Source organism: Cyprinus carpio, chromosome B20, assembly GCF_018340385.1.
Source record: "Cyprinus carpio isolate SPL01 chromosome B20, ASM1834038v1, whole genome shotgun sequence".
In the NCBI taxonomy this organism is placed as follows: domain Eukaryota; kingdom Metazoa; phylum Chordata; class Actinopteri; order Cypriniformes; family Cyprinidae; genus Cyprinus; species Cyprinus carpio.
In genome coordinates, this window is record NC_056616.1 from 19,572,648 (window position 1) to 19,716,826 (window position 144,179).

The window sequence follows — 144,179 nt, forward strand, 5'->3', positions numbered from 1 at the left end:
TTCTGATTGGTTGATTGGAATGTTGTGCGGCTATGATAAGGGGCATGACATTTCCCGACCAGGCGCCGAGTGATGTCAATCACAACACACACTGACCCAGCTAACCAATCACAACACAGACTGGCACAGCTTACCAATCACAGCGCATTTCGTATTTCAGAAACGGGCCTTTATTTGATGCAGGAACTATTCCAGCCGTTCATGCCAGACTGGGGAGAGAGGTGTTGTAATAATGTAAAATGAAAAATATATGTTTTTCGAACAACCTAGTATGAGAGCCTGTTCTAGTACACGCCCAAAACAAAATCAAGACCATGTAAAAAAAAAAAACATAATAGGACCCCTTTAAAGTAAAGTGGCCAGAATTCCTCAATTTCCGATAATATTCAATAATATGCCTCTATAGCAGACCCATCCTGGCTGAACTCTGTTTTACAAATCTCATCTCTACCAGGAATTTATGCGCACTAACTCACCATCTCTCTATTAGTTTTCCATTGCTCATAGATAAGCAGACAAAGATTGATGAAGTGATGGAAAAATAACCCAGAAAAGGTCAAAAGTGTAAAGAGACTTTGTTGAGCACAGGAAGGGGGTGCAGAAAATGGAGATATTACAACTGTGAAAGTGTTTTTTTTTTTTTTTTCTGTCTGGGACTAATTCAGGCTCCTCTAATAATTTCTGCATTATTGTGGTTACAACAAGAGGAAAATATGGATAACATGAACTTTTGAACCATCTATATATTTAGTGGTGTAAAATATGCATATATCATGGTTTGAAAGGACATGATGCTCCGTGGACATTATATATATATATAATGAATAAAAAATATATTTAATTCATTTGTTGTCATTGTAGAAATTAATTTCCTTGAATTTTATTCAATTTTAATTTTGTATTACATTTAGGTATTAAATTAATAATAAAATAATAAAAAGGCATTCTCTTTCACACATTCAGCTGTACATTACACACAACATACATAAAATAAAATACATAAATAAAAAAGAAAACAGCTCTTACCTTCACTACTATATACTGTAATCAGACACCACTGTGTGTCTGATCACAACAGTATATTTTCAGGCTAAACCTATGTGCGGATGTGCACGTGCAAGTATTGTGCAATCCTGCCTCAGCATGTGTGTGCTTACGAAGGGGGAGCACTATATTCACTTCTCATAAATTGTTTTCATTCATTTACTTTCATAGATTACTCATACTCATTCATAACTTTTTTTTTCTCTGTAGCCCCCTTTCTCCAACTGGAGAGAAACAATGACTCATGTAGGTTTTCCTCACAGCCACCAGGTGACAGTAAATACACAGTAACCACTTCCTGTTTGCTCCTAAACTTAAAGGGTTAATCCACCGCAAAATTAAAACTGTGTCATTAATCACTTACCCCCTTATCGTTCAAAAACCCGTAAAAGCTTTGTTTGTCTTCGGAACACAATTTAAGATATTTTGGATGAAAATCGGGAGGCTTGAGACTGTCCCATAGACTGCCAAATTAATAACGGTATCAAGGTCCAGGAAAGAAAGAAAACAAAAATAACGACTTTATTCAACAATTCCTCTCCTCTGTGTCTCTCCAAATCAGCGTAACGCCATTTTGCAAATTCTGTGTCAGACGTGCTGCGCCGATGCGCTGTTTGCTTTCAAACCAAAGCGTAAATACACGTAAAAAACTTATCCTTGTGGCGCGGCTGACACAGAAGAGCGCAAGCCGCTTGCGTACTGCTCAGATTTGCCAAAATGGCACTATGCTGATTTGGAGAGACACAGAGGAGAGGAATTGTTGAATAAAGTCATTATTTTTGTGTTCTTCATGTACAAAAAGTATTCTCGTCGTTTCATAACGTTACGGTTGAATCACTGATGGCAGATGGAGTATTCTGATTATGCTTTTCATACTTTCCTGGACCTTGACACTGTTATTTATTTGGCAGTCTATGGCACAGCCTCAAGCCTCCCTGTTTTCATCCTAAATATATTAAATTGTGTTCCGAAGATGAACGAAGCTTTTACGATTTTGGAACGACATGGGGGTAAGCGATTAATGACAAAATTTTCATTTTGGGATGGAGTATCCCTTTAAGAACATAAATAATGACACCAAAAGTAGTAATTTTTCAGTTGTTTATGACATATACTTATTAGAAAAATAAATACTGTCATTGTGTAGCTACTCACTATCATGTTGCTCCAAACTCCACAAAATCAGAGGTTAAAGTGTTAAATATGTGTATCGCTACTTTATAGGTGAGAAGACTAAGTCGGTATTCACCTGAAATTGACAGCTTGACATCAGCTCTAAATCTCCTTGGTGAGTTCATGAGAGAGCTCTCATGCGATTCGTGAAGATGGATTCTTTAGTGAATCGTTTGATCCAGTTCACAAACAACTCTGAATGATTCGTTCATGAATCAGACGATCAAGACTGCATTGCCGTGCGAATATGTGCTTATGTGATTGTGAGTCATAATTTTCCAGCTATACAATTATTCATGAAAATGCATAATCGAAATCGAAAATTTGAAGAATTACATTAAATTCACATTGCACGTGTTTTTAAAAGAAAAATTATTGCTTAAGTATTTTAAAGTAGGCTACATTAGGAGAAATTAGAATTGCTTCGCACAATGATTCACTGTGAACACAACGTGAACAGCCTTGGCTTGGCTATTTAGGCCAATTATAGGCTATAGGAACTTTAAATTAATTCAAATGCAACCTGCATTATAAAACTGACCAGAGATCTATTAAAACCAGACACTGGTTAATGAGTTTACTACATCAATGGCCATTTCAGCAACTAACCATTAAAAAGTATGATGTAAAGAAACCTCATTTGCTTGTTTTTTTTTTTTTTTTACAAGATTCACAAAGGTTCCTAAGCTTCATAAAGCAGTGTTTCGAGAGTGCTCATCACTACATTATTAGACATCCTTATGAAAGATAAGTAAAAACATTACAGTCATTACACAAAGCTATGGCTTTCGAAGGCATGGAATATTAACTTACAAGTCATACGGACCACCTTTTTGTACTTTTATGGTTCTTTTATGTCCTTTAAACATGAATACTCCTTGTGCCCATTCATGGAATGAAAAAGAGCAATTTTGGGTGAACTATTCTTGAACTATTAGTGCTTAAGGGCACAATGGTGACATCTCACGTCTCACCCTGTATGGGTTTCAAACCTACAACTTTTTAGCTTCCAGCCAAGATCATTAACCAATACCATGCATTACTATAGCATCACTGTCATGAAAGTATGACAACATTTCTAAAATGATGCACTTCAGAAACAGTTGTTGTTCACAGGTGTTTTATGCCTGATTTACCCTCTTCCACCACACCCTCAGGCCAGGGGAGACATGAGAAAATCCAGCAATTTGCTTGTCACAGCTGTCACACCTACACATCTAGAGCTGTACAATAATATTGCATCCCCAGCCCTTAATATCAATATTATGGTAAGGGCTTACTGCTATTTTTAAAACCAACTAAATGAATAGCTGAGCTAAGTAAAGAAAAGTAAATATATACTATATATATATATATATATGAGCCACGCCCAGTCACTTTCATTAGTTTATACTTAGTCTCTGATAATCTTAACATGATAAGAAAAATCTTATCACTAAATACAGCATGTCATGCTTGGATGAGAGCTGTGTGACGTAGCTTCCTGTTTATGCGTACTTGTGTTTACGTGAGCACAAATGTGTGTGTGTTGACCTTTAAGAAGTCTTCACAACATGTCAGGGTTGTTTTAGTGTTTTGTGCATATCTTTGGTTGTGTTTGCAATGATAAATAAACAAAATAAATCAAATTAGGCCAACCATTTGCTTCAACTTAAAATGTCTTCACGTCACCTGCTAAACATACTGCTATCTCTCCTTGAAGCCTCCTCAAAATATTTACATAGCCAAAATCGGGTTAGTCACCCTGTTTACATGGTGTAAACAAGAGAGATTAACTTACCTGATCATAGTTCAGTTTTACAGACATATTAAACCAAAAATGACCGACATTTTCAATTAAAGAAAAAATCTAATTAGTAGGCTAAATGAATATAACTGTATTATAAGGAGGAGAGCTAAAATTAGAAATATTTACATTCCAGAATTTGGTTCTGATAACCTCAAATGCTATGCCATTTTCCTGTATATTGTTATTTTTTTGCACTTCAACACCTGATATTTGAAGAACATGCCTGTTGTTGACATGTATTTTTACGTGGAAGCTCAAAGTAATGACTATGTTAGGACGGTATGTTAACCTGTATATAAGTGTCATGGAAACATTCCCCCTCATACAAACAGAGGAAGTATCAAGGATGCTAGAGCTATCACTGGGTCTCAAACAAACCCTTTCTGTTTCAGAGTTTCCTCTCTATGAACAAGATATTGGTTTTGTCAGAGATACAGTATGTCGGAAATCTCCCAAATTACTTGATTAAGGTATCTTTGACAATTTACAGAAGAGGGGACCAAACAGAGTGCAATTATTTTTTTTTTCCTTCAGAAATGGTCACTGAAAGGAATTTAACCTTCAGAAATTGTTGATTGTCAACCTCAGGAGGTTGAACTAAATTTTAGGGCAAATACATGTTAAAACAATGTAAAGTTGATTTTTAAGAAAGAGATGGGATTTATGTGGATTAAATGATTGGGGAAGTTCAGCATACGTCATCAGAGAAGTCTGTCGTTTTACCTAAAAATCAAGTTATGATATTTTGATTGAGAATTACAAGATCAGAAAAAGGATCATGTGCATTTATCATTTTTTTTCACACTGACTTTAAAATTCTGATATGAGATGTTGTGCTTAGGTAAGAATATCACATGTGGGTGCTAGTTTGAGACCAAATGTTGTTTTGTAGTTACAGTTACTGCATATTCCCCATAATTAATTATACTAAAACATCATTTTGTTGAGCTGTAGTTTGACAAAAGCTTGGTTGTGCTTGACAAATGCGGTCAATACAACATGCAGAACTAAGTGTATGTGTTGACCTAAAATGAATGTGACATGGTTGTTCTCCCAGTGACAAATTGATGTATGAATGGTGATTTCCTTGTCTTTGTTTTAGTTTAGAGATCAAAAATTCCAGTTTCAGGTGACTGATCACAAAACTGGAGATATGAGCCAACCGTTTGCAATTAAACAGTCACAATCAGATCTGAGTATGTGTGTGTGTTGGGGTGTGTGTATAATGGTTTGGATGAAAATCCCAGTACGTGAACATTTTAAATCCTAATTAACAGTGATTTTTTTTTTCTGTACAGTCATCTAAGGTTCTGAGCTGATCTGCCAGATCTGTTCAATTGCTCCATGAGAACAGACGGCTAACTGACTGCTAGATGGGTTTAAAAAGTCATAATTGATATAAAGGTTTAATACTGATCAGAAATAAAATAAGCAATTATGATGAAAGATTATTGTTAGACTGAAAGGAATTCACATTTTCATATTCATATCTGAATGCACTGATCATCAAAACTGTTACTATATATATTTATATGACATGAAATTAATTTTCCCAAGAAAGAGTATGAGGAAATGGAGTGTCAATGACAATGTTATCACTAATTGCAAAAGAAGCTAGACAGAAACTTATCAAGTCAAGTCATGTGGTCTTTCTTTGTAGTAATGCCTCATACCAGCCTAAAATACTAACACCTACACACACTCACTGATGCATAGACCACACACACACTTAGTCACATTACAAGTATTTTACAGGTAGTGTTTCATGCATAGAGGAAAAGAGGCCTTTGATTTTTTTATATATATATTAATTCTTGCTGTTGGAAATCGGAAGTCAGACATCAGGGTTCTTTTCAAAAGATATGCTGTTTATTTAAGACTAAATGCATTCCTTTAAAAATGGTGCATAGCAGTGGTGAAAGGTGTTTGTGACTAATCAAACAGTCATTCAGTTACAGCTGTTAAAAGACAGTATGTGCCAACAATTCAATAATTCTGTGTACTAACAAATGACATCATTTCCTTTAACATGCAAACAGACAAGTAAGACAATTCTGCCTTCACATTGTAGCCTTCTTGCAACCAAGCCATTGTGACATTTCTCTTTCATACTATTAATATATTTCTGGTGCACTTGGCTAAGAAGAATAACATTAACAATACCAGTAGAGTACCTAGATGTTGTAAAATAACAAACATTAACATCTTTAAGTTAAACCCGAGAGTCTTAATAGATTCATTAATTGTGCTACAGGCCTTTCTAATATTACTGGCATCATGTAGTTAGCCAACAACAGCTGGAAAGTAATGATGTGTGATGTGACGTAAAGTGGATGTTGATACAAATGGGAAAAGTGGTTCCTCTACTGATGTTATACAAAGACTGCCTGGTCTAAAATTAGACACCGACCAGTTGGTCTAGCAGGAAATTTTGAATGGAGAGGTCCATCAGTAGTCTTATATGGTTGTGGATGAACTTAGTGTTAAACTGGGGAGAGGGGGTCACGATGCTAATTGTCCGGATGTCATACGTAAAAAGCTACATGGACTTTATGACCAGAAAGTCTTCAAATGACTTATGGCATATGAAATCACAACTTGCATGGAAAACAGTGTTCAACTAGGAATGAAGGAAGACCTTTTTACTAAGGAACCCCTCATCTCATTCAAGGTTTTTTTTTTTTTTGGCTGGTTTTTCCCTGTCTGACTTCAATATCCTTATTCCTGCAGTTTCTGACTCAAAGTGTTAATCAGATTTCAATTGCAGTGCTATTTGAAGCTTGTTTCAGATTAACATTCTGAGTCTGAGTCATGTACTATAAGACACTTACTGAATGCCAACTTCCTGTTGTACACAACTTTGACTTCTTTAGTTGTACTAAGTTTGTAGGAAACAGGAAATTAACTGAGCAAAATACTTGTGCTAATAAAACTAAGGAAGCTTGTTTCCGGAAGCGTATAAAGACTCAATTCTGATTGTTTTCTTGTAATTCTAAGTTTACACCCAGTAATTGTGAGTTAGGAAGCTTGTTTCCAAAAAAAAAAAAAAAAAAAAAAAACAGTCAGAATTTGCAGGACATTAACTGTGAGATAAAAAAAGTCTCACTTTTGCCTTTTTCAATTTTTTCTCCATGGGTGAAACAAGCTTCATCTGGACATCAAATGTACATTATTCATCTTTCTGTAAAATTACACTGAATTCTTCTGTAAGGCACAGGTGGGCCTGTGTGGCTCAGGTTGCCTGAATAACTGAATTTTTTTTCCTTCTTCCTTCAAAGAATACAACTTCATTTATAGTTTGGGAGATAGCCATGTGCAGATACACAACCACTCTCCTATAAACACAGGCATACAGGGAAGTTCCTATTCTTTACTGTCGTTTCCATTTGTAAACAGAGATATTCCAAATTCAAAACAGCAAAAGACAAACATTATCATCTGACATGATGAGCTACATTTGTCTCTCCTTTTATGGTCTGAGAATATTTACAACAATAAATGGAGGGCCGCAGACAGTGTGGCACAGTGTAGTTTCAGTATTGATAAGTTATCGCTCTGTCATCTTGCTCCTGGCTCCTGGAATGTGTCAAATGCTGCCATGAAACACATAATGACATGTGATGACAGATTTATAGTTTTCCCCAAATATGTTTGTCTACTTTTACATTCCTTTTTGCTAAGGTGTATGCATAGCCTACTAAAATTATAATAACAAGATTAATTTCTGTCATAATTTAAAACAATTGTATTTAAGCTTTTAACATCAAAATTACAGTTTCAAAACTATTCTGATGGTACTGACTTCTGACAAGACAACAGACTTCTGTTTCTTTCCCACGCTCACCCGCAAGCGCCAGTTCAACGGTGCGTATCGACTGGCGCGGACCAGGCAGAGCAGAGTGAGTGTTTTCAAATATCATGATCACCACATATAGCCTAAAGATGACTGCATTTGGAATGATGCAAAATTTGTTTCCGAAAGCCTGAAGTAAAAATAAAGTGTCAGCTTTACTTTTGTAAACCCAGCAAATAAGTAGGCCTGTAATCACGATAATAACTGCGATATTTAACACACACACACACACACACACACACACACACACATACATATATAGGGCTGTGGAACAATTAATCGTGATTAATCGCATCAGATAAATGTTTGTGTTTACATAATATATGTGTACTGTGTCACAAATACACACACGTGCATAGATATATTTAAGAAAAAAATCTATTTCTATAAAAATCTAAATATATTTTTATATATTTAGGTGAAATTTACTAGCAATTTTTGAGTGGAAATGGTTTCTGCACAAACATTTTTTCAGTGTAATTGTATTCAATGTTAAAATGATTGTTGAACAGTGCTTTTTCCATTGAATCTATTTCTCTCTGCCAAGTTCTCACACTGGAAAGTGACCAGGGATCGAGTTCAACTGCCCCTTATTTTCATCACTTGTCAGATGGCACGTATCTCCTCTTCAGGCTCACAGCCACGCAGGCTTTCCCGGCGGCACGTCCCCTGGCCTGACAAAAAAAAAAAAAGCCTGCGTACACTATCAGTCACTGAGGAGACAGTGTGTGCTGAGGCAATGGAAACATGCGCTCTGCAATCTCCCCTTCTGGCTCACGGTGCCAATTTCATGCCAATTTATCACAGAGAAAGGAAGACTGTCTTTTAGTCCACCCGCAGAAGTGAGCTAGTTGGAGCTTATACAGTAAAGCTTTAGAAAATCAGAGCCCCTGCAGGGTCATTGATGACCAGAAGCACAAATGCAAAGTCCTAATCACTTGCACAATTACAGGGACTAATCTGACGCTTCTCGTCAAAAGCTTTACTCATGGCCCTGATTTTTGCGATGCATCTCTTTACTTTGATGTGGTCAGTGGTTCGGTTTTATGAGACCTGACATCTACAGCTGAAGAAACAATGTGAAAAGGGCTGGAGGGGGGCACTTACTAAAGCACAGAACTCTGTAAAGTATTGATTATCTCCTAAAATGTTCCTGTTTATGTTCATCATAAATAGATCATGAATATCACAAATTAAACCAAACTGTTATCCCATAGTGTTGCTGAAAATCTGCGGAAATTATCGTATTAGTCATGTTTTACACATTTTGATTTTTAATTTTACCATTATTTTTTGTTGTTTTAACATTTGCTGTTTGTAAGTGAATTTGCATTACCTGGTTGTATTATCTGGTTGTTTTATGGATATATTTTAGAAAATAATGGGCTTTATTAAGTAGGCCTGCTCTTGTAAAATTCATCTATCAATCTATTTATCTTTTGCTGTAGTGAGGTTTGTTCCAACTGATTTACAAAAAAACAGTCTTTGTGTCATTAATTGTAATAATCCAATGAGATTTTTGTATGTTTAAGGAGTCTGACAACAGCCAGTACTGAAATCTTTATTCGCTCAAATGAAATCAATTGAGAAATTATTTAAGTATAAATTCATTGTAAATAATTGCATCTGACTTGCAAATCACTTTGAATTTGGACTATGTTGTAATACACTCAAGATATTTGCATTTTTCACAGTTTGAACAAGTCAGCACCTACATTTTGTTTCTACATGTTGGCTCTAACACATTTCTGTGTGAAGATATCACTTCAAGCAATAAAACATCCCTAGACTAACAATAATATCATCTGTCATCATGAAGATTGTATTTATTGCCTTGGAATTTGTGTGAATATTTTCATTTTTATGTTTTATGTGCTCACAATTTAAACCAAATAAAATAGGATAATGTATCTTGATGGATAGTTATTACATATCTTTTTCTTTTTTTTTAATAAAAAAGGGGCATAAAGAATGCACACATAAACAAGGTAAACATTAGACTTATTGTGGTTTATTATTTAAAAAGGTCATATTTCAAGTAAAAAAAGAAAATATAAATACTTTTTTAGATAAAACAAGTGTTCACAAAGACAAAACAGTGTGTGAGATATTTCGTTAGAAAGAAAATTTTTGTTTAGTATTCTGAGATCTTGAGATGTTTCATTAGAAAGATTAAAAAGGTAGACGTAAACAAACAACACAAGTTAAACCATTTTAACATTGTAAACGACTAGAAACGTGATTCAAGTAAAATCATGACAAACTTTTCAGCATTATAGCAGTGCTAAAATCTGTAGTCTAATGTAAACATTTTTTTACAATACATACTATGTACATATTTAATAAATAGTTAAAAATAAAGCATCAGATTTGTACAAAAACTATTCAAAACTACAAAAATATGAATTGACAGATAATTTTCTCAGTACGATAAATTAAATAAATAACCTATAAATAAATAAATAATACATAACTTTCTTACAGATTACATCTATCAGAGTTCAGATGTCCGTTCTTTCAGTAAAACTGTTGGGTTGACATTTTGATCCGAGTGGGAAGTACTTGCATTAATGGTGGTTGGTACTGAATCTTTTACATTAGGCACATAGAAGGACGCCATAGGGCAGGGCCCTTTCACATTATTGCAAACCAATTTCTGCAGAGAGGCAGTATTGACAATCTCAAAGCCCACTTTCCCACCAAAGGTGCTCGGTTTCCAGTACTCGGGGGAACAGATGGGATTTCCCATAAGTCCTTTGAGGGAGTAGGGGGCACCCATTTCCACCATGGTCTCCCCAAAGATGGCGTTGAGCCTGGGCTTCTCAACCAGCAGCCCAGCATAAAGCTCCACAGCATCCACATCCCCATACATCTCTTCAAGTTCAGCAGCCATCTCCTTTTCTCCTAAAACATAATACAAGCCCAGTCAACTCAGATTGTTGAAAACAGAAAATCTGCAGGGTATGCTTTTAAAATACTGGTGGACTTAGGTAAAGTTTACATGTGATATTGTAGAAAACATCCATGTTCAGACCTGATAAATGGAAATATGTTAACCCTCACCTGTCATTTCTTCAAAGGATTTGTATGGCTTCATGTTGAAGCGTTTCCTGTAGGCATTGATAGATTGGTAGCGCATTTGCCTGCTGTCTTCAATTGACTTCATGGCCACCTTTAACACAGCTGGTGCAACATTACGCCCTCCAGCCACCTGAAGTAAAAGACAAGATTTATAATTCACCAAACCCTCACCAAGGGCGGTACCTTGCAACAGTATCCACAACAGGCTAATGCAAAACAAGTCAAACCAAACGTATTTTTCTTGTCTTAGAAAACGCTTACCCTTCCAGCAATTTGTTTGGTGAAGGACTCAACCAAGCTGTTGACGCCATAGTCTGTCAGTATAGATGTGTTGAAGAGAAACTGCTTATAATTGTAGACTTCATCCTGGATGTGAAATTCATCAGGCATAAGGGGGTGCCAGTGGTAAAGAGTGTTGAACTCAGAAGAGATCCTGTTCTGGTACTGGAAACGCTCGTTGAAGAGAAGTTCAGGATCAAACTTGAGCTTAAAGTGGTATCCACTGAGATGTTGCACATAATCTTCAATGACAATTTTGATCGTCTCGCCTATAGATTCAGAATATACAAAGGTTAGAACCATGAGAGTTCTTGTAATTGTATTTTGAGGTACAACTATTAATCCATGCATGAACCCATTCTGGTTCTCCACTTGTAACCAATCTAAATTTCATTTTGCTACGGGACACTCACCAATAAGGATAAGCCGTGCGGTCTGAAACAGCCTCTCGTCATCCCAGTCAGGATGCTCCTGCTTTAGTATATCACACACTCGGTTGTGTTCACGCAGCCAGATGGTGGCATACATCATGAGTCCGGGAACCAGTCCAAAGGCTTCGTGACCAACGGCAAAGCGACGAGACTCAGGTATGTGAGGAGGGTAGTGCATGGCTACTTGAACCTCAGTGACTGTCGGAGGATAAACCTCACCATCTAGAACCTGGTTAAGGCAATGAACATGAACTTTCAGACAAGTGTGCTTGCAATATGAAAGAGGAACATGAAAAATCAGTAAGTAATAAGGCAGTAAAAATAGCAAAGTTGCCTAATGGGAAGGGAGGATGAGTTAACTTGCAGTTCAGTGAACTGGAGGTTATTTTAGTTAATTTTGGGGTGGAGAAATTCCTTACCTGATATCTCATCTTGCCATCCTTGAAAAGTCTCAGCTTGTGTTGGCGTTCAAGGTCCTGTCCGTATATGTGTCCCAAGTCAACCTAAAAACATCAGGCAGTCAGTCAGATGCTACAGTGAATGTGAAAGGACCGTTAACAAGTTGATGTCACTTACAAAATGTCCTATCTATGAGATACACACCCCGTGATTCAGATTACTTGTGAAGGCTGGACCTTTCTTCATGTCTGTTTTGAAGAACTGGTGTGTAAAATGTTGGGCAAAGAAAGCGAACATAAGACTGGTGCGTTGAGGGTCTGGGATGAACTTCCTCCTGATAAGCAGCTTCTCAGCCAGAAGCTTCACGTCTGGCAGCTCTTTCTTTCCTGGTAAAACGAAAGAAAATTTCATCAAAAGTTAAAGACATTTAACTCTCCAATTATGAGTGTTAAACACCAACCCAAATCTGTTGCAATAAACCAGGAGTTTAAGCATTCTGTGCCTCAATGACTTAATGGAGATGAATCTCTCAGCAATAAGAACATCTTATATTTATAAGCTTTTTTCGTCCACACACCCAAGGCATGCAAGCAGGCAGGTTGCGTCCGCAAGCTTCCTGTCTAGCTATGATGCCAGAAATCTGAATGGTAAGAAATGTGAGAAAACAGGTCTGAGAACAAAGAGGCTCACCTGCGACTCCCATTGGTGTTGGGCAATCGTGCGGGACAGGAGGCAGTGTGCGAGTGTAGTAGGAGAGATTTGAGTAGGCTTCCCAGCTTTTGTAACCATAGTCAGCATTGAATATAGGGGGGCTATCAATCAGATGGGCACGAGCTGGTTTAGGAGGAAAAAAAAATTTAAGTCATAAGTTATAATTTACATTATTGCTGTAAAGAGACTTTTAAAGTTACATTTTTAAATAAAATTATTTAAAAGCGTATGAGTTAATAATATTTCAGGAAAGAAAAGCAACCGCCTATAACAACTTACATGTTAGCACGTATCTCATTATGCCGTTTCTCAAAAACGACACATTGTTGACAATATTCCACAAGCTTTTGAAGTGTGTGAGAATATAATGCACCGTGTTGGGAGAAGGCTTCAGAGAAACTTTCACCCATGTGAGAAACTCAGCTGTAAAAACAACATCAAAGTAAAAGGTTAGTCAGGTATTGACAGAGAACAGCAAGCTAATTCTTTTCCATTAGTATACAGTTTACACTTACGTGTTGTGCAGTTTTGACCGTAATATCCAGTGCGTGTACAGTCACACTCATACGAGTCTGAGCCCAATGCCGTACAGACACCTCGATTCTGACATGGCTGAGAGCAACAGGGGTTGGCTGCATTACCAAAAATATAGATTTTTTTTTAGACAGCTTTATTTACATAATTTTGATAATACTAAAGAATCTAAATAGATGTGAATACGAAAACGTATAAATGATGATATGACTTACCTCCTTGGCAAACCATGAACCCCAGGTGCAAAAGAATAAATAATACCAAACTATTCATTCCAGTGGCGTATAGTAGATGTATTGGGTCGTTCCTCGCCAGTTCAGATCAGAGAATGAATTAACTTTCGAGTAAGAGAGGCGCACTTATAAGAGCAGCGGAGTGACGCAACACGCTCGACTCTCGCTTGAAATGAGTTCCAACATGACTCATCTTTCTCGCGTCTAAGCAGTGCAAGAGGATAGACAATGATATAATCGTTTGTTAATATAAGGCACCTACTGATTATCGGATGTCATAAACTAGCCTAATATCCCGAAGGCTGTCAGAAGATAAGATAATAGACTCATAGTTTATTTAGGCTATGTCTTGTCATTGTATTATTTTTGTCACTTACCAATAGGAAGCAAAAGAAAATTGTTTCTAATAAACTATAGGCTAATAATAATAATAATAATACTTTGATACACCCTCTGCTAAGTGATCACATTATTGATTGGTTTTGCCTACGGATTTTTTCTCCGGATCAAACAGAAAATATATTGTAAAAAAAAAAAAAAAAAAAAAATATATATATATATATATATATATATATATATATATATATATATATATATTAATTCAAGTCAATTTTCTTTCTATTTTTGTGTGTACACTTTTTTATTACTTCTTAAAACACAAAAGCAATACTGTTTAATGATAAGTAAGCAATACTATTTTAAACATTCAATCCATAATAAATAATCATGCATCATTTAATGCAATAAAAATATTTGAAACCAACATGAATACACAATTACATTTATATAAACGTAAAATATGTGCTTTAAACGAGCCTTTTTAAAGATTAGATTTTTTTTTTGTCATTAATCTTTTATCATCCTCGTTTTTTGCGAACACCTGTTCAAGTTCATATTGCATAAGGAGCTGCCACCTTGTGGCAGAAATGAATGCCTCACCCGTACAGTAGGCCCGCTATCAAGACAAACCTGTTTACTTCATCTCTGTTGACTGTTACCTCTGGAAAACGTCAATCTTTCGTTATGACTGTTAAACATAAAGAAAAACATTTTAAACATATAGAAAAAAAGACACTTGCCTCTGTACCTTTTTTAATCCGTATAATAAAGCATTATAGTGCTTTATAATAGTGCTTTTTATAGCCCGCATAACATATTTACTCTAGAGTCAAGTAAAGTGTAATCTGTCAGCAATATGAAAAGCAATGCACACAAAGCAGGACAAGGGATTAATGATAGTCTGAGAAGCTCACTCTCTGCATTGAAGACGACTGTTTTTTTCCCCCCTAGATTTCTGCCTTGGTGTGCACCTCAGCCCAGGGTAAGATGAAGGATAATTACTCAAGTCTGTTAGTTGTTTACTGCAGGTAAGCATTCGTTCATATAGCATCACGTCACGTGAAAATAGCGGTGCGAAGCTCAGGGGAAACATCAGCTCTGTAAGTGTAACCTACTGACAGTCTAAGGGCAACTGCATGTTTTAAAAAGTTTCCATTTGTTTCAGAATACGCTTTTTAAATGTAAAAAGCACATCTCCGTTCATAGGACTTTGAAGTTCAACTACAGGACAGCTGCAGCCTGCCGGCCTTTTGTGATAGATAGGCCATATAACGGCACTGTTGACAGATGATCGATCTGTATCAAATCTTCAGTCTTGAGAACTGCCCTTCTTCAATTAGCTACATTAATCTTTTCTTAGCAAAATCAGAATTTTGATCATGTGTGAGATCTGAATACCACTCATTCATTGACTGCTTCCTCCACTGGTCATGAAGTCTCATATTTGGAATTAGACTGATTCTGGTTTACTGTGATGATGTTCTTTGTCACAGCCTTTGTTCTTGTGAGCCAGAGGGGTGTGTTGCATGACAGACAGAACAGTACATGTTTGATGCAGATGTCACCACACTGTCATGCACATAGAAACACCTAATAAAATCAAACAGCAGAAAGCCAAGACATGCATGACATAATACAAAACGAAAATGGACAGTTGAGTTGTGCTGCTGATGCAGAAGTCCCTCGAACAGCTCAGATTTCTACATAACTTGAGGAAAGTCATCTTCTACCAGATAAGAAATTTGGCAACATCAAGTAGCTGTGAAAAAAATAAATAAATATTTGAGCATTAAAGCTTTTAATGAAATAGCTTTAATGGTTTTGTTTTTTGAATGGCTTCAGGCTCCCTTCATTATCAAGTTTCTGTTTTCTTTGGCACATTTTTTATGCCTTTACTGATTCAGTATTGGCTCAATGTGAAAATGGACATAATTCAAATCTAAAGAGGAAATGTTAGTTAAGACATGTCAGAACTCATAGGGCTTGTGCATTACAGGATGATTTCATAATCAGTCAGTGACTAAATAAATGAACCTTAGGCGGGAAATAACAAAAGTGAAACTTCTTTGAGTGGGCTATCTTCTTACAACCCTGACATGGGAGACAGCACAGTCTAGGCTGAAGGTCTCAAGGAGATCACTACTTAAATACCCTAGTAAGGGGAGTAGTCACCAAGCTGGAGCACAGCTATTCTCGAATAGTAGTTCCCTTGGATAAGGCTGAAGATTGCCCAGACCACGAGAGTGGGCCATCTATTAAAACTCAAACAGGGGAGACAGCACAGTCTAGGGGAGGGGCTCTTGGAGACAACTATTTAAATACCCTAACAAGAGGAGCAGTCACTGAGCTGGAACGCAGGGATCCTTGAAAAGCAGATTCCTAGGCAAGGATTCAGTGCTTACTTGAGAGAGAGCTTGTGCCAAGGGAATCCCAACCTAGTCATAGAAGCCAGGCTATAACACAGCTGCCCTTAGAACACCAGAGCAAAGTAAGCTTGAGCTGGAGCATAACTATACACAGACAGCTACACTCTGAGCAGGGGCAGATCATTTAAATCCCTAAAGGGGGGAACAGTCTACTCAGCCCAAACTTAATATGCCGGATTCATAGGGACCACCCAATAAAAATACCCAGAGACCTGGGGAGGCAGGCTCCTAAACCCATCTGGCTGAACAAAGGAAGGGACATTCCCCTCATAATCAAGCTTGTAATACAGCGGTCCTCAACTATGTTCCAAACTACGTTATGTACCAATATCCCAAAAGAGAGCCTCTCCACTAGAAGATGCAGCGCAAGCTCCCTAGAAGGGGAACTTTAATTTCTTTTTGACTGAAGAAAGAAAGACATGAACATCTTGGATGACATGGGGGTGAGGAAACTATCAGGAAATTGTTATTCTGCAAGTGAACTAATCCTTTAAATGGAATGAGACCGATCACTTAGTCAATACAGTTACATTGAAGTTAGAAATGTTAGCATAGAAACGTTAAGTTAAAATTTATTTTAATTAAAAATGTAAAAAAGTGTGGAAAAAAGGAAAAGAATGCATGTATAAATCATTCATAATCAGATCTATAACTGACTTTCCAAGGGCATGCAGAAGTGACGTAATTTAACTTCACATTAAAACATTTTGATTACTTTTGAATTAACTTTAGACAAGTTTTGTATTTTCCGTAACTCTGCAATGATCTGAATGCAGCATAAATTACTGAAATCCAAGAAAATTAATCCTAGATCGTTTGAGGACACTCTTTGCAGAAAATAATAATGATTTTTTTTTTTTTTTTAACTCACTATCCCATTGTTAGTATTTTGGTAGCATTCTACTTTGTTACTAATATTTGTGTTTACTTGCATGCAGGTTCCAGTGATTGCATTATCAAATAAATGCTCACAGGTACATGTCAACTTTGTACTCCCACCCACAGTTTCCCACTTCCCACTTCCCACAAGTGTCCGGAGCAGATCAACCAGGAGCTAATGAATCGTGTGAACAGTAACCCTCTATGATGAGTACTTCCTAAACACATCACTAACTACGTACATGCCCTGTGGAGCAAGAAGGCGATAGGGCAGCCTGTTACCTTTACAGATATCTTCAGGATGTTGATAGGCGAGACACTCATTCCCTCTGTACGTATCTGATGTTTTGAGGGGGTTCCTTTGTTCTTGCATTCCACTTATTCAGAAATACACAATGCTCATCTGGCGATACAAAGGCTCCATTTCTCCTTCTGCTTTCTCAATAGAGGATGGACACCAAGTTGAGTGAGTTGCAGGAAAAGACAAATGAAGCTCAGGCTCCTCTACCCTTGTTCGCCTGCTTGCATGTAAAACCAGATGTCTCTGAGCTTAAGTTTGCAGGTAAAAGGGGTTTACTTTTCTGTGCTTTTTTAAACTCTATTGATCAATTAAATAAGGGATTTTCTTAATGCAAATTCTTCATCGCTAATCATATTATAACAATTTTAACATGTATTTTAAAATTTCTTATTTAGTATCTGTTTGCATATTTGTGTCAAAATGTCTGCGATTATAATTTCAAGGATGGGTTATTATTTTCTTTATGATGTCAAAAATCCATTTCCATTATGCCAACTAATTGTGTAGGGTAATACTATACCTTGGAAATATACAAAGACCATTATCAGCTACATTGTTGTTAGTGTGCTTACTGAATGAATGAAGGGGGATGCCATTTATAGTACTGTAGTCTGACTTGTTGAACTGCCTGGGGAGAACCCAACTGCGTCAGCAAATTAGCATAAGAATGTGAGTAAGTATGTAAAATGTTTTTTAGTTCAAAGAATACTTGTATTGTTCTTCTAAAGCTCCAAGAAAGCCCTGAAGTGCCAAACATTTTAGTTGTTTAAAGGTTTGTCTGTAAGTCTGTAATTGAATATAGACCAGAGACATTCTCCTAATCTTGTTGCAAATGACTGAACAGGCCATGCCTCGTGAGCTGTTGCCAGCTCTTTCTGGTTTGAGAAGTAAAGAATGGAAAAATGTTCTATAGACCTTAAGTAAATAAATTCATCTTAACTAAGAACAGATTTACATCACAAGTAAGTCAATTTTAATGCTCATGGCTGTTTTAACAGAACATAAATAGACCACTTTATTATTAGCAGTTTTTTTCAGACATCACATCTATCACAGGTATTTTGTTTTTGGTATATGCATGCATCAGTGCAGCTGGTATAAATCAGTCCCTCCAAGATTTTGCGATTCTGCGAACCCTGAATTTATCGCAAAATCAAGCAAACTGCAATTTTCGCAAGAGCTCGCAAATTTTCTTAATTGCCGCAGGTTTTCAGCAGTTTTTGGGCTTCCCAAATCTCCCATGACACCATCGCAACACGCATTCAGACATAGAAAGGTTGTTTCCCAGTTCCAAAATTGGAATGAACAGCCTTATGTTCTCATTATGAACGATTTACAAGAGTTACATTGGACAAACGAACCAAAAGCAGAAACGAATCCATGCTACTCGTTTGGCCTACACAGCGCAGACCTTTATCTGCTCGGGCTGGAGCCACGGGCTGATCTCGATCACATGACACTGTTATACACAGTGTTGGGAGATACAGTGAAGAAAGTATTCCAATTCACTGCAGAATCATTAACGTCTCTGTGAAATCTTGTGAGAAGCATTCAAATTCGGGGGAACTTTTCCCAGTACTTCAAAGCTTTAAGTATTACCGAATTTAAGTATTGCCCCCATTTATGAAACTAAATGTTTCACGATGTAGGAAAGCAAACACTTATTTAAAAATAAAAAAGACATTAAATTACCACTAGTAGATGGCTGCAGAGAAGTACTTATATAGGCTTATTAGCCATTTCCACTCCCTAATATATATATTTTTTGTATTTATTAAATTATATTTAGACATTACGAATAACAGCAATAAAAGTTAATTTTATCTGCATCTCAACTACTTAGACAGCACAAGTACATCTGTAAAACTTCTGCTAAAGATCTGGGAAAAATCTGCTGTGTAATCTGATAAACATCTCAGAAGTAGTTTTACATGCATTCTATAAATGCCTATTTGACATCTGACAGGAAACATCTTAGAGACGTGTTGCAGATGTGCATGCAATCTTAAAAATACATCTTGCATACGTAAATGCAGACATCAAATAGACATCTCCGAGATGTGCAATTGGGGTGAGTGCTTTACTGTCAGGTGTTGGTGCCACCTTCTGTAGAATTTAATGGCACTAGTGCTGGTGTCCTCAAATGTTAGTCTGGAGCCCTACAATGGTTCTCGAAGTCAGAAAAGTCATTACAGTGTTAGAAGAATGTTGTCTGTGGTATATTTCCACTGCAAAACAACAAGAAATGCAAATTTTGAGAAAAGCCGCAGCAAAATCAGTCATTTTAGGCTGCCAAAATCTGAAAAAAGTTCCGGGAAATCCTAGAGGGACTGATAAATGCAGCTGAATGAATGCAACTATTCATACACTGAGACACTCAAGGGAATCACCCTCACCTCACGTGTCATTGAGGTACAAAAATAATGCTAGGAGAGAGAAAGACATCCGAACCACTCCTACATCCACAATAGACTAAAACTGTGGTAACTGTCAATACCTCAAACTTTGATTAATAATTTTTGTCAGAAAAAGCATCAGTCGATTTTCTTCAGGTCCTCTCATACAAAATAGCTTGTTTTGAGCATTTCATTTAGTTGATTCATGCATCTGCCTTCGTCAAAAGTGACATGCATTATCAACATTCTCAGGAAGCTATAACCTTAAACACTGCTTTCGCACATTGCCAGAAACTATTTGAAATATGCAATTTGTCATTATGTTTCTTGGAACTTAGTGCTGGTCTGTTGTCCAAAATTATAATTCACATATATAGAATTAGACCTCCTTTTATGTGTGTAATTGTTATTGTTTATTTGTTGTCATGGGCATGTTTTGCAGATTTCTGTTGGTTGTGGATATATTTCTATTGTGGTTGTGTTTTGATTGGTGTGTTTTAACTGACAGATTGGGTGGAGTGCAGTCCGTATGAGATCGGAATGGCTAAATATGGAACCTTCATGACCCCCAACCTTTTTGGAAGCAAGTTCTTCAGGGGTAACATGGTCAAGAAACATGAAGAGAACCCTCTTCACTTCCTTATGGGTACAGAGTCTTTGTTTTCTGGATTTCTCTTAGTAGTAAGCAGAGAATCATGAGAAGAAAGTGTTCTTATGGAAATAGTGACACCATATAGTTGGAATCTTCACAGTCAGAGTAAAATATCACCTGATTTAAGGGTGTTGGTTCAGTCATTTGCAATAATCTCATCCTTACTGTATTGCAATGCAAGAAAAATTTGTGTTGTAATTCAGTGACACACACTCAAAATGTATGACGGTAACTGTGACCGTAAAGAAACATTCTTTGAAAGGTGTACTGCCTAGATAAAGTTTCACAGCAGATTTAAAGTTTATTTTTACAACACTGACGTGAAGATCTGCAATTTTATTTGTTTTCTCCTGTTTTAGACTCTATATAACCTTTAACAAAAAGTCTCATTTCACAATTTCATAACCTTGAAGAATAAAGACAAATATTAAATAGATTTTAAAATAAAGACTAGATCATATTTCATCCTAAATACGAACAAGAAATTGTTTTGAAAAAAATTAAAAATGTAGCCTATTCTTAGGACCATTATAATTTTTGTATTTGTTTATTGTTATATATATTTTTATAGTATCATTATGATTTATTATTATTATTAATTCAGTCAAGTACATTTGTAATGCTATTTTTTTTTTTGTTTTAGTTCCGTCACGTTATTCTCTATCTTCTATTTTTTTATTGTTGAAATCTATATTATACACCATCATTTTCGTTTCTATAACGTGTGAATATATCCTCTATCGTATTCTACAACAAAAACAATCAGAACGCCTTGTTATCACTAGTTTTATTTTGATTTCCCGAGTCCGCTAGTAGCTTATAGCCCGTTAGCATCACCAGCGTGGTTGTCGCTAAACCCGCGTGCATCGCTAATACTCTATTCACACACATTACAATTGCTTTACTCACTGTTACTTGCTTTAATGGCGGATGTTTGTCTTCCTTTGAGTGCAGGTGACGACACGTTCGAGCTGCATTCGGTGCAGCTCGAGCTGGAGGCCGTGGAGAAGCAGATTCGGGTCCTGGAGCAGAGGCAGTCCCAGCTGAGAGAGCGGAGAGCCGCGCTGGAGACCTCCCGGGCTGACGCTCACAAGTCCAGGGTAAGTATACAGCGCGCTGCTAACAGTCCCACCACCTCCACCCCGTGTGTTTCTCTGCACAGGACCGGTGCACCCAGGACGCGATCTGCCCAGATGTCCTTCACGCCGGCGCCGGGACAACCACGGACCCTGGGTGCATCCGCAGCGGAGGACGCGAGCCAGGCCCCGGGCGACGACCTCTCCCCCTCCGGTCTTCGAGATCTCCACACGGAACCGCTTCTCTCCCCTCCGCGAGACGGAACGCGACGCTGTGATCGTCGGAGACTCCATCGTCCGACACGTCCGTGCTACGTTAGCCGAAGGTAAAGTGCACACTCACTGTCTCCCTGGTGCTCGTGTTCTCGATGTTTCTGCGCAGATACCCGCGATCCTGAAGGCCGACGAGAGCCCCAGAGCGGTCGTGCTTCACGCCGGGGTTAACGACACCACGTCAGACGGAGACCCTGAAGAGGGACTTCAGGAGCCTGATCGAGACGGTTCGCAGCACGACGCCCGCGGCGACGATCATCGTGTCAGGACCGCTGCCCACGTATCGACGAGGACACGAAAGGTTCAGTAGACTTTTTGCTTTAAATGAATGGTTGTTGTCGTGGTGTTAAGTAGAGTTTTTGCTCTTTGTTAATAATTGGAATCTTTTCTGGGAGCGACCTAGGCTTTTTCGCACTGATGGCCTGCACCCCAGCAGAGTCGGAGCGGAGCTGCTCTCGGACAACATCTCCAGGACTCTACGCTCCATTTGACTAGTAAGCCAATTCTCAAATAACTGCTATGATGGCTTTTGTTCTACCCACTTAAATAGAAGTACTTGCGCTGTCCAATCTATTAAGACTGTGTCTGTTCCCCGAATAGTGAGGTCAAAATATAAATTTAATGTAGGATCTAGAAAAAATCTTATCGTGATTAAACCTGAAAAACGTAAAATAAATGAACAAAAAAATTTTTAAAGTTTGGGCTCATAAACATTAGATCACTTACACCCAAAGCAGTTATTGTAAATGAAATGTTCACAGATAATAGTTTTGATGTACTCTGCTTGACTGAAACCTGGCTAAAACCAAATGATTATATTGGTCTAAATGAGTCTACTCCATCAAACTACTGTTATAAACATGAGCCCCGTCAGACTGGTCGTGGGGGAGGTGTTGCAACAATATATAGTGATATTCTTAGTGTTACCCAGAAAACAGGATACAGGTTTAAATCATTTGAAATACTTATGCTTAATGTTACACTGTCAGATATGCAAAATAAATCTATCGTATCTCTTTCTCTGGCTACTGTGTATAGACCACCAGGGCCATATACAGAATTCCTAAAAGAATTTGGAGATTTCCTCTCAGACCTGTTGGTTACCGCTGATAAAGCGCTAATTTTCGGAGATTTTAACATTCATATTGATAATACAAATGATGCATTAGGACTTGCGTTTACTAACTTATTAAACTGTTTTTGGAGTAAAGCAAAATGTCACAGGGCCCACTCATCGTTTTAATCATACGCTAGACTTAATTATATCGCATGGAATCGATATTACTGACATAGATATCGTACCTCAAAGTGATGATGTTACTGACCATTTCCTTGTATCTTGCATTCTGCGTATTAATAATAATAACTATATAGCTTCGCGTTATCGTCCGGGCAGAACTATTGTTCCAGCCACCAAAGACCGATTCGCAAATAACCTGCCTGATTTATCTCAACTGCTCTGTGTACCCATAAATACACATGAACTAGACAAAATGACTGGCAATATGGGCACTATCTTCTCTAATACATTAGAAGCTGTTGCCCCCATCAAATTGAAAAAGGTTAGAGAAAAACGTACTGTGCCATGGTACAACAGTAATACCCACGCTCTCAAGAAAGAAACTCGTAGTCTTGAGCGCAAATGGAGAAAAACTAACTTGGAAGTTTTTAGAATTGTGTGGAAAAACAGTATGTCCAGCTATAGACAGGCTCTAAAAACTGCCAGGGCCGAGCATATCCACAAACTCATAGAAAACAACCAAAACAACCCAAGGTTTTTATTTAGCACAGTGGCTAGATTAACAAATAACCAGACGCCACCCGATCTAAATATTCCCTCACAGTTAAATAGTAATGACTTTATGAATTTCTTCACTGATAAAATAGATAACATCAGAAATACGATAACAAATGTAGATTCTACAGCGTCTAATACTTTAGGTTTATCTATCGCACCCAAAGATAAACTGCAGTGCTTTACAACTATAGGACAGGAAGAGCTAAATAAACTTATCTCTGCATCTAAACCAACAACATGTTTATTAGATCCTGTACCCACTAAATTACTGAAAGAGTTGTTACCTGTAGCAGAAAAAAACCGCTTCTCAATATTATTAACTCGTCGTTATCTTTAGGTCACGTCCCACAACCATTCAAGCTGGCGGCTATTAAGCCTCTTATTAAGAAACCACAACTAGATCCTAGTGAACTGGCAAATTACAGACCCATTTCAAATCTTCCATTTATGTCTAAAATTTTAGAAAAAGTTGTGTCTGCTCAATTGTGCTCCTACCTGCAAAAAAATGATCTCTATGAAGAATTTCAGTCGGGTTTCAGGCCCCATCATAGCACAGAAACTGCACTTGTTAAAATTACAAATGACTTGCTTCTTGCGTCAGACCAAGGCTGCATCTCATTGCTAGTTTTACTTGATCTTAGTGCTGCGTTTGACACCATAGATCACGACATACTCATAGATAGATTACAAAACTTTACAGGTATCCAAGGGCAGGCTTTAAGATGGTTTAGATCCTACCTGTCCGATCGCTACCACTTTGTTTATCTAAATGGGGAGTCATCTCATTTATCACCAGTAAAATATGGAGTGCCACAAGGATCTGTCCTAGGTCCTCTGCTATTTTCAATATACATGTTGCCCCTTGGTAATATCATTAGAAAATACGGGATTAGTTTCCACTGTTATGCTGATGATACTCAACTATATATCTCAACAAGAAGACAGGTGAAACTTCTAAATTATCTAAGCTAACAGAGTGTGTTAAAAATGTAAAAGATTGGATGACCAATAATTTTCTCCTATTAAATTCAGATAAGACAGAGATATTACTTATTGGACCAGAAAACATTACACAGAATCTCGTAGATTACAATTTGCAACTGGTAGGTTGTTATTTTTATTTCTTTGTTGTATTATATCTGGGTGTTATATTAGACAGTAACTTGTCTTTTGAAAATCATATTTCCCATGTTACAAAAACAGCATTCTTCCATCTTAGAAACATTGCCAAGCTACGAAACATGTTACCTGTTCCTGATGCAGAAAAGCTAGTTCATGCATTCATGACCTCTAGACTGGACTATTGTAATGCACTGCTAGGTGGTTGTCCTGCATCCTCAATAAACAAGCTACAGGTAGTCCAAAATGCAGCGGCTAGAGTCCTTACCAGGTCAAGAAAATATGATCATATTACCCCAATACTACAGTCTCTGCACTGGCTACCTATTAAGTTCCGTATCAGTTACAAAATATTATTACTTACTTATAAGGCCCTTAATGGCTTAGCTCCTGCGTACCTAACTAGTCTTCTACCTCGCTACAACCCATCACGATCCCTAAGGTCACAAAACGCTGGACTTTTGATAGTACCTAGGATAGCAAAGTCCACTAAAGGAGGTAGAGCTTTTTCGCATTTGGCTCCCAAACTCTGGAATAGCCTTCCTGATAATGTTCGGGGCTCAGACACACTCTCTCTGTTTAAATCTAGATAAAAAAACACACCTCTTTGGCCAAGCATTCAAATAATGCATCTCATATTTTTGGACTGCAGTTATATCTGATCAAATGTGCATTATTATTCTTTAGCTTGGGTTAAACGAATTAATTTTACTTGGCTGGAACAGCAGCTACGCTAATTATGTCTCTATTTGTTTCTCTGCTTTGCCACGGGATTTACATCCCGTGGTAACTAGGATTTACACAAGCTCCAGTCTGGATCCAGAACACCTGAGAAGAGATGATGCCAGCCCCTCAGAGGACCTCAGATGATGCTAACCCAGAGACAACATACAGAACTACCACATTTTGCTATAAGTTTGATTGCATAATTGCTGTTAATAGTGTTAATCGTCTGTTTGTTTACGTCTTCTTATTGATTTTTCTGAACATTTCTGCTATATGCACATGAACTGACAATCACCACTGATAAGATACTACTAAATATTGTAGAAACTTAATTTTCTGTAAAGTTGCTTTGTAATGATTTGTATCGTAAAAAAGCGCTATACAAATAAACTTGAATTGAATTGAAAATATTATTAATTCAGTCAAGTACATTTGCAACATGGTAGTATTTGAATTTTTATAAATTCAATTGTATGTTTACACTTTTGATTTTGGGATGAAATATGGTCAAATAATATAACATCATGTTTAAGTATGTGGGATACAGTGTGTTTGTAAATGTTGCAAAGGTGTGTGGGGCATCCTCCATCCTGTTCAACAGAATTTTGGGATTCAATGATGTGCCCAACGGCAGCACCATGGAGGAAGAACTAGGTACGATCACCAGCTTTTTTACAGATCCAAGAACAGTTTTACATCGCCCTTTACAATTTTTTTAATGAAAACACATCTGTTTTCATCTGCATGCCACACAAATTTCCACAGATTTGTATAGAATGTAAATCCACAAAGTTCTACATATCTCCTTTCCTTGTATGTATACGTGTTAATAATATTCATGTTGTGACAGAGTAGCAGTAGAGGAAGAACATGTTGCAGAATGATGGTGCCTTGTGTGTTTGCATGTCTGATGGTAGGATGGTATAAAAACACCATTGTGTGGTTACTAATGAACTTGCGCTTAAATAAAGCAAAAGTTGTGAATCCCCGTCACAAACATCCTGGCACACACATTCATACTGGGATGATCTGAGAGACTGTGATATTCTCAGGCAGACATCTGTGGGAGCAGGTTTGCAGTGTGGTTTTGATGCTTGTTTGCACATTTATTCCACAGAACAGATCAAACTGCAACACATTGTAGGAGATGACAGTCTAGATAATGATGAAGACCCACATAAAGGTGAAGTACACAGCAAGTAGCTTAGCACAAACATTTTGATGCTACAAACCCCCAAAATTAGGAACTTTTTTCTAAAATATAAAGGCAGGTACATTTTTGCATGTATAAAGACATATTTGCATATAAATTTAGACTAAGGGAAAAAAAGTTTATGTATAAAATATTATTTGGAAAATATTACAATAATAATGTCAAATTTATTTTTATTGAATAATTTTATGTATGCATGTATGTATTATAAATTTATTTATTTTTTCAATAAGCTTATTATTTTTTCTGGATCCCACAGCACTCCATCAAAAAATTTGTGCAAATCCTTAAATATAATGATTTTGGTTTTGTCTTATACCTGCAGAGGACGAGTATCAGGGCAGCTGGATGCAGCGCATGGTTAGCTCTCTCTTCAGAGACTCAGAGAAGGCAGAGCAGGAAAAGACCACAACTTCATGTTGGGCTTAAACCTCAACAATGCTGTGCCACGTTCCCATTTCACTGAGACCGCCAGTCCCATGGAGGATGAGGTTGACGCGGTCACAGTTAAGGGTTCATGTTTGTTAGGGTCATTTAAGTTTACTTAATTGTCATCAAGGTTTGCCTTATTGTTCTTTTCTAATTTTGGCTGCTTTCAGCCCTATTTGAGTTTGACTGTATCTATGAGCCATTAGACGTAAAGAGCAAGAAAATTCATGTGGTGGACAGTAGCTTGACCTTTAACCTGCCTTATCCTCTGATTCTAAGATCTCAGAGAGGTGTTGGCCTCATGATGTCCTTCGACTTTTCTGCCTGACCGAGTAACTCCAGTCCTCCATTTAGTACTCGGGCTAATCAATCAATTCAACATGTTCATTTAGTGTGATCAATTATAATAAACAAAGAAAGAAAAAAACACAAGTAATTATCTGTATATCAATTATGTAGCTTAAAGAACCTTGTACATGCACAGACAATATGTATGCCACATAGGTTTTGTAAATGATTGCTCCTTTGTAGGAACTTCTGCTAGCGGAGAAATGGGCACAAATGAACAAACTTCCATTTCCCAAGATCGACCCAAAGGTGTTTGATCAGGAGGGGATGAAGGAGTGTTATGTATTTAAGCCCGAACAAGGAGAAAAGAACTGCCCTATTATTATCCATTTTGTCCTGGTCAATATTGAATTCAGGAAGTTCAAAGCTCCAGGTGTGTGTTCTTTGTTTGTGTTTGTGTCTGTGTACTTAGGGATTCTTTTTTAAAGAAAAAGTCAGCCCTGCATATGCAGATTTATAGTCAATTCTGACAAATTCAGGGAATTCTGTTCTTTCTGGTGCGTCTTCATCGGTTTACACTGTGCTGTGATTTGCACATTTGTTTGTGTAGTGAGGATTGTGTTTGACTCTTTATTGAGCTGGTTGATTTACATTCCTGTTTATGTAATGCATGAAGTGGGCATGATTCTATATATTATGAAGCTTATATGCTTTGAAAAGTTAATTTGGACATTTTAATAAGATGTTTAATACAAAAGTGTGGTGTATTTTAAAGGTGTTCCACATCAGATGGACAAAGAGAGAGAATTTGCAGGCTTTGACATCTTCGATGACCCAGAGACACCCTACTCAACTTTCAGTTTTCAGTATTCCAAACAAGGCTGTACATGATCTTATGGAATTCAACACGCTTAACAACACAGAAGTCAGTTCAGCTCAGATAATTTTTGATTTATATGTTTTTTATATTAGCATTCCACTTAAATTAGATTGACAGTACTACTTTGTTCTCACAGTTTCAATGGAAAACAATATTTTAAAGAATAATGTTTGTAATGTATTACAATTAGGTGTAGCTGATATAATTTTTGTGTGGGTTTGTTTGAATCAGTTTCTGAATTCTCAATGTTTCTTTTGCTTCATGTTTAGGCTTGTTTATGCAAGTCAAGTTTTTAAATGCTTTATCATCGTTATTATCTAGGTCATCAAAGAAGGCATAAAGGACAGTATCTTGTATAGGAAGGAGACTCCATCTCGCTGCTCTGCCTCTCTTTCTCTCAGTCAATTACAAAACAAAAAACACCTGAAGACGATGTCCAAAGGACAAGCATGCCAATAAGTATGCAGAGTATGATGGCATTCTAGCCACAGGAAGTTTACAGATGTCATTCATCTCATCATGGAAACACTTTTTTAAAACTGAAAAACAACTCCACAAACTGTGAAACCAGATGATCTGGTTTGGTTCCCTGAACATTCTCATGTAGACTTTTAATAATGAAAATAGAAGTGGTGAGTGACACAATGAAATTACCATTTACAGTCTAACTGTTGACATTATGTTGTGCAGGTGTTTTAGTTTTTCTAGAAATTGTTGTGTGATCTTCCATTGAGATAGATAAGTCTATTTAAAGTGCAGAGAGATTTACTTCTTGTCGTTAGTTCAACCCAAAATAATTTTTTGTTATCATTTACTCACCCCTATGTAGTAGTTTTTTATTCTTCTGCAGAGCATAAAACATATTTTGAAGGTCATTGAGGTCAAAAAACATTGACTTTTACTGTATAGACGAACAAACACTTTTCTAAATATATTCTTTGGTGTTCTACAGAAGTCAGGTTTGGAATAACATGAGGATGGGAAAAATGACAACAGAAGTTTCTTTTTTGATTGAACTGTCCTATTCAATACAAAATTATCTTTTGATAACAATAATTAATTACCAATCCCAAGGATGTGACCAAAAGCACCTTTGGGCTTTTGGTGTGTGTTTATGTTTTAAAGGCAACTGCTAAAACAACATCATAAGAGTCCACTCCTGATTTATGTTTTATGAACTGAGGGAGTGCCTCAACAAAAGATCAACATCCTGAGGTACAAAACAAAACATGAAACCATGGCAATGTCACTGCTATCCTGCTTTAGTCGGTTATCACTTCGATGCAGAGGTAGTTTGTATTTTGAGCTGTATCATTTCCCTTTACCCTTTTTTGGGATTGGGATTTATTGACAAGGCCATCAGCAGTTTGTTCATGCAGACTCACTAAATAGTATTCATCTAGTATTTATTTGTATAACCATGAATACTTATGTTAAAAGTGTTTAATGTTTTACTACAAAGCATTTGTGTGCATTGTTTACAGTTAATATAACATCTTAAGATGGTGATGAAATAATAAATCAGGCTTTAAATATGTGAACAGTGATTTATTGTCCTTATATTGCATCTCAATATCACCTTAGTCAAAACCAAGGTGTTTTGAGACAACATACCTTTGCAAAAGTTTAAAGCATTATGTCCTATATAAGAAGATCTGTTTTTAATTACATTTTAGGCTATATGTTAGAAAAACATCTGAATACACTGACACTGATCTACTTTAGTCTCATCTTTCATGAACACTTAAAATCATACTGATAGTTTCTTTGAATTGAACAGAATTGGTTCAAAGTCAGAGTTGCAAACATCTTGAAAATAAGTGCATGCAAATCGTATAATATCTAAGGTGCACATTTCTAGTAATTGTGCAGTTAATTCTCATGTTGTATTTTTAGAAAGTTTTGGAATATTGTCCTCTCCACAAATTTGTCACTACCGAAACACAACAAATTAAGAATGTTTCAACAAGACATTTTCTTTCACTTGTATTTTCGATCAGACAGAGACCATTTCCTGGCATGATCTAATGATTGTGTGTCTGATAAACTCCATCTGAAAGATTCCATTGTTCCACACACTCATAAAATTCTAAAATAATATGTGAGAATCTATTATACACTCCACTACACTAAAATCTGCATTCTCATCTTGGGTTGTACCATGAGTCAATGAAAGTGTTGACATAAATCAACAGCGAGGTAATTAAAAGAGAGCAGATGACCAACTTTTATAGCCTAACAGACATAGAAACGTGTAGTGAATGAAGGTTGTTTATTTGGACTCATGATGTTTTTAAGGGTTATCTTTTAATGAAAAACATGCATTGTGTTTATTTTTGTCACAGGAGGTGAACTTAAGTATGAACCTCCCATTATAAACATCCGCTGCCTACACAGTTATTGCATCATAAACACATGACGTCCTTGTGTCACCTGCACTGAATATAATAGGATTCTAAAAAAAGTCACAACAATGCACTGAATTCCTGGTGTCTTTCAGCACTTTGTAAAGATTAGTCCCAGCACACGGATGAGTGAGTCTTTGAAAGCTTCTAAACCTTTTTGTGTGCTGTCCAAAACAGCATATCAGATAAAGCAACATTTCACACTTATAATTCTGAAAAGGGCCCACACTGCTTTTACCCTTGTGTCAGTTTCAGTGTGAATTGTGATGCCGGAATGTTAAAACGAGTTCTTTAGCAACAGACAACCAATAATAAACTGCCTCAGTGCTTACCTTACTAAATATCCATGCTGTGGTTGTAGAAACATGTATTCGCCCTGTTTAGTATGCAAAACTTCAAAACTGAGGGGCACAGGTGAAAATACCGATCAGTTACCAACAACAGCAGTGCAGAAACAGACATTATTATTATTATTATTTTTAGTTTCATAAGACTTAATACTACCAAAGTGAACGAACTTGGCGATATATTTCAAACGGACCTGCTGTTATTAAAACGGGTCACATGCGAATCAGGTAGGCCTATGGAGCCGTATTCGTCCATTAAATATTATTAAACTAATAAATATGTAAATAAGAAAGCAAACCCAGGATTTATGTTTACAGTGTGGAATCTCAAAATAAGGATTATTAATTGCTAACCGAGCAACAATGTGAAACGGATTACTTTTACCTGCGGTTTTGAACGGGTTTGCTTCAAGTGTGAAAGGCGCCAAACGTTTGAGAAGTTTTAAGACAACGAATGAAAGTGTTCTATCGCCCTCTACCGCCACGTGACCGCCGCTGCATATTAAAATACTTGAATCACATTACATAAATAATATCATATTATAGTTTTTTTTTTTTTTCATTTATGGACAGAAGCGGAAATGATTTAGATTCTCAAACGGTTTATTTATCCATTTTATATGTTTTTATCTTAAAAGGCCCCTGGTTGTTGAGAACGGAAAGTGAAATGAAAAGTGTAAATAGCCACAACCACAAGGAAATTTGTTATTCAGGAAATGTCAAGAACTGTGTTTTTCAATAATATCAACAGATGTTTGTGGGCAAATTAAAATAAGAATGACATTTAATTTACATGTTGAACATTGTGATTATGTGGTAATTGTGTTTATTTAGTTATAAATTGTTTTAAACAGTTTTAAAATAAAAAGTGGTTGAGAATCACTGGATCAGGATTGGAGCGCTTCAGTTCACCGGTGTTTCCGATAGAGGGCGCGCTATGCGGAAGTGATGGAAATCCAGTCCAGACAGTGCGCTGCAGGAGTCGCTAGGCTGGTTTAGCATAGACGACTGTTAGATTTGGTTCATGCAAAACATAGCGTTTAGCTGAACATCAGACGGGGAATAAATAGCCTTCATCATGTCAAAGAATACGGTATCCGATCGTTTCCGTAAAGTGGATGTGGATGAGTACGACGAGAACAAGTTTGTGGACGAGGAAGAGGGAGGAGAAAACCAGCTGGGTCCAGATGAAGCGGAGGTGGATTCTCTCATCAGACAATATCCTTCTTTATTCACAGGCCAACATGTGCATGATCTGAAATAGTCTTGCATTTTCAGTGGCACTTGCTCATATAAATAATTTCCGTGTGCTTTATGCTTGAGTTGGGTGATGATGACATCAGCAATGGATATCATACGGCTAATTAATTATTTTCCTGGAAAAAAGTATGCATAAATAATTAAAACAAAAAGTGCTTATTACAAAGTAGAAGGAAAGACGATAATTTATTTTTGTTTGCAGCCAGCTTTACATCAACATTATATGCACTGATTTGCTGTTCATTATTAATGAGTTGCCCTGTACACCAGCTGGCCTGCAGATTTCTGTACGTTACATCAAAGACTCCACACAGACAGAACTTGGTATTTTGCTCTATTCTACTCATTTACATTTATTTTACTGGACAGGACAAACATGCTTGTCTAGTTTCATTGTCCGGTCCTTTTGCATTATGTACATGTATCAGCTCATATTCAGACCTCTGCAATATTCAGGCCTGTCTTTACAAGCCAGACATTATTTTTTAACAAACTTTTTGTGAAAAAAGATGCTGATTACTTAGAATTATGCTGATGGTGATTATATTAACTACAACATACTAGTTTCAAACGGTGTGGGGGATGTAAATATTAGGTTCTTCTGTCATTTGAAACTGTTGCATTATTAAGTATAAGGAAGTTGAATTCATGTCCTTATATGTCAATTTTGGAGTACCCAAGGCCTTATTTCCTGTTTCTAATTTTTTTCCTCCCTGTGGTTGCCTTGTAATATGTTTTCTTCAAGTGTAGCATGTCCATAGCATTTGGATATTGTAAAGCAGCATGTATTCATGCATGCATATGTATTTAAATTGTGTTGGCGTTTTTCTTAACTCCACTCTTCAAAGGGAACCTTATGGGTGCATTGCAGGCAGTTTTAAAAAACCCACCAATCAGCACAAAGAATCAGAACGTCAAGGTAAGTCATGCCACCTTTTTCCCTAAGAAATACCAAGTTTCAGGCATTGTTCAAACAAGTACTAGCTAGAAAGGGAAGGAATAAATAAAGAGAAAGACAAAGCTGTTTTTTTTCTTCTTCTTTATTTTATGATGAAGTCAAGTAGCGTCTAAAGAGATGAGTTTTCAGCTTTCACTTGAAAATTGTCAGGGATTCCGCATTCCGGATAGGGGTGGGAAGATCATTCCACCAGCCAGGAATAGTGAACGAGAATATTCTGGAAAGTGATTTTGAACCTCTCTGTGATAGGGTACCACAAGGCTTCGCTCACTAGCGGATCTCACACTTTTAGAGGGGATGTAAGATTCGTAGTAGCTGAGTGTAAGTAGGTGGGTGCTGAGCTTGTGGCTGTTCTATATGCAAGCATCAGTGTCTTGAACTTGATGCGAGCCGCAACCGGTAGCCAGTGCAAGGAGATAAAAGAGAGCTGCATTCTGAATCATTTGTAGAGGTTTGATTGTGCTTGATGGAAGTCCAGCCAGACGAGCACTGCAGTAGTCCAGCCTAGAAATGACAAGGGCCTGGACAAGGAAGTTGTGCAGCATGCTCTGTTAGAAAGGGCCTGATCTTTCTGATGTTGTGCAGTGCAAACCTGCAAGATCGAGCAGTCTTTACAATGTGGTCTTTGAAGGTCAGCTGGTCATCAAAGTTTACACCAAGATTTCTGAGTTGATGGGGTAATTAATTGTAGAAGGACCAAGCTGGATGGTGAAATCATGCTGTAGAGAGACAAGAAGCTCAGTCTTTGTCGGGTTGAGCTACAGGTGATGTTTATTCATCCATGCTGAGATGTCTGCCAGGCAGCCTGTGATCCGTGCAGCTACTGTTGGATCATCTGGTTGAAATGAGAGATAGAGCTGTGTGTCATCAGCATAGCAATGGTAGGAGAAGCCATATGCCTGTATGATGGGGCCCAGTGATGTAGTGTATATGGAGAAGAGGAGGGGTCCAAGAACCGATCCCTGAGGAACCCCAGTGACCAGTTGATGTGCTTTGGATACCTCCCCTCCTCAGGCAACCCTGAAAGACCTACCAGTGAGATTCAAACAAGCGTAGTGGAATCCCTGTGATGCCCAGTGATGTAAGTGCAGACAGAAGGATCTGATGATTGACAGTGTCAAAAGCAGAAGATAGATCCAGCAGAATAAGAACTGATGATTTCGTGTTATGATATGTGATACCACTGCCTCCTTTCGTTTTCATTTAAACATAATAATATCCGCAGAAATTTACTTAGTTCAGGGAAATGTGTATATATACAGCCTACATTACAATGAAACGAAATATTATATCAATTGCCTCTTTCTATTTTCATTTTAACATATAGATAAATTGAATAAAGACCAAAGATTACCTGTTAGATTTACCCAAAACGAATGATATTTTGTTTAACCACTAAAGAGACATCAAAACCAGCGGGAAATGTCAGAAGGAGTAGACGAGTTGAGACTGCTCTAACCAGATACATGAGCACTGAGCTCCCGCTGATTGCGTGGAGTTGATCATCTCCGAAATCGGAGAAACACATTTTTCAAAAGGCGCTGTCTTTATAAATAAACCGCAGATTTGAATTTTAAATGACTACATTATCGCCTGAAATACTTTTAAAACTACATTTCATGACACGATAAAAGTAATATTTTGAAAATTATCCGATTAAATGGTGGTTGAAATCACAATGCTGCGTGAACTCAACCAATCAGTATGCTCAGCACCCAAGTCCCGCCCCCGAAAGTTCTGGACCTTTGAAAAAGTAATACCTCACCAGCAGGGACTTTATGAGGGCCATTTTTTTACCCAGAACTTTGTTTAGATCCTGGTTCCTGCGGTGGAAACGCACCAAGTACCAGCCCAAAGTCCCTAGTTCCTGGGTAAAGTTCCAGCAGTGGAAACGCGGCTAATGAAACCTGGTTGAAAACAACTCGTTTGAGGGTTTTCACTATGAATGGAAGGGGAGAGACAGGTCTGTAGCTGTCTATAAGAGAAGTGTTTAATGTAGGTTTTTTGATCATTGGGGTTACCCGAGCCCGCTTGAATGCAGTGGGGAAGGTGCCTGTGAGAAGAGATGTGTTGATGATGTGTGTGAGTGCTGGTAAGTGTGTAGGAGAGATTGCTTGGAGAAGGTGTGAGGGGATTGGGTATAGAGGGCATGTTGTAGGATGGCTGGAGAGGAGAAGTTGTGATACTTCTGCCTCAGTGAGGGGACAGGAGAAGATGGGAGTTTTTAGCGGTGGGTGTGGTTGGTTTGAGGTTCTGTTTGTGTGGGGCTGACAATTGACTACTGATTGTTCTAGTTACATACAATTACTTTGATGTATCATACTTGCATTTTTCTGACATTCTGGATGTAGGATCGCGCTGAAGGTCTAGTGCTGAAGGTGCTCAGCTCCTTCAAAAGCACTGACATAGAGAAAGGAGTTCAGTCTCTGGATAAGAATGGAGTAGATCTGCTCATGAAATACATCTACAAGGGTTTCGAGCAGCCTTCTGAGAACAGCAGCGCTGTCCTGCTGCAGTGGCATGAAAAGGTAGGGTTAATAGCAATGTAACAGCAATGCAAAGCATGTGGGAGGTCAGTAGTTAAATTCTTGCTCTGTATTCTCCTCAGGCTCTCTCTGCAGGTGGAGTGGGCTGCATCGTGAGGGTCCTAACAGCCAGGAAAACAGTGTAAACTGCAGTAGGTTAGCATAGCGCACAGAAAAACACAAACCAGCAGCAGGAAATCCTGCTGAGACACTCAGAACAAAGTGATGACTTTCCACAGGGTACTGAAGAGGATCTCTCATCCGATTTCTATGCGTTTTACTCTCTTCTGTTATATCACTCTTCACTCACATAGTCAAAACCGCAAAATCGTGCCATCAGTTGTATGCTAGATTTACAGTAGCTTCTCTCAGGAATACTTTTCTATGCTCTTCTGTAATGTATTCAGCAATCTGAATACAAGAGACTTGTTAAGAGTTTTATAAAATCTTGCTTAAGTTTATTATAACATTTTATTATTAATAGTAATTTACTTGCCGATGTTCTTGGAGAGAAATGTAAACTGTTATATTAGTCTGCATTTGTGTGAAAGGCTTAAAATGAACAGTCACAGACTGGTCAGTGTGTCTTACTGGCACTTTGTCTGTCCACAGTGACTCTGTCAGATTATGAATAATACTCTCCGGTGCATTAAGCCTTCCCATCACTGATCCCTTCTCATCTGTTCTTAATCGCCAGGAGTTATCTCCATAGTATTTATTTTTTCATAACCAAAGCGCATTAGCTTAAATATTCCTATAAGACATTGAGTTACAATGCTGATCTTATGCATCATCTGAAACATCTGTTTGATTTTCTTGGCAGATGGAGCCTCCTCACTAATTTTGACTTTCACTAATGCTGTTATAGAGTATTAATATTTTGTCTTAATGTATCTGTGTCAGCATTCCAAAGCACTTATTGCCGTGGACCATTGTTATTGTGTGTGTCAGAATGCATATGTCTGTATCCAGTCTGTGTCAGGAGGCGTTTTTAAGCCAATCATGTTAAATACTGCCTCAAAGCAGATCATTACTGATCCAGTCTGATCTGAGACGTATCGTCTGATCACAGGGACCTGCCTCTACAATGCAGTAATACAGAAAGACAAAGTGTAAACACTCAATAAACCAAACCGGTATAATGACTGCCTTACAAAATATTCCTTTTTTATGTTTGTGCTTTTGTGATTGATTGATTAATAAAATATGTTAAGTATACTCTTGAGGACATGAGTTTTATATTTTGAATTTATAGATTTAGGAATATTATGGTGAATGCTCTATCCACAGCAACGGTGGTAAAAATGCCACACTATAGATGTCAACTTTGGTTTTGTTACTTTTTTTTTTTTTTTTTTTTGTTATTTTTTTTTTTTTTACAAATGTTGGGTCAAAATTATTTTTTTTTCTGGTCATTGATATTGTCAGTGAAACAGTATGTAACCTACAACATTTCCTTTCAATATACATTATCATTCAAAAGTTTGGGGTCAGTAACTTTTATTTTTAAATAAGTCTCTTATGCTCACTGTAATCAGAAATACAGTTAAAAACAATATTGTGAAATATTATTACAATTTAAAATATCCATTTTCTATTTTAATACATTTTACAAAATGTAATTTATTCCTGTGATGGGAAAGCTGAATTTTCAGCATCATTACCCCAGTCTTCAGTGTCAGTGGATCATTCAGAAATCATTGTAATTCACCAATTTGGAGCTCAAGAAACACATCTTATTATAATCAACATTGTGCTTCTTAATATTTTTTGTAGAAACAAAAAATGGATTCCTGGATTCTTGGATGAATAGAAAGTTCAAAACAGCAACATTTATCTAAAATTTTTTGTAACATTATAAATGTCTTTACTGTCACTTAAAAAAAAGTACTAACCCCAAACTTTGATACAGCTCTGAAGTAAATGTATCATAATGAATGGATCGTACAATTTATTGTTTTTTTAAAAAAGGAATACAACATGGTATTACAAAAAAAACCAAAACACTTATATACATATCATTAAAATAGAATACACCTTGATTACTGACACAGTTACAAAAAATACTCCAAATATGTATGGACCTTTAATGATAATGAGACATTGCTATTATGTGCATAATTACTGATTGATACTCTCTTCTAGAGCAAAAATAGGGCTTACCTGAGGTGGACGTCCATTTCATTGTTACTGCAGATGTGGCTCAAACCCAAACCTCATCATTATGTTAAAAAGCACAAAATTTAAACCAATAAAATGTTCCCCATCTCATTTCATAGAAAGCAATGGAGGGAATTGAGATTATTTCATATATTCAAGCAATTCCCAATAAGTTAATAGGTAGACATAAATGCAAATGTATTCTATTACACCACCCATAGTCCTGCTGTACATTCTGATGAAGGATTCTTGCAGCCAAATCACTAACCCGCCAGCGGTCTTACTGCTGGTTTCATGTGAAGTCTGTCTTGAAGTCTGAACATCAGCCTTGTCTGTCTGCAGGACTCTGCAAAGGCCTTTTACATGTCTACGTGACCTGTGAGAATCTCTTCAAGTGGCGGATCTGCACTCACACATACACACTCTCACACAAAGACCACTGTAGCTCAGTCACACATGTACAAAACTGCACCATTCTCAGAGGTTGCGCTATTAAGGAATTTATATGGATGGATTGTGAATTTTTCCGTCATATTCTATTTTTATGTCAGTAAATTATTGATACAGATTTTTTGAGACAACACCATTACAGGAACCTCTGTGCCAAGAGCTTTTTATTCTTACTTTTGCTTCCATAATGGTTCTCACATATCTCCTCTTTTTTCTTTTGGTTCTCACATCTCTCTCCAGGTTTATTTTTACAGGGATACTTTAAAAATGTATTGTCTCCCCTATTCTGCATTCTTATCCTGTTTAGAAACCCTTCACGTGGGAATATTTCTAGCATAGGGAAATTAAGGGAACTAGATTTCTTATTTTTTTATCTGTCAAAATAATGGAAAACATTATTTCAAATGACGGATTTCTTTTGTTCAGCGCAACCTCTGATCATTCCCTCTCTTCATAGGCTGTGGGATGTAGTAAAGTGCTCAGTAGGGATAGGCTGAGACAGCGATGTAGACAATAAAGGTGGTCTGGTACTCTATGCCTCCGTCAGCACTGTAAGACAGGGCTCGCACCTTCATGCGGTACGTGCGAGGTTCGCGCAGTGGCCGGGTGGTGAACAGAACACCTTTGAGGTTTTCGTCCCGGAGGGCGAAGGGCAGAGTTGTGTCCTCGTCGACCACTAAGAAGGAAGTGCGTGGGTGGACAACTCCATCCTGGGTGTAGGCAACCAGCCGGATCAGGTCCTGATTGGCAGCGATGCCGAAGGGCAGGGACAGCAGTTTGTACTCCAGTGCATACGGGCTCAGGGCGCACTCCAGATCATTGGGCGGACAATTCTTCAGGCAGAACTTAGAGGAAAGGCAGAACTCCCTTTACTTTGAACAATCAAAAGTATAATTGCAAAGAAAAGAGTGGCAGTCTCACCCTGTGGCTGGATCTCTCTGATAGTTAGGAGGGCAAGGTGTGTCGATGCACTGGTAACTCCCTCTCATGTTGAAACACATCCTGTTTGCACCACACTGAATGTTCTGTTCCAGGCATTCATCTATGTCTATTCATACAAAGACCAAAAGTGAGCAATGCACAAACCTCTTAAACTTAGTATCTTTAGATTTTTCACTCTCTAGAGAAGTTAACACATGTATTGTCTGTGTTTCTTATTAAATGTCTTAAGTTTCTTACCTTGGCAGGTTTTGCCGTTGGTCATAAGGTGATAGCCGCTGGGACACAAACACCTATGGCTGCCTGGTGTGTTCATACATTCGTGTTGACATGCATCCCTCTGTTCACACTCGTTAATATCTAAAACACAAGACAGGTAAGTAAGTAATTCATTATTATCTGGAAATGGTGCAATTTGTGAGTCCATGTCTTACTACTAATATGATTAACAGGACATAAATCATATTGACATTACGAAATTAGTTTATACTATAAAATAACTTTTAAGATTAAATATTAATCAGGACTACAGGCAATTTACATGCACAGATTTATTATTCTTATGTCTGTATAATTAAAAAAAGTGTAATTTAAATAATAAATTATTTCTTTTACTATATTCCTTTTTCTAAAATGCTTGATGCAACTCATTTTCTACATAGACCCTAAAGGGAAGGTGATGGAAATAGATAAATGTTTGTGTTCAGTGTTCACTTGCAAAACATTTATATTTGCCTAAGAAAGTTTGTAAGTTCAATAAACTTTTGTATTCAATGCAAAGCTTGTCAGGAGAATACAAAACTTTGTCGAGTAGACACAAAAACAATGAAAATCTCACGTTTTCATGGCTCTGTAGTGTTCAATCCCATATCCCTGCTTTAAAAATAATAGTTTTTTTTTCTGACATTATATTTACCAAGTATATATCTTCTTAATTACTCAATTTCACATGTAACACATCAAAACTACTACCTGAATTTCCTCTATTTTGATCAAAAATGCTTCTTTCTCCAGAATTTTTCTGGCACTTACCGTACCATTGTCACATAATATTACCAACAAAAGCATACTTTTAAATCTATTAGATTTTCAGTGTAATAGCAGCGGTTTTCAATATTCTAATCTTTTAAGAGCAAGAGTACTACATACATATTCATCTGACCATGCATATAACATGAAACTCAAATTCTACAGCTCAACAATAGTTACCTAAACACTGGCCATTGTTTGCCTTAAAACCAAGGGGGCAGGAATTAGTATCCCTACGACTGCGTGATTGGGCATTGTTTGGTCTGTTGGTCATGTGACGCCCCCCGATGGGGACATATGAGTGGTAACTCTGGGAGGTCAGACTATGGTAGCGCTGCTGGTAGGATCTCCGATCAGAGGAGGACTGGGATGTTCTGTACCCATATGAGAAACTCTCATAGCCGGGCAAGCGCTCTAGTCCGGCACAGGACTTGCCATCGCCCAGCAGGTGGAGCCCCGGTGGGCACAGGCACTTGTAGCTGCCAGGGCTGTTCACGCACTGATAGGCACAGGGCACCGGTACCAGCTCACACTCGTTTATGTCTGCTCTCACAGCAAGACCAACACAGGGAAAGACAAATAGGGAAGCAAAGGGGGAAAATAAAGGAAATACAGTTGAAATGAAAATAGCAGATCAAAAGAAAAAAAGAAAAAAAAGAAGGGGATGAGAAAAAATACTGCACATACTGTAAGTAGCTATACCTCAAAAGCATGTTTCTAATGCAAAAATACATATTGTATTTTTTTTGTAAAATATTAAGTGTATTTAATGATTCCTGAAAAGGAGCATCATTTCTATTAATAAATTAAATTCAGTGATTTATTATCAGCACTGAAACTCAATGGAAACAACTTAAACTGAAGATAAACTCCAAATGCCAAAACGGCACTTCTAATCCCAACTGAATGTCACTAGAGGACATTCAAAAAATGCCACAGCAAAGCATAGCATTTCAGGGGAGAATCCCAAGCAGAAGGTTGAAGGGTAAAGACACAGATAGATAAAGGACATAGTAGTGATAGTCGTGCTGGCCTTGCTGTAAGAGTGAACCTACTTACAGGGGTAATACTGCAAAGCTCCTGTCACTCTTAAACAACTTGCAACACCATACTGTCAACTACATCTGTAGCAGCTGAGAAAAACTTGGATCCTCTATTTGGTATCAGTTCTGACTTCTTTGTTTCTTAAGGTTATATGTTGGTTAGTTTAAAAGTGCTCTGGTAACATAAGCAAGCTGTGTGGAAGGAAATTACATCACAGGTTCTGAAAGCTGTTTAGGTAAGAGTTGGTTCACAGAAATGAAATGCAGCAAAAGAGTGAAGGAGATGAAAATGAAGGCAGGGATGCAGGTTGGTGTTTGGCAGGAGAGCAGCCTGGGGTGTTGGGAGAGGATTAGAGTTAGTTGTGGGGGAGTTACACTACGTACCAAGGCAGGGGCGGCCCACACCCTGAGAGCGGTACCCCCTTGGACAAGTGCAGTGGTAGCTACCTCTGGTGTTTTCACAGATTTGGTTATGCCTGCACTGATGTGTGCCGTCATGGCATTCATCAATATCTACAAACAGAATAAAAATGTATTTATCTTTGATCATAATCCAACTATGTAACAATCAATGTATAAATATAAAAAAGTTAAACTTAAAAAAAGTTGTTTTATTAATTATAAGTATATGTAAATATATATATGTATGTATATATACACACACACACACACACACACACACACATTAACACACACACACACACACACACACACACACACACACACACATAACACAAATAGTCCTCGGCCCAAAACATAAACAACAGCATTACAAACCTATGCAAGTGCCATTGCCTCCTTTGGTCATGCCAGTAGGGCAGAGGTCAATGCAAGTGTATCCACCACGTGTGTTTTTACACTGCTGATCTGACCGACACACTCTCTGTCTGCATTCGTTTATGTCTAAAGGGAAACAAGCAGCACTTTAGTTACATAAGTGCATAGTTTTACAGACCCAGCAAGACTCAGCTATATGCCACGTGACAGGTTTTTAAACGTACCAATACAGCGCCGATTCCTGAGTTGGTACCCTGGCTCACAAGCACAGCGGAAACTGCCAATGGTGTTTAGACAGTGCTGATGGCAGGGGTTGGATTCCTGACACTCATTCACATCTGCAAAAGCAAGATTAAAAGAATTCAAATGTATGCTAGAATGAAGATAATGATAAATAGAGAGCATTAATATACATTACTGTATGTCATATACCAAATATACACATCAAACTAGGGACAAATGTGCACCTGAGCAGCTCAGCCCATCTGCTGTCCTCCTAAAGCCCCGCCCACAACGCATCACACAGCGATAGGAGCCAATGGTGTTCTCGCAGTCCTGTCCATCATGGCACATGTGACCACCCAATGAACACTCATCAATATCTAGGGTAAACGTAAAGGACAGCAGTTGAGATTACAGAAACATCAATATCATACACTACTATTCAAGGGTAAACTTTTTTAAACTGTCGTACCCTGGCATGTTCTACCATCAGCTGAGATGGTGAGTCCTCTGGGACAGGAACAGTAGTATGTGCCTATAGCATTGTGGCAGGCATGTGAGCAGGGGTTTCCATCGGCACACTCATTCTCATCTCATCAGCAAAAAAAGCACAGAATCTCATAAATGAAACTTTGTATATTCACAAATTAATAATATTATCTGTATTACAGTAAAAGCAAGAAATACGGTTTGACTATACCTGAACAATATGGCCCAGCAGGGTCCAGTTGAAAACCACTGGGACATTGATTACTGCGCTCTCCTGAGGATGAAAATACATCATAATTGGAGAGGGATAGTTTTAAAAAATCATATAACTATTAAATATAACAGTTTGAACTGAATAAACAATTAAACCATAATGGCTACATTCACAATGTTAGATTTGGTATTGACAACTGCTTTGTTTTTTTTTTTGTTTTTTTTTTACAGGTGTGAGTCTCGAAATGTCCCATTCACACAGCAGCTTATAGTTGTGTTTAGAATACTGTCTGTATGAATGTACAATGGAAGTCAAGCCCCATTCCTTAGTGACCAAAGTAAAATCAAAGATGGCGACGTCCATAAAACTAAAAGTCTTAGCACTTTCTGACACGATAAGAGTCCAATAGAGTCAAATCTTCATTAAGCAACAGCAGCTTTTATATTTGGGTGGAGAGCGGCTCTGATGGAAAACTGACGGGATCGAAAACTTTCAGATGACACCCAGCTAATTTCTCTGTCACTGTAAGTTACCAAAAACACACATGAAAACACATAACACACGGTAGACACGCATTTGTGCAGCAGAGCGGCTCCCTCTTGCGCTGTATGACGTGACAGACAACTAGCTGTCCAGTCCGGTTCCGTTCACACAGCGCGTGTGTTCCGAGAATGCAGTTGTGAATCCTGAAAATTTACAGGTGTGAGTTTTGTTACAGAATGAGGTTGTCACACCCATAAATAACCAAACGTAACCGTATTAAGGACTCAAATACAGGACTGACAACCGTATTCTGCTGCTGTGTGAACGTGGCCAATGATATGCTATAATTTGTTTATGATGTTTAGAGATACATATGATGTTTGCATTAAATTTTATTAAATTTTTAACCAAGCATTAAAACACTGTAATATACAGAAAAAAAATGAAAACAGTTAAGTATTTTTAAAACTTCGCATTAAAAACGTTTTTGTTTTTTTCGGGGGGAAAAAAAAATAGGCCATGATATTTGCTTCCAATACCAGCTTAATCAGGTGCTGTAAAATAATAAAAATAAATAAAATAAAATAAGTGACTGACACATCATTCATACCAAATGATTTTTTCCCTAATGCATCCTATATGTGTTTTGTACCTTTAGCAATGGTGGCATGGATGGCAAACTCCAGCATCTCTTCAAGTGGACGGTATAGAGCGTTGATAGCTGAGGCGTGGAGAGTCTGCACCAGATAAGGCATCTTTCCTTTGGAGGGTCTGTATGTGATGGTATGATTCCAGGAGTAAGGCACGCTCACCCTGTCTATACTGAACATACGTGTAGACAGAGCATACAGCTCACCAGGACCAGTCTGGATGTAGTCTTCAGTGTAGTCCTGGAGTTTAAAAAGGATATTTTAATGTGATAAAGTTTATATTGTGTAACATAACATTTACAAAGTATAAAAAGGTATAATATTTAATGAATTCAGTGATGGAGGTTCTACCTTAAGACTGATGTCTGCATTGGTTGGCAGTTGCAGGATGTGTCCGTTTACAACAATGTCCAGCAAAAGCGCACCATCTGAGTCCAGCCCTCGTGCCACATGGGTCATTCTGAGAATCTCTCCTATAGTCAAAACACAAATTAAATTACGAAAACTTAAAGGAAAAGTTTTTAAAGATCTCTATACATCAATGTGATGCCTCATACCTGTGGCAAACTCCACCTGAGTCTCACGCCTGAAGATGCCATCTGTGAGAGTGTAACCGTTGACGGCTTCACCCAGCTCCTGTGCTGTGGTCCAGTATATGGGGTTCAGGATGGAGATCAGCTTCCTCATAGCAGGGCCTGGATGATTTAGCAGAACATATACAAGCATAGACTCAAATTTAAAATTGTCTTAGAACTACAGCCTCACTGCCACATAACAAAATAATATACTGACAAATACTATACAGAACTTTTATAACATTTTGGAATAGAAAATATGATGCATTGCTGCTCATAAAAAAGAAGCAGTAGCAGACACTGACCAAGATTCCTGGGTATGTTAGTGATGGTGGCCTGTATAACTCTCCCTCCAGTGGGACTGCTGGAGATGGTGGCATTGAGGATGGCAATGCCAAACTCCATATCATTAATGTTCCCAATGATGCTTCCTCTGGCTTTCTGAGGGCCACCTTAGAGAGGAAAAACAGCGGAAAATCATATCTTGTGCAGTTCACTTAAGACCATGGTCAGACATTAACCAGTGGTTAGGGAAAGTTGTATAAAATGTGTCATCAAGTTCTCTCATTGTACTCTATGCTTACTAAGATAAGGGTTTATCTTGTATTTGATTTGATTTTATAGATAAGAGTCATCATATTTCTGAAATTAATAATACTGAAAAAAAGTGTGGGGGGGGGGGTTGGTGTAGATGTAATAAAAAAATATTTTGACAAAAGTTCTTAATGTAAGTCTTTATTAACAACCATACATAACTGTAAATGTACCTGGACATGGCTGTATATTACATCTTGATAACTGGGTGGAGTCTCCTGGGCAAGGGCGGCCGTTGTTGCTGGGTGTTGGATTGTTACAGAGTCTAATACGTGTCCGTTCTCCACCTCCACAGGATGCTGAACATTCACCCCAGGACTCCCATGAACCCCACTTACCATCAACTTCACACACACACATGCACAGAGAATAGAAATGTGTGTAAGCAGTATGTATCCAGAAAATATCATAAGTTCTAATTAAAATAATCTTGTAAATCATAAGCTAAAAAGTACTGTATGTAGCATCTCTTGTATATTTATTAATGTATAGGGACTATGGGTTTGTGTTTTGGTCAATATATATACTACCATTCAAAAGTTTGGGGTGAGTATTTTGGAGAAGTTACATTTTATTAAGCAAAGATGCATTAAATTGATCAAGAGCGACAGTAAACAAAAATTATGTTCTTTTGAAATATTCTATTTATATTTCAAAATATTTCTATTGATATTTCTGAAAGAATCCAGAAAAAAAATGATCACTATTTCAACAAAAATATTAAGCAGCACAACTGTTTCCAGCATTGACAATAGTAAGAAATGATTCTTGAGCACCAAATCAGCATATTAGAATGATTTCTGAAGGATCATGTGACAGTAGACTGGAATAATGGCTGCTGAAAAATTCAGCTTCCCCATCCAAGGAATCAATTTTAATGTTTTAAAACATTTTAAAATATATTTAAAATAGTATATTATAAATAGTATAAAATCGTATATATAATGTATTAAACTGTAATAATATTGTGTGTCAATATTATTTTTTACTCTACTTTTAATCAAGTAAATATAGTCATATGAGAGCATCAGAGACTATTTTCAAAATATTATTACAAATTCTCCCCGACTTCATAATTTTGAACTGGAGTATTTGTATGAGTGCCATACCAGGGCAGTTGGCTGTGTTGCACTTCTGGATTTGAGAGTCTGATCCAGTACATGCTCTGCCTCCATTCGCCGGTCGAGGATTGTCACATGTTCTGTAGCGACGCATTTGACCACCGTTGCAGGTTCTGCTACAACTGCCCCAGCTGTTCCATGGGCCCCAGTTCCCATGAACTATGAAGAGAAATTATTTGTACTTACTGCTTTCATTATTAAACCAATGTGTCTGCTTGTTTACCACATATGAAATGTGCTTACTCACTTGGACAGGGTTCATTGTTGCAGAAATCAATGTGGATGTCATTTCCCTCACATTGCCGTCCCCCATGCTGGGGGGCAGGACTTGCACAGATACGTGTCCTTTGCTTTGTACCACCTCCGCAAGAAACACTACATGCCCCCCAACTTACCCAGGATGACCACTTGCCATCCACTGTTGAAGAAGGGAAGATAAGGTAAGCCAATGCTTGTTAAACCTGGATTTGATTAATCATGAAATAATGGATGTGCGCAGCCTTATAAAGTTAATCTAGTACCAAGATCCTTCAGAAGAAAGACTAATTTGGGAATAATATTAAAGAAACTGTTCAGCCAAAAGATTTAATTCTGTCAACATTTATGTATTTACCGTTATATATTATTACTTTGACCAGGATGCTTACCAGGGCAGTTCCTCTCACTGCACACTTGTGTCTGTGTGTCAGGTCCTTCACACGATGGACCTTCAAATGAGGGTGGAGGGTTGTTGCAGAGTCTTAGCCTAGTCTGCATCCCTTTGCCACATGTTTCACTACAAGGGCTCCAAGGCAACCAGGCACCCCAGTTCCCTGCCACTGACAGATAAGAAGCCAGTCAGACTAATAAAGACAAGATTTGTCCATGCATAAGCAGGAGAAGGTATGTTCTTCCACTCACCTGGGCACGGCCTTATACTACACATGATGGCCTCCACTGCTTTGCCCTCACAAGCTCTGCCCCCATGCTGGGCAGGAGGATTACTACAAGCCCGCACCCTAGTTCTGTTACCCTGACCACAGGTACGAGAGCACTCTTCCCAGGAAGACCACTCAGACCAATTACCATCCACTATAAGGACAAAGAGATAGATGTAAACATGACAAACAGTATAAACATGTCTTTACACTTTTTTTTTGTTGTTCGTTTACGAGAACAAAAATTATATACATATACATATATATATATATATATATATATATATATATATATATATATATATATATATATATATATATATATATATATATTATATATATATATACTGTATACACACACACACACACACACACACACACACACACACACACACATATATATCAATGACTTCAATGTAGTGCCCTGCTTAAAGGAGCAAAATAAATGACAATCTATATTACCTGGGCAAGGTTTGCCTTGACAGCTGCGTGTTTCTGTTGCTGAACCTATGCAGTGCCGTCCTCCATTCGCAGGAAATGGGTTATTGCACTGCCTCAGCCTCTTCTGCACTCCTGTGCCACAGGAAACACTGCAGGCTCCCCACTCCATCCATTCAGAGAAGCCTCCGTGAACTGCGAAACACACACAATTCAATCTCCCATTATAACACATCTGACTGCATTATAATTGTCTTAATACTCACTAAAAATGTAAATGTGCAATTTAGCTCACCTCGCACTGTGAGGGTCACACGCACCAGCACGGAGCCTAACAGATTTCGGGCCACGCACTGATACTCAGCTGTGTCCTCTTTCTGAGCACTACTGAACCGCAGAGAACTGTTATTCAGCATGGTGATACGCTCATTACCCAACAGTGGCCATCCCTGACGGGACCACTCGATGACAGGCACGGGCTCTCCCTCTGCCTGGCAGTTTAGCACTACTGTGGAACCGGCGTCAACCACCGTCTCCACTGGCTCTACAGTGATGGTTGGAGAACCTGTGGAACAGCACTGATGTTTTTACAGTAACACAAGCTAGTGCTATTTTAGGGTTTTTATTGCCTGTGTGAGTATTCTTTGTGACTTTGACTGCAGATAACTAACTTTAAAGGATAAGATTTCGCTTTTGGTTTGAACTGTAGACTTACGCTGTAAGGTCAGTGTGACTGTTCTTTCCACCACTCCTGCATCATTTGTGGCCACGCACATGTAATTTCCAGCATCTTCGCTCTACAACAATACAAACCCATTAATTATTTATGAATTTTAAAATGGGGAAAATACAAAGAATTAAGGAATTTTGTATTAAATTTTGTATCGAGGATTTATGGCAAAAATGTTATGACCATAATAACTTTTGTTTTATTGTAAAAATAATAGCCTGGTATTTTCAAAAGTCTATATACTACATTATTTTTAAAAAAAAATTCACCATGATCTTTAAGATTTTCTTTTTTGGTTTGTGGTTACAAGCAGTTGAGTATTTTGTGGTAAAAAAAAAAAAATATGCAGAAAATGTAAAAATAATTGACAATTATTTTTAATTATCAAATTATAATTATTACACACAGCAGAAAAAAATTATGCAGGTAATGTACTCTCTTTCTCTTTGCTTTGAAATATGACAAAAGTAAAAAAACAGTTTCTTTTGGAACAACATGCCATGAGAAAAAAAGAAAATGGGTTAAATCATGCAGTGAAGTTTATATGCTTTTCCATTTAGCAGCTGTATCTGTGACTGCAGTGTGCTGTGTTTGTTTACCACTGTGCCGTAGATGGCTAGAGATCCGTTGTCAAGCTGGTGGATTCGTTTGCTTATTTGCACATTGATGCCTTTTTTGCTCCACTGGATGGTGGGCAGAGGGTCTCCTCGTACCTCACAGTTAAGTATGGCATTCCCTCCCAGGGGCTCAATGCGATTTGAATGAACATCTCCATCTATTATTGGTGGTTCTGGAAAAAGTGGACAAGAGATTCACTTGCTTTTGATTTTACAAGCAGAAAAAGTCATTATATAATAGAATGCAGATGTTTACCTTTAACGTAGACAAATCCCAGAGATTTTATGGATCCCACTGTGTTCTCAGCCACGCAGGAATAAGACCCCGAGTCATCTTTACTCACACGCTCAATCACCAACTCGCTGTGGCCATTAACATGATCATACTGGGCTGTGGGTAGAAACAATACTTTCCTTATTTTCACATAACAGTCTATTGACACATGCAGCATAACTAATAGTCCTGAACTACAGGTGATGCAAACTGAGGGTATTTGTAGACTCAGTTAGAGGGATGATCTTATACCAGGGATGATATTGTTGTTGAACGCCCACGTGATCTTTGGTGGAGGAATGCCGGTGACTCCACAGGTCAAAAGGAGGCGCTCTCCCTTGTTGAGAGCCACATCCCCCAGGAGTTCAGTGAAGGCTGGATGTGTGTGGATGGACAGACCAATGGTACGACTGTCCTGTCCAACTGAGTTGGTGGCAACACACGTGTAACTCCCAGAATCTTCAGGCTATATACATAGAGAGATGCCTCAGAAAACTGTCACAGTATGTACACATTTAGAAAATAAGCAGTTTGAAGATTGGGATTCTGACCTGTGCAGAGTCTATGAGCAGCTCTCCCGTGGGCAGGACTGTATATTCTCCGGCGGTGTCGGAAAGTGCAATGTCATCTTTCTCCCAGGTGATATTGGGCTGTGGGACTCCGTGTGCCACGCAGGTAAGCAAAGCTTGGGTATTCTCCACCACAGACACCTCTGAGTTTCCTTCACGGATGGAGGGAGGTACTGAGGTAGAGAAGAAGAAAAAATATTATGTTTTAGGCCTATATTGCTTATTTTTTCTATTTATTATTTGATTATTAATCGCATAAATGAAATAATTATTAAAAAATAATTTAAAAGCTGGTTTACCAACATTCGACTAGTTATAATTATTATTATTATAAATATTCTACCGGATGGTAAATGTATTAATCAATTTTATCAATCAGTTAAATTAAATGATGTTGGTTTTTGCAATAAGTCCATCTATCCTCTTGACTCACTCTGTACAGTGAGGCTCATCTCCAGACTGGTGGTTCCAGCCACATTAGCAGCAGTGCAGGTGTATCTGCCTGTATCTCCAGGTTGGGCAAAGGCGATCTGCAGTGCTCCTGTGCTGAGGACTCGCTGCCGCACAGACTCACTCAGCAGCTGCCCGTTCTTGTACCAGTTGATAGAGGGAGTGGGGAAACCCTCTGAGTGGCACTGCAGAGTTACAGATGCATCTAGTGCCACAGTGTACACCTTGATGTCAGATGTTATGACAGGGGGCACTACAGGAAAAGTGGAATTTAGAACACTTCATAGACCACATCTCACAGACATCTTAATTATCATCGCAGCCGGTGTGTGTCTCACCCTGCACTCTGAGTTTGGTTTTCCCCAGTGCAGTGCCTGCCGGATTCTGAGCCACACACATGTAGGTTCCAGAATCCTCCACTCTGGCTTTAGAGATCTGCAGGCCGCCATTGGGGAGCACCGTAAAATCACCTCCTGATGATAAAAGGAATAAAGTAATTAAATTAATCACTTAAAAATAAACATTACATTTTAAATAGTAATTCAAAAGTTTCGTTGTCAGTATGATTTTTTAAATAGAAATTATTACTTTTATTCAGCAGGGATGCATTAAATTGATCAAAAGTGACAGTAAAGATTTTATCCAGTGTTAGTTTTTTTCAAATAAATGCTGTTATTTTGAACTTTCTATTCATCCAATAATCACAAACAAAGTTACACACAAAAAAATTAAGCAGCACAACAGTTTTCAACATCAATAATAAAGAACCTTGGTGAGCATAAAAGACTTTTAAAAACATTACAAAAAATCTTACTGAACCCAAACTTTTAAATGTTATGTATGTAATACAATGTAACTATATATAATGAGGTAGATTAAGAATTAACTATGTACATCAATTCAATATTTATTTAAATAATAAATTATTATTTAATTAAATTTAGTAATTAAATGCTACCGTAAAGAGATGAAAAGCTTGCTAATAATGCCCACAGTGGCACAGATGTTGTTCTTACCTGCTGTAAAGATGTTGATGCCTTCTTTCTGCCAGGTGATAGTTGGGCGAGGGGAGCCTGTTGCTCTGCAGGGCAGGGTCACATGGTTGTTCAAAATCACATCCAGTGTTGAGGGGTGTGACTGTATTACCGGAGGTTCTATAGAATATAAACACATACAATTATTAAATAAAAAAATGACAAAGTGACAAAAATTGTAGAGAGGAAAATAAATGTGGAGCCAGAAATGGGAATCTGTTATATGCAATCTTATTAGCCACAAATAATTAAAAAAAATAAGAAAAAAAAACATTAAGTGGCACTTTTAGAAGCATGTTGGGTTTTATTATTTCTGTACATCTCTTACCATGTACTGTGAGCTGAATGTGTCGTTGGGCGGTGCCTGCAGCATTCTTGGCCACACAAGAGTAACGGCCTGAGTGACTCAGATCTGCAGCTGTGATCTGAAGAGGACCTAAGAGAAACCAAGGAAATAGAAATGTAATATTCTGATTAACTTCAAACTTCATTTGACATTTTTTTTTACACTTTTACAACATAAAGCTCACCTGACGGTAATATTGTATAGCTCTCTCCATCTTTAGTTAGTCTCAATCCATCTTTGCTCCAGTATAGGACAGGATGAGGCACTCCAGAGGCAGTGCAGCCAATGACCACCGGGGACAGTCTGCTTGCCACCAGCTCTGTGGCCTCATCAGCAATAGAAGGAGGAACTGTAGAAGGAAATAAACATTAAGTCCTGCTGAAATTCACATACAGATGTCATACACAAAAGTAGGGATTCACCATGTACAGTCAGCTGAATGGCTCGGCTCTCCTGGCCTGCCTCATTGGATACAACACACTCGTACAGTGCTGTGTCCTCTACTGTGGGTGCGATGACAACCAGAGAGCCTGACGACAATAGCCTGAGGACAGATTGCAAACTGATTAACTGGACGCAATCGTGAATCTCTAGTGTCTTACTGTGCGATATTAAGCATCAGGGTCCTACTCTGACCCAAACTAAGAGTAATGCTAATTTGGTTGGCGATACAGTCAGAGGTGAAAAGAGGAGAGGGAGAAAACCTGGCTGAACCTGTACATATTCTGGTTCTGGTCAGTGTTAAGGGCTTGATTATTTTTGGTCCAGCGAACGGAGGGTTTGGGGATGCCGGTGGCCTCACAGGATAGCGTGGTCTGGACATTGACTGTCACAGTGATGCTAGTGGGACCCTCGGTGATAGAGGGTGGCACTGGAGTAAAAGAGAACATTTGTGTTTACTGTATGTCAGGACAGTTCCTAAGATATTAAATAAACAAGATTCAAGACTCACCATAAACCTGCAGATCTACTCTCTTGCGATCTGTGCCTGCCTGGCTGGTGGCCATGCAAAGATAGCGTCCCGTATCTGTCACCTGTGCTGAGAGGATGTGAAGTGAACCATCCTCACCAAACCTGTACCTAAACGTATAAGGTGTTTGTTATTTGCCATGAACAAAACTGAGAGCTGTGAAACACTCAAGTGATATGTGCTGTTGAGTGCTGACCTGGGGTTGTTTCCTGCCAGGATGGCTCCATGCTTCCTCCAGGTAATGCGCGGAGTGGGTACTCCATTCACGACACACTCCAGAACCACCGGTTGATTAATATGAACTGACACAGACTGAGGACCATCCTTTATTACAGGAGGGACTGCAAAGAAAATGTTTATTTTAGCTTATACATATGCTCATACACATAAACCCACAGTATTTTCCTTGCTCAAGTTTCTCAACATATGTAGAAATTGCTGGTCACCATTGACACTAAGGTTGAAGTGGCGTCTGGTTTCTCCAGCAACATTGCTGGCCACGCAAGTGTACTGGGCACCATCTCCCAGCTCTGCATTGTTGATCTGCAGGTAACGACCGCTGGACAAAACACGTACCCGTGGAGACATCTGGAGAAAGCATTGCAAAAGCTAATAAGCATGAAAGCATATAACTGCGTTATTATCAACTTTGCTATCACATTAAAAAATAAATTTTAAATTGTAATATTACTCATAATATTACAGTTCTTTTGAAAACATTACAAAATATTAAGGGTAGAGTATATGTAAAATATTTTTAAATATAGTAAAAAAATAAAGTAAAAAGTAGAATTTCCCTGATTTAAAAACTTCTTCAGCTTGTATTTAGGGAGGAAAGTTATACAGTCTATAACAGGAATATAAACAGGACAAACTTTTACATTTAGCAGATCCATTTAGTGGCTTACAAATAAGGAACATAGGCAATTTATTATAGAGGTTTTTCATTTCTGCTATTTGAAATTCAAACCTCATCTGTCACATCAGAAGTGTTGTAACTCTCTCCAGGCTTTAATATTGAATGTTGTTTTCATTGAATACCTTCAGAGGTGTTCCATCTTTAAGCCAGGTAAGTGTTGGAGGTGGAACTGCATCGGATTTACATTCAAGGGTCACCTGTCTGTTTTGCAGGACAGACACATCTTGCACACCTCTGTCACCAGCAATGTTGGGTGGAACTGTTGGAAAAGATTGTTGTTAAGCAAATTATGTGAGATGACATTTTAGTTTGAAACAATGTAAAACATTTTAACTGCTTTTAGGACCCACCATGTACTCTGACAAGAAACTCTTTATCATCATCTCCAGCAGGGCTGGTGGCCAAACATGTGTATCTTCCAGTGTTTTCCACCTACATGTGTTTGTAAACATGCAAGTCAGCAGAAGAAGGAAAAAACATAGGAAATAACATGTTCAAGAAACACAATGTGATTAAGGAATTTGTAACACTTGTGCCACACTGAGCAACAACTAAGACAAGACAGGAATGCTACTGCCCATTTTGACACAACATTTTTATTTCCTACCTGAGCAGAAGCAACTCTGAGCACCTCTCCATCTCTGAGGAGCCGTATACTATCTGTCTGAGGCAGCGGCCGCCCATCCTTCAGCCAGGTCAGCGTGGGTAAAGGTATGCCGTCAGCCTCACAAACCAGCTCCAGGACATGATTCACAACCACAGAGACCTCAGCAGGCACACCAGAGCCATTGATCCGTGGTGGGTCTGAGAGACAGAAATAGATGTCAATGAGTCTGTGACAGGAGTCAGTCTAGTCATTTTGTTTTGTTGCACATTCTCTCACCCAATACTTTGAGGCTGAAGTGGCGGCTTGCGTCTCCAGCCTGATTATGTGCAGTACAGGTGTAGCGTCCGGTGTGGTTGACTCTTGCATGGAAAATTTGCAGGGTGCTGTTTTGGTTGAGGAGCGACAGGTGAGCATCTTTAGGCATTGCTGCACCATTCTTCAGCCAAGTAATAGTCGGACTAGGCATCCCATCTGCAATGCAGATGAAAGAGGCTGTGTTTCCACTCACAACTGTTACTTCTTCTGTACTGCCGGCTCCATCCAGACTGGGAGGAACTGAGAAAAATGGCACAATTCATTAATGACTTCAGTACTTTATAACAGTAAAATATTAGAAATAGCAGACAAATTTGTCATTTAAATGAACATTTTCAGTGTAAATGCACCTAAATTTGATCTTTGGAAATACAAACAGGTTAACTCACCATACACCTGTAAACTGTAGTGTCTGTTGTCCACTCCAGCTCTGTTAGAGGCCACACAAGTATAGCTACCTCCATCTGAAACCTGTGCACGAGCAATGCTAACACCAAAAATGAAAATAAGATGACAAGCATTTAGTGCTATGAATCACCAGCTCTATTCAGAGTGGGATATTAACACCAGTTTTAGTACTTTGGGAAAGCGTGCAATTCAGTGTTGTTATTGTAACGAAACCCTATTATAAGTATTGTCCGTTAACTGAAATAAAATTGAAATAGAATAAAATACAAACATTATGTGAAAACGAATTCATAAAATACAAAAATGTTGCCTTGGCAACTAACTGAAATAACTATGTTACAGTTAAAGTATAAATAAAAATACAGCTAAATAAACATATAACAAATACTGAAAAGCACATAACAATTTAGTAAAACAATTCAAATTAAAACTGAAAATCTAAAAAAAAATTATGAATAAATAATATAAAACTAAATAAATAATACTAAAATGACATTGGTTTAATTTCACATTTTTAGTGAAAAACTTTATATGTTTGAAATAAAACTGGCTTATAAAATGTAAGCCTTCATCTCAAATTTAACAAATTTGTGTGACTGGGGGATTTATTTCCCACCCTGGGATCATTATGTTTCAAACCTGTCAGATCTCTTACCGGAGGACTTGGCCAGCAGACAGCAGTCGTATCTGAGACGACACTGGAAGCGGCAGACCGTTCTTCAGCCAGTTGAGCTGCGGAGGCGGAGAACCACTAGCTACACACTCGATGTTTATTGAGCTGTCCAGCACCGCGGTCAGTTCCTTGGCAGCAGGCCCGTTCCCCTGGATCAGAGGAGGAACTGGGAACAAAACATGCAGCTATCAAATGTCTGGGAAGGCTATAGTTGTGTAATGAAAATTGTTGGACACAACTCACACAACTCACCATAGACATTTAGGTTGAATATACGGTCTTCCTCTCCAGCCTGATTGGTGGCCACACAAGTGTATTTTCCACTGTCGGATGTGTGGACAGCTGTCACAGTCAGTGTGCTGCCATCAGGGCTGATTCTGAAAGAAAAAAAAAATGGACATAAGATGTACTTATGACTTGAGTATGCATATGAGTATGCAGAGAACACACTGGATAGTTTAATAGCATAATGACACAAAATTTTCTCTCACTTGATGTTCTTCTGAGCAGTTCTGCTAAGTGTCTTTCCATCCTTCAGCCACTGGATCTCAGGGGTTGGATTTCCTTCAGCACGGCAAACCAGCTGGATGCTATCGTTCAGCAGAACACTCATCTCACTAGGTAACTCAGATCCTCTGATGTTTGGTGGGACTGGCTCACACACAAAACAGATGGTTATTTGGTCTAGTAAAAAAAAAAAAAAAACTACTACTATATTTAATAATGCTTTCTTGTACCTTGTATTGTAAGATGGTAGTTTTTGCGGGCCTTTCCCTCCACATTGGATGCCACACAGGTGTAAGTGCCACTGTCAGATAACTGCGAGCGGGAAATCTGCAGCTTACTGCCTCCAGACAGGATATGCATCTCCAGAGACTCTGAATTCTCTAGAAAGAGAATAAAAACATGCATGAGTTAACTTTAATAGAAATGTAAAGCTCAAGAAATCTGTAGATTGTCTTTCTCACCAATCACTCTGCCATTCTTTAACCAGGTGAGCGAGGGAGGAGGGATCCCTGTAGCATCACAGGCGAAAGTGACGGGATTACTGATGGTTTCCACCACACGCTCCACTGCTGGGCCGTCCAGCCGTGGGGGAACTGCACACAGATTGCAGAGAGATTTAACATAAACAGTAGTTTTATGAAAAAAGTGTAATCCCATTCAAAAGTTTGGGGTCAATAAGATTTTTTTTTCTTTTATTCAGCAAGGATGTATTAAAATTATAAAATTTACAGTAAATACTTGTATGATGTTACAAAATATATACATTAAAATATGAATTTTTTTAATATAAATGTTTTGTTTCTTACCATGGATGCTGAGATGGAAGTTCTTGTCCACTTGACCTGCTATATTTGTGGCCTTACAGACATACTGGCCTGTATCTGACACCTGACAGAGAGAAAGGTATTTATACTTTATAAATATATATATATATATATTTTTTTTAGCTTTATTTTTCGAATAAATATAAGTGGCACTTGCACACAGACTACAAAACTCACCACCAAGCTAAAACTAACAACTGCTAATTTTTTCACACTCACCTCTGTTTCTCTCAGTTCCAGCATTTGTCCATCAGCCAGTATGCGCAGGTTGGCCGTCTCAGTGATGGGACGTCCATTCTTGTACCAGGTAATGATGGGAGGAGGCACTGCATTAGATTCACACTCCAGAGTAACAGATTTGCCCACCTGGACATTTAACACCACTGGAAGATCTCCACTACTGTGTCTGATACTAGGGGGAACTAGGAAATTGTACATCAGAAATTTAGATCAGTGACTTTTGAGAAATGTTAAAATATTTAGTTTGTCATATTAAAACTAACATTTGTATGCCTTACTCCAACAAGTATTTTCTTAACCTTTGAAAAGTTTTGCAGAGACATGCTTTACTTGCCATATACTGTAAGATAAATGAGTTTTTGGGCTTCTCCAGCTTGGTTGATGGCCACACAGCTGTATTTACCACCGTCAGACATCTTTGCTTTCAGGATCTGTAGAGTACGACCACCTAGAGACAGAGAATGAGAGTAAGCAGTGGAGCAGTGGAAAGACAATTTATGTGGCAATTAATTTATTTAGGCTACACTATGTAGTCCTTCTATAAAGTGTGAGTAAGCATATTTGTTTGCATGTGTACCAGGCATTATGAGTGCATTGGAGCTGGCCTGTACGGGTTTCCTATCTTTGAACCAGCTGAGGGTGGGAGGCGGCAATCCAGTGGCCTCACAGTTTAGAGATATGATGTTATTCACCACCACTGTCACATTCTCCTCTCTGATGCCCACAATGGAGGGAGCAACTGACAACAAACAGGATATCAGCAATTATTATATAATTATAAGATAAAAAGTAAACTACTAGGTTGCAGTTTACTGCTGAACAGAGCCACCTGAACAGGTTTTATTTCAAGATTGACTCACCATGCACATGGAGGTTGAAGGACTTCTCTGCTGTCCCAGCTAAGTTTTGAGCCATACACACATAACGTCCAGTATCTGTCACATGTGCATTTAAAATCTGTAACACAAACACACACAAAAAACATATCAATTAATATATATGCTAAAATATAAATATAAAATATATATATATATATATATACATACATAAATAAATATTAATATTAATAACACACAAACACCCGCATATGTGTGTGTGCAAAATGATGATGCAACTATATTATTTTTGATTCAATATTGATTGTTTTTTTATCACCTGTAGTGTCCTGCCATTGGACATGTCTGGGATAAGGGGTTGACTGTCTTTGATCCAGCTGATTTTAGGAGTGGGACTCCCATCCACTTGACACTCCAGTAATGCGGTCTTGTTCACCAGCACTGTGATCTCATCATGCAGGTCACCATCATCTCCACGAATCGAGGGCGGTACTAACAAAATCCAAGAACACAGACAAAAAGACACACATATGTAAACATGCACAATAGTTTTAGTTGTTGCTGTTGTATTGTTTAGCATTTAAGAAAGAAAGGTTAATACTCATATTGAACTCACTCAACACTCTAACATCATACTGGATTGAGTCTTCTCCAGCCTCATTCACAGCCACACAAGTGTATCTGCCAGAATCCTCTGCTTGGGCTCGAGGGATCTGGAGGACTCTTCCGCCTGTATACAGCACAAAAACATACAGCACAAAAACATATGCAACATATAGTATCAATGCACCAATATATCAAACTATTTTGCCATGCTATATAATCAAAATGTTGCTATTTAGCCACTCACCAGGCAGGATGAGCACTTTATCATTAGAGGTCAGCAGGTGTCCATCTTTGTACCAGGTGAGAACGGGAGGGGGGACGGCATTGGTCTCACAGTATAGGGAGATGGGATTATTTAGTATCACATCCTTCACGTCTCCATTATTACCAGTGTCAGAGTCTCCAAAGCCTCGGAAGCTAGGGGGCACTGAGACAAAGACAGGATTTTACTGTTATAGACAGGGATAAAGCCTGAAGATTACGGTACAAAATCCACAGATAGAAGGTTTAAACCAAGCTGAAAATAAGATCCAGACGATAAAAGCAAACACTAGGGGGACATATGCTCCTTAAAATTGGTGCTTCTCAACTTTTTTTGTCTTATTGTATTTACCCACACAACCTTCTTTTAAAAAAGGCCCCAAACTTTTGAATGGGAGAGTGTATATATAAATGTATTTGGATGGTAGTGTGTATGTAGACTATTTGATTCTGCATTCTGAACTTGTAAAACCCTGTTCACCTTGTATATTTACATCAAAGTCCTTCTCATCCTCTCCAGCGATGTTGGTGGCTACACAGGTGTAACGACCTGTATCAGACACCTGAGTGTGTTTAATCTGAACGATACGACCATTCGCTGTGATAGTGAGGTGACCGTCTGCTTTCAAGATCTGCAGAGAGAGAGAAACAGAGTATAGTGAAAACTCAATATTGCCATAAGAGTCAAAAACAGGATGGTTTTTTGATATACTTTAAATGTTTTTTACCTGGCCGTCCTTGTACCACACCAGCGTAGGTGTTGGAATAGCCTGAGCCTCACACTCCAGTGTAAGGGTGTTGTTAACTTTTATTTTCACCTCTTTAGGAGACAGACTCTCTCCTGGGATGTCATTTTTATTGATAACCGGAGGGACTGCAGGAAAGGAACATATATAAATAGGTTACAGATAACTGACACACAAAAAATGTTATATTCTTCTATGCCAAAAGGTGGCAATGTTGATCAGCTCTCATACGTACTGAAAACTTTGACCTCATAGTTTTTGAGCGTCTCTCCAGCCTCATTAGTCGCCACACATGTGTATCTCCCAGCATCCTCTTCCTTAGCATTCAAGATCTGTAAAGTGCGACCACCTGTCACAAGACACATAGTTAAGCTGTAAATTTATTTATTCATAATTAACTATTTATTTTGCCGAAGTTCAGTTTAAGGGTTGAGATCTGACCTGGAAGTACCCTGACGTTGCGGCTGGATTCAAAGGTTGTGCCATCTTTGAGCCAGGTGATGATGGCAGGGGGGTACGACTGGGCTTCACAAACAAGAGAGGTAGGACTATTCAGTGTCACAGTAACCTCTTCAGCTGAACCTTCTGGACCAGAACCAGCAATGGTGGGAGAAACTGGTGACAGAAACATAAATAAGTCCACACACAAGACCAAAAAAAGACATTGTAATACCTCCTGCCCAAACATACCTAACACATTGAGGTTAAAGTGTCTGCTCCTGTCTCCAGCGCTGTTAGAGGCCAGGCAGCTATACCTGCCTGTGTCAGCAACCTGTGATCCATTGATCTGCAGGAAACGTCCATTTGACATCACCTGCAGCCTTGAGTCACTAGTCAGCGCTTGCCCATCCTTCAACCATGTAATCTCCGGCACTGGATTACCTAGACCACCCAAAAAATTGGTTAACAGGAGGAAAGGGATCAACACAAAACCTAAATAAGCAAAGTAATCTTACCAGTGACCTCACAAGCCAAAATGATGCTCTGTCTCTCCTTCACTTTTACATCCTCCACTGTGCCTTCATTAATAATGCTAGGTGGCACTGAGGTTGACAGAATAAAGATGATTTAAGATAATATTAAGTGACAAACTATTACTAATATCAATATGTTTGTTTCCGACAACTGTATTTAGTCTTTGAAATTTATAAAAGCTGTGTTCACACAAAATCAATACATTTTTGAAACTGTCCCATGTATAGTGCTGTGTTACCCAGGACGTTTAGGTCAAAATTCTTTCGCTCCTCTCCTGCAGAGTTGGACACGATGCAGGTGTATCTCCCAGCATCCTCACTTGCGGCATGCATCAAACGCAGGCCTCGTCCACCTGAGACAATTACAGACATATATCAGACTCACAGGTGGCTGAATGAGGGAATGATTTCTGCACACTGAGTTGAAGGGACCGGCCGCATATACTTCTCTTAGGGAATTACTTAATCAGCTATAAATCAAGAGTGTGAGATTTACTCAGAGGAGAGATGCATCTGCAAAACGAATTGAGCAAGCTCAGAGTTTCAATTTGTCTCAGAAAAAACAGGCTTCATAAATGTCCCTATTGTTTGGTATGAAATGAGAAACCTCAAGTTAACAGCTGTTCAAACAGAGCTTAACCCGTCAACACAAGTCAAACCTCCCATTTTCAATCTTTAAAGGAGTAATTATCACTCCCTAGGAGAGAGCTAAGCTGATCACCTAAACAAATAAGTATCTCTCATTCCTTCCCCGGTGTCGCTTTTTCTTAGAGGAAAAGAGTTTGTGGTCAGCCAGAAATGATATACAGTGTTTGTGGATGAGCTTTTCTATACAGGCAATAAGACTAGCAACACTTGTGAATATGTGATCAATAATGTGCCTAGCTTACATATTTTGGTCCTGTTTTCTGTCCAGCTTCATGTCTTGTCTGTGGCATGCAGATGGACAGTCTTAGAATAGCTCAGCAGAGATTAATTTACATTGTGGTTCATTCTGCGCAGGTGACCTCTGGTAGTTTATGATGTCTGAGGTTACAATGATGGATGTACCTCATACTTGCTGCTGGCGGAGGATCAGTCTCTGTTTACACTGGAAGCCCTTAACGCAGAGCCTTTGCATGTTCAAATACAAGAACATCTGTCTAGCTGTTTTTCTTTTCAGTTAAACACCGATCTGTGGCATTTGGCTGCTTACTGAAGCTATCTTGTTGCACCAACTTGAGTTATTACACCTGGTTAACCTAATCCTTTAACTAATACTGGGCTCTTTACCTAGACTCAGTGGTGTAGAGATTTTGGATTAAGACAAATGCATTACTGAAGAAGTTGATACCTGAGATGACCCAAACAGAGCTAGACGTGCTGATCGGCTGGCCGTCTTTGAGCCAGGTGATGGATGGTGGTGGCATTCCAGAAGCTTCGCAAGTGAGAACAACTGGGTTCTTCACAACGACACTCACATTCTCAGGCACCTGTGTCTGTCCGATGATGGTGGGAGGAACTGAAGAGGTGATACACATTAAATGTGAATGTATAAGTAGTGAATAAGTGTTCTGAAGAGTGAATTTTGCTAGTATTATAGGAGTGTAAAGGTACACATATTTGTACCGAAAATATTTGGTACAGATCTCTCAGGTTTGGTTTTCATGTGCACTGAACAAATACAGCATAATTTTAACCACTGCATTAGTGGAACTTCATTGGAAACTTCCCGTTTTATATATTGTTACTTTTGATGAGAAACAATCATGTCCATTTTTTTCTGGAAATTCAAACAATAAATGCTGTTTTGATGCTCTTTGATGTGGCGTGACAGATTGATGTATAAACACCTCAGTTCAATGGAAGCACTGAGCGCGATTATCCTTTCCTCTTTACTATTGATTTTAATGTAAAATAAACTTGAATGAACATCTCATGCCTCATGTAAACCCTCAATCAGGGTTTCAACTGCAGAAACACATCAATAAAACAGCTTGTAAACAAAATGTAATGTAGCATTTCATTTACCTCAGGCAAGTCATCAATGTCCTCATCTCATTTGTTTGCTAGAGAAATGAAGTCTAGAGAAAAGCATTTCGCGATATATTAAGACTACATACTAATTTTATTTTACTTTACCAGTTAGTGATGTCTTAATTATTTAATGTATGTTTAAATAAATCTGTTATAATAATAATCATAATTAATAATAATAATTCCTTACATTTATATAGCACTTTTTCTGGGTACTCAAAGCGCTTTACATAGAAGGGGAAATCTCCTCATCCATCACCAGTGTGCAGCATCCACCTGGATGATGCGACGGCAGCCATATTGTGCCAGAATGCCCACCACACACCAGCTTATTGGTGGAGAGGAGACAGAGTGATGAAGCCAATCAGAATATGGGGATGATTAGGAAGCCATTGTGATTGACAGAGGCCAATGGGCAAATTTGGCCAGGATGCCGGGGTTACACCCCTATTCTTTTTTGAAGGACATCCTGGGATTTTTAATGGTCACAGAGAGTCAGGACCTGGGTTTAACGTCTCATCCGAAGGACGGATATGAAACAAGTTTATGACAGTCACTATGCAAATGAATATATTTCAACAACAAATAGAAATTTTATAATTTCGAAGTTAATTTAAAAAACGTTATGTGCAATTACATATTTGTATACAATTTTTTTTTTAAAGTCGAGTGTTATTTTTTTAAAAATAAATAGTAATTGAATTTAAGTTTGGGCTCTGTTGTTAATTGTAACCTTATAGTAATGTTAAAGGGCTCCCTATAGTTTAGAGCAGAAGCTGAGGTAGATTTTTATCCCTGGGAAAAAATTTTATGATTTTTTTTTTTTTAATTTAAAGAAAGAGATATTTGTTCAGTAAACCACTGTTTAATAAAAAGGAAGCCATTTTATGTTTAGGTTTTTCCTCCTGCTGTACCAAAACCATACTTAACTGTGATGTCAAAACCAAGGTACGTACCGAACCATCGTATTTGTGTACCATTACACCCCTATAGTATTTTTAACATTTGTTAGAAAAGAATTGATGTAAAATTAAAAAATTAATAAAAATTAATTAATAAAAAATAATAAAATAATAGGCATGAATCACTAAAAAGTTTGGAAGACCAGTGGAAATTGAGATGATACTGTTGGCTCAGAAAAACTACACAAACTTTGACTGTTTTTCTCACCATGAACATTGACATCATATTTTCTGTCAGCTTGTCCTGCCACATTGACAGCAATACAGGTGTATCGACCGGTGTCGGCCACTTGAGCATCCTGGATGCGTAAAAGTCTGCCCTCGTTAAGTATTTGAGTCTTGCGGCCGGTGCTCAGGGGTCTACCATCTTTCATCCATGAAATGGCAGGTCTGGGGACCCCGTCTGCCTCACACTGCAGAGTGATATCTCCACCTCGTGTCACTGTCTCCTCATTCTGAGCTGAGGAGCTGATGGAGGGACGAACTGTTTGGAGTACAGAAAAATTTAAAATGCTTATGAAGTCTATGTGGAGTGTCTTTTATATGGTGAGACAGCAGAAACTGAAAACCCCACAAGCCTTATGAGTGCTTATATATGTATAGTAGATGAAATTGTGCCCCTAATTCATACAGACACATGCAGAATATGCAGATTGTGTATATCTAAAATTACTCAAAAGTTTAATATTGATAAAAAATATCTATTAATTGTCCAGTTCTAGTTTGAGTGCCTGTAATGAATAATGTGAGAGAGAAAAAATTACCATAAACTTGCAGATTGTACTCTTTCATTGCACTGCCAGCTGTACTGGAAGCCAGACAGGTGTAAGAGGAAGCATCTGCCTTCTCAACACTGGAAATCTGCAGCTGACGCCCACCAGAGAGAACGCGCACACGAGAGTCTCCCTTTAGCTCTGATCCTGAGACACACACAAAATAATGATAAAAATGAAGGTTAAGAGTTTTTTCAAATACCTTAAGGATCATGGAGTATGAGTTTGCAAATGACAATAAATATGATGAAGATAGTGACAAGGAGGATGGTGAGGATGAAAAGTCCTACCATCTTTCTTCCAGGTGAGACTGGGAGGAGGAATCCCACTGGACTCACACACAAGCGTGATGAGACCGCCCTCAATCACAGTCAGAGGAGACACCTCATCAGATCCACGGATACTGGGAGGAACTGGGGGAAAACAAATAACAGAGAGAGAAAGAAAAACAGTTTACATTACACTTGACTCAAGTTCAGAGTTTATATTCAAGTATATTTTCAAGCACTCACCCCACACGTTCAGGTTATAGTGCTTCTCAGTTTTTCCTGCAATATTGGTTGCCTCACACGTGTACCTGCCTGTGTCCTGGACCTGAGCACTGTTAATCTGCAAACACAAAACAATTATCAAATCAATACCATCCTAAGGTTCTTAAATGTGAAGGACAACAATCCAAAATGCCCTTCACTTGCTATTTTAGAACAGGATAAAGAAACTAATTTTAACCAACCAATAGGCCAAATTTAACAGACAAACTTTGATGCTGGGGTGTTGAAACTAATTTACAGACTGTAGTTACATGGTTCCCATGATATTATGGGTGGTTGCTAGGTTGTTGCTTGTTGGCCCAGCTTAAAACAATAGGCTACTGTCATAACCCCAGTTCTCTGAAACATCAAGTGGAGAGATCCACCTAAGGGAAGGGCATCCGTACCTGACCTCTGCAGAAGCATCCATTTGCACCAAGTCTGGCTAGATAGACAGAAGCGTGCAGCTAATGCCAGGTAAGGCCCCACCCTCTTACCTCAGAGCATATAAGGCCTGCACGTGCTGCTGTACTCCAGTAAGTATATTCACTTGTCGTGCGGCAAGTGGGGCACAGCTGGTGGATCTCTCCACTCGATGTTTTAGAGAACTGGGGTTACGACAGTAACCTATTGTTCTCTTTCATCATCTCGTGTTCAAAATCAACCTATGGGAGAGACATAGACAGTTCCCCAACTGCCCAAAACACTCACAGTGAGGTTCTGTAAGCCAGAAAAGGACGGTCGCCCCAAGGAGGCGGTGCCTGACACATCCCATTAATTTGGCAGGGCTGAAGAGGGCTTGACTGGCCTCCACTGGTGCTCCCACGACGTGACGCTTTTACATGATACACGATATTGCGTAGCTTGTCAGTGAACTACGGCTCTGTGTATGAACTCCCGGTGCATTTGAAAACAGGTGACGGATATTTACCGCTAATCACGGAACCAGCTTTACTGATGAGACACGCATGACAAATGCATGCGATTAATCGTGCAGCCCTATTACGGAGAATGAGATCGTTGACCGTAACAATCTCTTTCCAAAGCGAGGGTGAGGCAGACCCTTTCTCCAGTTGCTGACCCATGTCCTCAAGAAGCTCGGCCTGGTAAGCCGAGAGCAGAGAGGAAATGTTCAAGGCTCTGACTGCTAACACAGAGGGCTTGTAGGAAGCCTGATTGATGGACGCAGAGAACCGGTCCATTTTGCTCGTGAGACCAGGCTTGGGAGGGTTGAGCAGCCCATCTTAAAAAGGGTTGAGGTGTCTGGCAATGGAAGGCTCGATGGCAGGGGGGTCACCCATGCCAAGGGCCAATAATGTCCTTCACCTCGAGACCCGCAAGACCGTGTTTGAAGTTGAGCGGGTCTCCCCAACTGTGTTTCATGTGCTTGGCACAAGCAGGAAGGACAGGAAGAAGTTGCTTTCTTGGGCCGATAGGCAGTTCCAGCAGCTTCCCAACGCAGAAGTCCCTCTCCTGGTTGGTGGCACTTTGTAATGCCGGCCATTCAATATTGAGGCGGACAGATTTGGAGAGTGCCATCGGAATGGGCAGTAAAATCCAACCATTTGGCAGCTGTGACAAAGGAAACGAGCAAGAAAAAAGGCGGACAGCCTTAAATGAAGTGCAGCGTGGGTAGCTTGCCAAAGGACACAGCTGTAATAGAGAGCGAAACGATCACGTCCGGCAAAGGCTGATCTGAGCAATATGATAAAAATGACAATGTCTGAAAAATACCAACGAGCTGTGAAAGTTAAGCCAGAGGTCGCAAGAAACAAATGTCAACTGGAGAACAGCAGTGCGTGCAGGCCTTATGTGCTCTCAGGTAAGGGGGTGGGGCCTTACCTGGCATTGGCTGCACGATTCTGTCTGTCTAGCCAGACTTGGTGCAACTGGATGCTTCTGCAAAGGTCAGGTACAGATGTTATAGGCTGATGGATGTACTGTACCTTCAGTAAGCTGCTGTCCTCTGACAGGCTCAGACCTGGTTTTCTATAGAGCGGTCGACCATCTTTCCGCCAGCTCAATGCAGGTGGAGGGATGGCATCACTCTGACAATGCAGCTGGACTGACTGACCCATCACAACAGTTTGGTTCACCTCCTCACCCATGATGTTGGGTGGCACTGAAGGACACAGACATACGCAGATAAAAAGTTTCTTATGCTCACTAAGACTACATTTTTTAAATTTGGCAAAACAGTAATATTGTGAAATATCATTACAATTTAAAATAACTGTTTTCTATTTTAATATACTTCTTGTGATGGCAAATCTTAATTTTCAGCAGTCATTTCTCCAGGCTTCAGTGTAACATAATCCTTCAGAAATCATTCTAATATGCTGACTTGGTGCTCAAGAAAATTTTTACTATTATAAATGTAAAAAAAAAAAAATTGTGCTGCTTAATATTTCTTTGGAAACCTTTAAAGATTTTTTTTTTCAGGATTCTTGGATAGAAGTTTCAAAAGAGTCAAGATTTAATCATGTTTAGGAGTGAGTGTGTCTTCTGAGCTCACCGTACACACGTAGGTCATATTCTCGGTGCTGCTCTCCACCTGCATTCACAGCAACACAAGTGTAATGACCTGTGTCACTGACCTGTGCACTTACAAACGACAAAACCCTGCCACCTGACAATACCTAGTAAAAGAGGAAATTGAAAACTGATGCAGCCAGTTCAAAACTTTTAAGTAAGAGTTAATTGTGAATATATATGGCTATATATGCATGACAGCATCCAAAGTCCCACAAATACAGACCTGGATTCCATCTGAAAAGCTGGAGACAGGGCTGCCTTCTTTGAGCCAAGTAAGGCTGGGCATGGGAACTCCTGAGGCTTCACACTCTAACCTGACTGGGTCATTCACCACCACTGTTATCATTCCTCCTTTACTGGAAATAGAAGGAGGAACTAATGGAGACACACAAAGAGTGTTAGATAATCCAAACCAAAAAAAGGAGTATTTTAAGAAAGAGTTTATTATAGCCAAACTTTTGACTGAAATGTTGTTTAGTGTTAGTCAAACACACTCACCATACACCTGCAGACTGTATGTGAGCTCAGTGCTGCCAGCCACATTGATGGCCACACATTTGTAGAGGCCAGCGTCTGACACCTGTGCACGGTCAATCTCTAGCACCTGACCTCTGCTCAGAATTTTAACTCCAGCAGCGCTCGTCAATGGACGACCGTCTTTATACCACGTCACAGCTGCAGCAGAAAAGGCATGAGAGAAGAACTACATCACCTGTACATTTGTAAATGGTTACTAGCCAGTATTTGATATTGCCCTAAAAAAAGAGAAAATGTAGTAAGACTCACCTGGCAAAGGACTTCCTGTTGCCTTACACTTCAGCTGAATTTGGAAGCCAGCAAGGATGGTTTCATTGAGAGTCTCTCCAGCATACTGGATGCTGGGAGGTTCTATAAAACACATGTACATACTTATTTACTGAAATGCGTATTAACTTAATATATATAAACATAGATTAATAAATAAAAACAAATAAAATACATAGATATAAATAAATTAATAAAAATAAATGGATAAATATAAAAAAAACCTCTTCTCACTGTAATACTTTTTTTTGTAAAATCAGCATAAATTACCTTCTGTAAACACGACATAAACTTGCAATTAAACTATTATAATCAAAATTATTTTAAATTAAAATAATTTAAATATTTTAAACAATAAGATGTTTTTAACATTAACATAAAGAAATGATGAGTAAATGTGTGTAATTGTGTTAAATTGTCTTGAAAATAATCATAATATAAATAAATAAAAATTCCTACCATGCACATTGAGGCGGATGTGCTGTTGTGCCTCGCCTGCTGCATTAGTTGCCACACACGTATATTTCCCTGCATCCTCCAGTCTGGCCTTCTTTATGTGCAAAACCCTGCCTGCAGATTCCAGCTACATGCCAGACAGAGATAAAGAGAGAGGAGATGATATATGTGGTTATGTAAACCTCCTCAAACACTTGATTTATTTTAGAAAGACTTCTGTCATGCTTTTAAGTCTGACCTTCAGAAATTCTTGTGTGGTGTCCACAGGACGGCCATCTTTGAGCCATGTGATGCTGGGAGGTGGAGTTCCACTGACCACACACTGGAGGCTGATTGACATGTGGAGGACCACAGACCTCTCAGCTGGACCGGTAGAACGGATAGTTGGGGGGACTGACAGACAAATATTAAAGAAAAAATAATAAAATTTTACCACAAAAGTACCTAAAATGTGTCTGTAACTTACATGAACTTAAAAAAGTCACCTTTGACCTTCCTTCTGTGAGCAGATGAGGCAAACATCAAACACAAACATTAGCAAGAAATAAAATAAATGATTACCATGTACAGATACTTTAAATTCTCTCTCTTGTTCTCCAGCCTCGTTAGTTGCTACACAGTGAAAAAGTGCTGTATCAGACACCTGAGCACGCGAGATAACCAATCGACGGCCATTTGACATGATCCGCACCCCTTCGCCTTGCCTCACCGCCACGCCATCCTTCAGCCACCTTGAAAAAGAGAAAGATGCAGATGAGCGACTTTTCAATTCTGTATATGTTTGAATATATGTGCATGTGTACTCACCTGATGGTTGGCGTAGGTGTGCCTGTAGCATAACACTCAAGCTCTAGGATATTGTTGAGGATGACTGTGGCGTCTGTGGTTTCACTTGCCCCATCCACAACAGGAGGAACTAAATATGCACAAACAAAAAGTATGGTCAGACGCTACAGCATCTCCGGAATTGTGAACCAAACAATGCACAAATCAACCGTGTCTTTGAAATAATGCGTAACAAACTCGTATAATGAAAACACACAGAGAGTTAATGAATGCCACATGCTTGGGTCACATCATCGGATACTGCCTCTACAATCACCCTTTAATCTCACTGAATCTTTTATACATTTCCTTCATTTGTTGTTAACCAGTTTATAGGCTCGTAAAACACCTTGCTGTTGATTTCCTGCAATCACATTCCCATGATGCAACACAAATGTGGACTGAGTGATTGCGTTGGACGCATGTATTAGGACCGTAATGGTGTCCAGATGCTCAGAAGATCAATGTGCAGGTCGAGACAAGATCTGTCTGGCTCATGCACACAAAAACACAAGACGCCGAACTTCCAGATTCATGTAGATAGTGAAGGATGAGATGGCTTGATTTAAAAGTACAAATGTTTTTTAATTCAGGTGACTTCTCTTGACTTTTAATAGATCACTATAAAAATGTAAATGTGTGTGCATGTACCTAAGACACTGACGTCATACTTGATCTCCCTCTCTCCAGCAACACTGGTAGCCACACATACATATCGACCAGCATCAGATGGAAGAGCACTGAAGATTTCAAGTTTGCGGCCCTGCTCCAGAACACGCAGGTTCTCTCTAACAGCCACCGGTGAACCATCCTTCAGCCAGGTCAGTGAGGGAGGAGGGTGACCTTCAGCCTCACACTCCAAAATCAGAGATTTACTAAACACAACCTTCATGTCTGTGGGACCATCAGAACCGGCAGTGATGGAGGGAGGGACTGAATGATAGAAAAAAGGAAACATGAACAAGTGTTACTATTTCTAGGCAAACAAAATATTTAACTAAAAATGAACATTGATTATAGAAATTTACAGGCCTGGAAATGAATTTTTTTTTTTGACTGTGATAGTCCTCACCATAGACATCCAGCTCATAAACTTTCTCAGCAGTGCCTGCTACACTGGTGACTTTACAGGTGTACTGTCCAGCATCTGACACTTGAGCTCTTGAAATCTTGAGGAACTGTCCTCGGTCCACATACTGGGCATGTCTACTGGACAGAATGACTTCTCCCTTCTTGTACCATGTGATGGCAGGGAGTGGCACACCCCGAACCTCACACTCCAGAGTCACCAAATTACCAAGCAGAACTGTTACTTCAGAAGTCATGTTTCCTCCCTTAATACTGGGTGGTACTGAGTGGGTGGAATGGAAAGACAATAATTTAGTATGTAGAATTCAGAATTGTTTTCTTCTAGAGTTGTTAAAAAACATAATAGGACATTATCTACGAGTAAAATTACCAAAGATACTGAGGTTAAAATCCTTGGACTGTTTTCCTGCTGCGTTGGTGGCACTACACTGGTATCGTGCCTGGTCACCTAAGCGAGCACTCTTTATCTTCAACTGCTGTCCTCTGTTTAATACTTCAATATTGGGATCACCCAAAAACACAGGCCTAAAACAAAGAGTTAAAGGGACAGATAATGCAAATTCTCTTAGTATTGTTTCAAAATATAAGAATCAGGAGTGAATTCACTGAAAATTAATTATGCCCCTAATATTTGCTTGTACTGCATTGATTTAATATCTGATTAACAAAAGGAATCAAGCAAATAAGGTATTGATGCTAATTTAACAAGCCGTTTTCTAGAACAAGAATTCCCAAACCTGTGCTGGGTTATGCTAAAATTCATTTACCTGCTTTCCCTGAGTGCTAAAAGCACAACATAAATTGTGTCAGGTAGGGGTTTTGTGAAACTGTAAGAAGTCTGAATTTACATTGTAAAATATTTACACTTGAAATACTGACAACAAACTCACAGCAGAGCACTATTTCAATTTATTTAGTGCATGGTTAGACTGGGTTTTGGGTGGATAAGATGCAACTTTAAGAGGCGCAACTTTTTAGTGAATTCACCCCTTTGTTTTTTCCTGATCAGAAAGTGTTCTTTACAAAGCTTTGTGAAGTAACTTACTTCCTGTCTTTGTACCACTGAATTGTGGGAAAGGGATCACCTTTAACCCTGCATTCCAGATTGATCTCCTGATTGAGCACGGCAGAGAGGTCACGTGACCCAACTGTCCCAATTATAGTAGGAGGAACTATGAGGAGGCAAACCATATAATGAGATGTAATACCAGCTTGTAAAAAGACAACAAATCCACAAATAAGTGGATGTTATTACAGAATAACTTTTTGCAACGTACCCAATACATCTAAGTAGAAGTCTCTCTCTGTGCTTCCAGCAATGTTGATGGCCTTGCAGGTGTAGCGTCCAGTATCTACAACAGCCGCTTTCAATAGCTTAAGAGTTTTGCCCTTCTGAAGAATCTGCACGTCGCTGCTAGGAACCACCTGGTTAAATGACACAAATAGCTATTTGACCAATTATAAACAACACAACCAACATATATTAACATAGATCTTTTTATACTGCAAATTAATTTTTCCTCTACCTATCAACCTCTTTTAAAAATATTGATCAGAATAAATCACTGCAAAACATCAATCAATAGTAAAAGGCTATAAACGTGTTTATCTTGTGGAAAAAAAAAAAACCTAGGAATATCTACTATTCCAACAAATAATCTTAATCAGCAGCCTCTGCTCTCCCTGGAGTGCAATTAGAGATTTCCTAATTGTTGACTTCATTCTGAAATTGATTCTCGTAAAAGAACATTTATAAGAAGCACTGAGGTTTTTTATGACCTGTTCTTGGAGCTCAAACCTAGTGATCTGAGGAAACTTATTTGTGATTGGCCTCACTGAAGGAAATGCCACTTTTATTTCTCATTATGCTTATTGTAACTGGTTTATGCACATTTAATTTGCACATTTAACAATGTGAAATGGCATACGCAATGTGCTTAACTTCCATAAAGTGAAGTAATTCCGAACAGATATTTAGTGGGAAATAATGTAGGACTGGACTTGATTTTATCCAGGGTGATTGCATTGGAACATATAAGGCACTAATATATTTTTAATTATTACTTATTTATTTTATTATTTTAATTTTAAAATTATAGGTCTTTAGTAGGAACTACAGTTTTTGGATATGTAAGGAGAAAAGTAGCTTTAGAGGCAAAGATTATTTTTTGTCTTTTTTTCTCTCTAAATTACATGCATTGATTACACAGACAAAGACCATGTGATTTTCGGTGAATGTCACTGTACTGACCTCAGCTCCGTCTTTGTACCAGGTTATGACAGGTACAGGTGTGCCCGTGACATCACACACCAGGTTGGTTGGTTGATTCATCACTACAGAGACATTGGACAGCAGGCCATTGTCTCGAATATCAGGTGGGACTGGATAAAGGGGAAGGAGGAGACAGAGAAGAGAAAGGTTGTGCAAGGTGCAGAAAGAGAAACAATCTTAATAAACGTTTTTAAATGCTGCACTAACCATTGACCTTAAGTTGGTATTTCTTCTCTGTTGTACCAGCATCATTGACAGCTATGCAAGTGTACTCCCCATTATCCAGAGGAGACACCGAGGCCAGGATGAGAAGAGTGCCATCCTCCAAAATGGACACACCTGGCTCATTCCCTGTCAACTCCTGACCATTCCTAAACCACTTTATTACTGGCTCAGGAGTGCCTGCAACAGTAACGATTAAAAAATATATAAAAAATTCACAATAATTTTTTAATTTGATATTGAAGCAACATTGTGAATATCACAATAACTTAAATGCAATTTTAAACATTACATTTTCTAATCTCTTTTCTTTTTTGCAACATACAAATATGACTGTGTTGTTTTATTTCTATTTAATTAATATCCATGAATCACATTAAATTATTTCAATGAACTGATTCAAAATTCTGATCCATAAAAATGAATAGAAATACAATAAGGTTATAAAAACAGTATTTATTTGGAATAGAAATATTTTGTAAATATCTTGACTGTCACTTTAGCCAAACTTACTGCCCCCATGTTGAATAAAAATATTTATTTCTTTAAAAAATATTTTTGAATTAAAGTCTATGTAGATAAATACCTAAGATGATATATTGGTGCATATAAATGAAAATTATTACATATAATTCTTTATATATTTAACCAGTGTTTTTTGGAAAATATTTTTATATTAAACACACTTTCAGAGTCATTTCATATTGATTTGGTGTCACTTGTAGTTATAATGGCCAGTTCTAGGAACACAGTTACACTGTTACTGGTGACCAGTTGAATAAATGGTGATTTCTCATGATTCAGGTGCAGGTTCACCTTTGGCAGGACAGGGGAAGGCAATCTGCTGGTTTGCCACTCTCTCCTGTAAGGGACTGTTGAAAGGGGGCTCAGAAACCTCCACCACGGGAGGGACTGTGGAAAGATGGAGACAATATATGGGATTTATAGTTCATTTAAAGCCGGAATAGCTGTAATCACAATTGTAAATGCCAGCATCCATCTGACCTTGCACATGGAGCTGAATAGTGGCTTCATCTTGTCCAGCAATGTTGGAGGCCATGCAGGTATAGACACCCTCATCCATAAGTCCCACCTGGTTTAAAGTCAGAACTTCATCCGAGATCTTGTACTGAGACCCATCCAGCAGAACAGAGCCATCCTTCAGCCAGGACACAGAGGGTTCTGGGACTCCCTGTGCGACACAGGGCAGGTCTATGGCATGTCCCACCTGCACTTTCATGCCTCGAGGACCTGCACGAATGCTGGGAGGAACTGAGAAGGCAAAAAAGAGAAAAGAGTATTGGGAGGAGAGTGAAGAAGTAAGTGTCAAACCTACTGTATGCTGGAATAATGCATTCTTTCATAACATGTCATTTGGAGTGATTAGTTGCTCATAAAGCATTGGCCATGCACAAAACCATCAACCTGTCCTTATTTGCCCTTGGAAGTTACTGAAAATTTTCTCACATCTTTTTTTTTTTTTGCTGTTAATCTTCCAGATGAAACACTTGGTAGCTGTGATAAATCAAAAAGCACATTCCCTTTTGCTGTAGCTCTCATTTCTCAGAGACATTTCTGCTAAAGTGTCTGCTTACAGTCTTACGGAAAACTATAATCCAAGATTAAAATGACTAAGAGTTTAATTGTAGTCATTATAAATACCTCCATTCCAATTTTCACTTGCAGATGTGTCTGAGTGTGCTCTGAGATCAACTTGTGTTTATGAGACTCTATAATTATTATCACGCTATGCTCCAAGCGACTAGCTGATCTCTCCTTCAGTACTTTCTCATACATCGTGCCAAGCCTGCTTAAGCTCAAAAGTGGGTGTTAGGAGGTCAATGAACATCACTGGCCCATATAAACACACTCACGTGCACAGTCACTGCGCAACAAATTAATAGATATCTAAGCAAAATAAATATTAACAGCTCTATCTGTGTTTACGCATCACAATACAATTTATGTCAATTGCAGTTCATCTCAAAAACATTTTATTTCTTCTTTTGTAGTTTCAAAAATGTACATTTATTAATTTAGCAGATGCTTTTTTGCAAAACTATTTACAATAGAGGAGCATAAGTAATTTTCACAGAGCCAACAGTTTTCACAGTATACAATGCTGTGTTTACTAAAAACCTAGATCAGGAGACAAGCTAGAGCAGAGGAGAAATGCAGAGAAGCATTTTTTTTTTTTTTTTTTTGCAAATGCATTGGTTTAGGATTGCGGAGTGGTTTATACATCATATATAAAGACCCTTGTGCTTATTTTTGTGTTACCTGTCTCTTTAACAGATGCGCAAGAAAAACAAAGCGGATGTTTCAACCATTATCAATTACCCCTTTCAGAGCAGTTACATCATCTGTTTAAACAGAGTTTCCTGAACTTGCTGCTTTTACAATCATCTATTATTTACACAGTCATGCTGTGTCCGAAACCACTCACTCAATCACTACTTGATCCTTCACTACATAGTGAATGCCACATGTGTCTCAACTCGCTCATTTACAAAGCATGTCCAAGCACTATTGTGCATTGTAAATGACATATTCTAAATGTTAAAAAACAAATACTTGAAATCCAAAAATAGCATATGGATGTTTGAACACTAATTTGAGTCAGATATGATAAAAAATGGTACCTGTCTGAACAAAGCCTCAGAGACGCATTGATCATCGGATGTACTACCCAAAAAAACAAATGACAACAGTGTTTGGATATGTGTCTGTCCTGGTAAACAGCACATCAGCATGTGTGAAATGTAAACATGTGGAGGCACTTACTGAGTTGATTGGGGTGTGTGATGTGAAATTGACTATCAAATATGTAATAATCAGTCATTTAATGATGCTCACACATCATTGTTTAACATGTGGTTTTCAGTCGAAATACAACTGCAGTACATACAACTGAATGAAGCCTGATGTCACCACAAGACTGAGGCAAAGTGATGCATTTATACAGATGGGATCTGTTTTTAAAACCCCGGGGCTGATGTGTGCTCATATGAACTTCAGTCGAATGAGATAAACTGTTGTTGCTTCGATAAATTCCACATGCAAGTATAAATTGCACCAGCATCCAAGTAAATAAATGTGATCTGTTTCTCTTACCCAGCACACTGAGTTTGATCATCTGAGTGAAGTTTCCAGCTATGTTGGTAGCCACACAGACGTATATGCCAATGTCCGTCACTCGTGTTTCTGTGATTCTCATGGAGCCTGACGACAGCTGAATGTGTCTGAGAGAGAACAGGTTAAATACATTAAGAAGAGCTGTTCTTTTGCAGATGTAAAACCACACAGGTGCTCCTGGTTTACAGAGAAGCTTCCGAAATTATACCTCCGTTTACTTTCATGGTGAGCAGAGAAAGGAGAGTTTAATTACTGTGTAATTTTAATCTGACCGCAGTCTTTCTGCCTTTAGGCTGTACAGTAAACATCAGCCCTTAAAAAACAATGCAGAGAAGAGCAAGCTACTCGCATTCAAGCTCAATGGTGTTTAAAAGTTGGATACAAGGGCCTTATTTATAAAATGCATGTAAAATTAAATTGGATTCCATACACCTGTTGAAAAAGCATGCGTGTAAGCTTTTTTGTGCACATATTGTGCATGTTGACTTAATTTTTTGATGTGGTCCATTTTCTTGTGACACAAGTGTGTTTGGGGTAGATATGAATTTTTCATTTTTTTAAAAGAGGCCTCTTATTGCTCACCAAGGCTGCATTTATGATCAAAAATACAGTAAAAATGGCAAGACTGTGAAATATTATTACAATTTAAAATAACTGTTTGTATTTAAATATTTTTTATACTGTATTGTAATTTATTCCTGTGAAGGCAAATATACCTTTTCAGTCTTGATTACAGATTGAAAATTATTTTATTAAATGTTTAGGAACTTTTTTTATGTATAAGGACATCTCATAGATCAATCCATTGTAACAATTAAGAAATCATTGCATGTTCATATTTATTATTCTTATATGCATTCATTATAAATTAGATTTTCACACAAGTAAAACTGATACCTATTAGAGAAGGGGGAGATGAGCTGCTTGTCTTTGGCCCAGGTGATGATGGGAGGAGGTACGCTCTCCACCTCGCATGGTAGTGTGACATCATCACCCACTTTTACCGACATCTCCAACAGCTTGCCGGAGTTATTTTGCATCTCTGTTCCACCAACGCTGCTCAGCCTGGGCTTCACTACATGTTTACCAAGACATACAGTATGCAAGTACAGCAGGGTGAGATTGGAGGAAGCACCAAACTAATAAACAGGAAACTAACAAATAAAGCACACACAGAAATAATGAAAACACAAGAATCAAAACCACAGAAGATTAGTAAAACAGAGCAGAGCAAATGGGCTCTTACCATAGACAGTGAGCTGAACCTTCCTGGAGCTGTATCCAGCAGCATTAGTGGCTGTGCACACGAACTCGCCAGACTCTTCACCGCTGGGGGAGACAATGTAAAGACTACCATCCTCACCCAGAGAAAAGACACTGCCACTCAGATCCAGCAACTCTCCTCGCTGAGGAAACATTATCACACATATATATAGCAACATGAGTGTAAGGCTGAAATGGTGAGACTGATAAAGTACTTATATTCATTTATTGTAAATTATTGTATGTATATGTAAAATTCCATGTAAATGTAAAAAAAATAGTGGTCAAAAGATCAAATTAGCTCCTAACTAAATATTGTAATCAGAAAAAAAATTACTAACATTACTTTAAAATTACATTTAAAAAGAAAACACTAAGCAATAACCAAAAACCAAGCGTAATGGGTTTTGTGCAAGAGAGTTCAAGAGTTGTCAGAAGTCAGCATTTTCCTTCCGAATCCCATTGTGTGAGCATGTGTGTCAAAGACAGAAAGGAGACACATTTACCTTAGACCAAGTGACATCTGGTTTGGGGACTCCATGTGCATGACACGGCAGAGAAATGGGTGTCCCCTCAATGGTACTGAATACTTGAGGGCCATGTTGAATAGTGGGCATCACTACAAAGAAAAAACATGTTGAAACACTTATATAAACCCTGAATATAAGCCAGGATTTAGAAATACTGCAGAGTATTTAAACATTTTTATAGGATACTGTAAAGACAACATACAATGTTGTATCATATAATAATCTTGTCTCAGACTTTCATTTGGGGTGATTTCCATTAGTAAAAGTAGACTGCTTCTTTAAGACTGATCACTTTTGAAAAATGAGAGTTTTTGTCTCTCTGTTATTTCTCTGCAGAAGTGCTTTGCTCATACTGCTGGTTCTGTTTTTAATTCTCAAATGAATACATGAATGATGAAGGCATCTGTTGTGGGGCAGAGGGAAATAAAGGCTTATTGTATACAGTCATGGAAGGGAGGAAGCAGAGGACTGGACTATGTCATATTGGTCCACAGAAAATAAATCCTTTAAAACTGGCCTGATTCTGAAATGTCTTTTAAAGAAAAAAAAGGATAACCATTTTGGTAGGTATAATCCTGCATGTTACGGATAGGTATGATTATCTTCTGTTTAAAAGGTTGATTAATTCTGGTGATTCAGTTTGTTTGGGTGGTTCATGTTACAGATATGTTTGACTCCCTGTGTGAAGCAAAACATTTCATATTCAAATTTAAACTGTTTCAAATACATCAGATCTGATTCTACCTATGCCAAACTGTTGCAGAATCACAGAAATGTTGGGGTTGGTAAGATTTTTTTTTTTTATGGTTTGAAAGAAGTCTCTTATGCTCACCAAGGCTACATTCATTTGATCAAAAATACACTAAAAAGTGTAATATTGAGAAACATTTTTACACTTTAATATAACTGTTTTAATATATGTTAAAATGTTATTTATTCCTGTGATGGCAAAGCTGATACATTTTTTTCAGAATGCTTTATTAAATAATAGAAAGTTCAAAAAACAATTTTTGAATAGTAGAGTATTTGTGTGTTTTGTTTTACATCTTACCATAGACATTTAGTATGGTTGTGCGGTTACTGGATCCCACCACGTTTTCGGCCAAACAGGTGTACTGCCCCCCATCCTGCTGACCGACCCGTTCTATATGTAGACTGCCGTCACGTCTCACAGTCACATATGGACTTGATGTAACCTGACAAGTGGTCACACACATGCATACATTTAAATCACATTTATTGTTGTGACAGTGTAAAATACTTAACGATGATGCACAGGCTTCAAGGCCTATGTGTTTGCATGTATGCACATGTGTTAACTCACTAAGCCATTGTCATGTAGCCAGTGTCTCTCAGGAAGGGGGTTTCCAGCTAGTAACACGCAGGGGAGGGTGACCTGCTGGTCCTCAATCACACTGACCACTGTTGGACTCAGAGCTATCAAAGGAGACACTGCACACGAAACACACACATTAGGATGGTGACTGGTGAGATATATATATATATATACATAGTTTCATTGAAGTATCACAGAAATAAGAGGGTCAGTAAGATTTGTTTTTCAAAGTAAACAGTACTTTTATTCATCAAGCATGCATTTAATTAATCAAAAGTGTAAGACAATTATAAAGCTACAAAAGATTTCCATTTCAAATTAATTCTGTTCTTTTGAAATGTCCACTTATCAAATGTTTTTAACATTGATAAGAAATCACCATATTAGAATGTTTTACAGAGAATCATTGAAGTACTGAAGTGGGTACTGGCTGCTGAAAATTCAGATTTGCAGAATAAATTGTATTTTAAACTCTTGAAACTTTGAACTTTTAACAGTAGTTTCATGAGAATGCTACAGTTTCTCAGAGAGATATATGGTAGTTAAAAAAGCCCATTACATATACTGTACCACCACACTGACAAAAATAAGATATTCACACCAAAACCTGAGGTGCCTCCTATGAACCTTTATCCTCAAAACAAGAAAAGAGATTTAAAAATCCTAATCCTGATAATTTTAGATGTCATTCTCCTGATTCAATCAGACAGAGGATGGTTAAGTCTCCACTGGAAACACTGACACTGAAAACTCTGTGGACCGGCCGCACCTCTGATGTTTTGCTTTTTAAATTTCCATGGATACCTTGGAATACACATAAAAAGTGTCACTGGGGTATAAGGGCTCAGCAGAGTAGAATTATGGCAAGGCTGAGACATACTGCATGACCGCATTAGTGACCTTTAGCTTCAACTTGGTGTTATGTTGTTTTTACAGGACCACAAAAACAGTCACTCCCTCACATACTGAGATACGCTTACACTGGATCTCACACACAGTGTGTACTTCAACATAGCAAAACCAATTGACCCTTGATGAGGATTTTGGGATTATACTTAAACTTTAAAGCTTTCAGTGTTTATATGAGTCATAGTGTAAACTGCATGGATCAAAAATTTATTTCTTTTTGCCTTCTCTTTAAATATACACATTAGGTTATTTATTTAATCAACTAAAGTACACAAACATGTACTCTGATAATTTAGAGAGAAGAGGAAATTAAATCATATGTTTCACTTATTTTAGTTAAAATCTGGATTAATATCAGGCTAAATGATTTCAAAGTTTCTGCAAAAACCTTGGAATGAGCCATTTTCTTAGATGTATGTAAAGAGGGTCATTTTTGCCAAGCTCACATGTTGAAGTTTCAAGCAGGCCAGTGCGGTAAGGTCTCAACTGATTGACGTCATACAGTGGTATCAGAACACATAGAGTAGAACTGCTAGAAAAAGACTGTTAGCCACTTCTGAGTCTCCAGCGCTTTGATCAAAAACAAAAGTATAAAAAGGATGCCTGAATTCCTTTGATTCTTTAAACTGACACATGCCCACTGTATTCTTAAAGGCACGCATGCAAACATGAGCTCCGTCGCACACATGCAAATACATTCAGCTAACATCTACAATATAACTAAACAACCTCAAATACATAAATATAATCTAGTAACTGAAGTATTCACACTGCAATGCATTATGCATGTTTTAGTCCTCACATCTGGTGCGATATAGATCTCGCCACAGAGAATGAATTTGAGCTTACTCTTGTGTTGGTCTTCTATTTTAGCATTCTATCTCTTTTAACCAGAAACACATGTACCCCATTCATATGGACTCAAACATCAAACTGAGCTTCTGAGCACCTTGCGAACTCATGCGTATGGGCCTCAGGCCGAGAAAATGTACATGTGAGTAAGATAAAGGAAGCGCAAAACAATTAATATTCCACATCGGCTTCTTCCTTCAAGTGTCCTGCTGACAGACGGATCAGTATAAACATGAAACATATGCTGCAGTTATGACAGAACAGTTTTTTCAGATGTCATACCGAGTCCAGTAACAGTGACTTTGGCCTTGGCCTGGATTTTACCAAAGTGGTTTTGAGCTTCACACACATAGGTGGTCTCATCCTCTACCCAGAGGTCTAAAAGGCAAAGGACAGGAAATCACATGAACCATGTAAAATACATTGAAACTTGTATCTACTTATAAATAAAAAAGCAAATAATAAGAAATGCATCTAAATGCAATAAAAGAAAAATATTTATAGTTTTAATGCCACAAATGCAGAATTTCTCTGAAAACTTTTCTTTATTCAGGCATTAAAAATAAATAAATGCAATGAAAGAAATATATATTTACAGTTTAACATTTTTAATGCATTTGAATTCAATAAATAAATAAATAACCCAAACTCTGAAAAACAAAATCAAAAAAACATTCATAGCAGCTTTTTGTGATGGAAATTCAAATCTGGTGTTTCAAACAGGCCTAGAGACAGAGAAGGTAAAAGGAAGACACTGACTGGTGATGAAAAGGTCTCCATTGGCTTTCTGAGTGACAGTACTGGGACCGCGATGCTGAGAGGATAGTTGGACGTTGTCCTCTCGCCTCCAAGAGAGCTGGGGTTTTGGGTGGCCTTGTGCATGACACGGCAAGGTGATGTTTGTGCCAATATCAGCAGACAGATCTGAAGGCTTTCTTGTGAACTGAGGAGCAGCTGTGGAATACAGAATAAAGAACTAAACAGAAGTTTGATTCATTTATTCATAAAGTACAGGTCTTCAATAGGCAGCAGAAAAAATGCAACTATGTTTTAAACAAAAATACAATCAAACAACTTCAACCAAAGCTAAAAAAACTAAACTTCATGTAAATATTTCACAGTCCCTGCTACATTGTAATGCATTAAAAGTACATAAACTACACTTAACATAAATAATGATTAATGGTTATGCAATGTCAGAGGATTTTGGAGGAAAGGGGACCCTAATTCAGATGAGGGATATGTAACACAGCCTTACAGCCCACGTCCAGAGTGATGTACCCCTGTGCAGAGCCGGCTGAGTTTATCGCCACACATGTATACTCTCCTGCATCTGTGTCCCGAGTCTGCTGAATGCTCAGTGTGCCTTGCTGAGGGTCCATACTTAAAACTGCAGACGGCTTCAACTGCACGTCACCTAAGATCAAACACACAGTACATTAGGGCTGATGTGTCTATTAAAATGGAAACAGTGCATAAATGCCAGAAAGTTGTCCAGAAGTTAAGCAGTACACTAGCTGACCTTTATACCACAGGACGTCCGGATGTGGAACTCCCGTGACCCTGCACTCTAAAATGGTTGTCTGTCCTAAACCAATCAGCAGGTCAGAGTGAGGGACTGTCACCTGTGGAGACTCTACAGAGGGGCGAAGATCACAGGAAACTTAATTAAAGACTAGTGTATAACCACAGGGTGGGACTGAATATGTCAAATGTCTCACTTATTCACAGATGTAAGAAGCTGAGTATTGTTGAGTAAAAACACCATCTTACTCTTCGGTTTGGAATTTATTGCTTTCATTTAGTGGTGTTACACAATTGTTCTCTGTACTGACCGATGTAGCTGACGATGGCAGTTTGAGTGTCTGTTCCTGCAACATTACTCGCTAAGCAGCCGTATGTCCCAGCATCCTTCGGCCCTGTTTTCCTGATGACCAATGTGCCATCAGGGGTCATTCTGTGCTTAGTAAGAAGAATACAACAGACTACAGTAAAGGTTAACAAATAGAGACCATATTCAAAAGTAAGATTTTTGTGGGGATTTTTTTTTTACCTGCTGGAGCCCATGATGAACATATCATTGTGTGTCCACACCACCATGGGTAAGGGGTAGCCTTTGGCTGAACACCTGATCCAAATTTCTTGACCTGTCCGGAAAGTCTGGTTTCGTGGGTCAACCGTCACCACCGGTGGCTCTAGCATAAAAATGAGTCAATCATGATGTTTGGTAACAGAACGCCCTAGCAGCTGCTGTGCAAATGTATTGTGGCAGCAAAACAAACACAGCTCAGATTTACTAAAGCAGTGATTCTCAACCAGGAAACCATGGTCCACTTTGGGGCAAACTTCAAAGGGGGCCTCAAGATGACAATTTAAAATGGGACAAAACAAGATATTTCTTATTTTAATTACTTTTTTTTATCTTTGAAGAATCAGGATTATCACAGACTTGGAAAACCTGTATTTACATTCATTTTAAAAGTGTGATTTGTAGGTCAGGAAAAGTCATGTTAATGAATACAATTTTATGCCAGACATTTTTATAATGAATATACATTTTTACATTTAAAATATTTTATCTGATATAAACTAAAAATATATTTGTAAAAAATCTTTATGATTTATGCCTATCCAATAAATCAATAAAAACTGGAAAAGTCACAGGTTATTCAGTTTTTTTGTACTAAAGGAAGTTTATATGCCCAGTCATATTTAACCCATCAAATGGTTGGATGATATTCACAAATATATAGCTCATATAATTATATTCATTAACAAATAGTCATTAATCTTAACTATACAGATTTGTTTGTAAAGAACATAACTGCATCTAATGTTCACATGTGGTCTCCACAATACCCCTCCAAAATTGTCCTGCTTTATACCCATGATATGATTCTAGACCAAGCCAACCACATTTCACAGCAATTCTCCTATCATTCCTTCTTTTTTACAGAAACACTAAAGTGGGATTATTGGTTCCAGATTCTCTGAGCTGCTGAAGCCGAGGCATGCTCTTGATCAATTCATGATGTGCAGCCCCTGCTGAATGAGAGTGTTTTCTCACTGCTGAAGCCAATCTGATGTGTGTCTCCACTGTTCTCTGACCTCCAGTCTCTGCCTGTCCCATATTCCAGCAGAGCAGGATGTGTGACATCATGGCCAGAGACAGGAAATGCACACGATAGCTGTTCCAAAACCTAGTAAGCTGCCTACATAGCTGCTTTCTAAGAGAGCATGCAAACAGAGGGGAGACTTGACTTGTAACTGATTTCAATAGAGCATGTTGCTAAGATAATGCCACAATATGGTAACAAGCATTAAAAAAACAAAGCATCACATTTTCCACAAAAGCAGCACTATTCTTTTAAGCATTGATAATAAGAAGAAATGTTATTTGAGCAAATCAGCATATTAGAATGATTTCTGAGTCATGTGACACAGAAGACTAGATTAATCAATGCTGAAAATTCAGCTTTGACATCACAGGAATAAATTACATTTTTAACTTTAAAATAGAAAACAGGTCTTTTGAATGGTAGTTTACATTTAATTCAATACTGAAAAGTATTGATTAAAAAAATGTTTATTTATAATCAACATTTCTCTCACCCTATCCACCACCTTAAATTTATTTTTCAACTGACCTTGACACAGTGTACTCTGTGACTGCCTTCTCCAGTAAGAATACATGCAATGCTGCCTTAGAATTAAAGGTATCTTATACAGGTAAAATGAGATATCTTAGTAGGCAGAATAACATAGTTGCCTACCTTTTGTTACAAGATAAAATGAGGCCTCTGTATGCAGCTCAATAAGTTTTGGAACAAAGCAAGTCACTGCTTAAGTGCTTGAGTATCAGTAACATGACTAACATACATAATGGTAACAGAGCCTTCCAGGTTGTCTACTGTATTTCAAATGGAAAGCTTGACTGGAATGAGTGACAAAATTTCCAGAACCATACTTTGTCATGATTAAAATGGACCCAAAACAAGACCTGGCAGACAAAAAGAGTCTGTTGTAAACGGGAGAGCCTCTGTGTGTTGCATGCTCAGGCGGTTAAAGCATTGCTGTTGAGAGGTCACTTTGTGTATAGTAGTAAAGCTGTAATTATCCCAGGTCTTACTCACTAAATTGTACTCTAATAGACTAGGTCTGCCTAAAGGCTTGGTTTTAACAACGCACTGACACTAAACCTTGCTAACACCTCATCATCTAGGCTTCTTTGCCTTAGTCTACTCTAATTCAAATAGTTACAAATAGTTAAATATGTTTCTCTATAGTTTGAGCAAATTGGATGCCTACAGGTCTGATATAAATATTAAGACACATTTTTAGAATGTAGATTTCACACTTAATATGTTTAGTGTGACTGCAGTAGATTGCAACAATTATTGCTATTTATTTTTGTAGTAAAATTAAATGGTTTTCTAATGTAAATAAACAAAGGAATAAATAAAAACTTGCAAAAATATTAAATATTTAATCTATTTAATCTGTTGCGGGAAAAGGAAGGTCACTGGAGGAAAAGTTTCACTTAAGTTCTAGATATTTTTTGGGTCTCTCGACCTTCTGAACACAGAGATGTGCATCTGACAGACACTGAGGCTGTAAACAGTGTGTGTGGACAGTGCAGGTCAAAGTAATGTTGTGTAAAGTATTAGGGCAGATGACTCTGTGGACTGGCCAGGCATCACTGTGTCAGCAGTCCCACTTCAAAGGGCCCATAATGACTAGGACAGCACAGGAATCCCAGCAGGTGGTGATTACACACAACACACACACACACATACATATACATGCACTTTGTCAGTACAGCAGTGACAGCTGTTTAAAAAGCTAAAGACTGACACCAAAAAAAATTGAAGTGGCTTAAAATGTAGCAGCAGGACAAAAACAAAAAAAAAGAGGGTAAGGGAAAAGGAAGCAGAGATTGATAGAGAAGGAATGAGAGAGAAAAACAGACTGTAGAATTTAATTTAAAATAAAAAATGCCTTCTACTAGATTTAAATCTTAGTTTGGGAATTTTAGTCATTTTTATTTAATTTTTTATTATTTCAAATTGGTGTGTATATGCGTGCAAATGTGTATGCATTGCAATAAAAGCTTTTGTAAAGTAAAAAAGTAAAGCATTTTTTACAATGTCTATAAAGCTACTTTAACCGTAAATATAGAATCTCGAGAGAAGAAGGCAGAAAACAAATGACACAGACAGAAATTAGACGGGGCAGAAACAGAGACAGAGAGAATTAAAGTGGGACGCAGGGAAAACCCGTTCCTCAGGTCTTGGGAAAGAATGTTGTGGAAAACTAAGAGACTCATCACTCAACAATGAGGTAAAATTATACAGTTAATGTCACTCCCGCTCTCCTGCTAATAAAACTCAAGCCTGGCCCTGCTGGGGCTCTCAGGGGCTTGACACATTTCATCATCATCAAGGACAATCTCAAGTCACATCTATCCATCAATATTACCTCCAAACTCCATATTTTCAAATCAAAACAGCTTTTTCTAATTCATTACAACAGAGCATGACTAATAAAAAATTGCCTCAGTATGAGAAACAACAGACAAGTCTTCAAGATACAAGATTCTGTAAGCGATATGCAACACAAAAGGTCAGTGAGTACTTCATGATCTCTTAGTAGATCAACTGAACTAAAACTCTTTTTTCAAGTATTGTGAGTGCAATGGTCAAACAAGTCCATCTAGTGTATGTTTATTTAGAAAAACAACTGAAAAGCAGTGCAGTGCAATGCAAAACATGTTTTGCAGGAACAATCCATTACACCTCAGTTCTGTTCTGTTACAAAAGCCATTTCTCTTTTCATTTGTGATCTCATTTGTAATTTTTCTTTTGCACGAAATGGCTATTTTCCCCAATGAGAGAAAACAAAGTGATTTGCCAGGGTTGTGTACTGTCAAAGGAAGTCTTCTTACTTCAATGTAAGAGAGGGGTTTAGAGCCTGTTTCAATGGAAACTACAGGATCACAAACAGTGAGCATGCCCAGCATAAATCACTTTCACAAGTGCTATAAAATATTACAGTGAAATATTACAGCAAGGCTGCAGTGAAAACAGATATTGTGCTAGAGAGAAGCAGGAAAGTTAGCTGCCAAGAGCCCTGCTGCATGGCTTTTTCTATGCATGTATTAAAAGTCCAAAGAGCTCTTAGCAGTTTAAACACACCTAGTGGACAAGGAATGTGAATTGTGTTTATTAAAACCATGACCTGTTGACATTTGGGTCAACAGCTGGAATTATTATAAAGAGTAAAATGTGCATTATAAAATTGCATTGGCAGAATAAATGCTAAGTAGTAAGTTGCTCTTAAGGCTAGCAAATATTTTATCACCTAATTGATATTCATGAGTCAAACTGGAATATGCATACCAGATTTCTCTGGGGGGGTTGATATGAGAAATGTTATTGCATGATATCTAAATTAATATAAAATATATATATATATATATATATATATATATATATATATATATATATATATATATATATATATATATATATGTATATATATATATATATATATAGATATAGATATAGATATTGATATATAGATTGATTTGGATTTTTTTATATGTATATAAATAGTGGTTACAATAGACAAATACAACAGACACATATTAAATATTAAATAAATTCATTTTTCTAATACAGTAGGTTAAACACGTATACTTTAATTAACATCTTTTGTTGTTTGATTAACATTAATGAGACAGACAGGTATTTAATTAGGCTGCTGTCCCTTTAAGACCAAATGAACGTAATATACTGATACATAATCCGGTTTACACCCACCTATTTATGTTAACTTAAGCAATAAACAACTGTATTTACGTGAGATACTCCACACGATGAACATTTTGACAGCTGTGTGTGTATTTGGCAATTGCGCAATGAGAACTGATCGCAGAACTGGGATCGCGCAGGTATGCGGAGAGAGCGTTTCTGTTGTGTGTCATTCGTGATTCCACCTATCCCGCCTGCACTTATTGCAAGTTAATCATTAACAAATTGTGATTGGATGGTAATTTTGTTCTACGACAAGCTTAGTTACCTTTGATTAGCCTGTGTCTTAGAAAAAGATTTGTCTTTGATTACTCGCTCTGATCACCCAGTCGTAAAGAAATTTTGAAATACGGGGCCAAACATGATTTTTTCAAAATAAGTCGGGACACTAAAAATAGAGCTGAAATACGGGACTGTCCCGGGAATAACGGAACGTCTGGTCACCCTATATATGCCCATTCTTCTTAGGCCCTTAAATGTGGTAAAACCACTATAATCTTTTGTGGCTATAAGTCTTTTGTGGCTTATTGCTTAATCAACAACACTAAAAATTACACAGATACACTTACCTTGCACATTGAGGTACACACGAGAAGTAGAGACTCCACCCTCATTAGCTGCAATGCAGGTGTACCAGCCAACATCATCAGGAGTGACTCGTTGGATTTCCAAGGATAGATTGGTGGTGACACGCATCCGACGGTCCAACCTGGCATCCACGTCCCCTCGCTGCCAAGTCAGGTTAAAGCGCACCGTGCTGGCAACTAGACAGGTCAGAACAACATTTGCACCGGGAGACACTGTCGCATTGGAGGGCACCGTGATAGCTGGAGGAGGCTCTGCAGAAATACACAGACACAAATGAGTCAAGAAAGTGTGATTATAAACCCGTTTATCCCAGAGTAACTGAATTCAACAGCCTGATTTGAATCTGTTCACCTTCGCTTATTGTTTTTTTGTCTATGAGTTCTCATAAGGTCTTTGGATGTCTGTGAACTCTACAGATCTATGAAGTCTGTGCAATAAGTCTGAAATGCAAAGGGAAACGGGGAGGGTGTTGACAGATGTGTGGATTAGGGCATAAGTGGGGAATTTATACAGGAAGACACATAAATTTCATAAGGGAGGTTTTTCCTGTCACTCCTGCTAATCATGTCACTGGCCCAGCGACAGCACAGTCAGGGAAACAGCTCAGAAAATGGGACAGGGATAAACCTTTGGTCAACAATAAACCTATATGTGAAATGTGAGTTCTAGGTGACCATTCCAGGTGAATAGGATCTTAATCCCAGACTCTAAAGTAACCCTGGGTGTTTTTAATGCTGTATCTCACCAAAAACCCAAGACAGCAGAGAAGAGCCGGAAGACAGGAAGTGAGGCTATTTGTCCAAGAAGTTTGTGTAAGCACGGTTTGGGACAGTGTGGTGTCTGGTTTCCAAAACCACAGTGCCATGAGGATACAGTCCTGTTTATTTTTGCAGTCCTTGTGCAACACAAAACCAAACATTGAAATATTTCTCCCTTATCGAAATGTTAGGTAATAAAAATGATGTTCTTTCTTCCAAGTACAAAATCTGATATCAAAATCTAATTGCAGTGACTTGAGAATATTAGACGTGTCTCAAAACTGCTGCCTACTTTAACAGCATATTGTGCGTGACTTTATGGTCAAATTTTGCAGGAAAAAAAAAATAGCAGACAGACTGAATGAATATGCAAATTCACTTTCTAACAGTAAGTGGCATTTATTGAAAAGCAGAAATACCACAATTACCCTTGTACACAAAGCACTGTGCAACCTTCGGATTCTAATGCCCTTTCTCACAGAGAATAAAGGAAATCAAACAGTATTTACATGCTTTCAAACAGCCATTCAGATTTCTGTATTTGCTATAGTGTTTATCCAACAACACCAAATACAAGACTAGTTCACTGTCGCTTAGCAAAATAGACTGTTCTTGAGTGCCACCAAGTCGTAGTTATGCAAGAGCAGCAGCTCTAGGCATATGACCAAAAGCGGTGTTATTGGTTGGCCCGTTTTCTCTGCAGTGTGATGGAAAAGAGATTAGAACTCTTGTACATAAAAAAAATCACTGCATTAACAGTTAGCAAATGTTTGTGCTAGTCTGAATTGCCCTTCATTTAAATTAAAATGTGTAATGCACCAAATTTTTGCACCGAACAATCACCTTGGTGTGAACGGTCCTTAACAGTTGCATTTGCATGCATCTATGATGCCCAAAAATTATATGTAGAGTAGACAACTCATTAGATTTTGAGACAATGAATCAGAATATTTAACTTGAATTTAGTCAAGTTATACAAAATCATCTTAAATGTATTAATTATTTAAATCTTCTACTGCTGTAATTCAAATAACTATAAATGTTTAGGCTGAACTGTGACATTTTTGTGCCATTTGCATCACCAAACTCTACTGCAAAAATAATCATTTCCTGAACTTAAAACCACACTCACTCACATCCATGAGACTTTTCATGGGCAACACATGTCTGTTACATGGAGCATGAAATAAAACCAAAGACTATAATGGGCCATTTCATCTGAGGAATCCAGTGCTTTCTCCACTTTGCGTGAAATGGGGGCAGACTTTTGGACCAAAGCATATAACTGAGCCAATCACACTGGGATTCTGGCTGAGTAGATTGAACTCACACACATGTAAGTTGACTAACGAGAAAATATAAAAGAGACATTCTAAGCATGTCAGATGTGGGACATCTCAATATTCTGCCTTCATTATAGTGTATATTGCATCATGTCAGTTGATGTTACTGATAAAAACAGGCTATAATGTAGTAGAAAATGAAAGGTGACATTCTAACCAGAAACATCAAGGAAGGTTTGAGCCCGTCCTGTTCCAGCACTGCTGATGGCGATGCACTCATAAAAGCCCTCGTCCTTCAGGGACACCTGAGGGATTCCCCATGATGCATTAGCAGACTCCCTAAAAAGAAGATAAAAATGTAAAACCATATAAAATACATTGTTTCCCAAATAAACACAAATTGCAAAGATTTATTATTATGCTATCAGCATCGGGTCCTTGAGGACTTTTTCTACATATACATAGCATTTTTTCTGCTTATAATGTTAGTCAAGGTTTCTTTCGATTAAAAAACAGTAGCAATTTAGTTTTATTAGAAACATTTAGTTTAAAATAGGTTTACACAGAATTTAGTAAATTACAAATTTCTAAATTTAAAGGTCAGTACGATTTTTGTAAACATTTATAAAGAAATGTTTATGTACTATATTGATCAAAAGTGACAGCAGAGACATTTATGATATTACAAAAGATTTCTATTTATAAAAAATTATGTTCTTTTGAATGTGCTGTTCATCAAAGAAAGGATTTGAAGGAACATGTGACACTGAAGACTGGAGCAATGGCTGCTGAAAATTCATCTTTGCAATTACAAGGATACAATACATCTTAAAATGCATTAAAGTAGAAATTTGTTATTTTAAATTGTAATAATATTTCACAATATTACTGTTGTTGTGTTTTTTTTTTAAGAAACAAAAACAAAAACATTTACTGCCCCAAAATTTGGAATGATAGTGTATGTCACATTGCACAACATGTTAGCTACTCATCTACAGTGCCATTAATTAGCACTACCTGAAGATTTGGTCCACACCCAGGCGTAGTCCCTCCCTGGTGAAACGCAAGGTATAGGGGATCAGGCTATCCACAAAGCAGGTAATACTCCCTTTTTGCAGGTAGTAACCAGGGGTATGAGTGGGCATGCTTACTCTAGGTGCTTCTAAAAAAATAAGAACAAAACACACTAGTAACAAATATAGTAAAATACACATATATGATACTTAGATTGACTATTCTGTGGTTTTATCTATCTACATTAATCTGACCTGGCACAATGCTGGAGTAGGAGACACTGGACACTCTTTGGAAGACAAAGCCATCACGATCATAGCCAGTGACTCGCAGGAAGAAAGCCTCTTTGGGTGGAACAAACTCAGTGATATTCCAAATGCCATAAGGGCGTCGATCAGGGAAGTAGCGGATGGGCAGCGTCTTCATTACATCACCAGTGATGCTCAAGAGTTCCAGGCGATCAGCACGAGCAGGAGGGGAGAGAGCAGTGGTGTTCAGCAGGATAAAGGTGGGGATTCCTGTGTGTGTGTGTGTGTGTGTGTGTGTGTGTGTGTGTGTGTGTGTGTGTGTGAGAGAGAGAGAGAGAGAGAGAGAGAGAGAGAGAGAGAGAGAGAGAGAGAAGGAGCATAGAGGTTAAAAAGGTAAACCAAAACATGTTTAAAATGCTAAAGTACACAGCCACTATGTTGACCTCATAAATTTGACAGCGTGTGTGGTCCAGACAAAAACACAAGTTTTATTCAGCAAGGACACAGTTTAAGAGGGATTTAGAAGATTAGAGAAGGTTTTTTTTATTAATCAAAGCATCCTGAAACAATGGACCACAGTTTCCGCAAAAAAAGCAGCACAACTGGTTTCAACGTTGACAATAACAAGAGATTTTTCTTGAACATTAAATCAGCATATTACAATGATTTCTGAAGGATCATGTGAAACTGGAGTTATGGCTGCTGAAAATTTAGCTTTGCCATCTCAGGAATAAATTAAATTTTTTAAATATTTAAATTACTTTTATTAAATTGTAATAATATAACTGTTTTAACTGCATGTTGTACCTTATATGACTTCAAACTCCTTAAAACACTAACTCACCTTGGACTGGCCTGCTGGATGTCATTTTAAAGTCCAGCGTTTCCCTTCGGGAAAAGCCTGCTCGGAAATCGATTGTGCTGAGGCCTGATATACGAACTGAGTGCCTGCCCTCACTGGACGTCTGAGGTTAAATTGACAACAACACAAATAAGTAAACAAATAGAAAGTTATTTGTATTTGTTAAGATAACAGCATTCAATTGAAATGACGCAACTTGTTTTTCATAGCAAGATGCATGGAAGAAGCACAACAAAACTAATTTATGATGACAGTCGGCTCAAGATCCACAGATACAGCACACTTGAAATTCTCGAACATTAAGGAACAGTCCAAGTCATTTAAACATGATCCCTGCTGTTCTGCGCTGCCCTTTATGACTGTTTTGGTGCTGAGGGTCTGGTGTACGATTGATGTTTTCTGCAGCTCAGTGCTCCAGGGCGAGCCATGGCAACCCATCCTCTGCTTGCATTCTTTCGAAATTACAACCATCCTAAAGAATTACCATGGGCCATGAAGCACTGCATGATATGACGCCAAGAATGATGAGGAGAAGATCCTGAAGGATTCCACTGAGAGATGTGGAGGAGAGAGAAGGAAAGACATTGGAACAGGGGCATTCAAGAGATTCAAGGGAAAGGCCTTTGCAGAGCAACTTACAGAAGATTAAGATTAGATTAAATCCATTCATCCTGAGGTTTTAAAGCCCGCCTTGAATTAGCCTGCCAAGCAAAATTCAGGCCAAAAACTCACTAATCCAACCTAAAACAACCCAGAGGCAGAAAACCCAGTCAGACGCCACCATAACATGGGATCACTCAGAGATTGTGGTCACAATCTGCATGCTTTCTGACAAACACAGACATTATTTAAACATGTTAATTAAAGTTGTATTGGGGAAAATAAATACAAGGAGCTTTTTTTCTATCTCAGATCATGTTCTTGTAAGCGATGGGCCGTATGAGTATCTATGTTTATAAATGCACTGGGGGTCAGGAGAGAATTAAAACTGATTCTGTTAATGATACAAAAGATTTAATAAAGTTAGAGAAGATATGGAAAATGGATCATTAGGGGATTAAAGGAACCTTGGCCATTGTTTTCTATGACATGCAACAAAACAATTTAAATAGCCAAAGCATAAATAAACTTCATACTCACTTTTAGCTATAGTATTTTAATATATATAGCAAAAGTATATATAAAGCTCATGCTTAAATTAGTATTTTACCTAATCTTAATATGGAAATGCATTACTAAATTTTAAGGTACAGTTTGTGATTTTTTTTCTTATCCTATTTATTCATGAAAAAAACGGACTACAAGTAAAAGAAAGCTTTAACTTTTAGTAAACTGAAAGTATATTTGAAATGTAGGTATCACAATTTATTTACAAATTAAAAATCAGACACAGATATTACCTGTCACTCTCACTGTCATCCTTTCTTGCCCTCTTTGCAACAAAAGCTGTGATTTTTTCCACGACTGGCTTTCATAGTTTTGAAAGATAAAAAAAATATTATTACAAAATATAAATAACAAGCATTAAAAACTGAGGTTACTAGTGTAATTTTGTGAGGCAGGAGACAGCTTGCTTTGTGGGTGAAAGTCTAACTTTAAGATTTTATAGGTAATTTATAAACTGACATACTGTGGATATAGGGTCTTGCTAAATGGGGTAAGCACACTTACTTTCTCCATTTCAGATGTGTATGTTCTTCTAAGAAGTAATGATTTGTTATCGATTGCCAGACAACCGACTGCTCTCATTCAGAATGCTCAAAGCAAATAGAGGATGACATCGCGAAAGATTTGTCAACACACACACACCCACACCCACAAAAATACTTTCTGGATAGATTTTTCTCTTTACATTCCGGAATCTACACAAGTTGTAAGAGAAATAAGGCAACTTTTTTTTTTTTGACTGCAATTCACTCTTAAGCAAAAAACTCGAAAGAAACAGCCACCTTTAGGACATGCGATGATTGAGTTCTCTTTATGTTTTATATTTAAGTTATTCTGCTGATTGATCATAGAGTTTTTAAAGTTTAAAGATCTGTGTTAATTCTGATTGAGAAAAAAGTAATAAAAATGACTGAGTTAGTTTACAATATTTTCGCTGTATGCTTTGAATTTTGTTTAAGGAATTAATGTACCCAACTCAATAATTACAACTGGATGAGGTGTTTTTTTTGTATAAAGTCCCAAACCTCAGAAACCTCAAACATCATGTGTCCTTTCCTTTAACTGGACGTTTGGGACTTTGTGTATATTAATGTCTCTGAGATATGTATTTATTATGATGAGATGAGAAAGACTAAAAGCAATAACTTTACCTTTCTGGAAAGCCACCAGTTACAGTTAAATCATCAACATCGACACAAAAGTCCTATCAAATGTGTTTGTGGATCTTGGTCTACGATAAACTAGTCCATCACCTTTATGGTCCACATTCCTGGCGCTGGGTCTTTGAGGTTGAGGACTTTGGCAGAGTTTGGGATGTGAAGGAGCTCAGACAGACCCTCCTTAATCCCGATTAGTTTTCCTAGAAGCACAAGAAGTACATGCTTCAGTTCTATATCAGTCTACACTATGTGTTAGTTCTAGGAATGCTGTAATCAGACAATGTTCTCCTTACCCTGAGAATTTCGGATCTCAATATTTGGTGCAGGGCCGCTTAAAGCAACAGTCACTTCCTTCAGGCTAGGGTCAAAGGGGATCTGCCAAGTATTTGAAAGCCCATTTTGATGATCAGTCGAGAGCAAGTGAACCTTAGAGGACTGCACTGCCTCCTCTACCCATTTCAACACCTGCAGTCAAAAGATTAAAAAAAAATGAGTAAAGTCCATCAAAATGATTGATGATATATAATGTGTGTGTGCATGTGTGTGTGCGCACTCGTGTGTGTGTGCATGTATATGTATATGTATATGTATATGTATATTTATATGTATATGTATATGTATATGCATATATAAAGATCATCAAGAATAAAAAGGTTAAGCTTAGAGAAACTGAGCAAACCTATAGCAAAGGGCTAGAAATATAAAACGGGAAGAGGAAGAGATTTGAACATTACTGTACATTTTGAGAAGCTGTGTTTTGAAATTACAACCTCAAATAAAAACTCTTTTTTTGTCTTCTCAAATATTTTAGTTTGCGTTTGATTCTAACATCAAAATTCTGAGGCAGCAGCAACTTGACCGCATATGAAGATTGATAGGAATTTCTTGGAACATCTAAAAAGACAGAACTCATCTAAATCCTTGGTTTACAGAGAGCTATAAAACAGAATCCTGGACTTATGTCCATGTTACCATGCTCAAACAAAGTAAAGCCTTCAACCGAGAGCATACAGCATCACTGCACCTCAAGCATTTCCATCATCTTTTCCAGTCTTTCTATTAATTTGCTCACTCTGTCATCATACATGGGGTGATGTAGGCTAGTGGATAAAAATCTGGGCTGGTAACCAAGCTAGGATATGAAGACATTTCATTATTATTCCTTGGACATACACTTTATAACAGCAGCAGTGTGTTACTGTCTGAAACATAAAGAAACTGTAAAATTATATTCTTTGGGTCAAACAAGTAGCCCCAAATAATCTTACCTCATTGACTTGTTTCTTGTCCAGATGGAAAACCTGTCCTGAGCTGGTCGAGGCGATCTCCTCATATACCTTATAGCCTATATGCGATCGGTCATCACAGTCACCAGTCAACACAAAAACCACCTGCCCACATACATACATACTGATCATTATTGGTATTCCGGTACACAATTCTAAATGTCCAGATACATTTTTATCATATTGATTTAATTCATTTAGCAGATGCTTTTATCCAAAGTGTCTTTGCCATAAAAAAAAAGAAGTGCTGCAATATAACAATGTTCACGCTAGCAATGCATGTAAGGCAACATTTACAGATCAAAGCATGGCAGATCTTTTATTAATGCTACTAAATTGTTGCTGGAAATTGAGTGAATGATTTAATTACCTGTGATTGTTTCTGCTGAATGAGCTGAAGAACATCATGAGTCAACTTGTAGTCTTTTGATCGGGCATCCGTAAACACGTAAATGTAGGACCCTGGTAGGGAGATTTCGAGGGCAATCTTGATGGCTCCAATGCTCATCTCTGGACAATCTCCTCCTCCCTGAAAAAAAAAACAACAAAATTATTTGTGATTAAAACAGTGTTCATTATATGAAAAACACACAGAAACCTGGCTGTTGCTTTATTTCTTTTCTCTGTTTATTCTCTATTCTTCTTTTCTGCTTATAAAAGAAGTCTCTTATGGTAAAAAAAAAAAAAAATTATCCTTAAGATATTTTAAAATGTACTGTATTACTATGATGACATCGCTGAATTTTTAGCAGCCATAACTCTGGTCTTCAGTCTCACATGATCTTTCAAATATCCTTCTAGCATGCTGATTTGGTGCTCAAAAAAAACATTTCTTATATTATTGTCAATGCTGAAAACAGTTGTGCTGCTAATTTTTGTGGAAACCATGATTTTTTTGGGATTCTTTGATGAATATAAATGTATATTAAATAAAAATATTATATGACATTATAAATGTCTTTATATTTTTTACTGGGACTCTTTACATTCATACATTTTGGCAGATACTTTCATCTAAAGCAACTTACATTACATTCAACGTATATATTTTGTCAGTTTATATTTTTGTAATTCCCTGGGGATTGATCTTGATGTTGCTATCACCATGCTCAACTGTTTTAGCTACAGCATTTCCTCTTACCCCCTGGTTTGCTCACTGTAATTGCTCACTGTCTATTTTTCTTTACTTTTCCATTTATCTTCTTTATTTATCTCCTCTTTTCAGTCCAGCTGCTTTGGAACTTTAAAAAAATGCTACACAAACAAATCCTGATAAATTGTAATAAATATGAGCACAATTGTCAATGTGTTTTTCAATGGAACATCCAGATTCCTCAAAGGCAGATATTTATCTTAATTGCAGAAAGTTGGAAAGGGCAACGAGCTGGTCAGTAGATTTGGCCTAATCATGAAAGTAGAAATGTACGGCATGCTCTAAAGCTTGCCATGGGAGTCAGTCATGCCTGCAACCGATGTTGACCTTGGAATGAAATATGGAGCACAATCTTGGACCCAAATGGATGACTTCCAAGAGTTCTGTTAGATATGTGCCTTCCTTTAAACTGACATAGATAAAAGTAAACCTTTATTTAATGTTTGTGTACATCAGAGTATCTGTGATATAGGTATGTCTGTCTTTTCTCACATGGAGGGCAAAGAGTCTTGTCTTCATTATGCATTCCAGGGGACATGTATCTGAATGAAACATCTGGAAGCAAGTGATCTTTGCTTCTCTGTTCTTTACAAAAACACACACATACAACAGTGCATAGCAAACCCAAACATCAAATAAGGAAACATTTTAGGAAAGGTTAAGAATGTACTCAGAATGTACTCTTGTAGTTCATTTCCAGTGGCAGGTTGTTCTCTGGACACTGGAAAAGACATTACCAGCAAACAGTGATTTGAATAATTTATCCCTTTCAAGTCAAACACACACTTACATACAATGAACTCCAAATAAACTAGAAAAAATCCTACTCTGCTTGAACTTATGCCTCCGAGACAAAAAAAAAAAAACATTCTATGTGCCAGTTCAGAATTGCACTTAATCAGTGTGTCTGCATTTTCCCTGCTTTGGCCCAAACAGCTGGGACAGATGCTGAGACTGAGAAACACACAGAGGACTCTTCATTCTGAAGACGCCGGTTTCTTAATGAGGTGTCCAAGTGAAACTGTTAACATGGCAAATCACCACCAGTGAAATAAATCTGTCATTTGCCAGATTTGCAATAAAAAAAATTTTTTTTATACTTTTTGATGTCAAAGTTGTCATGTGTCATATTTGTATTATTAACAAGATTTGCAATAAAAAAATGTTTTTTTATACTTTTTGATGCATTATAAAGACTACATAATTGGACTAATTAATTAAATTAATAATTGGTGTTGGTATTGTTATTGTACTAGGGGATTTTACTTAAAAAAAGAAAAAGTTTGTTTTTTTAAAATTTCTTACAATTAAAAACTAGGTTTGTCAATAAAATCACAACTAATCTCAAGACTTCCAGGCAGTATTTAGAAAATATTATAAAACAGTAAGTGCAATAGAGTTTGTTAAATATGTTGAAAATTATAGCATTAAAGATATTTAATATTAATATAAATTAATTCATATTAATTGATATCAATATTAACTTTGACAGTGCTAAAATACATTGCTAAATTGTAAAATCTAAATCATCTGGATACCCAAGGTGCACTGCTTTCAAATCACAAAGGTGCTCATTCAAATCATCAAACCTGCCAGATATACTGCAATACAAGCCAAAGATACTATCCCATATGTGCAAAGACTCGTTTTTCATAGGAAATATGTAACTTTAGAACATTTTAGCAGAGTGACTGTTCTCTGGCTGTTAAGACTCTGAGCACATTTTTGGACTGAGTATGGATTCAAATAGACCTGTGATCAAATATGTCAACAAACCCAATGTGAAGCACATGAGCTCACCTGGACGTAAAGCTCCCGCAGCTCATCCTGGAACTTCTTGGGGTCTGTTGTTATTGTAATGGGTCCAATCTCTGCAGAAAACAACAAATGCCATTAGAGGCAAAAATAAACTGTTGCAATACGGTCAAATGACCTCGTAGATCAAAAGATTAGAACGGGTTTTGTTTTGTCCACTCAGATGCCAAATATTTATGCTGTCAGCCAGTGGCAGATGTCCAGGATCAAGGGTCACAGCTGAACTAGGGTGACAGGGAGCTTCCTGTTTAGTGCCAGGAGGTTTTCTGAACCCTAGAAAGCAAAAAGTCTGTTTTTTTGTTTGTTTGTTTTTTTTAACCTTCTGTTACGTTGAGTTGTGTATACTGTGCCTTTACTTCGAGCAACAGGGCCAGAATAAGGTACAGACACACCATATTTAAGTAAATCAGATATAGTTTTATATGCAGGCAATATTACAATTTAAATTTTAATTTGTTTAATTGTGCAGCCCAAGTATTGCATTAATTAGCATAGCATGCTGTGGTAAGTAAACCTGCTGGGTCTAACCGGCAATGACTCTGTCTGAAAAAAACAGCCTGTTCTCATTATGTTCCCATCAGCTGTTCTCCTTCATAATAGGAAAGACCTTATAACTCAGGTATGCTCTTCTGTCAGCGGCGGGAGAGTCTGGCATGAGGTCATTGTGCTGCGGTTGCCTGTGTCACTGTGCATGGGCCAATGACATCATGTGCCGTTTCTTAAGCCATGTTGTCTCTATACTTTCCAGCTTTCTTTCTTTGTTCAAGGTTTGATGAGCTGTTAAACTGTTAAGCATGTTCTTTCTTTCAAAGGAAGCATACAAGATAACTATAGTAGTGCCAAGTCGACACATTGTACCAAACGTAACAATGCACACACTCCATTCATACACACTGCAATCAGACACAGATTCAATACAAACAAAAAGGTCACATTATCATGATTATTTTGTTAATAGCAGGGAGGACTCCAAACAACTAGCCTATAAAAGTGAAGCGTTTCCCAAACCACTAAGCAAATACATCCACTTTGAACCAATTCAAAAGCATTTTACGTTGAAGAAGTCAGGAAGTACAGTAGCATCCAAAACCTACAAATTTATAGAGACTGTGCAAGAGAGACTCTGAGATCCTTTTGATGCATTCTCCATATCAAAAGTGTCTCTGAAGTGTATTTTGTTTTTGCATATATTACTATCTTCAGAAAATAAAAATTTATAACTGATTTTCTATGGTTTGCTTTCGGTTTATGTGAACAAAGAAAAACTTTATGGTCTAACGTAACTTCTTGAAAACACTGTACAAACAAATGCTTGCAGAACTGTTAAATCTTCCTCAAGAGAGATTCAGATTCAGAGTGCTGATATTTTGGCATTATAGAAAACCCTTGAAGTACAGAAAAAGAACATTTAGGTGATTAAAGCTGTGTTTTACAGGATAGTAATTTTGACTGCTCTGCATGCTGAACTGGCTTCAAGTGAATGCTTTCATGAATGGAAAAGTTTACAAAGTCCTGGGACATTTCTCTCGATTAAGGGGTTTTATCTTAGAAGCCTGGATGCTGGTCCTCTTTACCTCTTCTTTGACCTAAAAGTGGCATCACAGTTAAGGGAAGCTGGGGCAAAGAACACATGGAAACATTAAAATTGGGGGAAATGGTGAAGTGCTGCGAGGGCTCTTAAATACCAGTTGCATTAGAAAACTTTGAAAAGGAGAAAAAAATAATTATTAATCAAATTGGAAGCCATTTAGGAGAAAGACTATGGTGATTATGGTGAATAAAAGCATAGAAGAAAATGAACGATAATAAAAGAGGAAGCAAGTGATTTATCTGAGCTATCTGATTTTAGGTCAGCTTAGATCATTGAAGGAAACCGTAACAGTGTTTTCTCATGAACACAGACATATGCTTGCAGTCAGCACTGAATAATGATGACAGATCTTTTAAAACACTAAGTATTTGAAACCATTCAAGGGGTCATACAATGAGGATTCACATTTTCCATGATCATTTGAGGAAAAATGTTACTCTATGAAAACCGTGAAAACTCCTAAGTTTCAATTTTAGAATGTCCTTCTCAATTAAAAAAAATAAGCATTTATAGAAAGTAACAAAACAGCTCTGCAACTTTCTGACCTTAGACAGAGTACATTTGAACATCTGAAATGCAAGACTCAAGAGAAATGTCTCAATAAGAGACTAAACAAACTAACATTTATAGAAATGCTATCTCTATGCCCCCTGCATTCCATTATTATTATTATTAAAAGCTCATTTTCAAAAATAAGTTGTTCTCTTCACTAAAGGCCAAATCACTTCAGCTTGTCCATCTAAATGAAGAATTAAGGAACAGTCTTAAAAAGAGATGGATGAAGCCTGGGAAACAACTGTGGAAGTTAAGTTACTAACCTTCCACCACATCTCTCCTGCCAAAGACCAAAGAGTTTATATAGATGTGGAAGCAATCATATTAACAGCCCTGAACATTTGTTTTCATCCCTTTTATTCCAGCAATCAGGAGGTTCTGAATCAAACTCACTATGTACTATGCAAATGAATGATTAAGAGCATCAGATGCTGTTTATGCTCCAGGGATAAACATGTTGTATTTATTACAGGGCACTGACCACAATGACAATACTATGATGCCAGTGTAGATAATAGAAATGACTGTTTAATTGCTGTGGCACTTTTATGAGATCACCCTCTTTTTTCAATATGTTTTAAATGTTGTTCATATAGAATTTTTAAGTAGAAATTTCCAACAACAGCTACCATGGATTCTTCCTCCTTTACGTATCTTTCCTCTGGTAGATCTAAGATGGATATTTGATGACCATGTTCATAAAATTGTAGGTACAGCAATGAAGTCCAAGAATAACCAAATAACATAATGAATACACTAAATTACTAACAGAATTAACATCATGAACTATGAAACATGTGGAGGAAATAACAGCAATAAAATGTATTAAAACATCCACTGACAGCAAATATGTTGCACAGACTCCTCTAGGAACAGAAATATTTCACTGATGCAGGATAATCATTTCAATTACTTCAGCATCATGCCAGGAAACTACCAAAACAGTAAGCCTTTGTAAGAAAGGAAGAAAAAAAAGATGACTGATGAAAAAGAACAGTTTAATGAGCCAGGGCTGCCTCAACTTCACCACAACCAATGTTCAGGACAGAATCACAACTCTCCACACTTGTTGTGCTATAAAGGTGACAGAGAAACATGGAGTAACATGAAAAGAAATGCGAGATGTGTCCCAAACAGTATGAGAAAAAACTTGCTATTATATTAAATGGTGTTGCTTGATCATTTATCAAGCAACACTGCAACTTGTCACATTAATGTAGAATATAACTGATGTGTGGTTATTGGTATGCATACAGTTTATCATTTATTTAAAGGCAGAACTATCCATCTCATAATATTATTGTTATATTACTGTTTTGAGTCGACTGTTATTAATTATCCAAAACAGATATTAGTGTATGTTAACTTTGGAGTCATTAATATATCTATATCTATCTGTAAACCTACCAGGATGCTTGACCACAAAACCAACCAACAGAAAGAACATTGCTAGGTTTTGTAATGCATTTGTGTGTGTGTGTGTGTGTGTGTGTGTGTGTGTGTGTGTGTGTGTGTGTGTGTGTGTGTGTGTGTGTGTGTGTGCATTGTGGACTGGTAATATAATTGTGATCATGAATGTTTATTAGGTCTGAATGTGTGTGTAATGCTTCAGTATATATGATAACTTTTTAGACAAAAAACAATTTCGCTGACACTTTCATAGAAGAGAATCCTTAAAATAAATATGTTAATGACAAGTATGCTGATGTCATCAGAAGGCAAGGGTTAAACTTGACTAAGGAGTCTAAAGCCAATCTGTTTCTAATTTAGGTCAGTAGCTTGATTGGTTTGCCTTGGGTATGTTTCACTGGCTAAGTGAGACTCAGGGTTTCCAGTATGAGCTCTCTGGAGGAGTGTCCAAGTTTGACTGACACCATCGAATGGCTGCTGTTGTGACAGCACCCTCATAAAACAGTCAAAACGAGTCAAAGTGTTTCCCTCTGTAGCTGTAGTATGCGACTACAGCTGCCCACCAGTAAAACAAAAAAAAATTAAAATAATCAGAACAGAAGGGCATATAAAATTTGGAATGGTTGAGTATCAAATAACTCTTATGGAAGTTATTATTCCCCCCCAGAGAGACTTGTAATCAGTCATCATCCAACTATAATGGTAGTGTTTCTTGAGGACTAAATCATAGAACGATTTTTGAAGGATCATGTGACACCGAAGACTGGAGTAATGGCTGCTGAAAATTCAGCTTTGCCATCACAGGAATAAATTACATTAAAAAAATGTAGTAATACAATTTAATTTTTTAATATCACTGTTTTACACTACTTTTAATCAGAAAAAAAATAACCTTTGTGTGAATAAAAGACTTCTTGCAAAGACATTTTACTGACAATCTGATTAATCGTCCCATATTTAAGAGGAAGAAAGCCCATTTTTCAGACAGTTTTGTTATCATATGCAAAAATTGGATAAAAATAAAAACAAATACATCAAATGAAGTTTACTTACTTGGTTCTTTCTTAAGAAATACCTCACAAACTATAAATCAACTCTTCTCTACTCAATATGAATGCTATACAGCTACAGTATGTAACATATGGCTTCCATTACTCTCAACATACAATCATTTAAAAACCAGAAACTTCAGCTGTGATGTAAGACTGTTGGCCCTAACATATAGAGCATTGGTTGATGTACATTTGTTTTTAAGCCTTGCCAAGTCACTGGTTGCAAGTCCATAACTTTCTCATGCCATAACTGTATTTAGCTGAATTGTAATGATTTAAATGCTGCTGGTTTAAAGTATGACCAAAGTAACAATATCTATCTTTATAATACAGCTTCACAAGCTTTTGTAAAGATATGAGAGCTCTGAACAGCTCAAATGTACCATCAGTTTTACAGCAAAAATCTTATCCGGTTTTGGTACAGTATGAGCTTTGAGGATTTGTTTATGGTAACTCAAACAAAGCCATTTAATGGAAACCAACTGTATGTTGGTGCAAAGCTTTAGTCATTAGTCATATGAGTCCAATAGGGCCAGCAAAAAACAATCCAGTCCTGAACCACTTTATAAGATGTTAAGTACACAGACTCTTTCGGTACACAACAAATGTTGCACTGATGTAGAGTACATTTGTTTAATTGTGTCAGATATCCTATAGGCAAAGACCCAGCACCATTGGCCGAATAATCGACCACACATGCTCCACTCACTCAAAACCACAAACCCAGAGAGAACTAAGTCTAACCATCCATTTCCTCACACTTCTCTCATGCTCACACCACAAAACTTTCAGCAGGCTGGCCTCAAAAGAAAAGCCTGAACTGAAGGTCAGAAGGTCTCCATCGCTTGCTCTGTAAACCCAAAAATCAGACCAGAGATCATAACACAGACACAGCAGATGCTGGTATGCCAGCTGGGAGCTGACTGGCGTTTTTTTCAGCCGCTCAGGAAATATTTCAGCAGTGAGACGGTGACTCCCCTGGGAGACAAAAAAAATGGGGAGACAGAAAGGGATGAAGAAAGACAAGAATAGACAGACCCAGATAGGAATGCAAATCAAGGGTCGAGAGCAGGGGAGAGATGAAAAAAGCAATGAAAGCTAATCAAATCTGTGAAAAGGAGAAAATGATTTAAAAGAAATCTCTTACTACTACTAATATTTCAAAATGTTTTTCTTTGAAAAAGAGACATTTGAATTAATGTATAAATAAATATTTAATGTAAATATTTTAAACATTTAATAACAAAAACTTCATGACAGCACTTGTCTGTTGTAAACTACCCATGTTGTTTTACTCGGAGCATAAAGTCGGATCTCATACAGATGAGACTCATTTTCCATGAGTAGGAGGTCAGGTAAATAAGCGTTTCACATACATAATCACAAATTGAACACGTCAGGGTTTTCCCTCACACAGCCTCTAAAAAAGTTACCAAACAACTTACATGCTGTTTTTTTATTTAAAGAGAAATTTAAGCATGGTTGGATTTAGGACTGTCTGTGATTCTATTATTTTTTTCGCTTCTCATTTATTTTGACCTTTGTAGAACTGTAACAAAAGCTAAATATCTTGTTCCGTTACATTATAGATTTGGACCGTTTCCCCAACTTTCTCGGTTAAAAAAAGAGAAAAGAAATTTGGTGTTGCAGGCACTGCTGGCTTCACATCCAATGAAAACAGACAACTGAATATATAACCCTATTCTGGGCTCCTCTGAATGTTCATTATAGCTATAGCATCATCAGGAATAATACTTATTTTAATTAAATTCCCATTTAATTATATTCATAATTGCATAACTCTATATATATATCATTGGGTTATGTGATACATACATCCAAGCAACAGACACTCGGTCAACTGATTTACTGTAGGTTTGTCCAGAGAGCAGGGTAGCCGAAATAAAGCTAATACATATGATATTACATTACATTATTTCATTACATTATTATTAGAATGCTGCAATTAAATTAACATTTATTTTACATAATATTTACTACAATAATAAAAAAAATGTTGTTGTGATGATATTTTCTAAAATAAAGAAATGAATAAAATGAAAGCAAATACTGTAACCAACCATACACTTAATAAGTCTGGTAAGTCCACACAAACTGGAAATCATTTTTTCACAAATAAAGACCACCAGGCAATGCTCATTTCACATACACTACACAAGGACTATGGCTTAGTAGCAAACTGGATATAGCACTGCATAATCTTAAGTTGAAAAATGTTTCAGCCAATGCAATATAGGCGTTGGCGATATACAGGTCAACCACATTAAGTAATAATTACAGAGATCCTAACCCCATCCAGATCAGTACATGAAATCACCAATGTCCTCAAGTATGGTAACAGTAACTTAAATGTCAATTAAAAAAAATGTATCCTATCAGAACAGCACTTAAAAGAGATCTGACGACAAAAAAGAAGCATGTCATATGGCACATGTTTTACTACAAACAAAAATGTACCCATTTCACATGCTTTATAGGATTTTTTTTTTGTTGAATAGAATAGATAAGTCACATCATCCAAAATCATGTAATTAAACAAGATTGGCACAAACAGACTTCATTTATGCAGACCAAATGTGTTTCCCCAATCAGAGCCAAAAACTGAAGAAAGTTCTGAATGAAAAACATAATTGTTCACAAATGACCAAAACAGCCTGTCCTATCATCTAAATAATGTAGCAGAGTCAAATTTTGATCATAAACAGTGCTGAGTAATTACCTCCTTAGAGTATAGTGGGTTTTGAGAAATGCTTTACCATCTGACTACTTTTGACAGAGAAATGCACTAAGCCCTGCGTGTGCAAATTTGTTTGTATATATTTTTTATATACAGTATGATGCCCCAGGACTGTCAGAAAATTCCCTTTTCTCTAAAGAAGACAACAAACTGGTGGGTCTCAGGTAAAAGACATTACATGTTTCATATTGATGTAAAGTTAATATTGTCTTGATACTTCTCTCCAGATATCAGGAATTAAACTATGTACAGTAGATCTTCCAATCTTGATCTTCAAGACTATTTAGTTTGCCTAAAGCCCTGCTTCAGTCGTGACATGTTTACACATAATCCAAAACAATTCATCAGTGTCCTGTGAAACTTTCAGGACAGGTAACTGTTTCAAGAAGTACAGTCCAGTAAACCCGCTGACATGTCATGCATAATTATGCTTTACCAATTAAAGGTACATTTTTGAAATTCACAAAACAATTTGTAAAGATCTAATTCTGAAGTGCAACAGGCCCCATTTCACACCTGGAAAATATGAAGGCGTAAGAAAAATGGCTATTTTGCTATAATTGAGCCAAGCTTTATGTAAGAACATATAAAAGACCCAAGTTCATTTTGTATATTGTGTGCTTTTATACAGTGTGTTTTGTCTTTATCTAGTCATATTTAAATAATACAAAAGAATGTGTGACATCAAATAATGAAAAAGCATAAGCAATTATTTGGCCTTGAGCAAGCAAAACTTTGCTCTACATCATAAACAGGCTTTTAATTTTCCACTGACTTGCAGCAGCTAATGCAATTATGCTCTAATAGTATCCATGTTTGTCTTTCAAATATCTGAAAATCATACACAGGCCAAAGGTCATCTATTGTCCTTTCATCCTTCATTCTGAACTCATCTCAAGTTCAACTTCCCAGCAGACTTCGGCCTTTGCCCTGCACCAGTCACAAAGGGTCAAAGAATCTCTCCGTGTCCAATCAAAACAATTCCTACGGCTCTGAAAGAGCAATCAGCGGCCAAATACACTACCGGTCAAAGGTTTTTGAACAGTAAGATTTATTTATGTATTTTAAAGAATTCTCTTCTGCTCACCAAGCCTGCAAAAATGTATACTTTTATAGCAAGGATGCTTTAAATTGACCAAGAGTGATGATAAAGACATTTATAATGTTACAAAATATTTCTATTTCAGATAAATGTTGTTCTTCTGAACTTTCTATTCATCAAAGAAACCTAAAAAAATTCTTCTCTGCTGTTTTCAACATAATAATAATAAATGTTTTTGAGCAGCAAATCAGAATATTAGAATGATTTCTGAAGGATCATGTGACTGGAGTAATAATGCTAAAAATTCCATTTTAAAATATATTCAAATCGAAATCATTAATTTTAAATAGTAAAAATATTTCACTATATTACTGCTTTTGTTGTATTTTGGATCAAATAAATGCAGGCTTGGTGAGCAGAAGTAAAGGGTTTGATGGTAAGAATCTAACTAGAATCCCAATAATTGCAGCAAATTGTTCATAATACTTGTAGTTTACTCCTGTTCAAAAGTTTGGGGTCAGTAAGATTTTTTTACTAAATAGTCTCTTATACTCGTCATCAAGGCTGCAATTATTTAGGCAAAAAAAGAAAAACAGTAAAAACTATATTATAGTGGAATATTAATATAATTTAAAATAACATAAATGTAATGTATTACTGTAATGGCAAAACTTCATTTTCAGCAGCCAATCTTTGGTGTGGCATAATCATTCAGAAATCATTCTAATATGCTGATTCCATTCACTTTTTTTTTATTTTTTCACTTTTTGTGCTCAAGAAACATTTTTTATTATTTTCTGTTAAAAACAGTTTTTTTTTTTTTGTAACACATTAAATGTCTTTAATTTTGATCTATTTAATGCATCCCGACCAAATAAAAGGTTTAATTTTCCTCCACCCCCACCAAAAAAAAAAAAAAACACTTTTGATATATGTCATGAATTCACATATAAATATAAGGTAGGTGCTTACAGTAACTACTGGGTACAGTAGCACTTTTTGGAAAATGGCTCTTTGTGTAACACCTTAGGCACTGGAATCAGTGCATGCACTGTTCTCAAATTAAAGAGTGTTATATTATTCTCTCCTAATCATTACAGAGATGAAACAGAAGAATTACACCATACTCCACCGTACTCTGAAACCCTATTTAACCCACCCCACCCACCATCACAAATTCCTGCCTAATGGCATCATTACGGCCATGTTCACGCCAGTCCCCTTGTAATCTAGGGGTATTCCGAGATGAATGTAGCTTCAGAGGACAAGCAGCAAAAGGGCCAAAGAGCTGTTTAGTTAAGCAATGAGCTTTGAAAATTTTAAAAGCATTGAAAGCATTAATGTTCCTCCTATCCCGTTTTGAGAGCTTTGGTAAAAGGTCTAACTATACGGAGCAGATGCGACCAATCAGAGTGAAGAAGGACAAAATGCTCCTTAAAAATGTTAAGGTGATTATAGCTCCAAAGACATCAACAAGTTGTAAGCATGTCAATGTTGATTTACAAAGCAGCCAGTCAAACTATTTGGTAGGTTCAGCCATTTGAAACTGTGAGGGGATGTTGAAAGAGTAAGATAAAATAAACTTTTTTTCATTGACTACAGAAAGACAAAGGGAACTATTTGCTTTGGAAAGCTGACTGATATTCATATCCATCCAGCTGCTATCATCAGGATCTTCAGGAACCTGGAAAATTCAGTCAGAGTAGTAATGTTCCCTTAAGAATTCCAATTCTGCTTATTCTCTGTCTGAAGTTTATATCATTTGTCACAGCTTTTCCTGACAGTTTTAGGATGACAAGAATGAACTGAAGAAGTATTCCTGTTCGTCTCTACAATTCTCCAGCTCCCTAAAGCCTGGCCAGAAGCCAATATCTGCACAGATTCAAAGCGTGCACAAAATAATATGATATAAATAGTACTAATAAAGAGCAAAAACCTGGAAAAGTGTGTGAGAAATATGGTTGAAAAGTGTGTGAGAAATATAGTTTCCAAACTCAGCCTGCTAAGTAATAGTAATAATAAAGTAATAATCACACACATTTAAACACATCCAAGTTCAGGAACTGGATTACATGGGGTCATATTTACAGACCTGTGTGTGTGTGTGTGTGTATTTGAGTATGCATGCATGTGTGTGTGGGAAGTACATCACTGGAGTCTTGGGAAAGCAGTAGCACAGGGAGCCTGTGGCCACACACTGCTCAATGGGCCAACTGCTCTTTAAAAGATCTCTGGACATCTGAAACTCATTGAAGCCTCCACTGACTATTAACCCTTATTCAGTGCCCAAAGGGACTTTTTCTATTTCCTCTTCCAGGTCGCAGTCGAAGAGTTACCAGAGGATTCAACTGTTTAGTCTCTATGCATGCATTTATCTACCAGTACAGTCTGAATGAACCAAACAGATTCTCCAAAAAGAACTCAGCTTACCCTTTTTCATCGGTTTACCTGGGTTAGATGAGTAATCAAACCAAAAAAAAAAAAAAAAAGTAGGAAAACTCAAAAGGCATTTTTCCTTACTATTCTTAGTCATCGCAAATAATTAATTAGTTAGATATCAGATTGCTACAGAAATTCTTTGAGAAATTTGGTTGAATCTGAAGCCAAATATGCTAAATTATCTAAATTAAAACAAACTGAAATGGATTAAAATCTGAACACAGTTTGATCTAGTCATTCCTTTCCTGAGAGCAAGGTTTTTCTTTGATTTATGCAATAAAACACATGAGCACTATCCAAAAAGCCAGACGCAGATTGACAATTTCTTGACAAACAAGCTGCTTGTGTTATGTGTTGTCTAAATAATGCATATTCCACTCCTTTGGCTGCATCTCGCATCTGCAAGGCTTCATAAAACGATCTACAATAATGCAAACAAATAGGCGACAGCCTGAATTCAGTACATGATTGCACACATCTGGAATACTGATTTACCCATTTTTGTGAAGGAACAGGCAATCTCGCTCTCCCTCTCCCTCTCTAAGAGTCTTCTTTTGTGTTGCAAATCTTTCAGTTTAGTTACAGTGGACAGCGCATTCTGAAGCAATAACCAGATACAGCGTGCATCTTGAAAGAAATTCCTGAGCACCCCAAGGAGAGGATGGAAAATGTATTTGGCATGCTGCGTTTGGACATTTTAGGTCAGATTCAGGTTGGGAACGAAGAAGGGGGAGGCTTAACATCTCTTGAGACGATACTTTCTTTTGAGACTCTCTCTCAATCTTCGAAGGCATTTGAAGAGATTAGATGCATAGTTTTTCATCTTTACTACCACAAGAAGTTGCTTACCCTGCAATTTTACCATTTGTATGCCATCATCTTGTTTCAGCTTTTGTAGATTAGAGAAGTGAACTTGCCCTTGTACTTGAACTAATTACAAAGCCAAAACTCCACCGTGTTCAAAGTCTGAGTTTTGCTCCAAAAAGTGAGTCTGTCATTCATTATTCAGGTCCAAATATCATTATTCAGTATATCAGGTATACTTTAGACAAATCTAAATGTATTAAATGTACATGCAACATATTGACTCTTAGTCTTAACCCATGTCTACTCAAAAAATACCAAATTATTAGAGCCACTAGAGTACTCTAACTGTAATGTACAGTAAGTAAAGTACCTTCCATGGAAAAAGGCTGCACTAGCAGGCATTCAAATGCTTCCAAGCTTGTTCCGCCTGGATAGACGGAATGATAATGACAGTGAATTCAGCGCAAAGAACATCTGGGCACTACAAACAATGCTTTGATACCTCCTGAAGGTGTGAGACACTTCAGCATGAAGCAGCTCTCAGCAAACTAACAGATTTGTCATGTTTCTGGCAACAAGTCCCTCTTTAAGGTGAGCTATCTGCAAAGATCCTTAAAACAAGATACATTTTCTGAACAAGAAAAGTTGTGTAACTGAGAATATATAGTACATTTTTCTTACACCCTTGGCAAAATGTTTTTTTTTCTTGTTGTTTTTTTTAAGAATAAACCAAATTGCATTACATTTATGCTTAAATCAAGAAGAAGGAAAAAAAACTCTGAAATGTGTACTAATAATATAAAGTAAAAAATGTCTAGTTTGGTGTTAAGACTAGAAAACACAGTAGGCTATATGAGTTGTAGATAAGGGAAGAAAGGAACAGGTTATACTTATCAAACAACACATAATGTTCCCCAAGAATGCTTGGAAGGAGAACTTTGTGCAAAAAAGAAATAATTATATTTTAATGCCACCATTAATGTCACAGACTTACTGAAATAGACTTCCGTAGGAACAAGACACCTTCATTAAGAAGAATAAAAGCTCATTTGCGTTGTTTTATGTACCTGGGTCATGAAAAGGCACCAATGCGAAGTTGTAGAGTGGTCTCTGAGGTCTGCTGAGGGATGTTTCCAATATCTTCGATGCTCCTTCAATCACTTGCACTAAATCATCGTACATGGAGCCGGTGACATCAAACACAAACGCCAAGGTGGACGCTCCCTCAGGGATTTCTTCATTTGTGTCCTGGGCTGCTGACAAAACGTTAAGAACTACTATCAGACCAAGAAAAAACGGCGAAGGTCTCAAGTCCATCTTGAGATTTCCAACTGCTCCTCGGAAAAAAATAACCTCGACAGAAGATTCAGCGACGAACTGAGGGATAATGACAAGACATTGTCAACACGGGCACTACTGGGAAAAATTAAAGTTTTTAGGGAGACAAAAATGTGAAGAAAAGATTCAGAGTCAGATTTCTCCTGACCGTCGCTTGCGCGAGGATGCTTGGAGTTTGTTTTAGTGCACGCGCGTCCTGCTCCTCAGAAGTTTCTCAACACACTGTCGCCGTTACAAACGCTGATCCACTGTAAAGTTCTTTTCACCAGAGCGACACAGCAAGCACCTCAGGCAAACTATGACTCGCCGTATTAAGACGCTGCGCTCTGATTGGTCCACAGCTCTTTTGGGGTCGCGAGGGGGTCTTGTGCATATTGACAGACCATGTATATAAATGGCCTTACATTTCATGGGGTCTACATATAAGAAAGAAATCTCACACAATATGTTTAATATATATATATATATATATATATCATGTGTTTTAATTGTATTAAATTTATTGGGGTCATATTTTTATATATTTTTTTTTATATATCAGTGTTAAACCTAATTAAAATGAATATAATAGGAACGTAAGGAATTAAATTGAAATATACCTATTGTCCCAAAAGGAAATTATCTTGGAGACTATTACACATTAAAAAAGAAATTATAAGGCAATAAAATACATTCAAAACGTCAAAACAAAAGTAAACATAATACGAATTAAAATTCAGTTTCCTTGGACATCACACACGTTGGGTTTTAAATTTTATGGGGACTTTCCACAGACATAATAATGATTTTTATGTTGTACAAACTGTATATTTTATCCTCTAAACCTCACCTTACCTCTAAACCTTAGAGAAACCTTTCTGCACTTTTACATTTAAAAAAAAAAGAAGAAAACTTCTAGTATGATTTATAAGCTATTTCCCCCAAAAAATGTTCCCACAAGGTAAAAATATATATATATATATATATATATATATATATATATATATATATATATATATATATATATATATAGGTTTTACTATCCTTGTAGGGACATTTGGTCCCCACAACACAGGTTTTACCACACTCACACACACATACAGACACACACACAGTTCATGGAGAGCTCGTTTGAGTTTTTGTTCTTTTACCACCACCTAATGGTAGGCTAGAAGCTGAGATAATTGTCTTTTCTACAACATTATATGCCAACAAAAATAAAGGTGTCCGGTGAAAAAGGGGCAGTCATTGTGAAATGTCACCCTCTAAACAATTACATGATGTATTTTTGTTGGCAGTACTTTTTTTTATGTAAAATGTTAAAGTCAGTTAGGTTTGCTTTTAAGACTTTGTAAGAAAAGGTCAGCAGATTTTTTTGGAGTAGGCCTAATGGAGTAGTAAAAAAAACAACAGCAAAAAAAAAACAATTGGAAGACTGTGGAAAAAGAGGAGCCAAATAGACAGCCATTCATGGTAGAAGAATTAATGAACATGGCTGCCTGTCAGACCACAAAACATAAATGCCATTTGGGCTGATGAGTTGTTAATATTAAGTCATTTGGAAAAAGATGCAAGGGAATAGCTTGCCATTAATTCAGTCCCATGTTGACGTAAATGAGAAGAAATTATGTTTTACAACACTAGATATCACCAGGTCAATTATTTAAACATTTCAAAGTGTGTTTTGCAGTATGATCATAATGATAAAATCCTTACTCTAAATTGCAATGCCGTTTACATGTTGAAATACTTTGTATAAGGGCCTTCTTCTCCATTCTTTCTCCCAAAATATGCATTTTTGTTTAAAGCATTATTTCTACTTATTTAACAGAGTATTAAATAATGTATGCTGTTCCTTCAAACTGTGATCTCTTTAAAACCAAGGTCAGGATATTCTCTAAATTCAGTCCATGCTCTTCTTTGAACCACCTGTCACCTGATACTAAAAGGAAAGAGTAAAAAGATTATTTTGTAACCCACTTAGCACCCAATTTCCTTTGGACTTTGGTCTATTAGTCCAAGTCAAGACTAATCGAAACTTCAATCTCCATGTTAATGGCAGCTCAAAGCAGAGCTGTTAAGGGCTTGAGTGATTACAAGGGTGACATTCTCCCACACACCCTTAAAACTAACACAACTCCCCACTTAAAAAAAAAAAAAAAAAAAAATTGTCCACTAGAGTGCGCCATGTAACATGCAAAAGCAGCATCACAAACTCCTATGAATCTTTGTTAAAATGATGCAATCGCATACATAATATGAAGATAAAAAACACAAATAATGTTTTTAATTATAATTTTCCATTATTTAATGTTTATTATATATTTATTTACAAATGAATTATAGCTAAAAACATTTACCACCACTGACTAACGAATGAAGCAAAATGAATGCAGCTCAAAACAAGAATCTACTGAATTACACACTGAATTAGATTTTAATATCAGTAAACATTAAAAATTCCAACAGTCACACCCCTGACATGATAAAGTTTCATCTTTGCGTACTGGATTACTTGGAATTGACTGATAATTAACTATCAAACTGTCTTCTTTTTCTACTGTATGTTGACACAGGTGTGTTGGCTTGAGCTGATGGTATGGAGGCAGGATGTTTATGTTGGATGTGCCCACTCATCTGCTGGTTGCTGGTTTGAATCAGGGCCCAACACCAGCAGGCTGTCTCTGCTGTTGATGCTAAAGATTAAATACACACAATGGTAGGAAAAAATGACCAAAGCAGAAATTGTACCAGCTACACATTACTACCTTGCCACCCAAACATGTACATGCACTATGGAACTGGGTATTACTAATGCTATCTGTTTTGAGGCTTTTAAGTACAATCAAAAAAATAAATCATGCATCTGAAATTCTTGCAAATGTTTACTCTAATTCTATTTTACTTTGTTTTGGTACAGACAAATACACACGTCTGCACACAGCCGATACAAAATGTGTTCACCTAATCGTGACTAATAACCGACCTTAAACCAACTTTATATCTAACTAGTTTGGAATTTCAGCAGTGAGGAGCCAACTACAATAAATGCTGTTTTTATGGAGAGAAGTAAGGGAAATGCAATACTGCGCAAAGCCTAATTGCCAAATGGGGACTGGATACACAACCATGCAAACCAGTTCTCTGCCAAACCCAAGAGAACGTTGTTTGAGTGTGTCTTCTGCAAAAAACTTCCCAATCTTATGCAACCTACAACAGGACATTACTGCAACCATGGCAAACTGACACAGAAGTTCTGTATTTCATGTATTGTGTTGTACCATCCTGTGTACCATACAATGTTGACTTGTTTTGCTGCAATTGCACCATAATTTACTCAAGGGGCAATGAATCACATTCCCCTATCTATCTATCTATCTATCTATCTATCTGTCTGTCTGTCTGTCTGTCTGTCTGTCTGTCTGTCTGTCTCTATATCTATATCCAATCATCCATATATCTGTCTATCCAGCCATCAGTCTCATGTATGAGAACATCTACATTTTCACTCTATAAAAGGTTAATGTGAAACCCATTTCAAGACTCTGGCACAAACCAAGATTTAACATTTATTTTGGCAGATCTGAAGCACTGTCATGATTTACAGTGTTTTTATATCCTCTTGTTACACTCAAGTTAGTGCTTCAGTATTTATAGTACATTAAAAACTGTCGCCAACCGCCTGACGGACATCAACAATGGGAATCAAGCATTTTGAACATGAGAAATCCTAAAAACAGGACACACGATACCCCAGCCCATCCTTCCCAATATCCAAACACAAACTGAACAGGAAAGAAGCCCCCTCACCTCTGTAATCCAATAGGCCTAATCCCGGGATTATATTGTATCTAATCCCCACAGAGACCCTCTTTGTGTCCTATTATGAATCATTCCAGTCCAGCGCACATGTACAAAAGCACATAGATATACACTGATATAGACATGCAAACCGCACCCCAATAGATACACAAAATATTCACCTATATGCAAAACTGCATAACACACTTGTAGGCACTTCTATTTTAAAGCAGGTTTGTGAGAAAACTCTAAGATATATTGAGTAATGTATTTATTAAGTAGTATTAACTATGAAATGAAAACACTATGGAGAAACAATTTAGGAAAAATAAAAAAAATCTACACAAATAAAAAGGAGGAGGCATGGGGCATGAGATTGGTACAAGTGGCAACCCTAATGAGGCCTGCAGGAATGTTGTGTGCCATGTGAATGGTCACCAGTGGCGAGATAAAACCTCTCTCTGCTGTTTTTTCTGGGCTTGTCATTCTGTGCCGTCTGCACATTTTTCAGCCCAGTAATGACGCACCCCACAATGCTTTGTTTGGCACTGAAAGAGGTACACAGAGTGCACAGGCCACTGGATAATGAAGCTGGCAATACTGGCTGGAAGTAACAAGCAGCAGAGGGAGCCCTATGGTGCCCACCTAAACCCATATACGAGAAGAATCTGTTCCCTTACAGAGGGCAAGCTTTTGTTTAGTTTAGAGAATTAACAGACTTTTAATTCAATTAAATACATTTATTTTAATGAATTAAGATATTCAAATCAAATCAAAGTGGAATTTTAAAATGTAAAAAATTTGCATGTGGAAAAATGCATACTGTAGATGTTTTAATAGCAAGCCATAAACAGCTATAAATTTGCAAGCAGTGCTGCGGACGGTTATAGATAATTAACTGTTAGTGATGAATAAAACATATTGGCTGGTATATTATCCTTAAGAGACACTTATTAAAATGTCTGTAATGAAATGAGCTCATTAGAGTGAATTAAGTAAGCAGAGACCAACAAAAGGATTTATGGCAGTAACTGGGCATGTAAACTATATATGCAGTGTGTTTATACAAATTGCATGGGATTATTTGTTTTGTTTAGTCAGCGTTGGAGGAAAATCAATTAAAATCCCATGATCCATGATATAACCAAATAAACTATAAAAAAAATTGAAATCAGATGTAATCTGACTAACAATTCCATAGTCTTTATCTAGCAAGGCCATTACATCCTCAAACAGTCACTGTTGTTATCATATGCCTGCTGCTGCTGCCCCTCTCTTTCAAGGGAAATGTGTGTCATTCCAATTGCACAAAAGCCCAATCGAGCACTCACTGTACAATAATTATCATTCATAATACTATCTGGCCATCTGTATGCTTCCTTCACCACACATGCGAACAGAAACAACCAATCAATCTTCTTGTAAATTCCACTGTCTACCCTCCCGTTTAGACATGAGACGGTGGACGGCTGGCACCGAGGTGAACAGAGGGGCAGATTCTGTCTCCAGGGTAAGTAGGAAGCAGTGTTACATAACATGGATGTGATGTGAGGAAGAGCGATGTGCTGATTTACAAAGTGAGTGTGGAAAGGGAAGAGCAAAGATTGGCTGTGTTCCCTTGGCTGTGGCCTTTTTCAGCTGAATGAAATATATACCTGAGCATACATGGTTTGAATGAATACAGCATTAATCATGGATGTACACAATTTCTTTTGGTATACATTTTTCTTTTGGTAATACATCATATATACATACAGTGTGGCCCACTGATATTGGCACCGTTGGTAAATATGAGCAAAGGCGACAGTGAAAATAAATCTGCATCATTTGTCTTTTTGATCTTTCAATCAAAAAATTCACAAAACTCTAAACTTTCATATAAGTAAAACAATTGAAAGTGGGGGGAAACTCACATTATGAAATAAATGTTTTTCTTCAATGCATGTTGGCTACCATTATTGGCACCCCTAGAAATTCTTATGAGTAAAATATCTCTGAAATTTATTCCTATTCATATTTACATTTTTTAGCCCACCAGGGTGATTATGAACATGAAATTGTTCAGCCTTGACTTCCACTTCGTTCCACAGGATTACAAATATGAGGAACACAAAAGCCAAATTCCCTTTATCATCCATCACAAGGAGTAAAACCAAAGAATATAGTTCTGATGTACAGATTCACAAAATAGAAAGTGGTTGTAAGAAAATAGCTAAAGCATTGAAAATCCCCATTTCCACTATCAGGGCAATAAGTTCCAATCAACTAAAGATCTTATGAATCTGCCTGGAAGAGGAAGTGTGTCTATATCATATAATGCACAGTGAAGAGGAGCGTTTGAGCGGCCAAAGACTCTCCAAGAATCACAGCTGGAGAATTGCAGAGATTAGCTTGGTTTTGTGGTCAGAAATGTTAATGTTGTGGGCCTATTTTTCTGCTGGAGGTCCTGGTCATCTTGTTCAGATACATGGCATCATGGATTCTATCAAATACCAACAGATAAAAAATCTAAACCTGACTGCCTCTGTAAGAAATCTTATAATGGACCATGTTTAGATCTTCCATCAGAACAATGATCCAAAAAACATCAAATTCAACACAAAAATGTGTCACTGAGCACAAAATGAAGCTTCTGCCATGGGTGTCTCAGTTCCCTGACCTGAACCCTGTAGAAAATGAGTGGGGTCAACTGAAGATAAGAAGCACCAATGTGGGGCTGGTATTCTGAAGGATCTGGAGAGATTCTGGATGAAGGAATGGATGACTATTAACCAACATCTGAAAACTGTGAATGTGGTTTTACAGACAGGTCTTAGACTAAGATAGGATTAGGCCATTGTTCAATTAGGAAATTTAAGTAATTTTTTATTAACATGCCTTAGAAAAAACATTACAGTGTGCATGTTGAGACAAAAAAAGGCACTGATATATTTTAAGATCAGTCAGTGCAAGTTCTTTCAGTTAAAACAGCTCAGACTTACACTTTAGTCTGGGACTAGGTTTAAGCCTTGTCTGTGAAAGCGGGGGATTATCTAACATTTTAAGCAAATATTTTAGGTCAAAGGGTTCAAGTTGACAAAAAAAAAAAAAGGTTGGGATTCCGTGCGTTAAGGTATTCATTAATCCAAAACCACACATCCTCCAGTGCTCATGCTAATTTTATATATTATCATATATTGCATAATACACCAAGTTCATCCTGTTTGAAGGTGCTGATAGGGTCACCATGTTTGTGAGTCCATCTCCTGTCTCAGGCTGGAATGTCAAACAGGAACACTGCAAATGTGGGAACAGCACTCAATGACCCTGTTTCCACCAGTCTCACACTATTTGTGACAACAAGGGATGGAGCACAAGGAACAAACAATCTGGGAAAAAGATACTGTTTCCTTCCTAACAAGTGTCTGTGGGACATTTACAACACAAGCATACAGAACATGAAAATCTTCTCTGATTTATTCTAAGGGAGCGGATTAGAGTCATGTTTTTACTGTAAGCAGAGCCGATGCGTTTGGATAAAAAAGTATTTTTATAAAATTGAGCTCATTCATTACACAAAATAAATAGAAATCATGTGGAACATCTTTAGACAGAGAATTAGACAGACTTCTTTCGAAACCCTGTACACATAAACAGACCTTCTGAGGACTCAAAAGGTAAAGGATTGTCTGTACTTGTGAAGACCAAATTTTGATCAAATTGAATATATTCTCACAGAAAAAAAAAAATTTAGACATTTGAAATGTTTTTTCATCTTTCAAAAAGCTCCCAAATGATATTTTCAACTATAACTAGCTACTGATATCAAGAAGTTTGTCTGAAGGTTACATTCAGTGTGAGCTTTAGAAAACATTCTAAAACATTCTAGACGTCTATGCGCTCTAAGGCTCTCAGAGTGTTCTGAACCCAAAATAAGACGATAAATCAAGATAAAACAGGCTACATAATGTCTCAAGATGTACTGGCAACTGTGTGCATGAGTAAGACTGGACAGAACTGGTGCAGATGTCCTCTGCCAGAGCTATATGCCTGAAATACAAACAACAGGTTGTGATTCTCTCGGCATGAATTGGCTTAATGTTTAATAGAATGACATAGAGCTCAAAAATGGGTGCATTTTTTAAAGCTGAACATCTTGATAGAAGAGAGGACTGGCATTGATTAACTTAACCTCTTTTCTCCTTTCTCAGGTGTCCTTGAATAAACTCTCTTTTTTACTGCCTCAAAATACTTTAGAGACACTTTCTCACCCTTTTTTCTGTTTAAGGCCTCAATCCCTAAAAAAGCCCTCTCAAATCAATTGTTTCTCTCTCTCCACTTCACTTCCTTATTTTCTCTGGATCTGATCAACATTAAGAGATAATGGTCCTCAACATTTAATGCAATTCACTAAAGCGCAGCAAATATTTAATAACACATAGACTCTCCAAGATAATACTTTTCAAAACAAAGAACGTCAGTTGAATCCCACTGTAAAATTTCAGAGAATGCTGTAATTTTATAATTAAATCGCTAACAATATATAACTCATGTTTGCCCTAAATTTTTGTGTCCTTGGTGAAATTACTTTGTGTGCATGTCTTTTAATGCATCTGTGAATTTTATGTGTGCTGTTTTGCATTCTGAGTGTGAGCAGGAGTCAGCACGTGGCCTTCAAGAGCTCCACCATGTGATTTCTTCCTGAGGGCAAGAACACAACCCTGTGTCAGAATAGCTATCTGTCTGTCTTTCTATCTTGAATGGACAAACATAAACAGAGAAAACAGACAGGTAGACAGAAAGATATTACTTAGAAATCATAATTGCAACTTGAAGCACATGTGGGCAGCAAAGAGAAAGGGCAGCATGACTGTGAAGATGAGGGGAGATGTTCACATAGAGCACTGTTAAACAACAACAGATAACACCTACACCCGCATTCTGAGGCAACAACAGTGAGGAACATGTGAGTGTGGTCAGTGTTCCAAGAAATATGCCATGTTTTTGCAACACAGAAGGTGAAGGTAGACATAGCAAAGCACTGTGTTGTTTAACATGGTTGTTTTTTAAAAACACTGTACTAGATTTGGGTTAATAAGGAGACTGTATTTAGATATTTAGATTTCCTCATCTGCATGAAACTACATACACATACATACTTTATATTATACTATAGAACTGCATCCATATGGCATTTGAAACAAATAAACAAATGTTATATGTGACCCTGGACCACAAAATCAGTCATATATGATAAATTTCTCGAAAGTTGAATAAATAAGCTTTCCAATGATGTATGGTTTGATAGGACAATAATTGGCCAAGATACAACTATTTGAATATCTGGAATCTGAGGGTGCAAAAAAATCTAAATACTGAGAAAATCGCCTTTAAAGTTGTCCAAATTAAGTTCTTAGCAATGCAAATTACTAATCAAAAATTAAGTTTTGATATATTTACGGTTGGAAATTTAAATATCTTTACATAATATCCTAATGATTTTTGACATAAAAGAAAAATCGATAATTTTGACCCATACAATGTTTTTCTTGCTATTGCTAAAAATATACCCAAGCGACTTAAAGGGATATTCCACCCCAAAATGAAATTGTCATTAATCACTTACCCCCATGTCATTCCAAACCCGTAAAAGCTTTGTTCATCTCCGAAACACAATATTTTATATGAAAACCGGGAGGCTTGTGACTGTCCCATAGACTGCCAAATAAATAACAGTGTCAAGTTCCAGAAAAGTATGATATTTACGCTTTGATTTGAAAGAAAACAGCGCAGCTGACACAGAAGACCATAAGCTGCCTCCGTACATCTCAGATTCGCCAAAATGGTGCTACGCTGATGTGGAGTGACACAGAGGAGACAAGTTGTTGAATAAAGTAGTTATTGTTGTTTTATTTGCGTACAAAAAGTATTGTCGTCACTTCATAAGGTTACGGTTGAACCACTGATGGCAGATGGACTGTTCAGACTATTCAGATGTCATTCATACTTTTCTGGACCTTGACAGTGTATTCTATTTGGCAGTCAATGGGACAGTCACAAGCCTCCCAGTTTTCATCCAAAATATCTTAAATTGTGTTCCGAAGACAAACGAATCTTTTACGGGTTTGGGTTTTCATGGGGGTAAGTGATCAATGACAAAATTTTCATTTTGGGGTGGAGTATCCCTTTAAGACTGGTTTTGTGGTCCAGGGTCACATACTGTATATGTTTAACACACACACACACACACACACACACACACACGCATCACATAAAAATAATATATTCAATACACTCTAATACATGTTTAGTGTAGTGATCATCTCATGTTCAGAAAATAATAATTATAAGAAAGATTAGCATTTTTAAAATAGAAAATTTTACAATGAAAATTTGTTTTAAGCCAAAATAAAAATTTCCCTAACTGATGGCTTCACAACAGAAAACAGCATTTGTGTGTGCTTTTTATATTATTTGACTGTCTGTATTTGTCTTCCATTAGCCATCGGCTTAATGCATGACAGGTCTGTATGTTTTTGAAAATGTATGTGTTTGTGTCTGTTTGTAGAAGGTTTTAAGAGAGATTTGTTTAAAACATGGTGATATTTGATGACTTGATGACATTTGAAACTTTAGACAGTGGACCATCGTGAGAGATATTTGCCTACATGAACAACACTTTCCATTGAAAGACGGAGAGACCGAGGGTCGGAGAAAGACATCATAAAATGATTTCTAAATGATAAATCCTGTTTAGCTCAGCTTAAATAGAGTCACTAATGCTAGAGCAGATAATAGCATATTGATTGCCTATAACGCCTGTCTGGACTAACTGAGCATGTGCAAACAATTAGCACACAACTGAATGTCATTATCTTTTCAAATCATTCCAATAATACAAAAGTGAACAGCAAGGTATAAAAGTCTAAGTGCCCTTTTTTTCTACATTTACTAGTCAGTGAAAAGAACATGACATTTTTAAGAATATCTAAAATTAATTATATCAATTTCAGTTTCCATCATAATGTGCCACATGCTTGTCTTAAATTAAAAAAAAAAAAAAAAAAAAAAAAAAAATTCTTTTAATTTCCATTTTCAATCACAAATTGTAAATATGAACTCATACTTTAAAAGCCTTTATATACAGCCTACTGTGTCAAGAAAAATTACATCTCGTCTTTATTCAATCATGTGTTACTAGAAATTCAGCTCTTAGAAAGCACATAATATGATCAAGAGAGCATAAGAAGTTATCTTGCTCTGATATCTGATACCTTCCTTCAACCACTACAATACGCAGCGTGCATTCACAAACAGGAATGCAGCATTCATATGAGGGCCAGGCTGCTCTGTTTTTCTGGTCCTTTTTCAAAGCAGCATCTTTACATGTTAACAAACACTAAGCAAATTTTTTTCCATTACTAAAACACATTCCACACGTTCATCCAATCACAGTTTGGCCAAATGGCCCATGGCTGGCTTCTTGCCATCAGTGAATGATTCTATCAAACTCACAAATTCCCCTGACTCAACAGGAGATATACGGGGTCACAGAGACGTGGCAGGCTCTCAATTAGTCGAATTCTGGTTAAAAGTTAATCTCTTTATTGACATGGTGCCCACTATTTGCTGTTAGTCTGAAGCCAGGTCAGTCAAAGGGACTCACGTGTTGCACAGTTTGCACGGATATGACCCTGAGCCACAGGCTTCAAGCAGTTCCAGAGTTTGATCATATTCACAACTTAGCAAACAGGTAATGGTTCAGTGTAACTGGAGCAGTTAAATGTTTACATTACCTGTATGAGATCAGCTGGTGCCCTTTGACGCTGTGTCGAGCATGAAGGCCACAAATCACATTATAAAAATAGTCATAGAAAGTAGCATTATAACTCTTTAAAACTTTCTGTGTATTGTACATAATTTGTGGGTTTTATAAAAGCATACATGAATATTGTGCAATGCACATAAAGTAGTTATGATAAGAACACCATGTTCTAACCAGAAGGTAACAAAAAGGAAATATGATTGTAAAAGTGCTTTACAAAGTGACTCAGTCTCAGCCAATCAGTAGCTATTTCATGTGTAATGTATAGTTATGAGAAGCAGGACTTTGGACCAATGAGATTTCACAGTAGGTGGGGCTACCCATTACACCCCAGACATAGAAACAAGATTTACATATAGGAACTTTTATTGCTTGGTGTTTTATCATGTTAACACTTGCTAGGACTCAGTGTATATATTAAAATTCGGTTTGTAAAATTTACATCTCACAACATGAATTTTACCTCAAATTGTGCTGCTTGTTGAGGACCAATGTGATTTACTAGTCTATGCATATGAAAATAAAAAGAGATAAATAAGACTTTTTTTGATTTTGCCGTCAAGCAATTACTTAGAGAACATCTTAGCTACCGCACCACAAGCACCCGCAGCATCAAGCACCAAAATATTAAAACCTGTTATCTGTTATTCGTATTAATAATCCATCTACAACAGAGATGTGTTCTTTGTCAAGGGTGTGTGAGTGAACAGGACCTGAATAATAGCATTAAAAACCAGAATGCATTTGAGTGTGACCTTGCTCTTCATCAAAATTCAGGGCTATTGAGGAGTACAGCTATTATTTCCTTCTCCATTTCCAACTCCCTAAACTAGACCTACTCACAGACACAATCTAATTTAGAGGCTCTCATATCAAGTGAGTGTTCAGGGACTGGCTTCATTAAAGGAGAGAAGGATGAAGAGGTGGTGAAAGCGCTTTGAGAGAAGTGCCTGCTAACTACCACATGATACCAACAGAAAATGATTACCCGGTTTTTTCATTCACATTGTTGCATTAGCTTTTTTTCATGGCTGTCTATGTTGAGTACAGCCTATCATCTCTCTGTGCTATTTTAAATTTCATTGGAATTATGATTGCATTTATGGCATGTAATTGCTATTCCAATGCTTTAAAATGAATGCTGAGGCAATGTGGTGGCTTTAGCTTAATAAAATGTGCTTATGAAATACTGCATGTGTTACGTATCATATTGAATCAACGCTCTAAATGAATTTACTTCAGAGTGTACACAATCCACATTTGAGAAAGCATTTCCTGTGTTTGTGCACATGTGGCATCCTGAATTACATAACCACACACCACATGATCTGACCTCACCCTCTCTGAGATGGGGAATGACGTCTGTATTGGGTAACCATAGAAATGGCTGGGCCCCCAATTGAACATTGATTTATTTGGTTGGATAGGAAGCGGCCAATGCTTTAACATATTGTGTAAATGGCTGATGACAAGCACAAACGTGTCCAATAGTTGGGCTGTTGACTCTTCAAATGCCAATGAAAGCATTCCTAGTTTCCTTGAGTGTGTAATTTCTACAATCAGCTTTGGTTTGATTGATTTGATCATTAAGGTGAACATGGTTTGCTTAAACCCAGGAGTGCCAGTTTGGTCTTTAGTGCTGCTTTGAGAACTAGTAGATTTAATCCAAACAAATATTTCAACAGTAATCTAAGAAATTTTAGTCATCTAAGGATTTAGAAAAGAGATAATAAGGCTTGGATCATGTAACATGGAGTTGCATTTATTCCACAACAAATGTCACATATTGTTTTCCTAAATATTGCTATTTCTGGGAGTAATGATAAACTTGCAAAAAATGTTTAATTGATGTTATTAAATGTGGATACATGACTAAATATAATATATATACTGCATAAATAATATACAAAATGTTTGAATGTTAGTTTATTTGTGCAGTTCTAGGTAATTTAAGTGTTAAATGTATTGTTGACTAAAATTGGTTGCCAATCAAGTTAGAATTAATGAATAATGACATGACAAAATATTGACAAATGCAAAAATTATTTGTCAAAATACAAAACGTGACTTAATCAAGAAAAACACTGGCTAAGACAGATAGATTATGTCTGACCAATTTACTCTCATTGCTGTGTCAGACTTGTAAATATTGAAATACATAACTGTGAACTTTTAATATCCAAACTCTTGTCATGTCAGGACATGTAAATGGAAGAATGCAATATGATTTAAATGAATAACAAATCCTTTGTAAAATCCCATGGTGGGCATTTAATTATACTGTCATGTTAACATTAATTAATTTCAAGTTCAAGCAGTTCAAGAACAACCAAAGGGGTGAGCGAGCGAATGTGGGAAGAAAGAGAGGGAGAAAGTACAAGAAGAATAAAGATGGCAGACAAGAGAGTTTGTAATTGAATTAAAGGCTTGGCTGCTGCGTGCGTTCTCAGACTTAATGAGTAGAACTAAATCTAAATAGCAAAAATGGAGAGTCCTATCGCCATGGAGATATGGAGCTCCTAATGGCGTTCTCAGGCCTCAATGTTTTTCTGTAAGTGAAGGTTCTCTAGTACTACTATAGTGGTCTGGCAAGGTAAACACGTCTGGTGGCTCAAGGCCAACAGCGAGCAGCACAGTTCTAAAGTGTGTGAGCAAATATCTGACCCACTTACCATGGTCAATGGAAAAGGGAGGGGTTGAGTAGAACAAGGATGCTGGCTGGACCAAGGGCATCTGAGGGAAGGTGGACACAATAAACTAGACAAATAACCACAGAAAAGAGACACAGGCTCTGTCTGAAACCTAAGGAAGCTAAGCTGCTGCCCAGTTAGTGAGTGACTAAACACACAGCGTTTCATAGGCTATGAAGGTTGGGGAATAATAAGTAAAACTGCATTTTCAGCAGTGTTAGCTCAGCTGTTGTAAAATAGTGTAGCTGTTCAGTTAACAATCCACTTTTTCCCCCAAGGAAACACTGGATCACTGTTTTTAACCTCACCTGGAATTGCATGTGCAACTTCACTGCCAACTAGACAGACCTAAGCCAAATAAACACTGTGTGCTCTTACTCTCATAGTTCGATTTTTTTCTAGTAAACCAGTTCATTTAAAAGCAATTCCTATTCTCATATTTAGTTGTCTTTAACAATTTAGAGCTTTAGAGACAATCTAGGAAATATTTAGTGACTAAAATGCAATAATGAGTAATAATTTGGACAACAAAAAAAAATAATAATAAAATAAAAATAAATAAATATATATATGAAGTATTTCTGAAGGGGAAGGTAGTGTCCTGAGACAGCAGCAGTGACTGTAGACTGATTGCTCCATATAGTCCTATCAAATCAGCTGTGAGCGAAAATAGTATTCAGTATCACTGCAGTTACTCACATGAATTCTAATTTGACAAATTCACCTCTGTTAAGGCCCCCAGCTCCCTTTCTTTTTGTCAGACAAAACACACAAACATTTTATGAATATTTGTATTCAGCAAACACAGCAAATATACCATATTAAAGCACGAAAGTACTGATCTTATCGGACTCTCTAGTCTATATTAACATTGTTTACAGGAAAGATTAATTTACCATATAAACATTATGGTCTACTGGACAAAGGTTGTTAATATAGTGGCCTCCAAAAAATATCTAACGAATGGCATTTGCACAGGCAAACTTTTCAAGCAAAACATTTAATTAAATAGACATTAATTTAAAAAAAGGTAAATGTAAGTGACATTAGTTACATGAAATTATGTAGCAGCATTTCTTTGCAGAGGTTTAATATTGGTATCTAATGCAAAAGCATATATATATGTATGTGTGTGTGTGTGTGTGTGTGTGTGTGTGTGTGTGTGTGTGTGTTAAGTATGAATACAACTCAAACCTTATTAATTTCTATGCAAAATATATATTTAAATATATAAACAATTTTAAATAGACTTCTATTAAAGAACAGGGGGTGATAAAAGTCCAAAGGCTGATAACAAATAAAGGTTAAACAAATACTAACATGCAAACTTAAAAATGCTGCTTTGACACAATTTGCATTGTAAAAAGCGCTATATAGATAATGGTGACTTGACATGACTTGACTAGAACACACACACACACACTCTCTTCTCTCTCTCTCTCTAATTGCAACACTGTTGCAGTACTTGATCAACATAATATAAAAACAATATAATTAACAAAACAGATTTAAAAAAAAAAAATTATGCATAATGACTTTACTAGTTTACAATTTAATTCAATTAACTTTTGCAATACACTTAACATGCGTGTGTGTGGTATTTGTTTTGACACACAGGAAAGCCAATGCAGAAAGGCAAAATAAATACATAAATTATTTTTTTAAGCAGTTATGACCCAGTTAAAGAATCTTCTACTTTACTCTATATAAAGAATTCATTAGTAAGTAAACATGCTGTGCTTCTCCCATGTCTTTACATCAACCTTGCTTTCATAAAAGAGTAAAAACAAATGTTATCATTAAAAATTGAGAATAAAACTGGTATCAACCCACTCAAATGTTTTTTTTTTTCAATGAACAAGACTACAAGTATAAGCTTATATAGACTCCTAAAAACATTTATTAGAAATTCTTCATCTGCAAATAATGATATAATTTCAAGATATAATTTCACCGTGAAATAGGATCATTTTCTTCTGTAACTCAAAACTGACACTTTACATTTCATTATGATTTCTCTCTGATATCTTCAATAAAATTCTATGTGAATAATGACAAGCCCTGCAGAATAATGAAATTAGACAAGCTACATTCAACTGCTCAGTATAAACAATAAATGTGTCAGATAGCAGTTACTGCTGAATGAACGTCCAGGCTGCAGACATATCATAGATCCTACAGGATGCCTGCAACTCAGAAGTCTAATGAGCCATTTTAAGATGTAAATCAATAGTGATACTTCCTAATTCACTGCTGATTTTTTTATGGTTCTCAGTTGGTGGCATTTTAAATTAACACTTGGAAATAGTTCATGCAGTTTGTATCCGAGTAATGAAGCCTACAAACCATTGGCTGGAATAGATTTAAAGACTACAGAGTTTTACGATGAGTTACTTAAGGGAGATTGTTAAAAACATGTTATGAACTGCTTTTGTATCCATAGGGATATAACAGACATGGATGCGGTCCTCATTATACCCTGGAAAGTTATTATGTTCCATCTACGGACATCACCCATAGTGTATATTTCTCAAGTGTTAATTAAAAAAAAAAAACATTGCAATAATGTACAGTATGCCTTGAATCTGTATGGAAAACAAAGGTTTACTAAGTTATGTATTAAATCCCCAAGCATCCCTTTTAATTCACCTGATAGTGACATCATTACACTTCAATATAGAAAATACAGACAAGCCAGCTTCTCTAAGTGTACAATGCAGTACAGTATGTAAGCTTACATTAATTATGTATTATGCCTTCATATAGTACACTGCATGACCTAGTTTTTACTAAACTAGTTTATGCATATATAACTGTCTTTTTTGTACATGCACTTACACTTAACATTAAAGTGCCTTATATTTTAGATTTATGTTTTTTTTTAAATTTAATGAAACCTTAGTCTTAAAGACTAAGACTCATTAATTATACTTATTATTAAATATTAATCATTTTACATGTTTTAAAAACTTGCCAGGTTAATGTACAGTGACACCTAGAACTAAGTGACTTGCAGGTTAATTTACATAAAAAGTATACTGGCTCTAGTTTGAGCATCCTGACAAGCCCAAAATGGCAACATTGGCTAAGCTAACAGCATGAATTTGAGACAAAGCCATTTGTTTTTTTGCGACTAATGGAAGAAAGAGGGACTGTTCTGGAAGCATGTTTGAAAAGTCATCATTCTGTCAAATCCACTTGGTTAGTGGCACAGAAACTACTTGGGCTTCATTCACAAAGTAAATGGTTCATAAAACCATTATTACATAAAATTGTTTTATTAATGTAAAATCACACTCAGACATCTAGCATGCTATTGTGACAATGACTTACAAGTTTTCATTCTCCACAGTCATATTTCCTTTTAGAGCAATCCTTCTGCTGAACAATTTTATTTTTATGTTATTGTTTTGGAGCTGAGCTGATTCAAATGTCCTGCTGGGAACATTCCCCAGACGCCTCACGTGTTAGTTGCAGTTGTGAGATGTTGCCTCTTACCTGAAATATTAATACTGCTGCTGTCAGAACACATCTGTGCTAGTAGACTGAGCCTGAGGATTTCAGACGAGCCAACCACACAACACCCACGTGCACACACACACACACACACACACACACACACACACACACACACACACACACACACACACACACACACACACGCACACACTATGATTAAATGATCCAATTATGCATGAGGATTCAGATTGGCCATGTATCCATTTGAAACTTGAGGGGACAAGAACATGGCAACAGGTCAAAACTGACACAATAAATCTCATCAGTCTCAAGAAGTTCTAGAGGGCGACACATATGCTTCATATCTGCTCTCATTAATAAAAGGGTATGAGTTATGCAACACTGTATTTGCGATTAGATTAATTATTCAAAATTCACATATATTAGACATAAAGGTATCTTATGTCATAAAATATGTGAAAAATATATGAGATCCTGCATTATTTGTGCAAAGCAGCATTATTCTCAGACACATGATCAGTCATGTTGCTTAGGAATGGGTCAACACTTTAAATAACCACAAATTACAATAATTACACCACAACAAAGAGAACAAGCCCAATCTCTGGCCCCCTGAAAAGACACCGTTCCCCCGAAAGGGCCACAACAGCTTTGCGTGTAGACAGGATCTCTAGTTTAATCCTGTCCTTTAGTTATGCCTACAACTTTGTTTTAAAAAACCTGATCTGTATGTCGAGAATCGCTTGTCAGTTCAGTTGTTGGTGAGGATTTGCACACAAAGGCCAGGATGTTTCTAGAGCCTCTGTTACTGGCATTGTGCGGTCAGTGCATTACACTGGCTGGCAGTTACAGAATGGGCAGCTTAGCATTGCCTTGGGCTCGTGTGTCTATAGTCGTGCCACTGATCCATTAATCCAATTAAGATTTACAACGCTGGCTAAGGCAGAGAGTCTTACCTGTGCAGGAGAGAGTGGATAATGAGGAAAATTTGGCTCTGACGTCATGCACTCCTGCAGCACAGAAAAAGCTAAGCTTCTTTGCACACGGGGAGGTGAAGGAGTGCAATATATGATATGGCATTGGAGGTCTCTACATATAAAAGCCATAATCAGGACACTCATCATTCACTCATTTGTGACCATAAACAAAAGCCTTCTGGCCAGTGACCACATGCAAAGATTATCACCCTACAATCACTGACGCTGGGTGTGTAAAGCCTAAGGCAAAACGAAAATGAGAGGGAGAATGCAGGTAATGTTTGTTTCAAAACCATAAAGTTCTAACCTAATAAAAAGTCAGAATTGCTAGAGAAACTCAGAATTCTGAGGAAAAGCAGAATTGCGAGATTAAAGTCAAAATTACCTTTTATTATTATTATTTTCCCCCATGGTGGAAACAACTAATTAGGAAACGTTTGCATTTTTTTTAACTGAAAAATAAAGAATTGTCAATTTACATTTTGTAAAACTACACCTTGATTTCAATTAAGTTTAAGCCCTTGAAGTCAAAATAATTTAATATAGGTTATGTTAAAAAGAATCCAAGGCCCCTATGAAGTGATGGCCTAGTGGACCACGCCCCTCTGTTGGAGAACCACTATTTAAGAATGACAAAATGCCTAAAGCAAATGAGATAAATGCAGTGAAAAAAGTTTCAACCCAGACTAGTTTTACAAGCAGTTCTCCCCTGACTCCAGGGCCTGTACTCACCTCACCTGTACCTCACAGTCCATCGCTACTTTTCTTTTTATTGCAAGTAAAAACCATTAACTTCAACAATTAAGTACAAAATTGGATGGCATTATGGATACAGAAATAATATATAAAATAAATAAGAATACATACAGTAGATAAAACAGAAATACGTCAAGATTACGTAACATTCAGCAGATCTTTATACAGTTTCAGAAATTTAACACTTTTTTTAGTATTGATATTTTCTAGTGTTATAATTAGGTAGTTCAAATCACCAAGAAAATGATGTAGTTTTGGGAATGTTTAAGAAAATTTACATTTATGAATATAATATTTTCCCTATAAAATAAAAACATTTTCTATATATTCTATGTTATGTTTACAATGAGAAAAATAACAAAATATATCACACATAGTTAAATCAATGTCTACATTGGATTTTGAAGAAAATAATTTTGACACGTCAGACCAAAATTGCTTAACAAGGGGGCATTTCATAAAAAGATGATCAATAGACCCAATACTGAAATTACAATTCAAATGCAGCACGTCGGTACTTTTCCGCAGGCGGAGCTTCAACTTTACGTCACACGCGATTCAGCCCCGTGGCTTTTGTTAAGCGCGTGCTTCAGCATCGCTGTCAAAGCTCGCTTACCAATCTAACAGTCTCGAGACCCGGAACGACAGGGTTGTGCGGACGCAGAAACGTGCTATATCTTTTGCTTTTGCAATCCACAACCAACAGCTCTGAATTGACCTTAAATATGTCTACTATCGTCTACAGTCAAACAGATCAGGTAAGAATCAAGCTTATCAGCATTGTGTGAAGATTCACGGCGCCTACGTGTTTCCTTTATTCATTATTTTTAAAGATTATTTGCTTGTACGTTGCTATTTTGTATCACACGTATTGTTACACTTGTATGTACTCGCGCGACTGCCATATGGTGCATTGTAATCTGCTCTGCATGTCTCTTCCGTCTCTTCATAAACGCATGCGTTGCTCTCATCAGAAGAAGAACCACTCGCTTGAGTTTAACGTTTGCAGTGCGCAGCAAACCATGATTTTGTAAATGTTTAATTTAGTTGGATTTTTCTATTTGTACGTTGTACATTTGTTTCACACGTATGAAAATAATGTACATTTAAAATAAGTCTGTAACGAAGCACTGATTATTAAATAAATAATCGCTTATTATTAGTAAAGAATAATTAACGAAATAAAAAATATACAAAATAAACATGGGGTTTTACAGTTACAGCAACTGTATTGTCACCATTTGGCATTTATAGTATTGTAAGGGTTTAAATATTGAACATTCAGCATTCACTGTTCAGGCAGTTCATTTGTCCCAGACTACAGACATGTAGTTTTTCCCGTTTCATAATAAAATGGGCTTCATACACTTACAAATCTAACGTTAGCTGCTTTTCCCTCTAAAATTTGATTGTGCTGTTGTCTTGATTTGTGTGCGTACAAGGCAAATATTTTTCTATTCTTAAAATCAAATAATTATTCAGTATTTCGCCGTTAAATAGAACCGTAAATGCCGACCAAGGTATAAATGTAATAACAGATAAATGAAATCAGGACGGTACAGTTGTCAAGGTTAAAAAAGAGTGACTAGTGTGGATCATAGAAAGCAGTGCTCGTATATTCGGACGCAGAATGTACATTTTACCTCATCGTTGATCTTTTGTGAGGAAGATGGAAGAATAACGACCAGGTCCTACTGACCCAGTTTTGGTTTTTATCGTAGACTTGGACGAGGGGCTCAGAAACGTTTTGGGCTCTGTATGATGCAAGTGTGCGGGAAATACGAGGCGTTTTAATGGACACTTCTTGTAGCCAATTGTATAATGCATGCTGGCCTATCAGGTTTCGTAAATTTAGTGAGGGCGTATCCCATAGAAATGTGTCCCTTCATGGTTGATCGTTTGCTTCGATCGATATTTGATTGAATGCACCATATGGTCTCATACCTTCCATCTCATATCTAATAATTGTACAGTTTAAATTATTTAAACATTTTTTTTTTTTGCTTATTTTTTCTCTACATGTGTCCTCTCTTCATACATGAAAATACCTGCAAACATTTCCAAAACCTAACATTGTGTGCACTCTCCCACAGTACATCTTATTTACTGTGGTTTTGCACAGAAAATATCTAGTCATATCATATTTCACAATCCCATTTGCATGTCACAGGAAGCAGCAGTTTCACTTCTTGCAAATCCTTTTCCGTTCCTATCTCCACATCTGCCTATGGATGACCTAATTGTCACCGCAGTGCTTCATTTGTAAGGGAAATGAATGCAGCAAATCCTGTGCTCCTTAAACTCAGACCTTTGCTTGTGTATTTTGATAGATTCTTAAGAGTTAAGATGCTATTTTTTGTATAGATATATTTCTTTTTAGATAATTTCTTAGCTATTTAACTGCCTTTCCTCTGTTGCAAGTTGTGGTTAATGTGAATCACTGGGAGACATTTTCTGTGACGGCCACTGTGAATATAATCTGTGTTCTGTCTCTTTCCCTTTCAAACATTCTTTCCATACGTGGTGAACGATTATTCAATTTTTCCAGCCTGTTCTTATGCGTGAGCTCAGCCGGTGGCTCGGTTAGCTCAATGTTTAAATTGTGTTCTCCTATTAACCTTTTCCCATAAAGGTTAGCATTTCATTAGAGAGGGGCAAAGATAAAAACCAAGAAGCCGAGATAAAAACAGCAGCTTTGTTGTCCTTTGCTCTCCGAATGTAATCTATTAATTCACAAAGCAGTTAAAAAATAGAATCTATAAAAAAAGTACTGAACTATAATTATTATGATGGAGTAGTCATAATAATGTGTGTCCTTTCCATCTTTGTAATTAGGAGTTTAAATTACATAAGCTCTTCTGCTGCCTGAGGATTTATGGAAAGAATAGCAGTGTTTTTATTTTGTTTGTTTTTTAGTTTAGGCCGAGAGAGAATAAATCACTGATTTTGCCAGGTGTTATGTAACCCCTGGAAATGCAGTTCAGATTTTAGTTAACATCTGAATATGATTTTATGATATAAATTTTCGGCATGCTTTTTCCACAGCCTCTCATGGTCTTGCACAGCCGTTTGACCATAATGTTATTTCTGTAGTTGCACATCCACTTCCCTTCCTACACATTTTATGCACATTCACTGTTGTGCAAGCCATTCATGAGCTTAAAGGTACATCAGGTGATTTCTCAACTCCATAAAAGACGTATGTTATTATTTTATACATCCAGGGCCATTATTTAAAATCATTATTATATGTAAAGCATGGCATTAACAACGCCAAGGTCTTGATTCCTGGTAAAATTTGCCATGAATAGCTTTGCATAGAAAAATCAGGCAAATATCTAAATGTTAGCAAGCCTGTGTGTTTCTGACGCTGACTAATGTAGTTCACCTTTTTCTCAGAGCTGGAGGAGATCCCAGAGAGAAAGCGTGACTTGCAAGAAAGGGGTCTTATGACGGAGACCATTATAATTGCAAATGCTGCTTGTTGTCATGGGGTAGACTTAGAGCAGTTTGAACTATATACAAATGCATGCAAGGAACACAATTTTATTTTTTTGTATGGCCTTAAGCGATGCATTAAGTTGTTGCTAAATCTGGGTTATCTGTTGAGTACTTCTGCAGAGTCAATTGAACAACTGTTGCTGTGTATTTGAGCCCATCCTCCTCTTTCTCTCTCGCCTCGTTGTCTGTCCCACGCTTACCGACTGAGCATGATGTTTGCTGCATGCCAGAGGGGGCCAAAAAGATTATATGCACAGAACAGTCTTTCAGAGTGTTTTCTGCCACCACACATTTCAGTATCTGCCCACCTTTTTGTCTTTCCACCCTTGACTCTGTCAGTAATTTTGTGAGGATGCTGTGGTTCCTGCTTCACAATGAACGGATTCGTGAGTCCGTCTGAAGCTGCAAAGTCACCATAGGCTTTATCTGCTGTCTGACCCATAAATGCCTTGGTTTAAAGTATCAGTCCCCAGTTCCACTCCAAGTGGACCAACGGCTCTCAGATTAAGGTCACTAGTTTGAAACTGGACAGTTCAGACTTATCATTGAGTGGAAATGACATGACGCTGTTTTTGTCCTAAAATATGTGTCAAGGTCATTGCATAAAATATCAGATAATGTGACTTTTTAATGACAAGACAAAGTTAATTCAGGTTTTAAAATGAGGTGTGACTCCAAAAAACTTTGCATGTATTAAATGTTTTTAAATTAAATTTAAACCTTTCTTCAAAATAAGTTTAAGATTTTTTTTTTTTACTTTTATTTAAAAGTTTTTTAAAGATATTTTCTTTGACTTGTTTTTTTTTTTTTTTTTTTTAAGGAGGAAAGAGTTTGGATTAACTTTATATGTGAGATTTAGTGGAATAAACTCCAGTGTAGACAGTTGAAACAGGAAGAGCATTAGAGAGAGCTCACATAAAAAGCATAATTCAGTGCTTCCGTGGTCTTTTTACTTTTTTCTAGTGCTTGAAAGTGTTTCTCCAATGCCACTTATCTTCAAGAGGAAGCATCCCTATGATGAGGTAAATAAAGGCTTAGCATTTTCCGATTGCTGTTTTCAATAATCAACCCCTGAGGAGGATAGAGCAAGAGAGGATGAGCAGATTATCCAAAGGCCTGGTTGGAGCATTTGCGTTGATGGAGGCTGGAATGGATAAAAGGACATGAGTGGAAAAATACTAGCAGGTTTTCATGTAAAACATGAGGATTCCACATAATGGAGCTCATTTGTTTTTCACTTCTGCATTTTTCCATCCCCACACAGCTGTAGCCACATCACTGTGGGAATGTGATAAATCCATCAAAATTCCTGACTAAGTACATTTTTTGGCTGTGTGACCATCCTCCACCCCTAAAAGTTGACCTTCTGCTAGCTAAAAGGGGTTTGAAAGACCTGTGGAGCATTCCGGAAGCATGTGGGTGTGGTAGAGCCATGTGGTTAATGGGGGAGAAGATTGGGAGATTCTGTGTTGGTGTTGAAGAAACAGTCTGACCAAGAGAAGGGTTAACGGAGGGTCGGAAAAGCATGTCCTGAGATTTAGGCAGCTTCTTGAATAAAGTCTGTATGAGACCGATTCTATCCGGATTAATTTGAACTGTCTGCAGCAGGAGTTACGGCTGATCCCGAATAAGGCACGTGTTTAACTCCATGAAAGCGATCAGTAGCGTAAAGCTGGGTCAGTCTGTGATCGGCAGCGCTTCTGCCCTTGGGCAACATGTGAACCTTTAATTTCTGTTAGTTCATTCCAAATCAGTATTAGATGATGTGGCTATTGAAGTGCTAGTAATTGCCATTGATGTGATCAGTGTTCCTGAGATCAGTCATCACAACCCCTTGTTTATTTGTTTTGCAGGTTATAATGCACAATCAGCACAGAAAAGGTTTGAGTCTATAGCCAACGGGACACGCGAGGACTTGATTGCAGTCACTCTAAGCCTGACAGTTTGAGTCACCTCTGACCCCCTGCCGTGCCCACTGGTTGCCTGGCATTGCCTTTTCCATCCACTTCGTAGTGAAGGAAGACCTAGGCACTCCCATTCCTGGTTCTACTTCACTCGTGCCTTTTTACGGCTTTCCCAAGTAAACTATCTCTCCCAGACGTACATCATTCAGTATTAGGTAAGCGCATGACTTATACATGAGGCTGACTGTTATGTGTGCACAATAGGATGGATTTAAACTGATTATAGATTCTGACAACTTTTTAGCCAGCAGCTAAAATGAGTTATACATTGTATTTCATGTGCAGATGTGTGTGTGGGTGATGTGTTTATGTAAGATATGCAGTGTGGGATAGATATTTTGAGGTAAAATCCTAAAATTGACTTAAGCATGTTATTGTTTCACTTTTCGCAAAGGCATAATTTCCAAAATGATTCCCAACGGATATTTGATTTTTGAGGACGAAAGTTTCCTGGATTCTACCGTGGCCAAGATGAACGCCCTTAGAAAGAACGGCCAGTTCTGTGATGTGAGACTACAGGTAACACACCCTTTTTAAACCTTATTATTCTCCGTGTCATTATGAGATGGCTGAAACATGACTCAGGGATGAGGGTGTTTCATTATACGTGGGTCCTGGATCTTTGAATGGCCTTTAGCCGTATGTCGTTCATTAACAAACAAAGCCAAACCTTCTGTGTTTAGAATATGTGCAAAGACTGAATAGGAGGTTTAACATTATCCGCAGAAATTTTATAGTTAATTCTCAAGATTATTTTCTTTCGATTCAAAAAATACTTTGATGACATTTGAATGACCGTGCACCATATCTGAAAATCCTGATTTATTGTAGGTAATACCAGTTAGTAAATTAAATCGAAATGGAGCCTAATTCTTTGTTACAGTGTAATAACAGGCTTAACCTTTGTCCTTATGCTTCTTCAGGTGTGTGGACATGAATTGATGGCTCATCGGGCAGTACTGGCTTGTTGCAGTCCATATCTGTTTGAAATCTTTAACAGCGACCTGGAACCTCATGGTGTCTCTCATGTGAAATTTGAGGATCTGGACCCTGAGGCTGTGGAGATCCTTCTTAACTATGCTTACACTGCCCAGTAAGAGACTCACAATGTGCAATCAACCAGTTCGAGCCATTATACGGCACTTATTCTACCATATTAACGGCTTTCCAATGTTTTCTGATATCTGTTGTTACTCTCTGCAGGTTGAAGGCAGATAAAGAGCTGGTTAAGGAGGTTTACTCTGCAGCCAAACGGCTCAAAATGGACAGAGTGAAGCAGGTCGGTTAATCAAGCATGTGTTTTTGTGACCGTTTTACTTGAGATGAAGCTCTAACCAAGTCTTTTGTACTTTCTCCCAGATCTGTGGCGACTATCTTCTCTCCAAGATGGATTCCCAGAGCGCCATCTCCTATCGCAATTTTGCCAGCTGCATGGGAGATGGCCGTCTGCTGGGCAAGATCGACAGCTATATCCAGGAGCATCTTCTGGACGTGTCTGAGCAAGAGGATTTCCTCAAGCTGCCACGCCTTAAGGTGAGCTGACCTTTGCCTTTTTAGGTCATGTACTATTCTTTATTGCGCTCTTGTGCTAAATATACGTTCTCTTTTGGTCTGGTTTATAGTTGGAGGTGATGCTGGAGGATAACTTGAGCTTGCCTAGTAATGGCAAGCTGTACTCCAAGGTGATTGGCTGGGTGCAACGCAGCCTGTGGGAAAATGGCGAACCCCTGGAGCGACTGATGGAGGAGGTGAGCACTGCGCTCCACTGTGAGCTCCTCTCTCCCTTCCCTACCTTCTTCCCCCTCGTAATTCATCCCATTCACAGATTTAACAGGTCACACCAGCCATCTTAATGGTAGAGGTTGGTTGGGTTTATTCTCTCTGCCTTCCATATATATATTTTTTTTTTGTTTCCTCTCCCCCTTCATACTCAAATCACCCCGGGCCTTAAAGAATATACATTTAGGTACAGAACGGGGCTGTTACACCCTCCGCAAAGGCGAATGGGTAGTCCAGGTGAGCCAAACTAAAAGCCTCCTGAATGCTCAGTGCTGTGCAGTAACTGCAGCTACTCTGTCTGCTCGCAGAGAGTGACATGACATGTTGCCGTCCCAATGACATCTCTCTTTTCTCTAAGCAGGTGTGTGAGTGTTTGAGTGAGTGTGCTTGCTCTGGGAACCAGCACTAACAGTTCTTCCTCCCCACTGATTTATCTCTCCTTAGGTTTATTAGAGCAAACATCAGCAGGATTCTCACAAGACTGAAGAAGCCAAGACTGGGTCCCTCCAGGGTAATGAGTCAGTGAATGAAAGAAAATAACAAAAGAACGAGAGGGAGCTGTGGCGAAACGAGCACTAGGCTCCTGCCTCTTAAACAGACGCACTCACCAACAGTACACAGTACATTAAAAATGACACTTCAGATGTCCGAGTACCACCACGTTGAACACTTCAAAACATTCACAGTTTAAGTCAACCTACTGTAACTCACATATGCATGCGAAGTGAATCAAAGCATGTCACACAGTTGTTCATGCACACACTTACAGTACGAAATATTCAAATGATTGGCACACAAATATGGATGCTTTATGCCACAAAGGCATTTAACATTACATACACAGTATACACCGGAATACTGATTAAGTACGAATGAAAGAAAAGGAACAGAGCCATCGACTTCATTAAAGGTTTAATGATGGCAACTACAGTAAGTTTCAACCTAAAGGAAGTGGGAACTGAGTGCAGCTTAGAGGGATGTCCTGAAGTTTCTCTCAGTTCCTAGTTCCTTTTAATCTGCTTTTGGACACATTCCCAGCAGGGATGGTCACAGGAAGTGACAGCAGCAGTTAGTCATGGAAACATGAAACATTACTTTTTTTTCTCATTTAAAAACAAATAACAGTAAACTATAAAACACTACTATAGCTATAGACAAATGGCCTCTTTTTATTTCAGCAGTACCTACTGGTCCTGTTCACTTGGCATCAACACTGTACACAGTTGGTCAAGGGCAGCTTACAATTTTTACTTCAGATACTTTCTCATTGTGCAAGACACTTAAAACATTGAAGCAACCATGCTTTTACCATTTTATGTCCTTAATATATCTGCAAGTACCCATAGACAAATACATAGAAATGCTGTAATGTTGATGCACTTCTTTTTTTTTTCTCTCTTTTTTTTTTGTCCAATTTTAGTGGAATTGTTTTCAGTTATTTGAACTGAATTTTCTATTATATTCGGTTTAGAAAAACCTTTAAGCTTGAAGACAATCCAAGATTTTTTTCTAAATGAAGCACTCATTTTTGAGCTGTGTAAGTTGAATACAGCTAACCAGTGTTGTACTGGAGTTTATGTGATGACGTCTGACTTGACTAACCCCCTCAGCTGAGAGGATGGATGACAGCCGAACATGCACCGATGGAGCTTGTTTGTCTATTTCCTTCTGCAAACTTTTTGACAAATGAAGGTTCCCAAGATGCTTTGTGGCAAACAGTATTGTGATCCACATTCTGCTGTTTTCAGTGCAATGGAAAGTCCAGAAGATCTTTGGAAATGCTCCTGAAATCACAACAACACTGTTCTTATTCTTTAAGAAGCTTTTTTTACCAGCATCTTGCAGCGAACAACTGCTGTGGCCCTTCCCTTCTTAACTTTCCTTCTTCCCCTGACCCACCTAGTTGGGTGCTCTGTTGTCATGGAGACAGCCACATGGGTTCTGTTGTTGCTGTGTGTTTTGCAGGTGCAAACGCTGTACTATTCGGCCGATCACAAGCTGCTCGATGGGAGCCTGCTTGACGGGCAGGCTGAGGTGTTCGGCACTGAGGATGACCACATCCAGTTTGTGCAGGTACACAACCAGCGCCGAGCTCTTCTCAGGCTGGACCGCAGCAGGCCCATAGCGAACACAAGATTTAATGCTAGCAGAGGAGCTTCTTTGTTGTGCTGGGCTGTTGAGTCTGAGCGTTTTGAGCTAGAGCGATCACGAAGTGTGCGTGATGAGTGTGTGGATTGGGTTTTAGTGCTGCTTATAGTGTGGCTTTACTTTGGGATTAGATTAAAGTAGATATAAGGTTTAAAGAATAGTCCAAGGTTCAGTACAAGCTCATTTGAAAGCATCTATTTTGTGCTGTGGTTTATCACAAAAATTAATTTCCATATGTCCTTTCTTTAAAAAAAAAAAAAAAGCAAAAATCGGAATTACAGTAAGGCATTTACGATAGAAGTAATTAATCTGTTATCTGTATATGTAAAATACTCACTGCTGCAATAGTATAGCCACAAAATATAAACAATATGCATGTTAACTGGATTCTAGTTTGAAAAAAAACTGCTTGCTAATCTTTCCTGTGTAATTTTATATCCAACTCTGATGCTATGACAACATAATGACTAAAATGACTTTAAAAGATTTAAGCCACTTTAAAGCTCATATAATACACATGCTTTAAAAGAAGAATTAATGTGAGACTTTTATAAAGTGAAATGTACAGCTCTATTACGTAATAGTGTAGCTAAACACCGCCTCCATGTAAGAAGATCAATGCAATTTACACATGTACTGTAGTGTAAATAAATAGAGGCGAATGCAGGACTATGCAGAAACTAAACAATAAAGATCACTCCGAATAAGACGCTGTGCAGTGCCAAGCTGTGGAAAAACACTCTTTGCATTGCTTGCTTTCTGATCCCAGTGTTAGGAAAGAGTGGATGAACTTTATTTTTAATGACGTTCCAGACCGTGTCCGTAAGAACTTGGCCCTTTGTACTCTTAATTTTACTGTGGATTCGTTTACAAACGAAGAACAATTTGACGCTGAATTTTTGAAAGATTGAAATTAATAGACGATGCTTCATCCACCACGCCTTTTCAAAGAGAGCGTTCTGATGAGCAGGACAGAAAATAGCATATTACTTCTAAATTATGTTTTATTTAATGTAAAAATTTTAAAAAGTTATAAGAAGACCTCAGAGAACAGTACGAAATATTTAAAAAGGCAGTTTATGACCCCTTTAAAAGAAAAAGAATCATAAGTCAAAATTATTTTTGTGGTATTCAGCATTATGCCACAATTGCTGTCTGTTGAGCTTAACTTGCATTGAACCCAGAATATTCCTTTAACCTGATGCAGGCCAATCATCTTTTAAGTTGTTAAGTCAGGCTTACACCTAGACGGGGTCTGGGACTGTGTGAGGTTGTGTGTATGTGGACCATGGGCTCGGAGTCTGTAGCTGCGCTGTGCCTTTGCAGAAGAAGCCCCCACGAGAGAATGTACACCGACAGCTGAGCACCAGCTCCTCTGGCAGCCTCTCCCCTGGATCCGCCAAACATTCCTGCAAGCAAGAGTGGAAATACATTGCTTCCGAGAAGACCACCAGTACGTGTGCACATTTGATGTCTTTAGATTGTCAAGACTTATCTGTAGTTCCTTAAAGTCACCCTCTTCCTCTTTCTCTCCCCACAGACAATACGTATCTGTGTCTGGCCGTGTTGAAAGGCGTGCTGTGCGTGATCTTTCTGCATGGGCGCAGCAGTCCCCAGGCCTCGCCCTCGGCCACACCTTGTCTGACCAAGAGCCTGAGTTTCGAGGGCCAGCCACTGGAAGAGGAACCCGACAAGCTGCTGGCACCTATGCACTATGCTCGCTCTGGCCTGGGCATTGCAGCTCTGAATGGCCGACTCATCGCCGCAGGTTAGTGGTCATCACAAAGTCCAAAGAAACCTGTAAAAGGCTCTCTTACTTCCATTAAGCAACTCTGTCTGATCCATTATTCAGGTGGCTACAATCGGGAGGAGTGCTTGAGGACTGTGGAATGTTATGACATGAAGACAGACAGCTGGAGTTTCATTGCTCCAATGAGGACTCCACGTGCTCGATTTCAGATGGCTGTGCTCATGGTGTGTACAGGGTCAAATGGGTGTTTAAAAAGTACAGCCTTCAAAAGCATGGTAAAAAAACGATTGTTTTAATCCAAACAGGGTCAGCTTTATGTGATGGGTGGGTCCAATGGCCATTCAGATGAACTAAGTTGTGGGGAGACGTACAACCCTAGTGCTGACGAGTGGACTCAAGTGCCAGAGCTCAGGACCAATCGTTGCAATGCAGGTAAAAACTTCACTTCTAGAATTTATAATTCCTGTTTCATTGGTTATTGGCCATAATGTATATAAATAAATATCAGTCTCAGTCAGAATGTGTGCATTCCTTTTAGATAGATATTGAATATGTCAATCCAACAAAGAGAATACGGTAGCTTCAGATTTATCACTGCTGGTTTGACTTTCCTCAGGTGTCTGCTCTCTGAACAACAAGTTGTATGTTGTTGGGGGATCAGATCCATGCGGACAGAAAGGTCTGAAGAACTGTGACGTTTTTGACCCTGTGAGCAAGGCCTGGACCAGCTGTGCCCCTTTAAACATCAGTAAGTCACGTTGACGTCAAAAAATATCCCTATAATTGCTTCCACAGGGGTTTTGGGCAATTAAAAGATCACAGCCTTAAGCGTACAGCGGGGATTACATTGATAAAAAGCCAGATGGATCTGCTGATACTGTTCTCAGTGTTATTTCTGTGCATCTACAGGGAGGCATCAGGCTGCCGTGTGCGAGTTGGATGGCTTCATGTACGTGATCGGAGGAGCAGAGTCTTGGAACTGTCTGAACAGTGTGGAATGCTACAATCCAGAAAACAACACTTGGACCCTTGTTGCCCCAATGAACATAGCTCGTAGAGGAGCTGGAGTGGCCGTCTAT

The 144,179-nt window shown here is 37.6% G+C and overlaps 5 protein-coding genes and 1 pseudogene across 6 annotated transcripts in view; 4 read left to right on the top strand and 2 right to left on the bottom strand.

Moving 5' to 3' along the window:
- Positions 1-9,854: 9,854 nt before the first annotated feature.
- On the bottom strand, positions 9,855-13,667 carry LOC109081129 (prostaglandin G/H synthase 2-like). The gene is made up of 10 exons (XM_042746659.1): positions 13,510-13,667; positions 13,276-13,392; positions 13,040-13,183; positions 12,740-12,883; positions 12,254-12,435; positions 12,070-12,153; positions 11,633-11,879; positions 11,202-11,488; positions 10,923-11,070; positions 9,855-10,763 (listed from the first exon to the last, which is right to left on the bottom strand). Exons 1-10 carry the CDS (start codon positions 13,565-13,567, stop codon positions 10,354-10,356), a joined length of 1,821 nt encoding a protein of 606 aa, XP_042602593.1. The 5' UTR covers positions 13,568-13,667; the 3' UTR covers positions 9,855-10,353.
- A 3,577-nt stretch (positions 13,668-17,244) lies between these two features.
- LOC122134430 (cytosolic phospholipase A2-like) lies at positions 17,245-20,729 on the top strand. The gene is made up of 2 exons (XM_042746661.1): positions 17,245-17,733; positions 20,377-20,729. The coding sequence occupies exons 1-2, from the start codon at positions 17,622-17,624 to the stop codon at positions 20,565-20,567; spliced, it is 303 nt and encodes a 100-aa protein (XP_042602595.1). The 5' UTR covers positions 17,245-17,621; the 3' UTR covers positions 20,568-20,729.
- A 5,307-nt stretch (positions 20,730-26,036) lies between these two features.
- Positions 26,037-29,863, top strand: LOC109112760 (annotated as a pseudogene).
- A 2,121-nt stretch (positions 29,864-31,984) lies between these two features.
- Positions 31,985-37,035, top strand: LOC109112762 (actin-related protein 2/3 complex subunit 5-A-like). The gene is made up of 4 exons (XM_019125663.2): positions 31,985-32,292; positions 33,181-33,253; positions 35,644-35,820; positions 35,901-37,035. Exons 1-4 carry the CDS (start codon positions 32,153-32,155, stop codon positions 35,961-35,963), a joined length of 453 nt encoding a protein of 150 aa, XP_018981208.1. The 5' UTR covers positions 31,985-32,152; the 3' UTR covers positions 35,964-37,035.
- A 705-nt stretch (positions 37,036-37,740) lies between these two features.
- On the bottom strand, positions 37,741-112,761 carry LOC109055059 (hemicentin-1-like). Of its 2 annotated transcripts, XM_042747265.1 has the most exons (107): positions 112,201-112,761; positions 99,465-99,535; positions 96,882-97,040; positions 96,494-96,616; positions 95,519-95,690; positions 95,319-95,425; positions 92,881-93,001; positions 92,043-92,306; positions 91,792-91,936; positions 90,992-91,113; positions 88,715-88,984; positions 83,387-83,528; positions 83,169-83,296; positions 82,856-82,969; positions 82,592-82,750; positions 82,093-82,287; positions 81,616-81,711; positions 79,561-79,688; positions 79,288-79,432; positions 78,213-78,325; positions 77,690-77,849; positions 77,341-77,518; positions 76,423-76,550; positions 74,314-74,580; positions 74,125-74,220; positions 73,294-73,488; positions 73,066-73,196; positions 72,092-72,239; positions 71,860-71,986; positions 71,185-71,339; positions 70,798-71,076; positions 70,377-70,658; positions 69,708-69,816; positions 69,462-69,631; positions 69,139-69,293; positions 68,904-69,027; positions 68,427-68,528; positions 68,139-68,315; positions 67,864-68,015; positions 67,621-67,744; positions 67,052-67,227; positions 65,088-65,184; positions 64,866-64,988; positions 64,567-64,722; positions 64,011-64,286; positions 62,158-62,325; positions 61,064-61,177; positions 60,807-60,893; positions 60,541-60,732; positions 60,292-60,465; positions 60,086-60,199; positions 59,833-59,978; positions 59,586-59,736; positions 59,088-59,270; positions 58,854-58,967; positions 58,557-58,729; positions 58,262-58,358; positions 57,979-58,140; positions 57,736-57,849; positions 57,381-57,583; positions 57,144-57,225; positions 56,799-56,930; positions 56,568-56,717; positions 56,322-56,481; positions 56,083-56,207; positions 55,813-55,996; positions 55,139-55,236; positions 54,711-54,989; positions 54,435-54,631; positions 54,178-54,259; positions 53,950-54,086; positions 53,355-53,496; positions 53,105-53,249; positions 52,891-53,018; positions 52,653-52,809; positions 52,361-52,482; positions 52,123-52,287; positions 51,921-52,028; positions 51,575-51,712; positions 50,897-51,031; positions 50,542-50,811; positions 50,091-50,281; positions 49,792-50,005; positions 49,522-49,656; positions 49,248-49,438; positions 48,634-48,715; positions 48,214-48,483; positions 47,943-48,113; positions 47,464-47,634; positions 47,211-47,381; positions 46,811-46,981; positions 46,552-46,722; positions 45,616-45,786; positions 45,154-45,300; positions 44,831-44,968; positions 44,625-44,746; positions 44,276-44,513; positions 43,138-43,200; positions 42,910-43,029; positions 42,683-42,817; positions 42,440-42,553; positions 42,216-42,341; positions 41,823-41,951; positions 40,576-40,938; positions 39,607-39,726; positions 39,349-39,475; positions 37,741-39,273 (listed from the first exon to the last, which is right to left on the bottom strand). In XM_042747265.1, the coding sequence occupies exons 1-107, from the start codon at positions 112,448-112,450 to the stop codon at positions 38,907-38,909; spliced, it is 16,857 nt and encodes a 5,618-aa protein (XP_042603199.1). In that variant the 5' UTR covers positions 112,451-112,761; the 3' UTR covers positions 37,741-38,906. The 2 variants fall into 2 exon arrangements, with proteins under 2 accessions (XP_042603199.1, XP_042603201.1); XM_042747267.1 differs by lacking the exon at positions 40,576-40,938 and having other exon boundaries at positions 112,201-112,760.
- Positions 112,762-132,516: 19,755 nt separating this feature from the next.
- LOC109051885 (influenza virus NS1A-binding protein homolog A) overlaps positions 132,517-144,179 on the top strand; it is a 12,996-nt gene continuing 1,333 nt past the window's right edge. Inside the window, exons 1-14 of the mRNA XM_019069377.2 lie at positions 132,517-132,716; positions 137,313-137,578; positions 137,818-137,942; positions 138,347-138,516; positions 138,627-138,702; positions 138,783-138,956; positions 139,046-139,171; positions 141,168-141,275; positions 142,677-142,803; positions 142,891-143,118; positions 143,203-143,324; positions 143,406-143,532; positions 143,717-143,848; positions 144,010-144,179. The exon at positions 144,010-144,179 is cut by the window's right edge and continues 4 nt beyond it. Coding sequence (XP_018924922.1) covers positions 137,832-137,942; positions 138,347-138,516; positions 138,627-138,702; positions 138,783-138,956; positions 139,046-139,171; positions 141,168-141,275; positions 142,677-142,803; positions 142,891-143,118; positions 143,203-143,324; positions 143,406-143,532; positions 143,717-143,848; positions 144,010-144,179 — 1,671 coding nt within the window. The 5' untranslated portion in view covers positions 132,517-132,716; positions 137,313-137,578; positions 137,818-137,831. The remainder of the gene's footprint in view (positions 132,717-137,312; positions 137,579-137,817; positions 137,943-138,346; positions 138,517-138,626; positions 138,703-138,782; positions 138,957-139,045; positions 139,172-141,167; positions 141,276-142,676; positions 142,804-142,890; positions 143,119-143,202; positions 143,325-143,405; positions 143,533-143,716; positions 143,849-144,009) is intronic.

Coding starts and splice junctions, on each gene's coding strand:
- LOC109081129 (XM_042746659.1), bottom strand. CDS start 13,567: ATGAATAGTTTGGTATTATTTATTCTTTTGCACCTGGGGTTCATGGTT. Junction 11,489..11,632: donor CGCACGGCTTATCCTTATTG/GTGAGTGTCCCG, acceptor CTGAATCTATAG/GCGAGACGATCAAAATTGTC. Junction 10,764..10,922: donor ATCCTTTGAAGAAATGACAG/GTGAGGGTTAAC, acceptor ATTATGTTTTAG/GAGAAAAGGAGATGGCTGCT.
- LOC122134430 (XM_042746661.1), top strand. CDS start 17,622: ATGGACACCAAGTTGAGTGAGTTGCAGGAAAAGACAAATGAAGCTCAG. Junction 17,734..20,376: donor CTCTGAGCTTAAGTTTGCAG/GTAAAAGGGGTT, acceptor TTTAACTGACAG/ATTGGGTGGAGTGCAGTCCG.
- LOC109112762 (XM_019125663.2), top strand. CDS start 32,153: ATGTCAAAGAATACGGTATCCGATCGTTTCCGTAAAGTGGATGTGGAT. Junction 33,254..35,643: donor CAAAGAATCAGAACGTCAAG/GTAAGTCATGCC, acceptor TTCTGGATGTAG/GATCGCGCTGAAGGTCTAGT. Junction 35,821..35,900: donor TGCTGCAGTGGCATGAAAAG/GTAGGGTTAATA, acceptor TATTCTCCTCAG/GCTCTCTCTGCAGGTGGAGT.
- LOC109055059 (XM_042747265.1), bottom strand. CDS start 112,450: ATGGACTTGAGACCTTCGCCGTTTTTTCTTGGTCTGATAGTAGTTCTT. Junction 83,529..88,714: donor TGTGTACCTCAATGTGCAAG/GTAAGTGTATCT, acceptor TTTTTATGCTAG/AGCCACCGGTGGTGACGGTT. Junction 58,968..59,087: donor TAAAGTGCTCATCCTGCCTG/GTGAGTGGCTAA, acceptor TGCTGTATACAG/GCGGAAGAGTCCTCCAGATC.